Here is a 144,179-nt window from a genome sequence, read left to right as displayed (position 1 = left end):
AAGGACAATAAACAAAGATCAGAAATACAATTTGAAAACACAATCGATAGGATTAAAATGCACTCAAAGCAGAGTTTTAGATACAACATTCTGATTTTGTCCAAACAGTATTTGTATTTTACAGATCACATTAAATTCATTATTACATTAGTTTCCATAAGGACAATAAACAAAGATTAATAATACAAGTTGGAAACACGATCAGTAAGGTAAAATTATACTCTCAAGCAGAGTTCCAGATATAACATTCTGATCTTGTACAAACAATTTTTTACAGATCACCAATTAATTGAGGCAGGAATATACAATAGTATTTGGGAAATAAAATTAGCTATCTCTGCTATTGAATTCTTGTAGAGAATAGAAACTTTTTTCATGGAAGAACTCCTTTAGCTTATTTTTAAACAGTATATTTGTATCTTGTAGACACTTTATATTACTTTGAAGTGCTTTGAAAATTTTTGTGCTTGTGTATTTCACACCTTTTTGCACCAGGGACGGGGAAAAAAGGACGGGTATACACTCGCACACACACACATATCCATCCACACATATCTTTTTCTAGGGCGAAGGCATGTTTGCGGAGGGAATGTAAATAAAACTTAATGGGGTCGTTGTGGGGGTGTTGTGAGGGTGACATGGTATTAGAAGGTGGAAAGTGTAACATGAGGAAATGAAAATGAAAATAAAAATATATGGGGAGGGATAAAGGTGGACTGGAAAGTAACTGGAGATCTGGTGTGAAAAAAGGCGAAAACGTGTTGGTTACAGCTGGGCTATGTTGGACTTGGGTTGGTAGACAACGATGTGCACAAAGGTTACGGTTGTGTTGCCCCCAAAACACGTTAGAGGACGGAGAAATTCGGGAAAATTTCGAAAAAACTGCGTGTAATATATTAAAAGGAGTGGTTTTGTGGTGTCAGATTATGAAAATGAGGCTAACAATTGTCTGACGAAGAAATAATGACGTTAAAACCTGTGGGAAGCGGCTAAAAATTATCAGTGATGTGGGAAAAACGGAAATGGAAATAAAGCGAAAGTTATTAGAACTAGCCGAAATGGTTGTTTAAAAGGTGAAAGGAACTGTTTGTGAACTAGAAATGGTGGATTTTATAGCGGCGGTAGTGTTGAAAGCGGCAAAAAAATTTTTTTGGCTATGGTTTGGAAGTGGGTTACGTATTATTGAGTATATATAAGCGGGATAAAATTGTATAGCAGATTACGGTACAAAGGAGAAGGTGAATACAAAGTGAAACTACTGGCAAAAACAGAAATAGAAAATAAGACGACAGAAAAGATTTCGAAATGCAACAGTGACAATAACAAACGTAATTGTTGGGTTCAAATTAATGATATCAATATAATAGAGGGAAACATTCCATGCGGGAAAAATATATTTAAAAACAAAGATGATGTCACTTACCATACGAAAGCGCTGGCAGGTCGATAGAAACACAAACACACACATACATACACACAAAATTCAAGCTTTCGCAACGAACTGTTGCCTCATCAGGAAAGAGAGAAGGAGAGGGAAAGACGAAAGGAAGTGGGTTTTCAGGGATAGGGTAGGGTAAGGAGTCATTCCAATCTCGGGAGCGGAAAGACTTACCTTAGGGGCAAAAAAGGATGGGTATCCACTCGCGCACACACACACACACATATCCATCCACACATATATGTCTGTTTGTGTTTCTATCGACCTGCCAGCGCTTTCGTATGGTAAGTCACATCATCTTTGTTTTTAAATATATTTTTCCCGCGTGGAATGTTTCCCTCTCTCTCTCTCTCTCTCTCTCTCTCTCTCTCTCTCTCTCTCTCTCTCTATATATATATATATATATATATATATATATATATATATATATATATATACACAAAGATGATGTGACTTACCAAACGACAAACGAAAGCGCTGGCAGGTCAATAGACACACAAACATACACACAACATTCAAGCTTTCGCAACCAACATTGCTTCATCAGGAAAGAGGGAAGGAGAGGGAAAGACGAAAGGATGTGGGTTTTAAGGGAGAGGGTAAGGAGTCATTCCAATCCCGGTAGCGGAAAGACTTACCTTAGAGGGAAGAAAGGACAGGTATACACTCGCACACACACCCATATCCAACCGCACATACACAGACACAAGCAGACATTCGTAAAGGCAAAGAGTTTCGGCAGAGATGTCAGTCGAGGCAGAAATGCAGAGGCAAAGATGTTGTTAAAGACAGGTGAGGTATGAGCGGCGGCAACTTGAAATTAGTGGAGGCTGAGGCCTGGCAGATAAGGAGAAGAGAGGATATACTGAAGGGTAAGTTCCCATCTCCGGAGTTCTGACAGGTTGATGTTAGTGGGAAGTATCCAGATAACCTGGACGGTGTAACACTGTGCCAAGGTGTGCTGGCCGTGCACCAAGGCATGTTTAGCCACAGGGTGATCCTCATTACCAACAAACACTGTCTGCCTGTGTCCATTCATGCGAATGGACTGTTTGTTGCTGGTCATTCCCACATAGAAAGCTTCACAGTGTAGGCAGGTCAGTTGGTAAACCACGTGGGTGCTTTCACACGTGGCTCTGCCTTTGATCGTGTACACCTTCCGGGTTACAGGACTGGAGTAGGTGGTGGTGGGAGGGTGCATGGGACAGGTTACAAGGGTAGAAGCCAGAGGGTAGGGAAGGTGGTTTGGGGATTTCATAGGCAACTAAGAGGTTAAGAAGGTTAGGTGGACGGCGGAAAGACACTCTTGGTGGAGTGGGGAGGATTTCATGAAGGATGGATCTCATTTCAGGGCAGGATTTGAGGAAGTCGTATCCCTGCTGGAGAGCCACATTCAGAGTCTGATCCAGTCCCGGAAAGTATCCTGTCACAAGTGGGGCACTTTTGTGGTTCTTCTGTGGGAGGTTCTGGGTTTGAGGGGATGAGGAAGTGGCTCTGGTTATTTGCTTCTGTACCAGGTCGGGACAGTAGTTGCGGGATGCGAAAGCTGTTATCAGATCGTTGGTGTAATGGTTCAGGGATTCCGGACTGGAGCAGATTCGTTTGCCACGAAGACCTAGGCTGTAGGGAAGGGACCGTTTGATGTAGAATGGGTGGCAGCTGTCATAATGGAGGTACTGTTGCTTGTTGGTGGGTTTGATGTGGTCGTACCTGTGAAACTGGCCATTGGACAGATGGAGGTCAACGTCAAGGAAAGTGGCATGGGATTTGGAGTAGGACCAGGTGAATCTGATGGAACCAAAGGAGTTTAAGTTGCAGAGGGAATTCTGGAGTTCTTCTTGACTGTGAGTCCAGATCATGAAGATGTCATCAATAAATCTGTAACAAACTTTGGGTTGGCAAGCCTGGGTAACCAAGAGGGCTTCCTCTAAGTGACCCATGAATAGGTTGGCGTATGAGGGGGCCATCCTGGTGCCCATGGCTGTTCCCTTTAATTGTTGGTATGTCTGGCCTTCAAAAGTGAAAAAGTTGTGGGTCAGGATGAAGCTAGCTAAGGTAATGAGGAAAGAGGTTTTAGGTAGGGTGGCAGGTGATCGGCATGAAAGGAAGTGCTCCATCGCAGCGAGGCCCTGGACGTGTGGGATATTTGTGTATAAGGAAGTGGCATCAATGGTTACAAGGATGGTTTCCGGGGGTAACAGATTGGGTAAGGATTCCAGGCATTCGAGAAAGTGGTTGGTGTCTTTGATGAAGGATGGGAGACTGCATGTAATGGGTTGAAGGTGTTGATCTACATAGGCAGAGATACGTTCTGTGGGGGCTTGGTAACCAGCTACAATAGGGTGGCCGGGATAATTGGGTTTGTGAATTTTAGGAAGAAGGCAGAAGGTAGGGGTGCGGGATGTCAGTCGGGTCAGGAGGTTGATGGAGTCAGGTGAAAGGTTTTGTAGGGGCCTAAGGTTCTGAGGATTCCTTGAAGCTCTGCCTGGACATCAGGAATGGGATTACCTTGGCAAACTTTGATGTCGTGTTGTATGCCACTTTCCTTGACATTGACCTTCATCTGTCCAATGGCCAGCTTCATACGTCCATCCATATCAAACCCACCAACAAGCAACAGTACCTCCATTATGACAGATGCCACCCATTCCACATCAAACGGTCCCTTCCCTACAGCTTAGGTCTTCGTGGCAAACGAATCTGCTCCAGTCTGGAATCCCTGAACCATTACACCAACAATCTGAAAACAGCTTTCGCATCCCGCAACTACCCTCCTGACCTGGTACAGAAGCAAATAACCAGAGCCACTTCCTCATCCCCTCAAACCCAGAACCTCCCACAGAAGAACCACAAAAGTGCCCCACTTGTGACAGGATACTTTCCGGGACTGGATCAGACTCTGAATGTGGCTCTCCAGCAGGGATACGACTTCCTCAAATCCTGCCCTGAAATGAGATCCATCCTTCATGAAATCCTCCCCACTCCACCAAGAGTGTCTTTCCGCCGTCCACCTAACCTTCTTAACCTCTTAGTTCATCCCTATGAAATCCCCAAACCACCTTCCCTACCCTCTGGCTCCTTCCCTTGTAACTGCCCCCGGTGTAAAACCTGTCCCATGCACCCTCCCACCGCCACCTACTCCAGTCCTGTAACCCGGAAGGTGTACACGATCAAAGGCAGAGCCACGTGTGAAAGCACCCACGTGATTTACCAACTGACCTGCCTACACTGTGAAGCTTTCTATGTGGGAATGACCAGCAACAAACTGTCCATTCGCATGAATGGACACAGGCAGACAGTGTTTGTTGGTAATGAGGATCACCCTGTGGCTAAACATGCCTTGGTGCATGGCCAGCACATCTTGGCACAGTGTTACACCGTCCGGGTTATCTGGATACTTCCCACTAACACCAACCTGTCAGAACTCCGGAGATGGGAACTTGCCCTTCAGTATATCCTCTCTTCTCCTTATCCGCCAGGCGTCAACCTCCGCTAATTTCAAGTTGCCGCCGCTCATACCTCACCTGTCTTTCAACAACATCTTTGCCTCTGTACTTCTGCCTCGACTGACATCTCTGCTGAAACTCTTTGCCTTTACAAATGTCTGCTTGTGTCTGTGTATGTGCGGTTGGATATGGGTGTGTGTGCGAGTGTATACCTGTCTTTTTTTCCCCCTAAGGTAAGTCTTTCCACTACCGGGATTGGAATGACTCCTTACCCTCTCCCTTAAAACCCACATCCTTTCGTCTTTCCCTCTCCTTCCCTCTTTCCTGATGAAGCAATGTTGGTTGCGAAAGCTTGAATGTTGTGTGTATGTTTGTGTGTCTATCAACATGCCAGCGCTTTCGTTTGGTAAGTCACATCATCTTTGTTTTTAGATATATTTTTCCCATGTGGAATGTTTCCCTCTATTAATATATATATATATATATATATATATATATATATATATATATCCTTTTGTCTTTCCCTCTCCTTCCCTCTTTCCTGATGAGGCAACAGTTTGTTGCAAAAGCTTGAATTTTGCGTGTATGTTTGTGTTTGTGTGTCTATTGACGTGCCAGTGCTTTCGTTTGGTAAGTCACATCATCTTTGTTTTTAGATATATTTTTCCCATGTGGAATGTTTCCTTGTGACCAGAATGGAAATGAATATAATTAGTTTTGCTGATGTTTATTGATAGAGAATTTATGTGAACCAGTTCAGAAAATCCTCAAGTAAATGGTTGGCATTCAATTCTAGGTCAGAGGGTATCTTAAAAACTGCTTGCTCTGTTTGAGGGCAATGTTAGGTCATTGATATACATGAGGAATAGCGGGGGACCAAGGACAGGACCTTGTGGAAATCCATATTTTACTGTTACCCAGTCCGACTCTGCCCCTCCTACGTGACTATTGTTACCATCTAGCACTGTTTTCTGTTGTGTGTCCTGTAAGTAGTATTTGAGCCAGTTGCCCATTTGTCCTTGGAGTCCATAGTGGCATGCTTTCTCTATAAGTATTCTATGATTAACACAAAGGCTTTAGACAGATCACAAAATGTGCCCACAGGCAATGTCTTTTTGTTGGGGCATTCCAAAATGTTATTCGTAAATGAAAATATTGCTTCGGTTGTGGAGATACCTTCTCTGAATCCAAACTGGTTTTTACTAATTATTGCACGTTTTTCTAGGTGACTGACTATTCTGGCATATATTACCTTTTTGAGAACTTTAGAAAATGAACTCAAAAGAGAGACAGGCCGACAGTTTGTAACATCTGAGGCATTCCCTCTTTTGTAGAGGGGCTTTACAATAGCATATTTCATCCTTTAAGGGAAGATACCTTGTTTGAGAGAGGCATTGAATACATGAGCTAGGACTTCACTGAACCCATTGCAGCAGGCTTTTAGCAATTTGCTAGAGATGTCATCAACACCAGTTGAATTTTTTGCTTTTAGAGAAATAATGGTTTTTCTAACTTCCTGTACTGTTATAGGGGTTATACCTATCTGCTCTATGGAGTTTGGGAAATGACCTTTCAGTATTTTTAATGCTTCTTCTAAGGAGCCATTGTGTCCTGCTTTCTCCGCAACACTTAGAAAATGCTCACTGAAAATTTTTGCCACAGTATTGTGATTTTGTACCTGTCTATCTTTATTTTTGAGAACAATGTTTTGGGACCTACTGGGGCAATTTGCACTAGTCTCACTCTTTATCACATCCCATACGGTTTTGCTTTTGTTACTAGATTATTAATTTTGGAGCACAGATACAAACTTTTTGACCCCTGAATAATTTTGCTTAGTGCTTTGCAGTAGTTTTTAATAGTGTTTTAGCTTTTTTTTCTTTTTTTTTGCATGAAATCTTAATACCAGTGGTTAACCAGGGCTTTTTGGTATGTTTTGTGGTTTGGATCTTGAATATCCTTTTTGGGAAGGTGCTTTCAAATCTCAGTGCCACTTCATTAATGAAAAAATTGTACTTGGAATTGGCATTTCCTCAATTATACATAGGACCCCGGTCTGTGGCTGGGATATATGACTTAAAAATCTGTATAGTTTCTTCATTAACTGTCCTAGCTGTTTTACAACTGAGGCCACTGTCATTCACATAAATATTTGTGCTGTTTATAGTGAGACTTTGTCCATCTTGGTCAGATAGACCATTCATGACTTGCCTGGTACTCATATCACCTATTTTGGTCTGGTCTATAAATATATTATTGATCAGTGTGCTTGTACACGAAGTTAGTCTAGTAGGGAAACTAACCACAGAAACCAGATTATATGTGGACATCAGATTTTCTAGGTCTGATCTGTCTCTAGAATTTGTTAGAAAGTTAACATTGAAGTTCCCAAGCACTATCACATCTGTTTTGTGTTTGAATATGTATATTAGGAGAGCATCTAGCTTATTCAAAAAGAGACTAAAGTTCCCTGAAGGTGCTCTGTATACTGTGACTGTTGATATATGGGAATTATTCAAGGACAGTTCTATGGCACACACTTCCAAATGTTGTTCTAAGCAATAATTCTGCACACTAATTACTCTACATGTGACAGCGTTTTTAACATAAATGGCAACACCTCCTTTTTCTTTACGTTTTCTACAAAATGATGTTGCTAAGTAATAATTGTTTATTATAAGTTTTCTATACCAGAATTAATATGGTGCTCACTAAAACATAAAACATGGGCATAATCTATACCTTGTGGCTCATGTATATTAATTATAAGCTCACTGATCTTACTGCTTAGGCCTCTAATGTTCTAGCGATAAATTGCAAGTTTTTGTTTAGCAGAAGAAGTTACACTTTTATATAAAAAAGAAGTTTCAATTGAAGGTCTGGGCAATGTATTTTTTACTATCCATCTGTCCAAATTAGTCTGTTTCCACACACTTCAGATTGGGAAGACACTCTTTATTCTTGTTTTTTCACCATCCAGTTGTCCAATGTAGTCTGCCTATATCCATTCCTGCAATTATTTTGTGTACTGGTACACTCTTCAATCAAATCTGATTCTTTTGTGTTCACATTGTTCCTTGCCTTTGCAACTACATTACAAATTATAGTCACTAAATGATTTTTTGTTAGTTATCTTGACTAGAAGAAGGGATCGGTTGGTAGGACATGTCCTGAGGCATCAAGGGATCACAAATTTAGCATTGGATGGCAGCGTGGAGGGTAAAAATCGTAGAGGGAGACCAAGAGATGAATACACTAAGCAGATTCAGAAGGATGTAGGTTGCAGTAGGTACTGGGAGATGAAGGAGCTTGCGCAGGATAGAGTAGCATGGAGAGCTGCATCAAACCAGTCTCAGGACTGAAGACCACAACAACAACAACAACAACCACATGATTTTTTCCAAGCCAGTTAAGAAGACCATGAGTGATGTTAAGTTCTCTGCCAAATCTGTGAATTTGGATCCTATGAGTATTTGTAAAATTGCTGCAGATATCTGCATAACATCTATTTGTTGCAATTACTGCCTTGTTTACACACGAGGATTGTAATAAGTCATGCCTGTGTGGAATATCAACTACAATTACGTTGGAATGCTTCAGGTGGTTTAGAGTTGATTTTAAGACATTGGCAGCATGCAAACCTTCGTTATGTGCAACCTCATTTGAACCACCACAGATCACAATGTAGTCTTTGTTCATTATCTTTTGAAGAATATCAGTTATTGTTGAAAGTACTTGGTCAATGCGAGCACCTAGTTTAATATAACCTTGGGCACGTGATAGCATTTATTATTTCATGAGCAACACCTCTAAGATGGCTATCAACCAGTAAAAACACTTTTCTTTTGACTGCATATGTTGTGATAGTTACATTTGCTGTCTTCTCGAGTGTTGAAAACATATTACTTTTATCTTCAGGTGTCGATTTCGGCTGGCATGGATGCATAGGTTATTCATTTTCTACCTCTGCAACTACTTGACAGTTACTATCAGATGTCAAGACAACATTTACACGTTAGAACTACTAGTGAATAACACCATTCATGTGGAACTTGGCTGCTGTGTTTGTGCCACGGTATAATCAGATGATACCATGTCCTGGAATGACCTCTCATTTGAGGTCTCAAGGTTATCTCTTGCAAGCAGTACCCTACTGTTATGGTATTGTAAAGTCATCAGATAATCAAAACCAATTGCAAAATGATTTAGATGAAACATCAGTATGGTGCAAAAAGTGGCATTGACTCTAAATAGTGAAAAGTATGAAATCAACCACATGAGTACTAAAAGGAATCTGCTACATGATAAATCACACTACTCTAAGGACTGTGAATTCAGTTAAGAACTTAGGGGCTACAACTATGAAAATCTTAAATTGGACCAAACACGTAGATAATATTGTGGGAAAAGTGAACCAAAAACTGTGCTTTATTAGCAGAACACATAGAAGATGCTATGGGTTAACCAAATAGAGTGCCTAGACTATGCTTGTCCATCATCTTATGGATTACTGCTACACAGAGTGCAATAATTGTAGCAAGATCTTCCTGTGAAATTTCAGACATGAACTTCCTCCTCCACATTACAAAATATTTTATTGGTGCCCACATACATCAGAGAAATGATCTCATAATAAAACAAGAGAAATCAGAGCTCGCATGGAATGGTTTAAGTGTTCGTTTTTCCCACACGCTGTTCGAGAATGGAACAGTAGCGAAATAGCTTGATGGTGGTTGGATGAACCACTGGCCATGCACTGAAGGATGAATTGCAGAGTGATCGTCTAGATGCAGATGTAGATGTACACAATGAGAAATCTGGTATGGTGATAAGCAGTTTGGACCAACAAACTACAGCATCAGTGTTGGACACCATAGTGCACCCACCACCATCCAGAGATTATGACAGACTGAAAAATTAGTTGATATCTCCTAGTGTCAAAGCCACCAACCTCTGAGTCAGACAAGTAATATATCAGGAGAAACATAGTGACAAGACCCCATCAGAGTTCTGGCAATATCTACATAATTTACTGGACAGTTCAATGTTTCTGATTATTTTTACTATGCATCTGGCAGGAACAACAACTGGAATAAGTGCAAATAGCATTTTTATTTCGTTTTATGTTATTTGCTGCTGCCATTTACAAATTACCTGCCACCTAGCTACTAAGACAGGTCATATTTTCACAATATGAAATTGTATGTGTACAGAGTGTGCAACTTATTTGACATTTCGTATTTGTAATAACAATGAATAATACTGCAGCTTTAAATACTTGTAGACTTAAAAGTAATTAAGAAATAAAAAACTTGAAATTAATGATTTATGAATAGAAGATAGTAATTTAAGAAGATGGAAAGAGGCTATGACACATTGCCACTTTATGACATATTATGAATTCAGAAAAATGTTCTAAAATAACAAGAATCTTGCATTTAAGAACGTGAAATAAAGAGAACTGGAAAGTACACAGATTTGTTTTAGAGACTCCACCACCTAGCTATCTTGAGTGCGGGGGTCCAGCAAATCATTGAGCCTATCACCGTCAGGGTAGCATACAGAATATGTGTTTAATACTCATTTGATAAACTCATGTGTACAGACTTGAGGTGTAGAACTCTTACATTGTATCTGTTACAGATCATATTTCAGATGCACAGATGCAATGCACAGTCGACAAGAGTGCAGTATTAGAGACTCAGGACACCCTGTTTGTGGTACATTACACAGACTCAACAATGCATATGCTCTGAGGAACCCATCCGCACCTCACTCAGACGACCCATTTCACTGCAGGCAACAATGCATATGCTCTGAGGAACCCATCCGCACCTCACTCAGATGACCCATTTCACTGCAGGCAAGCAGAGTTGCACCAGATCACACTTCCAGGATGTTGAAAAACCCTAACTCACAGCCTGTGGATACATATGCACGTTTTGGCTGAAGTTATCTCACTGTGCCATTACTCAAATGGCCAGTGCACCTACAGTAGCAGGGTAGTGCCTACACACTATCCTCAACAGCCATCTCCACATGCACTTTCTAGGGGATCAAAAAGATCTTATGTGTCAGATAGGCATTGACAATATGGTTTGATATATCACCCAAGAAATTGGTGCAGGTCACTGATAGAACTTACGCAGTGCTCAAGTCGCCCTTGATGGTTTACTTGAGGAAACCAATGCACTGACCTGCTGAACTCTACAAATTCCTACTGAGCTCACCCAACGAGATAACTCCGTACTGTGCACATGTCAAGACAAGATATTTGCCAAGCGTTTCGATTGAAATACAAAGCTTAAGAAGCATTGGCAACACAGATGTGTACACAGGAGCAATGACAAGGTGCTATCAGCTGAATGCAGGACCAATGGAAGAGCTCCCAAGGGATATTTTGGTAACAAAAATGTTTTGGCTGAAGTTATCTCACTGTGCCATTACTCAAATGGCCAGTGCGCCTACAGTAGCAGGGTAGTGCCTACACACTATCCTCAACAGCCATCTCCACATGCACTTTCTAGGGGATCAAAAAGATCTTATGTGTCAGATAGGCATGACGTTCCTGACAGACACTGGCTGTGACATCAGCACACCGCCTGCCAGTGACGCAACGGATGACAAACAAAATGTTCAACCACAGTTGAAAGTCGTTGCCAAACCCATTTTTGGGTGCCAATTTCCTCACACATTTTGCACTGCCAATTGATCTGAAGGGATCATGCTTACTGAACACAGTCGACAAGAGTGCAGTATTAGAGACTCAGGACACCCTGTTTGTGGTACATTACACAGACTCAACGATGCATATGCTCTGAGGAACCTATCCGCACCTCACTCAGATGACCCATTTCACTGCAGGCAAGCAGAGTTGCACCAGATCACACTTCCAGGATGTTGAAAAACCCTAACTCACAGCCTGTGGATACATATGCACTGCAGCCAGCAGCTTCGACACCACCATAGCATCTGACCCACACAAAAGGTGGTCACCAGATCGAGTGCAAACACCAAGTCATTTCTGGTGCTCTGCAGTGAGGGCGGGGCTTTGCTGTGATGCATTTTTGTCTTGTGTGTTGCGAAATTAGCGATGTGCATTTTTGTCTTTGCTGTCACATGTAAGTTCTATGGGTTAGTTATCTGTCTTTACCAAATGCATTTAAACATCTATGAATAAAAGTTAATTCTGTACATTCAAAAGCTATGTGCAATTTATCTGGATAGAATAAGAGCTCACAAGTGTAATTCCCCGTCAACACTATTCCTAACTGCAACAATGACGTAAAATAATGACAGCCACACTAGCACTTGTTTAGTGCATTGAATGCTGTAGAGACCTGTATTAAAAATATATAACACTGAACATTTATTATGCAGTAGGAATATAAGTCTTAAATAATTAATTGTTCATTTAATAACTAAACCTAGAATAGAGTTTTTTATTGCATAACAGTAACAGTTGGGTCATTGTTAACATACAATCAAAATCTTTTTTTCTGATAGCCAACACAGTTCTAAATCTTTTTTATATAATAAATTTTGTGCCTTGATTGCTTTGCAAAAGTTAATTGATTTTGATTTTCTTTGATTAAAAAGTTTGCTTTCAACATTAATTGTCCATGAATCCCCTTCTGCTCCCTGTTGGAGAGTTTTATAATTGTCCCCTGTGCTCTGTTTCATTGCATCATTCATAGAGCGTGACTCCTGTATATGGTAGAAGTATCTCACAATAGTCCATTCTCACTTTGTTACAGCTCGAAAGACAAATAAGCTTTATGATCTTACTTATAGTATTATCACATAGATTTTAACCCACTCCAATTGTGTTACTAACAAGTTAGAAAAAAAGGAAAATGAAAAGAAAACATCCTTATGCAGTGTCTATCTGCTTCTATATTTGTGGGCTGTACTCACTTTTTGTTTACCTGAGTCTATATTTTAATTTATCACCAAATCAACCATACATTGTTTAACAACTGACGATCTGTTCTATTATGGTACAAAATGTTTATTTATGTCAATCGCCATATCCAGCTTTTATACTATGTTTTTAAAATTTTTACTATATATGTCAGAATAGAGTATGACCTGACAATATGTGCTAGGAGAATGGCTAATTTCTCATCATACTCACAAAAAAATCTAACTGGTTAAACTCTTGAAGAGATTGGGTCTGTTTGCAGTTAGGAACATTAAAATATTTATTTTGCATGTAGGCTGTTGCACTAGTAGATGAATGCAAATGACTGTGTATTCAGCATTATTTTTCAAGACTGTGTACTCACCACCAATAATCCTCACTGAGTGATCACTTGGTGTGAGAACAGGATTTTCTGGGACAGCATTGTAAACAAGTGTAGCTGGCAAATTCTATGGTGGATTAACAACACAATTGCGCCCTGCTACTCCATTATTTTCAAAATTCACAACAGCCAATGAAGATAATACATGGTTATCAATGAAGCTTGTACTGATCGAGAATTCTTTTGATCTGACATGTAGAATGCTCGACATTTCGCAACAATGATAAAGTGACACCAATAATCAAGGAAACTCAAACAGCGAAAGGTTATGAGATTAAGGGATTCAGAAACAAATGGAATAGATTGTTTAAATGATCAAAATAAGAAATACTAGCTTTTATTGTTGCACTTTTTCTAAATAAAATTACAAATCTCAGTGCTGATTTGACTGGACATGAACACATCTTAGTTATTAAGGGGAAAGAAGAGGGAATGAATCATCTCACCATTCTTCATGGTCTTTCATTGTGTGGTGCTAGCAGCAGACGCTGGGTCAGTAAAGCGTGTCACCCCATAGCAGTGATGGCAAGTTGGCAGCTCTCATCAACAACCTGCCCAGGTCCAGGTACGGTATGTGCATTGTTGTTGTGTGTTGCCATAGCCAAAGTAGTGATATAGCAGTGTCAGAATGCACATATGCATGATGGATGGGAGAGCCTCAATATCTTGTTCTTTCCACACTGTTTCATGAACCATCACTCCAATTCTCCTCACTCTTGAAGCTCACCAACCCATTGAATTTTTTCTCCTCTCTGAGTTGCCATTGGTGGCCGCCCAGTGATCAATCGCCATTCCATGACCGTGCCTCCCAGTGCAGTGTGAAAATTTTCTATCTTGCATGGACTGGTATGTGACATGGGAATTGATGGCTTTCTCACATTTTCACCGTCAAGGCTGTTCCCACCAATGGTAACATATTGTTTAGATGTTTTTCTGCATACTTTTGTTGCTGTAAAAGCAGCCAAAAAACACACCTTTGTAGGGGCTATCTCTGTGTGAGCTCTGGACAGTCTCATGTTTGTGTTTCATTTATGAATTTGCTGGCATTCATGTTTGATAAGCAATCTCTTTACTGTCCAGCAAAAATTTTTTAAGCAGGCTGACTTATTCTGTAGTTCTTTGGTTTCATTTGCCCCTCTGTGCAAATTCTTGGCACTTCGTGTCTCTGCTCTGTCTCAAAGTCTGCAGGGGTCCCTCAGTTCTATGCACATTTTGCATTGTCTGCAAGCCCCTTAGCAAGGTGTCCTTTCTTAAGCAAGGCTAGGGCATCTGCCGGTCTTCTCCAGCCACTGTGAGTTTGCAGATTGCATCTCTGTTGCTTGCTCCGTGGGATCTGACTTTCCCTTCCTGGAGGGCCACTGGTGCTGTGATTTGGCAGAAAAAGTGGCCACCAACGGACGTATTATACAACTTCTTGTCATGACTTTTAAGGTTTTGATTCGGACAGTTAAGAGTCATGGCAAAGTGGCCCATCTCTATTTACTTGGTCCATTGCACACACACTACAAAAAGGAAAACAAAATTCTTCACTCCCTAATAGTAACACAAATACTTCAGTAACTAATGTGGAGTTTTGTGGGGATATTACATTTTCAGTTGTGCCCTAGTGTGCCAAACCTATTGGACTATTTACACAAATAGTTGCTCTTGAGAAATAGATACAAGACATGCATAAGTAAACAAAGATCAAAACAAGAAAACAGTACATGAGGGACACAAATCACATTGAATGTAGTGATAACATCACTGATGTACATAAGTTATATGCAAAATAAACGTGGAACTAAGACATGTGAAAATGAAAATAGACCATGTACAGTAATACTATTGACCACGGAGATATGTCACAAATGAAAAACACTATACACATACAAGACACAGCAATGAAGTTTATCAAAGGATTATATCTCATAAATACCAACATGATAAAACACAAAAGATACTAATAATTAAGATATATGAAACAAAAGTCGACATTACACAGTAGTAACATTGGTTAATGAGCTCTACAAAATGGATACAAAATGGGTGTTAGTTCCAATACTTGGTCACACAATACAATATGTTTTTGATGACATACTTAAGTGGACTATCATGGGCCAAGCCAGACACAACTGGATGGGTAATGCTTTAACGCTTTTGTCAATAATGCACTTTGTTCCTTCTCAGTGTGTTTGTTTTCCTACCTTACAACACATACAAAAAAATCACATAACCTACAATCATCATGTATAATGTATGCATCACTTATCTCTGGAGGAGCATCCTGCTTATTTACTACATTCAATAGTGTCAGTTGTGGAAGCCATTTGAATGAACACAAATGTCAACAATATAAAAATCAAGCAATGTCAGTCATAACCATAAAAAAACCGTGCGTGTACCCAGGGTCAGTTCTAGAAGTCGGACAAACTGGTAAAATTTGGTATTGCTTAAAGTAGTTTTTGGTAACTTTTTTGGAGTTCAGGGTAAAAACGTTTCTACAGAATGTGTGTGCCTGGGAAAATAATACGATTTGATCCAGATGTCCGGCGATTGCGAAGTTTTTGTCTGGGGTCAGCAATTTAAGTGTTAGTAGGCATAACCACAATATTTAGCTTTCTAGATTATTGTAAGTGGTACTCGTACATTACTATACATCCAGTGTGTTTTAATAAATAATAAGATGCCCATTTTAAGTTAAATTATATTTATTGGTTTAGATAGTAAGCTATTTGCCGCTCTTATTCTTTTGTTAAAATGTGTTTGAAATACATCGCAACCTACATTGCTACATAATTATAAAAAAAATGATTGAATCTGTTGAAGTAATATATTCACTGATTTATGAAGTCATTTTATCCCATGAAATATAATACTCCATTGGGGGGAGTGGGGTGGAGCTATAGCCCCCCCCCCCCCCTCCCCAATTGTCACCATCCCTGCGTGCCTCCGTGTACGTAACTTGAGCAATCTTAAGCTACCCTTAACTTCTAACATGCAAAATAGTCCTAATATGCCTCAATCCACGTTCCATGTACTACTTTGCAAAGATAAAATATCTTCTCCACTGACTACAAGGTGCTTCTGGCGTGTTTCTGTATGCTATAACAGAAATCTCATCAAATATTGATGGGCGTTTGGTTCTCACCATTCATGCTAGCTTCTTTCATTCTTATGAATATGGTATGATAAAACTATATGATGAAAACATTGAACACATAATATCACAATTAAATATACACACAAGCAGAAAAAATAGTGTACATGGAAATGGCAGTGCACTTGTGTGAGCTGTATGATAATCCCGTGAAATGGGAAGTGTCATGATATCGAATGTGGCTTCCTCTCAGCCTCACATTGTGTGGTGTGACCACACATGGACCCATCCACACAGACATATGACATCTTCACATTCACATCAAGTGCCCCACAGTCCAGGTGCACACAAAAATGACTATCTAAGCACAATAAATATGTACTAATTACTATAACAGAAAATCTATTCATGAAATGCAACTTTTTGTTAACTGTAATCTACAATTGCCTGTACCAACACCACAGTACACTACACTGTTGAGCCACAGCTCAGGCTGCTGACATTAAGTACTGCAACATTTCTCTCATTGTCATAAATAGCATACACATTCAGCTTTGTCTGTAGTGTCCCCTGCTTCTGAGAGAGACATCATTAACTGTTGTTGCCACTACAACACATGAGAGCACCTGCAACGCTCTGAAAACTGTCTGCCTTTTGAAGATTTTTCATCTGTGGATGGAACACTATCGTCTACGGCTGGCGAGTGGGCATATACTGTAGTTGTGCTTTCATGGTGTACCTGACAGTGCTTCTCAGTTACTCTGCAGTCTCCTTCACATTCTCTGCTCCACATGAGCTTTTCCATTGCAGTGGGCTGTAGGGGGGGGGGGGGGGTTTCACCTTCAACTTTTGTCATTACAGCATTTGACTGTTGTCTCTCTCCCTCTCTCTCTGCATATTATTATGTTCCATTTGGAGAGTATCTTCCGACCTCGCATGGGCCGCTTGGGGCGACATGGGAACTAATTCATTAACAGCCTCGACCCTCTTAACTCTAAACACACATGTGCAATGGTCTCTAATACAAGACCACATGCATCATGTCCATCAGATTTTCTTTCACCAGCCGTGTGTGTGGAATTATCATCAAGACATACAGATGGCAAACTGACTTCATATGGAACCCATGTCCACTATAATAAATCACCTTTTAGCTACCATGGCCCATCTATGAAAATTTCCTCATCTTTGTTACATTTTAGTACATTGATTGTGCCCATAGTGCTCTCTGCATCACATGTGACCAAGCTTTGAACAAACTGATCATGGTTTTAGTGGTACAGTCTACGATCACCTCGTTACTCAAAAGTACAGATATCTCAGATAATTTACTACCACTTTACACCAGTTTTGCGTAGAAACACATTTAAAGTGCTATCACTTCTAACCCAGAATCCAGGCTGCCAGTACCACACAGTGCATTTATGACATCCCTCCTCTACTCACACATCCCCTGTGACATCTCATTGTCATTGTTCATTCTCTTGTGCGATCTAACACACCTCTACCAAACGTGAGGCCAGTGGTGGTGAACCTCCATTACCCCCTTGCTGTTTCTCATTAAGCATTGCTTGTGTACAATTCACTTGGCTTCTGTGGTCCGGCACTTCAATCCTGCCTTGCTTTCCCTGGTGAGGACCATGGCCTCTGCAGTGTATGTTGTCTTGCATTGATGTGACAGCAGCACATACTGGCCCCAGTATACGTTCATCTTTGCATTCACCTGTGCAGCCAGGTTCCAGTAACTTGGTGCAGAAATCCTCATAACTACTGTTCAAGCAAATTGTTACATCAAACCAGGCATCCACCTCTTGGTCAAACATCACCCGTGCAACAAGTAACGCATTACATTCTGCCATTCTCTTTACATGTAGATGACATTGTGGTCTTCAGTTCAGAGACTGGTTTGATGCAGCTCTCCATGCTACTCTGTCCTGTGCAAGCCTCTTCATCTCCAAATTACTACTGCAACTTACATCCTTCTGAATCTGCTTAGCATATTCATCTCTTGGTCTCCCTTTACGATTTTTACCCTCCACACTTCCCTTGAGTACTAAATTGGTGATCCCTTGAAGCCTCAATGTGTCCTACCAACCAATCCCTTCTTCTTGTCACATTGTTCCACAAATTGCTCTTCTCCCCAATTCTATTCCATACCTCCTCATTAGTTATGTCATCTACCCATCTACTAGCAGATACACGTCTAAATTCTTCAGGTATGCCTTCAGGTGAGTACTGCACATTCATCAAACTTATGCAGTGGTATATCTGCCTTGTGGGTTGGGAATGTGGCCTGAAAATTCGTTGGTGTGATGTGTGTTATAAGAACATTACCTTGTAATACTGCACAAGCTTTTTCCTCAAGGACTGATGCTCTAGTTAGTGTTTCCTTGGACAATTTACTTTCTTTATCTATGCATGCAGAGATGTCAGACATCTTCATGTTTACCCACATTTCTACGTTGTCAACCTTCCTTTCACATGTTTGTCTCATCTTGTCCAGGCTGTTGGTGTCCTTTGTGAACATCTTTTTGGTTTTAGTCCCTAACTCGCGCTTTAACATCAGCGATCTGACCATCAGTCTTCTGATTATAAAGTTTTAACTCGGTTTCCATGCTTTTAAATTGTATTTTATTCTCCACCTTCATGATGGATAACTGAAATGTGTGGTTCTCTAATATTGTCAGTATTTGATCCACTGGACTCTGACCCTGCATATCCCCTATGGACATGCATTGTATCTCCTCATTCACCCTTGAACTTTCCTCAATTAGTCTGTCGGTTCCTAGTGTACTCTGAACTTTTGCACTCCCCACAGATGTGCCTGTCATTTCCACACTTTGCTCCAAAATTTCTTCAATTGGCCTGCCAGCTTCTAAACCATTGTGATTTTGTGTACTCCCAAGACATGTGCCTGGCATTTTCTCACTCATACCCAAACCCTCCTGTATTGGCCTGACAGTTTCCATATTTATCAGTTTCCCGGACCTCAATTGCCTAGAAAAATTTGCCCACAGACAAAAATCACTCCACACAATGAACTCACGCAGAAAATATGATGTTGATGGCAATGCTGGTAGCAGAAATCTAAACAATGGGAATGTGAAACAGAATATTCACAATGAATTATAATCTCTAATATTAATTCACAAAATATTGTATTGGAGGGGGGGGGGGGGGGGGGGGGGAAGGAGGCTGTCATCAGAAAAGAAACTAAATACACTAGCTGCAGCTATGTCTGTTTCATACTACTCATTTGCAACACACTCAGCACACAGAAACGCACCGTCTGTGTGCCTGACATCACACACAAAGAAGGTATCATATTTTAGTAAAGGTATTGGAAGTTAATTTTTTCTGAGTCATGCTGAAAAATTTGGAAGTCTTCATAATACTGAAAACATGAGAATGAAATCAAATCAAAGCACCACACTGAGTGCCACAAATGTAGTTTTGATCTCTTGCATAAAAAGACATGCAGATTACTATGTTGCCCCACAGTGGGCGACATTGATTGAGTGATATCAGTAACAAGCAAACTCTTAACAGCAAGAGGTTACGAGATTAAGGGATTCATAAATGAATGGAACGGACTGTTTCGATGACTAAAATATGAAATATTAGCTTTTATTATTGTACTTTTTCTACATAAAATCAGAAATTTCATGGCCAATTTGACTTGTCGTGGACATGATTCAGTTATTAAAGGGAAGGAGGGGTAATGAATTATCTCACCATTCTTTGTGGCCATTTGTTGGTGGTGATATTGGCAGCAAATGCTGCGTCGATACGGTGTGTTGCCTCATACTGGTGGTTGCAAGTCAGCAGCTCTCATCAACAACTCCCCAAAGGCCCAGGTGTGGTCTCCACATTGTTGCTGTAGCCAAAGCAGTGACACGGCGGTGTCAGGAGGTGTATGGAAGAGCCCCAGTGTTCTCTTTCTTCCACTCTGTCTCATCAACTGTCGCTTCACATCTCTTCACTCTGTAAGCTCGCTAACTCATTGAATTTTTCCTTTTTTCTTAGTGTTGTCATCAGTGGACTAAAGTAGCAACGCCACCCAATGACTGACTGTCCTTCCATGACCATGCCTCCCAGTGCAGGGTGGAATCTTTCTATTTTGCATTGGCTGGTGTGTGACTTGGGAATTGGTGTCTTTCTCACTTTTTCATTGCTGAGGCTGTTCCCAGCATTGGTCTGCATTCCTTCATTGCTGTAAAGCAGCCAACAACACATCTTTGTAATGGCCATCTTTGTGTGAAGTCTGGACAGTCTCATGTTTGTGCTTCATCTAGGAATCTGCTGGTGTTGTTAACTGATAAGCAGCCTCCTTACTGACCTACAAACATTTCTTTCAGCAGTATGATTTCTTCTGCAGGTCTTTAGTTTTACTCACCTCACTGTGAGAATTCTTGGTGCTTTGTGTCTCTGTTCTGTCCCACTGACTGCAAGGGTGCCTCAGTTATCTGCACATTTCACATTGTCCACCAGATTCTTTGCAAGGTGTCCTTTCTTAAGCAAGGCTGGGGCACCCCCCACAAATTTGCAGAATACATCTCTGGCAATCACTTTTGGGGGTCTGACTTCTCCTTCAAGCTGGGTCACTGGTGCTGTGAATCACCAAAAGTGGCCACCAGTGGAAGTATCACAAGCCTCCAGTTTTTGTACACATATAAGATGAGCACCAGCTCACTACTGATGAGATAACAGAGACATTTTACTTCATCTTTGGGTAATGGATTTCACAGCATCCTGCTAGGGAGCATGTAAAGAGGTGGCTAAGAAAAATCAACACTGGGCTCACCTGCATGGGGCTGCCTCGCTCGGTACGTGGCCTGGTGTTGATGGCTTGAAGACTGGAGTGGTTTGCTACATGATGGATGAATCACAACCAGTTTTTTATGCTTCATGTGTGATGGACTGTGGCAGACCGTGAGTAAATACAGCTATTACTCAGTAATTATCCTTGTGTGGTGCTTCACAATGGACAGGTTACCACCACTTGGGTCCTGACCACGTGGCTGCAGGTAACTGTGTGTATTTCACTGATGATATACAGGAATAGAAATGTGGTGCTACAGAAGAATACTGAAGATTAGATGGGTAGATCACATAACTAATGATGTAGTATTGAATAGAATTGGGGAGAAGAGGAGTTCGTGGCACAACTTGACAAAAAGAAGGGACCAGTTAGTAGGACACGTTCTGAGGCATCAAGGGATCACAAATTTAGCATTGGAGGGCAGCGTGGAGGGTAAAAATCGTAGAGGGAGACCAAGAGATGAATACACTAAGCAGATTCAGAAGGATGTAGGTTGCAGTAAGTACTGGGAGATGAAGAAGCTTGCACAGGATAGGGTAGCATGGAGAGCTGCATCAAACCAGTCTCAGGACTGAAGACCACCACCACCACCACAACAACAACAACAACAATACAGGAATAACATCCACACAACTGGAGTATGTTAATTCTGGTGAGCCTTCATCTGTTAAACCTCAACTAATGATTTTGTCATTGCAGACTGCTAGCATTCTCTCCTCCTTGAAGTGGGCTTCCTGCTTGTTTCAGAGGGGTCCCACATTTCATCAGACCTTTCCTGTGAGACGTCTACTGTTTCATACTATTAGGTGCAGGTAGGTTCACAAACAGGGTTTATTACCCCAGTTATAAATCATTTTTATTTCTGATCAACAGTACATTCATACACCAAGACAATGACATTAATAGACTCTCCTTATGGTTCCAAGTCAAATTCTGTACTTTCGTACACACACATCCCGTTTCATACCAAGTCCGACAATCATGGAACTTTGCCTTGGATGGAGTTCCATGGTATGCCACACTGCTCTGCAGGCTCTGAACCCCTGCCTGCTCTGACGTTACAAGCAGCCGTCCAAAGCCCCCAGAATATCTCCAACATAAACCACCACCACACCAATCCAGACACAACCTAATTTTCTTTAAGGGGAGACGTACATGAAATAAAGGTACAAATATAACCTGTCACCAAATCCACAATTTTTTAGTTACATAACTGAAATTATGTACAATGGTTGATGGTAGTTCAGGGAATCTACTGAAAGTTTTTTTGTAATTTTAATTGAAATTTTGATATTGTTTGGAAATTTAAATTTTTTAATTCACGATTCACATAGGTACCATTAACTAAGAAAGAAAGTTTCTAACAAATTGTCTCGTAAATTTTACAGTATAATCTCTACATTCATATAGGGAAACCCACAGAAGCATTTCAATTTATTGACATTTAACGGAGTTTTATGTTTAATTATTTTTTAATTGAAACAATACACATCAAAATTCTACATCTTAATTATATATCTTGACATTCATGCATGATATTAAATATTCACTCAATGTACATGTTTCTTATACAGAATACAAAAGACTTGTCAAAAATCACAGTCGCATCTTTTCTAGTTTTGGAGAAAAATGTACCTGAATAATGTAAGTAGTAGTTCTGATAAAATGCCTTTTAAAGTTTAACATGCTCTTTCATTGTCATTCCCTCCTTCAAAAGCCACCAGATCTATACTCATTGTCCTCATTTCCTACCACACTTCTCTTCTGTCCTCTTCTTTTCTGTCTTGTCAAATTTTCAAGGTCTTCAATGGATTTATCCGCTGCAAGTATACATTGAGTGTCTATCCCCTTCAAGATGTCGTGAGTGAAAACTCCGGGCTTGAAGCCCATTCTGTGCAAGACCTTCATCCTCTCTGAGTTTCCACCATTAAAAACAATAACTGTGTCATAAACTGCAATTTTAACTATCCTGGATGAGCAAAATGTAGTTTTGGGGCAACGTTTCCACATGAGGGCATTCAGGGACTCATTAGGATTCTGCGTTCTGCCAAGAACACATTTCTTGAGAAGATCGGGGTTGGATAGAACCCTGAATGTTGGCTTAATGACGTTGAGAACAGAATTAGGAAGACTTTTCCTTGTGAGTATAAGGAATTCCATCCCTCAGAACCTGTTTGTAGCGACACCAACTAATTGGGCAAAGATAGTGTATGGGCTGTTCATCTGTGGACAACATATGAAATTATGTTGCCCAAACAGACCGGCACATGTCTTCAACCCTTGATAGGTTATCCCAAATATTCTTACCATAATATACTTGAAGTGTATCAATCATCTTCTTCGATAACCTGTTCTTTCCACTTAGACCCTTTCCGTCTTCCAACTTCTTGCCCTTCATGTCATCCATAACTTTTCGCAATCTTGAGCCCATGCGCTTCTGGATGTGACCTACACATTCAAGCTTTTCAATAATACATTCTTCACCATATGGTTTGCTGTCACTTACTACCTTGAATGCGCTGGAGTCACCATTACCAAGATACTTTATGTATCCTACTCCATGTTTAGGAACAGATTTGTTAAAAATTATCTTCAGTCCAGCACCTTCCATCGAGCCACTTAATCCACAATGGTTCATTCTGCAGCTGTGATTCTTCATCAAATCTTCTGTTTTCATATTTCTCGTAATAGGACAATTTTGACAGTACTTGCTCATTACTTGCACATCAAGTACTTCACCTACATCAACACTTATCACACTTGAAATGCCGTATAGGGATGTATCGCCTCTCTTCATAAATGTGCCATCACATGAAACAACCAGATCAGTCTTCACATGATTACCATCCTCATCATCCAAAGGATCATTCTCTCTTACTGCCTCCGCTGTGCTGCAGATAAATTCTCTTCACAAACTTCATACAGTGCCTTCTCCAATTCAGTATTTGCCATTGAAAATCTAGCAGATGGTGCTGGCATATTTATCAGTCCACGGAGTATATTTCCTCCTTCTCTTCCTACACCAATGCAGCTTAGACCACATAAAAATCTCATATTCGCTTCATAATACCAATTATTTGATTTTGAGGTTTTAAATGAGGGGTCAGCATCCTTGCATAAAATATGTACATTACACACCACGCGCACTCTGTTACCATCATCGAATAATTCCAGATTGCCAGAACCACGTGTCTTACATACACATGCTAATTTCACTACACTAGACAACAACTCAATGTCAACCATCTGATATCCAGTGTTATTTTGACAGTCATCACCACTGTCATTAATATTGACACTTGACATCTTCTGTCTTGAGCTACTGGGAGAAGAGTTCACATGTTTAAAACACACAGTCTCATCAGACAACTCAGTACCATTACCGAAATTATTAGCATGTCTGCAATTTAATAAAGCACGTACACACTTCTTGCACATCTTTTTGAAAACTTTTCTTTTCGGTGGCATCATTAAAAAAAAAACAACAAAATACGACGACAAAGTTAGCAAAACAGCACAAATAAATACAAGTATTCGCAACTTTGTAAACAAAGATTATTGTTGTCTTTTGCTTCCAGCGACAATATCCAACAGTCACAGATGATATACAACACAAAGAGAATAACTACATACATTTCACAGCCATCTTGATGTTTCCGTAAGTAATACGAAAACTAATAGTGAAGAGTCTCTTCAACTAAGTGTGCATGGCAGGACGAACACGTTAGGCATTAAATTTTTTTAAGGTACTTAGGTTGGGATTTGGATTGTGAAATTTCCGGAGATTATTGCCAATGAGCTGAGCTAACGAAAGAAAATAAATTTAAAAGATGATATTTTTTCGCAGTTTCATGTACGTTTCCCCTTAAGCTATAAATATTACCACTTATACGTAGCCTTCCACAATTCAGCTCTCAGACTTTATATATTTCTATGAACACTCATACATATAATCCCATAACCTCAATTCAGCAATGAGGGTGCGTATCACCAACTCCCACTGACCATCTTGCACACATGCATCCTTACATCTGCCGCCCCTCAAGCTTGCACGATAATGTCTGTTTACATATACTTTGATAATAACTGAGGATACCCAATAACATACTTAATTATTGCTCATTTATTCACAGCATTTGGTTATTTCCTTACGTCTTCTCAATCCAATTACATCTTACATTCCTACTGAGAGAAACTAACTGTTGATTAAACCACTCTTTATGTAGTGTAGCCACTATAAGCTGAAGTTCCCAACTGTTCATGTGCTAAGATCCTGGTTTTTAGACAAACAGCTATTTCATAGCATTTTTACTGTTCTAGTACATATCCACTTACTGTTGTAACTGTATGGCACATCTGGAGGATCCCTTATGTTAACCACATTGGTCACAATTATTATTCCAATCAAAAAGTTCCATTGATGAAGTTTCAACTATGTTACACAGGCCTTCCATGTATGAACCACAAAATATCATTCCTGAAGGTCTGAATTAGTTTAAGCTTTCTTATCCACTATAGGTTTCCTGATGTGCACCATTTAAAACTAATACGGTGTACCTTCATAAAAACCAACCCATAACAAATACATTCCATTCTTGCAAAAGGCAAAGAAAAGAAAAAAAACTAATTCATCTCGAAATTTCATGTCTTAAAAGGACAACCCACTGGAGGTTGTTGCTCTGATCCTAATAGTCTCAGCATTTAACATATTATTGACATACACTAAATAACTATTTTTTTAATAACTGTAACATTAACACTTAATTTTCCTTTACCAAGTACCTCAAAGGTTGATATCAATCATGAATTTCATAGCTGTCATCCCATTTGGCTCAGACTACAGTTCATCACTTGATTACTATCTAATTTCCATAATTTGTCTCTTCATTCCGTTACATATGACTGTTACTGACAAGGGGAAACCACGATGTTGGGATCATGGATTTACTTCAAACTTTGTACACCTTTAGTAAGCCATTAAAACCACATAATGTGCACATAGTAAGGTGCACTACTCTCACAATTCCGAGAAAATCATAAGAGAATTTTGTGTGTGTAGGTGTCAGATGTTAGAGCTGATAATGGTCAACTGGTTAGTGTTTGAGCTACATGAGACACTTACAGGACAGTATAAACTTACTGGACGGTAAGTCTCGCCCGACATGGGGTTCTGGGTGAATTTTCTGTATTGCACCCCTTTCCCTAAACCTCTCCAGTCCTTCTTCTTCACCCCTCTTCCCTCCCCTTTAACTCTTCTGCCAGGAGGAAGAGTCACTGGCTCTGATAGCTTGTAAAACTTAAACCTTTTTGTGTATGTGTCCTCCTGCCACCGATTGGTGACTAGATTTTTTTTAATCTTTCCATTTACATTATACTGTCAATAACTGATTATTTCTGTTGTTATAAATGAAATATATTGTAATCTTGATTATGACGTTGAGCCTTCAAGGCATATCTTGTATGTAAATATGTGTTCTACTCAAACTCATGAGTAACTATTGATCTGTACACCCATTCACGGAAATATACGTTTGGGAAAGCAAAGTAGTGGATGTGCTTTTCTTCTTTTGGTCCAATAACAACTGCAGAAGTCAAATATTCCTTCGGCTACACGTGTGATTTCAGAGGCACCGATTAGCAGGACCTCTACTTCACGAGAATCAATGACAGCAACCAGATCAAAAGAAAAAGGTAAATACATCAGATATTATGTTGGGTGACAGATTTCATGAAGTATTCTGACTCAGCTTCAACTACAAGGAGTGAGCCAGTAGCTACATAAAACTCTAAACTAACAAGAGAAACACTTCACTTTGTTGTGGTAGGTACCTGTAACCATTTTCTGAGGTTATTCTGTTGCAGGGAGTGACCATCGGTATTATTGTATGAAGCATTGAAGGTACTTTTTCATGTTTTCACCCGCCGAAGGTGCTGGTGAGAGATAAAACTACTACGTACACATCTAGGGAGTTCTGCACATACTATTTTGGCAATGCTATATCCCACATCACCATTTTTATCCACAACCTTTGTAGAAAAGGGTGAACTGAAATCTAAAATTGGTATTAATTAATTTCCATAGCAAATTGCAAGCATATTGGAACAGATCTGTGGGGTGGCTTAACTTTTCCTCCATATCAGCAGTCTGTGAGGCCCATAAAACTGCTATGGCAAAATTAACGCTAGCATATCTGCTAAATTCACCTATAGCGAATCTGTGGAATGTTAATGACTCATTGCCTGAGAAAATGAACCCAGACGTGGTTAAGAAATGAAAAATATTCAGCCTCCATACCAGAGAGAGATTAGGAGGTACAGCCAGAGAAGACATCCTGTGTTGTTGAAAGTTGGCGATTTGATTTTTGTTAAAAATTTCTTTGCTCAGAGTAAAGCTGTGGAACATTTTGGGAAAATTATTGTGGTTTTTTATGGGCCCATATAATAAAATTTTGGAGGTCCTTATGCCAGTCACTTTTTGGGGACACAGCACGGCCATGGGAAAGGTTAAAGTGGGGAGCTTAGCCATGCACTGACTCATGTTGACTTCATTGTTAGGTGATAAATCACATGGCATCCTTCTATGGGGCACGTGAAGAGGCAGCTAACAAAATTTAATGCCAGATACATCTGTGTGGGGTTGTCTTGTTTGTCAAGTGACATGGTGTTCATGGTTGAGGACTACAGTAGTTTGCTACATGATGGACAGATCATACCTGGTGTTTATATTCCATGTGGGATGGAGCATGGCAAACCATGAGAAAGTGTGGCAATTAATCAGTAATCATTCTTGTGTATGGTATGTCATAACGGATGGAAGGTTACTGCCGGATGGGCCCTAAACTCTTGGTTACAGGTGATTGGGTGTATTTACTTGATGATTTATTGGAATTTTATCCATGCAGCTGGACTACGTTGAATCTGGTGAGCCTTCATTAGTAAAAACTGACCTAATGGTTTTGACACTGCAGTCCCTGGTTGCACCTTGGTGATATAAAATTAGAGTAACAGTGTTATCAGCTATAAGCAGTTTAGTAAGGCATTTTTCACATGGTGAGGCCAACTCATTACTTTTAAGGCCATGCACCAAGTCTGGTCTTTGGTGTTTCCTAAACTTTTCTTGTGTGCTTATTGGTGATACATGGATATTACAATTTTCATGCCTAGTGGAGTATCGAGTGATCTTAACATGGACATCATGTTCCAGTGTCCACTGACTGGGAGTGTTCCTTACATAGTTACACATTTGGTATGTATAAAAATCTGTTTTCTTGATATTTTAGTAAAATGGACGATTACCACAAGTGAGCTTTATACATTATAAATAACACACTCACCTGTAAGAAGCCAACTTCAACTGATATGGAATCACAGGCCTTACTATTTTTTAATCCTGCTCATGCTAAAGTAACTCTGATTTTCTATTGGAAGTTGTTGCCCTTTTAAACTGTGTAAAGTTTCATCGAAGTCCATTTTGTTACTGTAATAAGCTGACTGAAGACACTGTCTGAATTTCTTTAGCTGTTATAAGTTTAATGGAGCCTTGATTGCAAATTATGTTCTTAACTGATATTAAATTTTCTTTGGAATTTATCATTTAAATTGTGTCCTTTGCAGACAACTCTGGTAAATAAAACAAAATTTGTTCTGTAAGAAATTTATTTTTTGAGCGCAGTACCTTACCACTGCCTCCTCCTTGCATTGCTGCCATCTTTCACACAGCGAACTACTCACATGAAACTTGGAATCTTTGATTTTGACCACTAAAAGTCAACAGTAGGCATTGGAGATCTAATATCCCAAATGAGAGTGTTGTTAAACACACAACATGCTCAGTGTTACTTGGTATCATGTACATGTCAATGGAACAGATTTGTAGCATCATTTCGTAATGTGAGATTGGAGATCCATACTACTCAACAGGCAGTAGCATCTTTTGTAACTAAAGCAGTACAGCTGTGCAGCCCATATAGGGAATGAACCACTTGTGGTGTTTCTGGTTGCAGCATTAAGTTTACAGAAAAATATGCTCAAGAGAAGATAATTACATTCCATGTGGGATGGAATGTGGATGGACAATTCTCTTTAATCTTTCTCCAAAATGTTCTGTTCTCTTTTATTCACAGTATACTAATACATGAAATAGTATGCAAATAACATGGTTCGAATCTTTTTACAGGTGTGATATTTGATATTGTACCAGAATGTAACATCATCTGTGCTACAGACAAGTAATCTTTGTATAATTGTATAACCGAAGATAAACTCTAACCATAAAAGTGGTGTATCACCAGTCTGAGTAAAGCCTAATTTGTTACAGTCAAGCATACATCCATTATGCTGGTACAAACAAATGTCCAGTTATGAATTACTTTACAAACTGCTGTTTATTACTAATAAGATATTTTTGTTTTTAAACGTCCATCTTGATCACACATTGCTATCTGATACACGTATCACTGTCACGTAATTTGTACATGCAAGTACAAGAGCATTGGCTACTTTACAGAAGATGAAGATGGACTACAAGCATCATTTCTTAGTAGCCATCTATGCCACCTATGCTACATATGTCGAATGTCCTTCCTTCTGGCCAGCTTCAAGGGGGTGTTCCCCAAGTTATCTACGGCTTCCCTGTCTGCCCCCGCGTTCAGCAGCACAGTTACCACACTTCGGTGGCCCCTCTCTGCTGCTCTGTGCAGGGGTGTGCGCTGCCACCTGTCCCTGGAATCCACTTCAGCCCCATTCTTCAAGAGACATTCGACTGTCTCCAGGTATCCTCTCTCGGCTGCCCAGTGCAAGGCAGTCATCCTGTAACAGTCTTGCATTCCCACATCGGCCCCTGAAGCGAGCAGTTGTTGTAATTCCTCCATTGATCCATCCTTAACTGCCTGGAGAAGCCTCCTATTCATCTCGTCTGCTGGCGTGCTGCTACACAAAACAGTGAAATTATTTCAATTTACTGTGAACTCCCAAATCTGTCAACAGTTCTGAATACTCATGGTAACAATTGTCCACCAACAAATTAAAATTCTACAATTTTTGTTCCTTCTACAATACATGAAAGTAGGAAAGTCAGCGCATGTTAAGGTACTGATGGGAAAACTGTATCTCCTTCTTAAAGTCTTCATGCACTTCCTATTAGAAATGTCTTTCCTTCCCCCCACCTCTCAAAAATTCAATTGCAACATCAATCCTCGATAGTTCCTGCCAGTTTACTATTCTACAGCCCTCTGTGTGATTATTCTGCCTGGAGATGATCTATGATCTGTGTAGAGAATGGTAACTTATCCTCAACCTCAGTAAATGTAACGTATTCTGTATAAATAGACAAAGAAATCCAACAATATTAGATTACATTATTCACGACCAACCACTAGAAACCATGACTACTGTAAAATGCCTTGGAGTAAGCATATATAGTGACCTAAAGTGGAATGACGACATAAAACAAACTGCAGGAAATGCAGAATTTAATTCACCCATGAAAGAAGTAGCTTACAAATCAACTATCTGACACATGATTGATTACTGCCCATCAGCAAGGGACCCTTACCAGGATGGATTAATAGAAGATATGGAGAAAATCTGATGAAGAGTGGCACATTTCATCTCAAGTTTGTTTACTAAATGCGAGATGATTACAAAGATGCTCAACAAACTCCAGTGGCAGCTGTTACAAAAGAGGCATTGTGTACCATGGACATGTTTACTGTAGAACTCCTAGAGTGTACATTCTGGGAAGAGTCGGAAAACATCTTACATTTTCTCACACGAAATGATCACAATGAGGAAATAAAAGAAATATGGCTTCATACAAGGGTTTATCAATAGTCATTCTTCCCATGCACTGTCTGCAAAAGGGGCTGTGAAGTGGGGAGGGAAATTGGTTGTATCAGAATTACTCTTCACCACACATCATAACGTGGCATGTAGAGGGCAGGTGGAGATGTAGATGTAGATGTACAAGTACATGTACATGTACATGTACATCTACATCTACATCTACATGGTTACTCTGCAATTAACACTTAAGTGCCTGGCAGAGGGTTCATCGAACCATTTTCATACTACTTCTCTACCATTCCACTCTCAAATTGTGGGTGGGAAAAGGAACACCTAGATCTTTCCATTTGAGCTCTGATTTTTCTTATTTTATTATGATGATCATTTCTCCCTACGCAGGTGGGTGTCAACAAAAATATTTATGCATTTGGAAGAGAAAGTAGGTGATTGAAATTTTGTAAATAGATCTCGCTGAAAGAAAACCATCTTTGTTTCAGTGACTGCCACCCCATCTCGCATATCATATCAGTGACACTCTCACCCCTATTGCACGATAACATGAAACGAGCTGCCCTTTGCACTTTTTTGATGTCCTCCATCAATCCCACCTGGTAAGGATCCCATACCATGCAGCAATATTCCAGCAGAGGATGGACAAGTGTAATGTAGGCTGTCTCTTTAGTGGGTTTGTCACATCTTCTAATTGTTCTGCCAACAAAGTGCGGTCTTTGTTTCGCCTTCCCCACAATATTATCTATGTGGTCTTTCCAATTTCAGTTGCTCGTAATTGTAATTCCTAGTTATTTAGTAGAATTGATAGCCCTTAGATTTGTGTGATTTATCGTATACCCAAAATTTATTGGATTTCTTTTAGTACCTATATGGATTACCTCGCACTTTTCTTTGTTTAGTGCCAATTGCCATTTTTCGCACCATACGGAAATTCTCTCTATGTCATTTTGTAATTGGAATTGATCACCTGATGATTTTACTAGACAGTAAATTACAGTGTCATCTGCAAACAATCTAAGGGGGCTGCTCAGATTATCACCTAGATCATTTATATAAATCAGGAACAGCAGAGGGCCTATGACACTACCTTACAGAATGCCAGATATCACTTCTGTTCTACTCAATGATTTACCATTTATCACTACGAACTGTGACCTCTCTGAGAGAAAATCACAAATCCACTAACACAACTGAGGTGATACTCCATATACATGCAATTTGATTAATAGTTGCTTGTGAGGAACAGTATCAAAAGCCTTCTGGAAATCTAGGAATATGGAATTGATCTGAGATCCCTTCTCGACAGCACTCATTACTTCATGGGAATAAAGAACTAGCAGTGTTGCACAAGACCAATATTTTTTGAATCCATGTTGGTTATATATCAATAAGTAATTTTCTTCAAAGTGATTCATAATGTTCGAGTACAGTATATGCTCCAAAATCCTAGTACAAGTTCTAAGTAATTCCCATGAGGCCTTTGTTAATGTCTAATATCAATTTAAATGTTAGGAAGTCATTTGTGGGGTGTTTGTCTGGAGCATAGCCTTATATGGAAGTGAAACATGGAAGATAAGCAGTTCAAACAAAAAGGGAATATGAGCTTTGAAATGTTGTACTATATGAGAATGATGAAGATTGAACAGGTAGATTGAATAACAAATGAGGATGTGTGGGGTGGGGGACATTTATGGACAACTTGACTAACAAAAGGCAGCAGTCAATAGGGCACGTCCTGAGCCATGAAGGCACTGTCACTGTGGTAACAGAAGTATGGGGGGTAAAAACTGTAGTGGGAGACCAAGGCTTGAATACGGTGAGCAGATTCAGAGGGATGTAGGTTGCAGTAGTTGTGCAGAGATGGAGAGCTGCATCAGGCCAATCTTCGGACTGAAGACTGCAACACCAACAACATGAGGGCATATATCTTCAATGCACTTACTGGCAATTTTTTCAATACAGTGTCATAAAAAAGATAATGTTACTTTTCTGTAAATCACCATTTTGTAGATACAGCCAACAAATAACAAATACACTACTTGCTGCTGTTGACAATATGACGACACACACACACACACACACACACACACACACGCACACACACACACACACACACACACACACACCAGCAACAGGAGGCTTGTAGCTGCCATGCTTCTTTCGGGTGGCAACCAAACAACTGTCAATTATGTCTATATGTTCTACAAAACACATCTTTTAGAACACAGTTTAACATTCAGGGGTCTCATAACATCTCACACTCCAAAGCAGAGTGAGAGATTGATTTAACGCATTATTCTACCGCAGGAGCTATTAGAGATCTTGAAGACAATGAACGTTTCACAACAGTCCTATTTCTTTCCTTACAAATGTTACGTATACACTGAAGAGCCGAAGTAACTGGTGCACCTGACTAATATCATGTAGGGCCCCTGCGAACACATAGAAGTACTGCAACACAACATGGCTAATGTCTGAAGTAGTGTTGGAGGGAATTGACACCATGAATCCTCAAGGCTGTCCATAAATTCATAAGAGTACGAGGGGGTGGAAATCTCTCCTTAAAAGTTTGGTGGCCAGCAGAAGTGTTGAAACTCAGAAGAGTGTTCCTGGAGCCACTCTGTAATGATTCTGGATGTGTGGAGTGTTGCATTGTCCTGCGAGAGTTGCCCAAGTCCATCAGAATGCATAATGGTCATTAACGGATGTAGGTGATCAGGCAGAATGCTTATGTATGTCACCTCTCAGAGTCATATCTAGACATATCAGGGGTCCCACATCACTCCAACTACACATGCCCCACACCATTACAGAGTCTCCACCAGCTTTAACAATCCCCTCTGACATGCAGGGTCCATGGATTCATGAGGTTGTCTCCATATCATACATGTCTATCCGCTCGATACAATTTGAAACAAAACTTGTCTGACCAGGCAACATGTTTCCAGTCATCAACAGTCCAATGTCGGTGTTGACAGGTCCACAAAAGTGGGTCTACAACTCCGAAAGCTGAAATCTGCAGCAATTTGTGCATGGGTTGCACTTCGGCCACATTGAACGATTCTCTTCAGTCGTCGTTGGTGCTATTCTTGCTGGATCTTTTTCTAGCTGCAGTGATTTTGGAGATTTGATGTTTTACCGGATTTCTTATATTCATGGTACACTCGTGAAATGGTCGTTTGGGAAAATCCCCACTTCATTGCCACCTTGGAGATGCTGTGTCCCATTACTCGTGCGCTGACTATAACACCATGTGCAAACTCACTTAAATCTTGATAACGTGCCATTTTAGCAGCAGTAACTGATCTGATAACTGCGCCAGACACTTGTTGTCGTATGTAGGCATTGCCGACCACAGTGACATGTTCTGCCTGTTTACATATCTATGTATTTGAATACGCATGCCTATACCAGTTTCTTTGACACTTCAGTGTATATGGAGACAACAGTATCACCTTTTCCACCAATAACAACTTCTGATAAAGAAGAGGAACACTATCATAACTACTAATATTGCACGTAAAACTGATCACAAGCTTACAGACAGTCTGTAAAATTATGAACAGTTCAGAAATTGAGAAAAAGTAGGCATGTTTCCAAGATTTTATATGAATTGATTATTGGTATTTTGTATGGCCAAATTTTAATAAACAGCCATTACATGTTTCTCTAGTTAGATGAAACGTTTATAGTAAACTCTGTAATATACAAATAAAGAAAAGCATACTTTAAAAGACGGAATTATAGTTGTGAACCAGGAAGATAATGTGAACACCACCAGTTGCAGACATGTACGAACAGAGCTCATAATTAGCATAGAGCCAGAGTTTAATTTCAAGTACAACACACACAGGGCTGACAAAGGTGAAAATCCCACCTTCAAACATAAAATATCCTAATACAAATGACATTGAACTCTGAACCTTTGGAGTTACCCTTTTACCTATGGTAAATGAAGCAGGGAAACATCCATACATTGATATGCTGTGCACGCACAAGCCTACATCTCAGAAAACAGTTGTATGAGTTAGATACATTATACATTCACACACAGAATGAAACGTCTTTTTGTCAAATGAGACAGGACTCCTATTTTCTTAACAGAGAATTCGGTATAAAAATTGATGTTTAGTTGGATCTAAGCAAATTTGGTTTTTCTATGAGGAAGAAACACCTACAAGTATTTTGCAAACCTTATAGCCTGCAGATAGCAATTATGTTTAAACTAACATGGTTACATTTATTCTTTACATGGGAAAGAAATAATAAAATGACATTGAACAAATGGCTAAATTAAGAACAACAAAATACACATTTTATTGGCTCTAACAAATTACATTTAAACACTTATTTACTATTAGAAGTGAAGTCATAATGCTAGTCACTTTTGAAAAGTAAAAACAACAAAACGTTAAAAAAAAGTGTTCGGACCACTCCACTTACAAAAAAATTTACTCATCTGATCTTCATTTTGACATATATAAATTCAATTTATTTTATGGTTTCAAACAAAGTAACATTATTAGAGAATATAATTCTCTGTACCTCAGTAAAGAACACAGGGACACAGAGGGTGAGATCTATATTGGCAAAAGGTTTTGTTTTATACTTGTTTGGCTGTTGCGACTATACCAGAGCCCCAGGTGCAAAGCAGTATGGCTGGTGCTGTCCCTTTGACAGACATTAGCGGATATGATGAACAACTAATGGCTATTTTTTGAAATGTGGCCATTCAAAATACCAATAATTATTTCATATAACATGTTTTTGGAGACCTCACCTGTAAACAATGGTAAGTGACATTTTAGGTCCAGAATGAGATTTTCACTCTGCAGCGGAGTGTGCGCTGGTATGAAACTTCCTGGCAGATTAAAACTGTGTGCCCGACCGAGACTCGAACTCGGGACCTTTGTCTTTCGCGGGCAAGTGCTCTACCATCTGAGCTACCGAAGCACGACTCACGCCTGGTCTCACAGCCTCATTTCTGCCAGTATCTCGTCTCCTACCTTCCAAACTTTACAGAAGCTCTCCTGCAAACCTTGCAGAACTAGCACTCCTGAAAGAAAGGATATTGCGGAGACATGGCTTAGCCACAGCCTGGGGGATGTTTCCAGAATGAGATTTTCACTCTGCAGCGGAGTGTGGCTGATATGAAACTTCCTGGCAGTTTGGAAGGTAGGAGATGAGATACTGGCAGAAGTGCGGCTGTGAGACCGGGCGTGAGTCATGCTTCGGTAGCTCAGATGGTAGAGCACTTGCCCACGAAAGGCAAAGGTCCCGAGTTCGAGTCTCGGTCGGGCACACAGTTGTAATCTGCCAGGAAGTTTGACATTTTAGGTGTTTTAAGAAATCATGCAGTGAAGTTTCATTACATTCCCAGAAATAAAATATTGTATGGGCATCCAATGTGATTTTTTAATGCACCTACACCACTGTTTTCACATACATACACCATAACGACATATTTTTAAACTGGTAAATGCTACACAGAATACTGTATTCTTAATGCACTTAACACCGGTTATAATTGATTTGCCACTGTTTACTTGCTGGGTGAGTTAGTGAAACATTACTGTGAAACATCTCCAAAATACAAATTTCAAAGGTCTTTTATATATAACACTTTTACGACCATAAACAACCTTATAGGAAGCATTTTGCATATCATAGCAATTCAGCTGCCAGAAATTATGAGAATGTGCATTGTCTTCTTCACTTATATGCTCAAAACACTTTTTTGAGCACTCACATGGAGAGCCTATATGTTTTCATACAACACCGACCCCTTGCCCCTGTATGTTCTATATTCCTTTCCTTCATTTTTCTTTTCTCTTATCTATTCCTGGGTACCTCCATGTTTTGCCCTCTTCTGACCTCTGTCAGTTCTGCTGATACTTTGGATCAATATTAATATTTTAATAAGGTGATTTTCTACTGTCATCAGATACTTAAACAACTGCATTTTTAACCATCAGTTGTATAAATATACTTTTCTTCTTTACCAGTTTTGATCACTTTACCAGTTTTGATCACTCAAATAAACATTACTGGAAGAAAAGGCAAATACACTAGATGGAAAACCAAATCATCTCTCTCTTGGATGTTTTGAAAGTCCTCAATGTTACAATGATTCTACATGTCCATCTATTGTATAGCATAATCTCAAATACATCTATTTCTCTTTAAGGTTGTAACACATAACAGATGGGTATGTACAATCATTGTAACACTGAAGACTTTCAAAACTTCTAAGAGGAAGATGAATCACTCTTAAATATGAAGTATTTGCCTTTCCTTCCGGATATGATGGTCTAAGTGACCGAAACCAGTAGAGAATAAAGGTTTATTTCTACAGCTGATAGTTAAAAATCAAGTTCTTTAAAAGTGCTTGCAGAAAGTCAGGACCTGGTGCATCTTTGGAAGGATGCATATCTGTGATGTTACTCTGAATCTATAAAAATGCAGAGCTATAAGCTTAACATCCTCTACACATTTCACAATAATTTCACACATGTAAGTCAAATACAACCATTGATAGTATAGTCACATTGACACCATAATACATATCCCCCCCCTCCCCCCCCCCCCCCCCCCTGTCTGAACACCGAACAGGCCTCAGAAAGTCCAACTGTTCAGACCAACCACCATGTCATCCTCAGCCATTAGGCATCACTGGATGCAGATATGGAGTGGCATGTGGTCAGCACACCGCTCTCCGGGCCGTTGTCAGGTTTTGTGACTGAAGCCACTACTTCTAAATCACGATGCTCTTCAGTTGGCCTCACATGAGCTGACTTTATAGAATTATAGACTACATTCATGCAATAATAATGTGCATAAGCACGTAAATACAGAATTGACTTTTGTTTGTCTGGGGGTACTGATACAGCTGTAGGTAATGCTTTAAAAGAAACCAATGAAAGCACCTTACTACAGCATGTCAACAATGTTAAGGATGGCATTTAACATGCATCCCATCACACTGTCATGTAAATACATGTAAACTACGAAAAGTGACAAAACTTTACGATGTCTACTAGTTGCTCTGTGGTTCAGAGTCTGCGTTAAGCTGTTCATTCTCCTATAACTGGCTCGTTAAGTAAGTGCAGAGGTCAGAGCAAGGTGAGAATTTACCACTGGCAACAGGGTCCTATCCAGTAAAGCACTGCCATGCTCAAACCAACCTTTACGATGAAGACAGCTGTACTTGTGAGCATGAAAATGGTGCCTTTTTGTAAAAATGATTTGTGCATAGGGAATGCAGATCCAGTGCTGTGACATGCACGTGTGATCATGGTACTCACCACACGGTAGAGAGGAAGCCATTAGGTGGGGCAGCCTTCGCCATCTGGTGGGGTCTTGTGAGTGGTAGCGCTTCTTCAGGTGAGGCAGATTTCTGAGCGTGGTCTCCCTGGAACTGTGTGCCACCGGGTGGTTGTGTCTGACGTGTTTGGTGGGAATCTTGGGTTGGCACAGCCGTGGCAGACGTATGACCACTCTGGAGCCGAAAGCCAGGGGTTCGACAGCTGTCTTGTGCAGTTGGCACACTACACAGAGAGTCACAGTCTGAGTGGGGACTGGGTATCATGTAAGGAAGAGTTCCTAGTCACATGTTAACCTGAGGTTGCTTACCACACAGTGAGTGGTTTCGAGAAATGGTACACTTTACAGCTACACTGGTCTGTGTTTTAAAACTTTTCTTTTATGTCAAGGTTTTCTTTTTTATGAGCTTTTATATTTAATGCATGCTGAATTCAAAAATGTATCTCACTTTGCTAAATCAGGTCATGTTTTTTCTCTACCCTGACATTTAGGTAGTAGCCTGTTAGGTATATAAGCCATTCAAGTGTTTGAAATTTTTAATTCTATTACCACTTTGCAGAATTATTTACATATCATATAGCTACATTAAATATATGATTTTAAAATAAATGTAGTTAGCAAGGAGGAAAAGATATGTGTAATTATCTGTATTTTGTTAAAGACCTTCAAAATGATGCTAGAAGCACAGTCATAGCTGACAAATCTGCCCATAGAGATGGAACTGGCAACTCTGTAGGAGAGAGAGGTGGGGGTTGGGCTGACATTGCTTCTAGCTTGTAGCAACCCGCAGGCTAGTATGACTTGAACTGAGTGATAGCAACACTGGTACAAAATGAGTCAAAAGTGCAAGAAGGATCCTGATCAATTTTGCTACATTTGAGGAGAAGTCATCACACGACATAGGAAGTTAAAAATTAGCCCTTTTGTGAGAACAAATGTATCATGCATGTCTTTGAGTTAAAATTGGGGATGAGGACAAGTCCTCTGCACCATATGTATACAGCAAAACATTTGAAACTCTGGGGTGCTGGAGCAAAAGCCAACAGAAGTTTCTCAGTTTTGTTTTATGTATGATTTGGAGGGGGGAAGAGATCACACTACCTACTGTTATTTCTGCATGATAAATTTACAGAGTAAGTCAATGACTTTAATTTTCATGAACTTCACATATCTCTTTATGAGTGCATTTTAAATTAATAGAAAATGTGTCTTAATTGAATTAATTCAATGAATGTATTTACATTTACTTTTAGGTATAAATAAAAAAACAAAGAGAGCTAGAGAGTTAATATATCCAGATATGCCATCTGCCATAAGACCAATGCCTCATAGAACAGGAATTCCAATTCCAACACCTCCTGATAACCAGAGTGACTTTTCTGCCCAGATCATGAAACGCATTAAGAGAATGTTGGGGATATGTATCACACCCCCCTCAGATTCACACCAACCAAAGCCCCTAATCCACACTGAACTGAATGATTTGACATAAGGTTTGTGAAATAGGTTATCAGCTCCTGGAATAATCTTCTATTGGTGCTGTGGTTTCCAAGAAAAGTTTTGACAGTATTTCAGAAACATGAAGAAGTTTCTCTTGTTTCCTGTCATGACATTGGTGGTCTCATTGAAGCTTTGAGTATAACATATATCTCTACTGAATGGCAGCTTTTCATAGATCCATCAAGTAGAAGTTTGAAAGCTGTACTACTCCAAATTCATAATGTGATTGCTTCTGTTCCTGTGAGTCACTCAGGAGAAAGGAGTGAAACTTTATGGTCATCAGATCAGGGAGCTCGTGAAAGATCCACAATTAGATGACAGTATGGATGGTACAGAGAGAGGAATGCCTGGTTAGCATTAAAATCAATAACAAAAAACTTTCTTGGCAACCATAGGAGCCTGGAATATGAAAATTCTGTCACGGAACTCCTTCAAAACTTCCAGGTTCTTGGTGCTTGTACGTCAATAAAGGTGCACTTTCCTACCTCACATTTAGATTACTTCCCTGACAACTGTGGAGATTATAGTGTGGAGCAGGGTGAGCGTTTTCATGGAGATATTAGAGTGATGGAGAAGAGGTATGAAGGTTGCTGGAATGAGCACATGCTTGTGGACTACTGTTGGTGCCTCAAAAAGAGACATTCCAGATCCAAAACACATATGAAAGTCCTCGAAAAGAGCCTTCCTTCGATAAAATGATGATGATGTTTGATCTTATATAGATAATTCAGACTTCATCCAAATACAATACTGTTTTCAAACCATAATCAGCATATACATTGTATTAAAAATATTAAATGCCATATTTCAAAAAGTGAAACAGCAATAAAACCTCACCTGACTCAACAAAATGAGTTACATTTCTGAGTTCAGCATGCATGAAATATTAAGAATCAGCTTAAAAAAACCTTGACCTAAAAAATGATGTAAACCAGAGCTATATACAAGGAATGAATGTATCATACGGTTAATGTTATTCACTAAAAAATCCAGAACTGTAACAAAGTAAGTGACTTTTGAAGTTATACGTAACCTTAACTGTGTCAAAAGTTTGATGAGTGTAAATTATTCATAGGTACATTTGTTGTTAGAAACTGAATTTCGCTCTGTAGCCCTTACAGCTCCTTTGTGCAATGGAAACCTAGTGTGCTCTGCTCTGTGGCTCATGGGTCTTTTTCTGCAGCACCTTACCTTTTTAGCTAAAAGGGAAAATATTTATATTGTTGCATGTAGTATGCTCACATACATTGTGAACGTGTTTGATTGTGAGTTTTCGGACTATGGAGGGAAATTATTTACTTGCATGAACATCTTCATTTCAACAATTGTATACGGTGTGTGCCAACAGCAATGAAAAATAAGGGACCAACACACATTTAATTTCTTAATGTACAATGGAAAGGAAAAAAAGGATGTAAGAATGTCTGTGAAGGTCTGTGTCTGAAATGAATTATCAATCAACAGTTCAGTAAATTTAGAGACAATAAGACTGTGGCTTGTAGTCACAAACTAGTCATAAATGCATACAAGGTATCTGCTCACTTCATGGAGTTACTTTCTCAAAACGATTAACAAAATGATCACACATAAAAAAGGTATTGGCACAATCAACCACAGAAGTCACTCAAACACTCCAAAGGTCCCTCAGATGCAGAATGGATAAAATTTCACAGACTACGACACAATGTGGAAAGTAAGTGCGGGATTTAAAATATCCCAGATGCATGCGCAAAAGAAGTACGCTGAAGGTGGTTCTGCAGTGCCTGTAAAGATACTGAGAATTTTGTTGTCAGTTCAAATGCATGCAACACAGCTGAAATCAGGAGCAGCCTCCTTCCCTGGGCCTGGAAATGGGAGTGTCCTACTTCAGAAAGCATTTACTTGCAAAATCTAACTCCAATGATCTTGTTACAGAAATCTTCCTGCTTCTGATATACTGATGACAGAAAAATATCTCTGTGCATTTTCATACATCCTCTGCTGGAGCAGTAAGAGCATTGATACGTGTACAGTATCTGATCAAAAATATCTTGACATCCGTTAGCAGACCTTAACAATGGCTTAAATTCTGCTGTGGATACTCTCATTGAGGCGTCTGAATGTCTGTGGAGGAATCACAGCCCATTCCTCCACAACAGCCAAAATCAGAGATAGTAGTGACGTTAGAGGCAGGGATCTGAAGTGAAGTCCACATTCTAACTCATCAAAAAGTGTTCCACTGGGTTGAGGACAGAGCTATTGCCAGTCCAGTTCATTTCAAGAATTTTACTGTACACAAAACATTGTCTCTCAGAATACACTTCATGAAAGATTGTTTTGTCATGCTGATACAATGAATCATCATCTCCAAACTGTTCCTCTACTGTACACAGAACACAATGCTGCAATGTGTTCATATCTTTTCGCATTTAGCATTTGCAATAAGGGTGCCAAACTCTAACCACACGAAACACCCCCAGACTGCAACACCAAATTCACTATACTTCAACACTTGGCTCTACACATGATGGCAACTGACACTCTCCATGTCTTCGCCAAACAGTTTGCCACCTTGTATAGCACCATTTCATCACTTCAAATCACTTGTTTTGAGTCATTCACTGGCTAATGGTATAACTCTTTACATCACCTTAAGCACTGCTTAACACTGATTACATCAATGTGAAGGGTTGCTTGAGCATTATACCCCCATTCGTTTTAGCTCTCTACGCACAGCCAGTGTGCTAGCTGGACTGCTGGTAGTCCTCTGGAACTCATGAGTGGCTCTTTACACCTGATTTAATATGATACTCACCATATAGTGGGGATGATGACTCGCAGGTAGCCACAATAAAAAGACTATCAGAAAGTGAGCTTTCAACCAACATGGCCTTTGTCGAAAATAGACAACACACACACACACACACACACACACACACACACTTGTGCATACACACACACACACACACACACACACACACACACACACAGTCTCTGGCTACCCGTCTTCACTGCCGAGGAATGTGACTTACCAAACGGGAAAGTGCTGGTAGATAAGACACAATAAAAAACACACGAACACACACGAATATTGGTAAATCACAGCATCTTCTTTAATATATTTTTCCCAGGTGGAATGTTTCTTTCTATCATATATATATACACTCCTGGAAATTGAAATAAGAACACCGTGAATTCATTGCCCCAGGAAGGGGAAACTTTATTGACACATTCCTGGGGTCAGATACATCACATGATCACACTGACAGAACCACAGGCACATAGACACAGGCAACAGAGCATGCACAATGTCGGCACTAGTACAGTGTATATCCACCTTTCGCAGCAATGCAGGCTGCTATTCTCCCATGGAGACGATCGTAGAGATGCTGGATGTAGTCCTGTGGAACGGCTTGCCATGCCATTTCCACCTGGCGCCTCAGTTGGACCAGCGTTCGTGCTGGACGTGCAGACCGCGTGAGACGACGCTTCATCCAGTCCCAAACATGCTCAATGGGGGACAGATCCGGAGATCTTGTTGGCCAGGGTAGTTGACTTACACCTTCTAGAGCACGTTGGGTGGCACGGGATACATGCGGACGTGCATTGTCCTGTTGGAACAGCAAGTTCCCTTGCCGGTCTAGGAATGGTAGAACGATGGGTTCGATGACGGTTTGGATGTACCGTGCACTATTCAGTGTCCCCTCGACGATCACCAGTGGTGTACGGCCAGTGTAGGAGATCGCTCCCCACACCATGATGCTGGGTGTTGGCCCTGTGTGCCTCGGTCGTATGCAGTCCTGATTGTGGCGCTCACCTGCACGGCGCCAAACACGCATACGACCATCATTGGCACCAAGGCAGAAGCGACTCTCATCGCTGAAGACGACACGTCTCCATTCGTCCCTCCATTCACGCCTGTCGCGACACCACTGGAGGCGATCTGCACGATGTTGGGGCGTGAGCGGAAGACGGCCTAACGGTGTGCGGGACTGTAGCCCAGCTTCATGGAGACAGTTGCGAATGGTCCTCGCCGATACCCCAGGAGCAACAGTGTCCCTAATTTGCTGGGAAGTGGCGGTGCGGTCCCCTACGGCACTGCGTAGGATCCTATGGTCTTGGCGTGCATCCGTGCGTCGCTGCGGTCCGGTCCCAGGTCGACGGGCACTTGCACCTTCCGCCGACCACTGGCGACAACATCGATGTACTGTGGAGACCTCACGCCCCATGTGTTGAGCAATTCGGCGGTACATCCACCCGGCCTCCCGCATGCCCACTATACGCCCTCGCTCAAAGTCCGTCAACTGCACATACGGTTCACGTCCACGCTGTCGCGGCATGCTACCAGTGTTAAAGACTGCGATGGAGTTCCGTATGCCACGGCAAACTGGCTGACACTGACGGCGGCGGTGCACAAATGCTGCGCAGCTAGCGCCATTCGACGGCCAACACCGCGGTTCCTGGTGTGTCCGCTGTGCCGTGCGTGTGATCATTGCTTGTACAGCCCTCTCACAGTGTCCGGAGCTAGTATGGTGGGTCTGACACGCCTGTGTCAATGTGTTCTTTTTTCCATTTCCAGGAGTGTATATATATATATGTATCTAAAAACACAGATGTGTGACTTACCGAACGAAAGTGCTGGCAGGTCGATAGACACACAAACAAACACAAACATACACACGAAATTCAGCTTTCGCAACAAATATATATATATATATATATATATATATATATATATATATATATATATATATGTGTGTGTGTGTGTGTGTGTGTGTGTGTGTGTATGTTGTTTGCTTTTTATGAAGGCCTTGTTGTTTGAAAGCTCACTTTCTGACAGTTTTTTTGTTGTGCCTATCTGTGACTTAGCATCTCCACTATATGGTGAGTAGCAACTATCCTTTTCATGGTGTTGTTACGTTCCGTCCTGGATTTTCCATTGTTTGGTTTACTGTGATTTTTGAGAACCACATTATACGATGCTTGACAGTCCCTGTCCATCAGTACATGGGGTCTGGCTGGTTTGGTTTAGCTGTGGTTGGTCCTTTGTGTTTCCACTTTACAATTACATTACCTTCAGTCAACTTGGGCAGCTTCAGAAGTGTTGAAATGTTTGTGATTGATATGTTACTCAGGTAAAATCCAATGACTGTTCTGCTTCCAAAGCCACTGAACTCTGCTGTTAGGCCCTTTCTGCTGTAACTACCTCTCTTCCAACAACACAATACTCCCTGCCTCATTTTAGAGTGGACTGTCCACTTCTCATGACAGCCAGTGGACAACTCTGCATTAGAGACAGGTATCTGGAAACTTCTGACCAGATAGTGTACATGATATCAATTTTATTTTACAATAAATCATAGAATGATGAACATTTACTATTGTATATGTTACTGGCATTGTGTGAAATCTGGCCTAGAATCGAACATCAGAGTTTGAAAAAGACTCATATTTTATACATTGTCTAGGCGTTGTATACTTTGCCACATTAGTTGATGGCAAAACATACAACACGCCTAATCCTACCATTTTTTCCCCCCGACACCACTGTCTGCAGCAATGTTCAGGTCTTTGTTTAACAGTTGTGAAGACAGCGTATTGTTGTATGATGTTCAACTATCACACCATGGATATCACCATAATAGTCCTCCAGTGTACAGCATCCAGCTGACGTTCCACAGACGCTCTTCTGTCATCGTTTCCTGTTGTTCTTGTATCACCATGTCGGAAGCAAGTGTAGTGCCAAGACAGGGACAGGTATCACACCATGCTGACAAGTAACGACATTTCTGCAATCAACTGTCTCAAGTAAGACCCATTGTTCCAAAACAGTGTTTTCCTAACAGAAAAAAGTTAGTCAACGATATGAAGAAGGCTAAGATGACCATGAAGCAGGAACCACAGACCATTGGCTGCTGAAATACTATGACGTCATAATGGTCAAGAATAAGACTAAGTTGATCTATCCTGTTAAATAAAATATGAGCGCTATTCAATTTTGCGATGTGAACTATGAGTTATCGAATATACTTCTTACAACCCTTTTGGCTATTGGTCATGGAGGATGGGATAGAATACTGAAAGAACTTTCACCCAAGTATAAGAGAATTACCCGTCATGATAATGAGCTGCACATTTATCTTTGTGAGCCCTGCCAGAAGAAACAAAAACGTATTAAAAAAGATGTTGAGGACAAGCCAATTTTTTTTCTTTTTCTTTTTTTTCAGAAATAAATTCCCATTGTTACATTGATCTCATTGACTTCCAGTCCCATCCTGATAAGAGTGTACAAGTTTATAATGGTTTACCAAGATCATCTCACTAAGTTTGTAGTCCTCAGGGCTTTGAAATCAAAGAGAGGAGAAGAAGCAGTCTACAACCTCATCAACATATTTAATTTACTTCATGCTTCAATGATTCTACAGTCTAATAACAGCAGGGAATTTGAAAACACTGTGATAAGCAGCCTAAAGGAGTACTGGACCACTTTGAAGATTGTCCACAGTAAGCGGCACCACTCACAAAGTCAGGGGCACATCGAAAGAGCAAACTAGGACACTGAAAATATGTTGCGTGCTTGGATACAAGATGAAAAGTTAGCTGCTGGAGTGATGGGCTGCAGTTCATCCAACTTATGAAAAACAGAGCTTTTCATTCTAGGATTAACAGGTTGCCATACAAAGCTCTGTTTGGCTGCAAAGTTAGGTCTCGCAACATCGTTCCTTCTTGACAATGTTTTACAAGACACAGATACTGAGGAGGAGCTGGAAAAAATAATGGAGAGCATAAAAAAAAACCAACAGCAGAAAGAAAGACAAAATGAATCAATGCAAGAGGCACAGCTCCCTGCAGAAGACACAGATAAGAATGCAATCCATGATGGAGGAAACCAAAACAGTGATGAAGCCATGGTTATCGAAGAGCCTTCCATTTCTGTGGTTACCGAAAATTCTTCTTTCTGTGATATCTTAATAGAAACCAGTGCTGCTCATACATGTCAAAAGCATGTGTGAAACTTTCATGCCATCTGTGGACATTTTCCTAAAGATGATGATGGCGACAAAATAGAAGGTCATGGAGTCAGCATTTTGTGCCATGATTCAGTTTTGAGAAAGCTATCCAGAATACAATAGAATCAGCATTGAACCTTGAGATTCAAGCCAAAAAATGAAAAGGGATTCTGACAAAAAAAATTCTCCTGTGGCTTTGGGTGACACTGTGCGATTCCTGATTCCTGACTTCAACAAAAGGCTGGGTGACTCACACAGTCTGTTGACGGTTGTTGGCTTTTGCTGACTTGGAATTGGTGAAGGAATCTGGAAGCAGCTTTAAGAAAGATCAGAATTCACCAATTTCCAAAGAACTTAATTAGACTGAAGACGTTCCTGATTATGAAAGATCTCTCCGATCAGCAGCTCATTCTCAGTCCGCAGGAAGTGCCAAAAATATTTGATATTCGTCAGGTGTACGTGCAACATGAAATGCCAAAATATGGAATGCCTTTGCATCAAAAAGAAAATTAAGGGCAATTCGAAATGTCATTCTAGCCTTCCCTGCTGCAACAAGTAGGTCATGCCAGTTCTGCTTTGTGTTTTACCAGTAACAACATACTGCTTACATTTTTCTTTAAGTCATGAAATGTATGGACAAGATGAAATTGCCAAAATTTAAAGTGCTTTTTTGTGAAGAAGAAAAATAATTACTAACTGTAACAAGTACTTCAATCTCAGTTCTACTTTTATTGTTTTCTGTTAAGTATATCCTGTGCTTTATTTCTTAGTTTTGTTCTTTCAGTTTCAAATGCATATTAATTAATAAAGACTTCTCATCTTGTGCCCTTTTAATGCTTTGTGTAAGTGGTACTGGTAATTCTGTATAATGCCTCGGAATTGTGTAGAATGCCTAGAAAAAGTATGTACCATTTTCACAAAAAAACTTATATTTCATAGTTTGCCTAAAACCATCAAGCATTCTATACATTACCTAGGCATCTCTCACTCTTGTCACACACTGAAATAATACGATGTGCACGTAGAAATTAGTGTGTATACTGTTTGCACTGAGATACAAGTAGTAGTCTAATACAGCGAATACTGTCCAAACTTAGGAAGAAACCACATGAAAATATCTAGAGAGATATGGAAGATTTGCAGTCACACAGGACAGAAGTAGCATACCTTGAATTTCTAAAATCATTAATGTTAGTAGTAAAAGAACAATTACTCACGTTAGTCTGCAGGATCTATGTGACTGGAGTCCTACTGTAAGACTTTTGGAAGGGTATTGCCCACAAAATCCCTACCACGACAAGAACAGATAACTGCGGGGAACATCTCACAATCAGTTTGACAGTTTACCCATTCTTGTTGCTAACCAGAATAATACACAAAAGACTAGAACTGAAAATTAAAAATCTTATGAAAAGGGTGACACACACACACACACACACACACACACACACACACACACACACACACATGACCACTGTCTCTTGTCACTGAAATTAAAAATCGGTTGCATGATGACCAGTTTGGCTTTAGGAGAGGTAAAGGTCAGAGGAGGCTGTTCTGCCGTTTCATTTGTAAATAGTTGAAGACTTCAGGACAATCAAGCCACTCTTTTATAATTTGTTGACCTAAAAAAAGCATTGAAGAGTGTACAATGGTGCAAATGCTTGAAATTCTCAGAAAATGAGGACAGACTCCAGGAAAAAGGTGCTGAAAATAGTATATACAAACACAATGTGGTAACAGTAAGACGGACCACCAAATGAGTGCTGAGATTAAGACTGCATAAAACACGGTAAACTTTCCAACCTAACCTGTATATTGACTATGTAATGAAGGTATAAAAAAAGCTCAGAATTGGGTTTAAAATTCAGGGTGAAAAAACATCAATAATATGATTTTCCGATAATGTTGCTACCTTCTGTGACAGTGAGGAAGAATAACTGCATCTGTTGAATGGAATGAAGAGTCTAATGATGACAATTATGGACTGAGAGTAAACCATAAAAAGACAACAATATTGAGGACTCCAGGAAAGAGGTTAGTGACAGTAAATACCAAAGCTTGGGATCGTACAGTAGATGAAGTGAAAGAATTCTGCTGCCTTGGAGGCAAAATGATGCAGCACGAAAGAAGCTGGGAGGGTGTAAGAAGTCGACTAGCAAAGGCAATGTGAGCAATCCTTGCAACAGAAATTTTGTAGTATCTAACAGTGGTCTTAATCAGAGAATGAAAGTTCTGCAAATGCACAACTGGTGCACAGAAGTGCATGGAAGTGAATCACACACTGAGGTCCAATATGAATAAAAGAGAATCAAAGCATTTGATGGGTCAACTTTTCAGATTTTACAAAAATAACAATAGAAAACATTTTATTTTGCACAAATAAAGTGCCTGACAAGAAAAGTGAAGCACCCAGAAGGGGAAGAGGAAACAATATGAAACTTCAAGGACTGAGTGGGCACGTCATGTTATTTCTGTCACTACAATACCGAGTCAAATTTATTAAGAACCTGCCTATGTGACCCTACTAATCACTAGTTAGATACATAGTTAGCTAGATATTTACATTTTCCACAGATAAATTGAATGATTCTTTTATCGAAATGGTGTGGAATGAGTCAATTTACAGGCTATGTATGCATCATTAGTGTTAACATTAACTAACATTATTATTTTTTATGTACTACTCATGAATTCATCAACAACATTTAAAAAAAACTAGGTGTATTTCTTATTGGCTATCAGTTTTTAAATAAAAAATTGTTCATGGAGGAAGAGTTCTCCAGCAGAAATGATTTTGGGTTAGGACTTAAAGGAATTGCAGACATTGGCTGCAAGTGGGCATTGATTTAAATCGATGGGGAAGGTTGAAAATTTGTGCTGGATCAAGATTTGAACCCAGGTCTCCTGCTTTATAGGCACATATGCTGGCCACTGCACTCTCCAGACACAGTGGTCATCACAACTGCATGGACTACCCCAGCTCGCCCCTCATCAGACCCAAATTCTTAACCTATCCCCGCATTACAAATGTAGTACCCCTTCTCATTACTTGCAGCATTCCACTGAGTCCTGCAAAAGTTTGAGTGATGATCTCTACAGAACAGATGCATATCAGGCTCAAATGGACGTGCAAAATTACAGACCAATATCCTTAACTTCAGTTTTCTGCAGAATCCTTGAACTTATTCTCAGTTTGAATATTATTATTATTATTATTATTATTATTATTATTATTTTTAAAGGCCGAGAAGCCTATGTCTATAAATCATCATGGTTTTAGAAAGCATCACTTGTGCAAAACTCAGCTTGTGCAAAACTCAGCCTGTCCTTTTCGCACGTGATATAATGCAAACTATGGATGATGGGCAACAGGCAGATTTCATATTTCTAGTTTTCTGGAGAACATTTGACATGATGCCCCACTGCAGGCTGTTAACGAAGGTACAAGTGTATGGAATAGTTTTACAGATATGTGAGTGGCATTAAGGCTATTTTTAAGTCATAAAACCTAGTACATTGTCCTCGAAAGCGAGTATTCATCAGAGACAAGGGTATCATCAGGAGTGCCCCAGTACGATAATACCACTGTGTTCTCTATATAAATGATATGGTGGACAAGGTGGGCAGTGATCTGCAGTTTTTTGCTGATGATGCTGTGGTGTATAGTAAGGTGTCAAGATTGAGTGACTGTAGGAATATACAAGATCACTTAGACAAAATTTGTTGTTGGCGTGTTGAATGGCAGCTAGCTCAAAAGAAAAGTGTAAGTTGATGCAGATGAGTAGCAAAATATACACTCCTGGAAATGGAAAAAAGAACACATTGACACCGGTGTGTCAGACCCACCATACTTGCTCCGGACACTGCGAGAGGGCTGTACAAGCAATGATCACACGCACGGCACAGCGGACACACAAGGAACCGCGGTGTTGGCCGTCGAATGGCGCTAGCTGCGCAGCATTTGTGCACCGCCGCCGTCAGTGTCAGCCAGTTTGCCGTGGCATACGGAGCTCCATCGCAGTCTTTAACACTGGTAGCATGCCGCGACAGCGTGGACGTGAACCGTATGTGCAGTTGACGGACTTTGAGCGAGGGCGTATAGTGCGCATGCGGGAGGCCGGGTGGACGTACCGCCGAATTGCTCAACACGTGGGGCGTGAGGTCTCCACAGTACATCGATGTTGTCGCCAGTGGTCGGCGGAAGGTGCACGTGCCCGTCGACCTGGGACCGGACCGCAGCTACGCACGGATGCACGCCAAGACCGTAGGATCCTACGCAGTGCCGTAGGGGACCGCACCGCCACTTCCCAGCAAATTAGGGACACTGTTGCTCCAGGGGTATCGGCGAGGACCATTCGCAACCGTCTCCATGAAGCTGGGCTACGGTCCCGCACACCGTTAGGCCGTCTTCCGCTCACGCCCCAACATCGTGCAGCCCGCCTCCAGTGGTGTCGCGACAGGCGTGAATGGAGGGACGAATGGAGACGTGTCATCTTCAGCGATGAGAGTCGCTTCTGCCTTGGTGCCAATGACAGTCATATGCGTGTTTGGCGCCGTGCAGGTGAGCGCCACAATCAGGACTGCATACGACCGAGGCACACAGGGCCAACACCCGGCATCATGGTGTGGGGAGCGATCTCCTACACTGGCCGTACACCACTGGTGATCGTCGAGGGGACACTGAATAGTGCACGGTACATCCAAACCGTCATCGAACCCATCGTTCTACCATTCCTAGACCGGCAAGGGAACTTGCTGTTCCAACAGGACAATGCACGTCCGCATGTATCCCATGCCACCCAACGTGCTCTAGAAGGTGTAAGTCAACTACCCTGGCCAGCAAGATCTCCGGATCTGTCCCCCATTGAGCATGTTTAGGACTGGATGAAGCGTCGTCTCACGCGGTCTGCACGTCCAGCACGAACGCTGGTCCAACTGAGGCGCCAGGTGGAAATGGCATGGCAAGCCGTTCCATAGGACTAAATCCAGCATCTCTACGATCGTCTCCATGGGAGAATAGCAGCCTGCATTGCTGCGAAAGGTGGATATACACTGTACTAGTGCCGACATTGTGCATGCTCTGTTGCCTGTGTCTATGTGCCTGTGGTTCTGTCAGTGTGATCATGTGATGTATCTGACCCCAGGAATGTGTCAATAAAGTTTCCCCTTCCTGGGACAATGAATTCACGGTGTTCTTATTTCAATTTCCAGGAGTGTATATGAATTAATAGAGGGAAACATTCCACATGGGAAAAATATATCTAAAAACAAAGATGATGTGACTTACCAAACGAAAGCGCTGGCACGTCGATAGACACACAAACAAACACAAACATACACACAAAATACTAGCTTTCGCAACCAACAGTTGCTTCGTCAGGAAAGAGGGAAGGAGAGGGAAAGACGAAAGGATTTGGGTTTTAAGGGAGAGGGGTAAGGAGTCATTCCAATCCCGGGAGCGGAAAGACTTACCTTAGGGGGAAAAAAGGACGGGTATACACTCGCACACACACACACACACACACACACACACACACACACACACACACACATATTCATCCACACATATACAGACACAAGCAGACATATACAGAGGCAAAGAGTTTGGGCAGAGATGTCAGTCGAGGCGGAAGTGCAGAGGCAAAGATGTTGTTGAATGACAGGTGAGGTATGAGTGGCGGCAACTTGAAATTAGCGGAGATTGAGGCCTGGTGGATAACGAGAAGAGAGGATATATTGAAGAGCAAGTTCCCATCTCCGGAGTTCGGATAGGTTGGTGTTAGTGGGAAGTATCCAGATAACCCGGACGGTGTAACACTATGCGAAGAGGTGCTGGCCGTGCACCAAGGCATGTCTAGCCACAGCGTGATCCTCATTACCAACAAACACTGTCTGCTTGTGTCCATTCATGCGAATGGACAGTTTGTTGCTGGTCATTCCCACATAGAATGCGTCACAGTGTAGGCAGGTCAGTTGGTAAATCACGTGGGTGCTTTCACACGTGGCTCTGCCTTTGATCGTGTACACCTTCCGGGTTACAGGACTGGAGTAGGTGGTGGTGGGAGGGTGCATGGGACAGGTTTTACACCGGGGGCGGTTACAAGGGTAGGAGCCAGAGGGTAGGGAAGGTGGTTTGGGGATTTCATAGGGATGAACTAAGAGGTTACGAAGGTTAGGTGGACGGCGGAAAGACACTCTTGGTCGAGTGGGGAGGATTTCATGAAGGATGGATCTCATTTCAGGGCAGGATTTGGGGAAGTCGTATCCCTGCTGGAGAGCCACATTCAGAGTCTGATCCAGTCCCGGAAAGTATCCTGTCACAAGTGGGGCACTTTTGTGTTTCTTCTGTGGGAGGTTCTGGGTTTGAGAGGATGAGGAAGTGGCTCTGGTTATTTGCTTCTGTACCAGGTTGGGAGGGTAGTAGCGGGATGCGAAAGCTGTTGTCAGAAATCCCCAAACCACCTTCCCTACCCTCTGGCTCCTACCCTTGTAACCGCCCCCGGTGTGAAACCTGTCCCATGCACCCTCCCACCACCACCTACTCCAGTCCTGTAACCCGGAAGGTGTACACGATCAAAGGCAGAGCCACGTGTGAAAGCACCCACGTGATTTACCAACTGACCTGCCTACACTGTGACGCATTCTATGTGGGAATGACCAGCAACAAACTGTCCATTCGCATGAATGGACACAGGCAGACAGTGTTTGTTGGTAATGAGGATCACCCTGTGGCTAAACATCCCCTGGTGCACGGCCAGCAAATCTTGGCACAGCGTTACACCGTCCGGGTTATCTGGATACTTCCCACTAACACCAACCTATCCTAACTCCGGAGATGGGAACTTGCCCTTCAATATATCCTCTCTTCCCGTTATCCACCAGGCCTCAATCTCCGCTAATTTCAAGTTGCCGCCACTCATACCTCACCTGTCATTCAACAACATCTTTGCCTCTGCACTTCCGCCTCGACTGACATCTCTGCCCAAACTCTTTGCCTCTGTATATGTCTGCTTGTGTCTGTATATGTGTGGATGGATATATGTGTGTGTGTGTGTGTGTGTGTCTGTGTGTGTGTGCGCGAGTGTATACCCGTCCTTTTTTCCCCCTAAGGTAAGTCTTTCCGCTCCCGGGATTGGAATGACTCCTTAAAACCCAAATCCTTTCGTCTTTCCCTCTCTTTCCCTCTTTCCTGACGAAGCAACCATTGGTTGCGAAAGCTAGAATTTTGTGTGTTTGTTTGTGTTTCTATCGACCTGCCAGCGCTTTTGTATGGTAAGTCACATCATCTTTGTATATATATATATATATATATATATATATATATATATATATATATATATATATATATATATATATATATATATATATATATATATATATATATAGAGGGAAACATTCCACGTGGGAAAAATTATATATAAAAACAAAGATGAGGTGACTTACCGAACGAAAGCGCTGGCAGGTCGATAGACACACAAACAAACACAAACATACACACAAAATTCAAGCTTTCGCAACAAACTGTTGCCTCATCAGGAAAGAGAGAAGGAGAGGGAAAGACGAAAGGATGTGGGTTTTAAGGGAGAGGGTAAGGAGTCATTCCAATCCCGGGAGCGGAAAGACTTACCTTAGGGGGAAAAAAGGACGGGTATAAACTCGCACGCACACACATATCCATCCACACATATACAGACACAAGCAGAGGAACTGCTACCTCATCCAACCACCATCGTAGCAAATATCAGTGAGAGTTCTTTCTTCAAATGAACACCATATCGATGGATACAATTTCGTGTAAGGTGAAAAAAGGTGATTTTACATTAGTGAAGGAACAAAATTGAAATCGCCAATTTGGAAAAAATTCGGATACGTATTTGATGGCAACGAAAAGATAAAAGTTATAGTGGCTTGTTTTGCATGTAAAAAAGTATATTGCTACACTGGACACAAAAGTGGAACTTCAAATTTGCTAAAACATTCGTGTGAGGCAGGACAAAGTAGCATAATTGGTTCAAATGGCTCTGAGCGCTATGGGACTTAACATCTGAGGTCATTAGTCCCCTAGAACTTAGAACTACTTAGACCGAACTAACCTAAGGACATCACACACATCCATGCCCGAGGCAGGATTCGAATTTGCGACGGTAGCGGTCGCGTGTTTCCAGACTGAAGCGCCTAGAACCGCTCGGCCACCAGCGGCCAGCATAGCATAATTATTTATTTAAATACCAAGAGAGACGTGAAAGTTCCTGAAGTTCTGGCAAATTTGAAGACAGCCGCGACAGAAAAACTTATCAATCTTGTCAGCAAAGAAATTTTACCATTCGAAGTTGCGTCTGGATCTGGGTTTCTCAAGACGGCACAGTTTCTTATTGATGTGGGGGCCAAGTACGGTGCAGTGAGTGCTAAGGAACTGCTACCTCATCCAACCACCATATCCAGAAATTTGAAGGAAATGGCCGATCGTCTGCGTGAAACTGTCTCCGCAGAAGTGAAGAATATATTCAGAGATATAGGTGGAGCACTAACTGTCGATTTATGGACTGATTCGTACTGTAAAATAAACTATATGGGAGTGACTGCACATTATGTTAATTATGAAGGAGTGAAACTTGAGGATCGAGTGTTGTGCATCAGAAATTTTGAGAGTGAGATTAAAAAAACAGGAGAAAACATTAAACTTGCATTAATTAAGATACTACGGTCGTTCGATTGATTCAGTGCTGTGAATAACAGCGTGTTCATTACGGATAGAAGTCCAAATATTGTGGCAGCACTTCGCCAATACAGGAGGCTCTCATGCTCAGCACACATTCTTAATACTGTGCTGGAGCACACAACTCGAGGAGACGTGAATGATGAGAAGAGTGACGTGCAGCGACTAATATATTCCTGACGAGCTATCACAGCTTTCTTTAAAAGATCTGGTCTTCAGAATTGCCTTCAGAAGTCATTGAAAGGAGGTAAACACACATAATGGAACAGTAAATTGGATATGTTTGAGTCTATTAATTCACATTGGTTTGAAGTTCTGTCAATTTTGTCAGAGAAAAATCATGATAATTTGATTGATTCTATAGACAAGATGATGTTGGAAGATATAATAATCTTTCTGACACCATTTAAAATAGCTTCTTGCGATCTCGAAGCCTCCAAAGCCCCTACACTTTATTTATGTGTGTTGTGGAAGTTAAAACTTCTCTCCTTCCTTGAAAAAAATGATGGCAACAGCCCATTTCTGATGGATTTAAAGAGTACAGCCAAATTTATTTTAATCAGCAAATGGGACATAACAGTAACCCATAAACTTGCAATGTTTTTGAATCCAAAATATAAAAACCTAAAACTTCTTAGCAGTACCGCAAAAGATGAAGTTGTAAAGGAAGTGAAAAATTATGTTGCGAGAAATTGTCCACAGTGAATAGATAAGGAGGAAACAACATCTGGAATTCCTGCAAAAAAACATAAGTCTGACGTACTTTTTAATGAATTTGAAGATTACTCAGAAGATGAATCGACGAGAGATCTTGACGTTGCATCAGATGAATTTCTCAGATATACGAATGATAAGTTCAATTTTCGGAAGGCATCGACCTGATGGCTTGGTGGCATGGATGTGAAAAAGTCTATCCGCGTCTTTCCAAACTCACATACTTCGTGCACTGCATTCCAGCGTCCAGTGCGCCATCTGAGAGAAGCTTCTCTACTGCGGGACAAATAATGCAGGACTGACGCACGTCTTTGAAGCCACAGACGATTGATGACATCCTGTTCCTGCATAGTAACATTCAAAGTAAAAATGTACTTGTACAGCTTCTCTTACTTCACTGTATTTTTTGGGCTTATCTGAATTAGTTAATTTTTTTTCATCTGATTCTTTCTTTTACAGAATTTTAATCAGAAGCAAGCAGAAGACGAAAATATTTAATCTGAAGCCTGTGAGTTTTTATTGTAATATTTATAGTAAAGAATATCCTCGACATATTAGTAGTATTTTTACTATTCCCAACAAGAACATTTAAGTAGCATTAGATAAAAGACGGAAATATTTAACAAGCAATTTGTTCTGTTGTAATTTCCATATTAAAGAGCTCAATTTTAAGTTTTTACTCTTCGCAACAAGAACATTCAACAGCTAACACGTCAATATTATTAAACTAGGTAATGATGATCTCATAAGGGCCTACCTAAATTTTAGCATGCACTACAGTGACATTTGCAGCCACCGAGCACTGTCACTCCTTGTGAACAGGGAAACAGCCCGGCCGGAGCAGCGGCACAGCGGGCCTTGTAATTAACTACAAGTGGGACTTCAAACTACGGCTCACGACCACCAACAAACTGTGACTGCGATAGCCCCTGGAAGATTATTCTGATCACATTGAAAACTTACAAAATATTCAAATCATCAAAAATAATAATGTGTCTTTTAATTTACCAACCAATTGGTAAAGATAAGGGCTGAAATTCGTAACAAAATTGAACATTTTAACTTTAACTCAGTATTGCTTAACAGGGAACAGTGCCTAACATTTGAATTATGGGACAGTCGTTTTTATACAGACATCTTGAAATTGTTTGCAGTTCCATTACACTCCGAAAAAAATTATTTTTTAACATTGAAAGTATTAACTGCGAAATCTACTGCAAATTTTATCTTAGTAATTTAGACCAATGTTGAGGATGTTTTAAAGTGTGAAAAGCTTTGTTTAGTTGAGAATGAAACAGACATTTCATTTATCGCTAGGTCTTAATTCAATAAATCAGCCAAAAGGTGAGGTTCGAGATTTCAATGGTATTTTTGGCTAAAGCTAAATGGACTCCTAATTCCTATAGCCACTGATTTTGTTGTCACTCTTCGGAAGGCGAGTTATTTCTTCCAGACAACGTCAGTTATTGCTGGCAGTTTAACTTTTTCAAAGGTGCGCCAGCGTTTTGCAGTGTAGGCCTAATACTGTAAATATTTTCACCTGGAAATGACGAAGACTGAATGCGTAAGCTATAATAATCATCAGCTGACATGAATGGCTTCAAAATTTGACACATCCAAGCAGTGAGTACAAAAATCTGTTGGTAAATGATGCAATGTGCTAGTAACAGTTTAAAACCATCATCATTTTCAGCTGCCTTGGCACGAGAGCAGCGAAATATAATTGTTTCTATATACGTATTTTCATCATTTAATACTATTATATTGAATTTTATTTTTTTAAATAGTGTTTCCAATCTCACGAGATCCGAGCCGCTACTGTGTGTACTCCGGAGCGCCAATGCTTTCCTGTTTGGAATGGTCTGCTTTATAGTATGTATAGAGCATTTCCTATGATTTAAGAAGTCAAAAGTAGTTAAGTTGTAGCAGAAATGGCACCCTAACAATAACTATGCCATTACATACCATAATTATGAGTGCTACTGTCTATTACTATTAATTACTCATTCAAAACTTAAATATATGCGGATGCGGACAAGGAACTTGCAGATGCAGATTAATTGCTGCGGATGCGGTTGCGGATTGCACTTTTCTTATCCGCGCAGACCTCTACCTATAAACATACCAATACCTTTGTTCTCCAGCTGACAATATCCTACCCAGTTCACCTATAAACAGATTTTTCACGCCATCTCCTCCTCTGGAAACAGTAAACATGTTAACCAGCTGCCAAGCAGCATTCCATTAATCACCTAAATCACTCTAGCCTGTCTATTGTTGTGTCCTGAGATGAACGAACCACCTACCCAACCTACAGAGTATCCTTGTCCATCCCTATTCCAATCATACACCCAATGGCTAATTCTCCTGTGAATGTCCCAAGTGCAAGACTTGTCTCACTTACCCATCCACCTGTCTTCTCCTACTACTGCAGTCCAGTAACTGGCATTCGCTACTCAATAAAAGGCAGGACCATGTGTGGAAGCAACCACATTATATTTCAACTATGACGCAATTACTGTGCAGGATTCTATGTCAGCTATTTTACAGGGTTCTATGTCAGCTATTTTATCTTGAAACTCTTTCACTGGTCCATGTTTGCGTAGAAACAACAATATGTGATTGTGGATCTACTATGACACAAATCACTTTTGTTTTTAATTTATTTATTGCCAAAGTAGTTTCAGCAACAATATTGCCATCGTCAGTGGGTCCTATGATTCTAAAACACACAAAAATAGCATAATTGTAAATGTTACAAAACATTATTACATGTGTACTGTTTGGTTATAAATACTGTGTTCTGTCAATAGTTTCACAATACCTTATTTACTTTAAACTTTCCTTCTCATCCCGTGCGGTAAGTCTCCAATGACCCGCGCTTCTGGGTGAATTTCCCAAAATCTACCCCTTTTCCTAGACCTCTCCAGTCCTTGTCCTTCACCCTTCTTCCTTCCCCTTCAGCCCACTGGCTCCAAAAGCTTCACAAGCACAACAATCTTTTAATGTGTGTGTTCTGCCGCTGCTTGGTGAGAAGATTTTTTTATCCATCCAGTTAAATAATTTTATCAATAAATGATTGTTTTCCTTATTTACTTTAAGCCATACCATGGTTTTTACATTTGCATTTAAGTGTGGAAAAATTTATGTTAATGTGGATGATACAGCATTAGTAGTGTCCTGCTTGACTTAGTCGAGTCGTTGACATATCGGGGCATAATGTTGCAAAGCGATATGAAACAGAACAAGCATGTGAGAATTGTGGTAGAGAAGGCAAGTGGTCGACTTCAGGTTATTGTGAGGATTTTAGTAAAGTGTGGTTCATATGTAAAGGAGGTCACATATAGAACACTAGGGTGACCTATTCTCGAGTACTGCTCAAGTGTTTGGGACCCGTACCAGATAGGATTAAACAAAGTCATCAGAGGCGGGCTGCTAGACTTGTTACTGGTATATTCGAACAACACTTAGGTGTGAAGGAGATGCTTTGGGAACTCAAATGGGAATCCCTGGAGGGGAGATGTCCTTTTCAAGGAGCACTACCGGGAAAATTTATGGAACTGGCATTTGAAGCTGACTGCTGAATGATTCTACAGCAGCCAACATACACTGAGTATACAAAGATAATATTAAAGAAATTAGGGTTAATATGGAGGCATACAGACAGCTGTTTTTCCCTTGTTCTATTTGCGAGTGGAACAGGAAAGAAAATGACTAATAGTGGTACAGGGTACCCACTGACACAAGCCGTATGCTGGTTTTGGGAACTCAAATGGGAATCCCTGGAGGCAGATATAAATTCTTTGTGTATTAATTCCAGTGGCTGTCCGATAGAACAGACGTCACATATACAGGGTGTCCCATTTATCTTGACCACCTTAAACAACTGTTTGTCCAGATGCAAATTACAAAATGTTTCAAGCAGATGTTCTTTAGCCATCAGGGGGACATCAATCAGCACGATGCCTTTGTTGTAGCTTTGTTTTTTACAAGTGGTATGACTTTTTTTAATGGCACCCTGTATTTTTTATTTGGTAATTCATTTCCTCTCCTAAAGACCTATTCAAAAATGTATCACAGAATACCATTCACTGAAACACAATGTTATTAATTACATAACACAACACTAACATTGACACTCCCAGCGCTTAGTGCAGGTACTCGGGATAATGGAACACATCTACATGCTGATGTTAACAGAGGACAAATGTAAACATAAGTAGAATGCACACCCGTCATTCCGTCAACCATCGTCAGTTGAAGAGTTGTGTGAGTAGAATGTACACCAACGAAGAGAAGGTAGAAACGCTACTCAGCTATGGGGAATGTAAGTTAGAAGAACAGTAATTGCAATACTGTTTGCTTATGCAGGGGTACATTTAGTACAGTAGTTTAGTCCTTTTAAATACTGTTGTGTAGAGTAGGCATACAGTAAAGGCAGTCCTTCATACAAAATACATCGACACAACGTTTCTTTTATTGTTGTTGTTGAAGGTAGGCGAAATGCTACGCAGGCAGCGGAACTGTACAGAAAGCGATATCCTGACAAGAACCCACCTTTCCGACAGGTGTTTTCTCGCCTTGTAGCGACGCTTCAGGAAACGGGAAGTTTCAACCCACGAGAACGCAGTCGTCGTAGCACTCGCACAGATGAAGCTGCCAAAGTTACTGTTCCCGCTTCCATTGCTATGAATCCATATGTGAGCACACAACAGCTTGAACACAAGATTGGCATTCCTTAAACCAGTGTACATTGTATCCTTACATGTCGCATGTTCCATCCTTACCATGTACACCTACATCAAGAATTGCATGGGAATGATTTCCAGAATCATGTACAAGTCTGTCAGTGGGCACAGCAGCAAATCCTCGCCAACCCAAACTACTTCTCTAATGTTCTATTTACTGATGAATGTGCCTTCTCAAACAAAGGACAGGTAAATACAAGAAACATGCATTACTGGTCCAGTGACAACCCATGATGGCTTAAGACAGGTGGAACATCAGCGTCAATGGAGAGTTAACATCTGGTGTGGGATGCTCGGTACTACAATTATTGGCCCTTATTTTATCAAAGGTAGTCTAAACGGCATAGCGTATGCCAACTTACTCTGACGAATTCTTCCTCCTCTTCTGGATGAAGTGCCGCTAAGAGCCGGAATGCTTATGTGGTATCAACATGATGGATGTCCAGCACATAATGCCTTGCGTGCACGTCTTGTTCTGAACCGAAGGTATCCTGCCAGATAGACTAGTCAAGGAGGAACAGATACTTGGCCTGCTAGGTCTCCTGATTTAAATCCTCTGGACTTTCTTCTTAGGGGGTTCCTTAAAGATTTTGTCTATCACAATATTCCAACAACTCCAGAGAACATGCAGGAACGTATCATGCTTGCTTGTAATTCTCTTCAGCAGACAACACTGGAAGCTGTAAATAATTCTTTCTTTCAATGAGTGCACCAGTGTATTGGTGTCCAGGGTCACCACTTTGAGCACCTTTGAATGTTCTATTCCTGGGCAATGGTACAGGAGAGTCAAAGTCAATTTTGTGTTATGTTTTTACTTTGTTTTCATTTGTTTTCTGACAACTCCAGCGAATGGACGAGTTTGTGATCCCGGGCTCAAAGTCAATGTTGTGTTATGTAATAAATAATGTTGTGTTATGTAATAAATAATGTTGTGTTTCAGTGAATGGTACACTGTGATACATTTTTGAAAAGGTCTTTAGGAGAGGAAATGAATTACCGAATAAAAAGTACAGGGTGCCATTTAAAAAAAGTCATACTGCTGTTCATATCTTTGTAAAAGAGCTGCAATGAAGGCAATCATGCTGATTGATGTCTCCCTGACAGCTAAAGAACATTTGCTTGAAACATTTAGTAATCTGCATCTGGAGAAATAGTTATTTAGGGTGGTCATGATAAATGGGACACCCTGTATATTTTACGTTAGCTCTGAAACTTGTTTTCGTACCTGTTGCAGTTTTCTGTTATTGGGTAAATGATCAATAATTTTTGTTTCAGCATACTGAACTCCTCCATGAGGCACTGACAGCTTCAATAATGACTAATAAAGATCATTTTTTCCTGTAGTGCTTTAGAAATGAATATCACTATTCTTCTCAAATTGTGATGGATTACGGTGTTGCACACACTGTGGCATGTACACATGAACTGACTTGGTTGGGAAGTGTGTCATATGGTAGTTGTATCCTCTCTTAAGGCAAACTGTCCCTCAGCAGTTGTAAGGGGTTATTGATATCCTTGTTACTGGCACTCGGATGAAGATGATATCCAAGCTGGTCCCACTCATGTTCTATCTAGGACAGATATGGGAACCTCACTGGCTATGGGAATGCCTCATGCAGTCAGTTCATACACACATGAGCCATCTGTGGAGGAGTATAGTCCTATTGAAAAATAGTGCCACAATACTGTTGCAAGAGAGGTAACATGAGGACACAGGATGACCAAGACATATTGTTGTGCCATCACAGTTCCTTCTGTTACTACCAGCTGTGATCTTAAGTCATATCTTATGCCCCCCACCCAGCATGACCCAGCAGTACCATCAATGTGCCTTTCCAAAACAGTGGAAGAATGGGACCTCTCCCCTCTCCCCAGGTCATCTCCAGACTCGCTGATGATGGCCATCCAGAGTAGTGTAGAACCGCAATTTATTGCTGAACAAAATGCGGCACCATTTGCCAGCAGTCCACATTTCCCATTGACGGCACCACTCCAAAGGCAACCAATTGTGTTGTGTTGTTAATGGCAACCTATACACAGGACAGTAATTCCTTAGTCCAGCTGGTGCTAGTCTCTGACCAATGGAGAAGGATGACAAAGAATTTTGCAGTGAGTCCATTACTTGTTCTCGGGTGGTATGCACAGATGTGAAGGTCTTATGGCGTGTTTGGTGCAGAATATGGCAATTCTCTCTTGTGGTGGTAAGACATGGTCAACCAGAACCTTGACAATGAGTCATGTTACCATGCAGTCCAACATCAAGTCTCTGTCACATCTGAATACCCCACAAATCTGGAGATTACAGCATTTGACCAGTTGGCCAAATGGAGACCCACAATGAGGCCCTGGTCAAACTGTGTCAGATGCTGTCAACGCTGTCTCAGTCGAGTAAAAAGTGTCTCCATGTCTGATGATGCTCTCGCCCCTTATATATCCTACCAGGCCTAGTAATAACACTAAATATTAACAGTACTAATGCACTCTGCTGACCTTTCTGCCTGTCAAAGAAAATTGCAACACTAATAATTTTCACATCTTCTGCTGGATCGCATGTGTACAAAGTTACATTCACATTCAACCACGTTTTCTGGATACTCCACTCTTTTGTCAAGTAGTGTAGCTTTATTGTTGTTAAGCTAATTGCCTTTAAGATATCTTCACTTGTGAATGGGTTGATCTGGAACAATTTTTCCAGTCTGATGTTGGTATCTCACAAATATATCTTTGGAAGAATTCAACAGGCTCTTGTTGTTATGGAAATTTGCCTGCCACACACTTTTGTTTGATATAAGGAATGTAAGGATGTCTTTTAAGTGTTTGACATTATGCATTACAGCTGGTGGCACTGTCATGATGAAGAATGATGTAACATTTCTCATTGGTTTCTTCCTTATTTCATGGATAACTTGCAGTAAACAAATTATTGTATACCATTCAGCAGTAATTGTTCTTCGACCCTCTAGACAAATGGTCACAGTATGTCCAGTTAACCAAAAAAACAAGCAAATCTTTTCTTGGAAGTGCTTCCCTAAGTAACCATTTATTTTGTTTTCAATCTTGGAATACCCAAAGACTTGACTGCAGCTTAATTTCTAGTTTGTATGAGTGTGTCCAAGTCTTTTTTGGTCCTTGTATTATGCTGTAAACCAATTACACATTTCTACAATCGAATTTTTGAAGCATTTTTAGACTTGAATTGACATAAGCCTGTTTAAGAGTTTCAGATATACTGTGCAAAACACGTCAGGAACATGCTTTTCACAGCTAAATGTCTGGGCAAAACTGCATGAGCTGCTGTCTTCAGTATGACTAAGAACACCTTGATCTCATGGTACGATGTTCGGTAATACTTTTTGCTCATGCTGCATACAGCACCTACATTTTATTTTGGAACAGCCAGTGTTGATAAACACTGTAATTTGTTCCTGACAGAAGGACAACCATGACGTAATTTTCCACACCAACTGTTGATAATCTTTCCTGAAAGTGTTTGACTAGCAAAAGTTGAACAAAAGCATTCAAGTCACTGGTGAAAAAATTCACATTCATTCACATTTTCAATTCTTTATATCTTGTTTCTTTCAATGCTCCCTGTAAACCAACTAGTTGGTCAATTCATGAACTGCATTTTTTAACAATAATGAATGACAAATTTTGTAAAAATACTAACATTACACTTCAATAGCACCATCTAGTGGTAGTTCTTAAAAACTTTTCAAAAAATCACCACTCATTTTACAGAGCCACGCTTGGTAAGACAAGAAATGAAATTCTCAGCAGAACTGATAAGGAAATGAGTATTTGGAAAATATTAACTATAAGAAGGTGCAGGATATTTGTTAAAATACCAGTGGAAAGCTTTCATAGTACTAGAAGGATCTGTAGAGTGCAAAAATTGTGGGGGAAGAAAGAGACTGGAATGGATGCAATGAATATCTAAGGATGAAGGCATAAGGGAGGTACGCACAAGGAAGGATGTCTTGGTGGGCCACATCAAATCAGGCAAGAGACTTATGACAAAAAACTCTGACCTGATATCTGGACTGACTGCCACTGCAGCAGCAGCAGCAGCAGCTGCTGCTGAGACAAGACTGCAGATTTCAACAGCGACCTCTGTGTGGTTCCGTAGGGCCGCTTTCCAGCCATCAGTCCCCATCACCTGTGGGGCATGTCGCATGATTAACTGAACAGCCGCACTCCTGAGTGTGAGGTGGCAGTTCATAACAGCCACAACGGCTACTGTTGCAGCTGTTTCCACAGACAGTCCCTCCATAAGCACCCGCTCACACTGCTCCGTGAGCTCTGGTAGGGAAAACCTCTCGGCAGCAGCGAGCATCTCCCCTGATGATAGATACAGCAACAATGTATTAAGTTATTAATATATGATGATATCGAAATTTATACTGCACTGACATTGGCATGCACACATTAATTTATACTGCTGATATATCAATGATATCAACATGTTCTATTTATACAGGGTGTTAAAACATATGTTATTTTGAGAAGTGGTAGAACTCATCAAAACAAGGAAAGCAAACACATTAAAATTACTCTGGTAAAAGCATACCTCTTTATGAACACTTGCCCATAGGAATGGCTGAAAAATGTTCAATTGTGAATGTGAGCACAGTTCTTGCATTGACAACTGGTCAACATGGCCAACAGAGCATTTTGACATCTTTTTGTGATACAGAACTGTAGGCACCAATTATTCTGACCTTTAAGTCACGTTGTTGTTTGGTCTTAATTCTGGAGGTGTACAGAGATGCCACACAACCAGAGTTTGCAACAGCTGATACCACAACTACCGTGGACATTCATCCGTAGTAGGAACATCACTGTGCACAATCTAATCGTGCTGCCTGTGAGAAACATGCTCCCTGAATAGTGTCACTAGGAAAAGAGAAGTATGCTTAAATAATCATTCACAAGCAGATGTTGTCAGCTGCCAAGCAGAAGTTGTCAGCTGCAGTATGAGCAGAAGTTGTCAGCTGCAAGCTGGAAGTCTGTCCAAGTCTTCAAATCATTGAATGTGGCCAATAGATAGACTGTGGTTGTCTTCAATGAAAACAGAGCAGTGAATAGAATTATTGTGAATGAACAGAGACTGCCTGCCTCAAGATGTAAGTAAGTACTGTTAGTCTGAAATGCTCTTTGAATAGAACATCAGGAGAAAAGATTAGTTTTCTTCTGGCATTAGTTCACAGAACATTATTTAGCTTGTGTTTGTGGAACTGCAGACGATGAAGGACAGATAAGCTAAACCTGCATTCTACAATTGCTGTAATACAATTGCTGTAATCGGCATTATGGAAGCTGGGAAGCTGAGTAATATACAGGTTGAGTCACCTAACGTTAACACTGGAAACACCTCCCAAACAGTAACGAACACTGAATTACCAATTCCACAGACCAAAAGTGAGGTGAAAGGCTGGTGGAACTGGTTAATACCAACCATTGAGAAATGCGCTGAAGTATGATTTTCAACACATACTTATGTTTTTTTTTTTTTTTTTTTTTTTTTTTTTTTTTTTTTTTTTTTTTTTTTTTTTTTTTTTTTTGGAAATGGGGTTGTTTCTTGTACAATCTTACCTCAGCAAGGAAATACTACCTGTTAACTGACAAAAAAGGCTAAATGGTTAAACTATTTGTCATTTCGACTCTTAAGGAACTGTTCAATTTAAAAGAAAAAAGGATTTTACGGTTGTCAGTTTTGTTGAATCAGTTACTGGCAGATACTTGATAAGAATTAACTGACATCTTTGTGATTGCCCATTTCTTACAACTAGAAGAATATTTTCATTTTGGCATTCAGTTTTAAAATGTGTTAAGACTTGCTTATTTGTGTATCAGCAAGGAACTGTTCGATTGTAAAAGGTTTTAAAGCTTCCTGTTCTGTGGAGTCAGGAAGTCAAGAGGATTATTTAACATACTAGTAGTCAATATACTGATACTATTTCTTAAAACAGAAATAATTTTTTTAGTTTTTGGTATTCTATTTTACGAGGGTTTAAAGGATATTATATTTATTAGTCAAACAATTGAAAATCCAGGAAGGAATGTAACAATATTATTAAGAGGATAGTTGCTACTCACTACATAGTGGAGATGCTGAGTCACAAAGAAGCACAACAAAAAGACTGAAAGAAAGTGAGCTTTCGGCCAACAAAGGCCTTCGTCGAAAATAGACCCCCCCCCCCCCCCCACACACACACACACACACACACACACAAACGTAACTCACACACACAACCACAGTCTCTGGCAGAGGAAGCCAGGCTGTGTCTGTGACTGTGGTCATGTGTGTGCAAGTTGTGTTTGCGTCTGCCTGTGTGTGTGTGTGTGTGTGTGTGTGTGTGTGTGCGTGTGCGTGTGTGTGTGTGTGTGTGTGTGTTTTGTCTATTTTCGACGAAGGCCTTGTTGGCTGAAGGCTCACTTTCCAACAGTCTTATTGTCGTATTTATATGTGTTGGTCAAATTAAAATTATTTATCAAAATAAATTGGTCAGTGGTTAGTAGCATGTTTTTACCTGCAACACCAATGAAAAACTCCAGTGTTACCACTTGAGCCATGCTGGGATAACTGCCTTACACACAGCTCAATAAGACTAATCTTTTCAGTATTGTGAAAGAGATGTAGTAAGGTGGCCCTCTTAAGTATTTTATAATTAGCAGTTTATTACACTGTTATATAGACAATTATTTGCAACAATCCAAAGTATGAACATCTGTTTTGTTCCTTGAGGAAAGAATAATTTATTGAATAGAACAGGGTGTAATTCAACCACAGAACCAGGGAAGCCTTTACACCATTAAATTGGTATGCTCTTTCCCTTGTCATTTCCATATTTGAACACCTTTTCTTTAGAAGGAGCATGCAGTAGGCTAACCACAGTAGATAAAATCACTGTAGTGTGCACCTCCACCCTTGGCTTTTTGGAATACATTCTCTCTGTGTGAGGAATGTGACTGACAGACAGCAGTGGACAGAGTAGTTAAAGGGCAGTGTGTGAGTAAAGCTCATGTAACAGTGCATTCTACAAGAATTCAGTCTTTGTGCTTAAATATGGGGCAATTTATGGAGGAAGGTGAACATTAGCACCTCTTGCAGTACCAAGTCAGCTCATATAAATGCAAGATATTTCCAGGAAAAATGTATTGCTGCGAGAACTGCACCTTAGTTACATCAGGAATGGTAACAAGAGGCAGACAATATGGCATGCTTTGTCTATCTGTATGAGATGATGCTTTGAAAAAACATTTGCATGATACTCTCAACTGTGTTGCTGTTAAAAGGCAAGCTACTGACCTCATATTTTTTAACTAGTATTGTTACTCAATACACAGCAAGTAGTTTCTAGTCTTTTACAAGTACACTACCTTAATTTCTGCTTAAATTCTACTGAGATACTATTTGTTAAACAAAAACAGATTTCTGTTAATGTAAAGTTTTGTGTCTTAAACATTCATCAGGAAGTGATGAGGTACAAACTTCATGGTTCACATTGCTACAGTACTTGGCTAATTTGACTTATAATTCTTGAGACAAGAGTAAATTCGAGCATGTAATACTGTTTAACTTCATTTTTCCACAATCCAATCACATAAATGTTCCCCTGTCGAAAATCTTCTGCAGTGCAGGAATAATGTCAGTGAGGTTCTGGAAGGTACTGGCAGGAATGTGGGGGGGGCATGCTGACTCCAGAGCTGTGGCCAACTCCACTAGGTTTCTCAGCATGGCACAAACAGCTCGATTCTTGATTGGGTTTAAATCTGAAGAGTTTGGTAGCCAGGGGAAACCCACCCTGGTACTCTTTGAAACATGCACGTACACAGTGAACAGCGTGACATCAGTGTGACTACACAAACTTGGGGCTTGGGGGGGGGGGGGGGGGGTTATTTTCAGGTAAGTATTACAAATTTCTGCGCATATATTTATTTCTTTGTCATATATAATAAATAAACAAATTAGTAAGTAATGGTCCTCACCTCCAAGGAAGCATAACTTTATAGCTTAAAAAAGTGTAAAGTGTTATGTACACCTACAGTTTAGAGAAAAAACAATACCATAATAGAAGGTTTATAATGAAGTGGTTAAAATAGATGGTAAAGGGCCACTCAAAACAAAACAAAAAAATTATTAAACTGATTGAAATCAATTTAAAATTTAGGAGGCTTATACAACATAACAGAATTTTATGACAAAGAATGATACACTTTAAATATTATTTGCAATTAAAAGTAATGTGTAGTTACGAAACACATACAGTTTTTAATGTTTCATTTATGCAGGTCCCAATGAATTCTTGAAACATTTGGGTCCCAACTTTAAACACATAAAATATCTATTTAGAAATTAAATACGGGAATTTTTATTTTTTAAATTTTTCAGATAATTTTACTATTTAAGAAACAAATACATTATCACAATGCAATTATCTAATATTTTAAAGCCTTTATTTGTTTTTCATTTCCAATGCTTCTTTTATAGCACTTTCTAAAAATTTCCAAACACTGTTTCCGGCACTTTCACTTTCATATCTTATTTCCATTTTTCTAAAATGCTCTGTTCCTTTGCATGCTGTTCTTCTTAGAACTGTTACAATGTTTTACATACTTTGATTGTGCATTCCTTGTGCTGTGAATAAAGGGCTCGAGAATGTTCAAGTTGTCAATGCTGCCTGTATCATATCTTTGCTTGCATGTAACAACTACTTTCTCCCTCATGTTTTCAAGGAGACAGTCACCATTAACAGTACAGTTCCTTTCAATGTTAGCATTCCTTTGGGAAAGCTTGCAAACTAATTTCACAAGACCATAAAATTTAGGTATTTATCACTAAGTACATCCACCAGAAATGATCAACTCTTTTTTCAGAAGAAACTGTATTCTTCATAAGAGTTGTTAAAATGTGGTAGAGAAATTTTCGTTATATGCTGCAGTTCCACTTAGGTGATAACATTCTGTGAGGATACAAAGCAGATTATTGTGACATGATGTTGCCAAACTGATGTTGGACACAATCAAACCTGGGTCAAGACACATAATGACAAGTGTCAGTGGGTAGGTTAAGACTGACCTGTTATTATGTTTGATGACAAATGTTTGAAGACTCATCCTACATTCTGGTGAAACTTAAGAATCTCAATAGTTCTTACAACCGAACCGGTTTTCTTTGATTCTTTACGAGTATCAACACCTAGAATTATGTTTTTTGCAGAAAAAAGATTTTTTCGTCTTTGGTACCAACTAGCTTGATTGGTGTGCTTCTCTCTAGTATCTTTGGCTTCATAAAATGTTGTAATGCTGTCTTTACTGTCAATACAGGTGCTGTGTGAAGGAATGGGGTCAACGGAGCATCTATCTAGAATTCTGCAGGCTAATGAATTTAAAAAAAGCAAGTATTGGACACAGTAATTGATCATGAATAAACATACTTCTTACTAATATGAAACTTTCACTCTTTGGTTCGTTCTTATCTTTCTTCACACCCTCAATGAATTTCTTGTTGTTTGGTGTTACAGCTGTGGCGACTATCGACTCTACGAGTGAGATGTCTCCGCCATAGCAGGCTCTCTGACCCATGTGGACTTATTGTGCGCCGCCATATTGCTTGCCTTTCTGTTGTGTGCTGCCGACTGTATAAGACATTGTAAATATTCTCACATAATAAAGTTGTATTAATGCATGTTGGTGTGTTATTTAATGATCGCTGCCACTCCGCACATCAGGAATAACCACATTGGTGACCCCGATCTGTTTTACTTCAATTCGCGAGTGCTATTAACAGTGATTTGTATTGTGCTACGAACAATGTTTCAACAACCGTTCAGTCCCTGTGATGCGACTTCTCAGACGCAGTTTTTCAAAGCGGAAAATGAATCCATTCCGGAAATCACGCCACAGTTTCAGTGTCAAAGTGAACTCCGCTGTCAATCGGATTTTTACCTACGTGGCCCCGAGATAAACTCAACGGTTCCCACTTGGTCGCCGCAGCACGTTCCCGCACCTACGGCTGCCTCACGACCGTCAGACTGCATTCTGCTTATCGACGCCCCAGCACCTGCCGTTCCTGCTCATCTGCTGCACCCACACATGACGCCTGCTCCACAGCCGCAGACTATGCAACTTTCCACGGACAGCTTACAACCGCTCAGGTATGATGCAGCCGCGTCTCCCGGGCCGCGTGCCATCCCGGCTCCTGTTCGTCTTCTGCACGTTTTCCCGACGGTTTCGTCCGTCCCTGCCGCGTTGGTATCAACCGCACCTGCTACATTCCCGAACCCATTGTTAACAGCGCCGGCATGCGTACCGGCCGCCCCACCCGCGCCGGTCCACAATGTTTTATCAACTTCCGCGCTGGGTTCTTTCGCTTGGCAAACACCGGTCACGTGCTCACCAGTCCGAACTGCACCTGTTTCCACGGTACTGGAGAGTCTTCTGCACCCAACCGTGCCCCCACCAGTCGGGGCCCCAGCAACTGTACCTGCCTACACTATGCAACCGAACTCACATGTCAAGACTGAACTCTCTTCTTGCACTCCTGCTGCTTGTAAATCGTGTGGTTTTGTCCCTAATAACCGGATTAGTACAGCTACTATGTGCCAGTCTCCTGGTGCCTACAATGCAGATTTGGCACCACTCTACACTACTGCACCGTCTGCACCTCCAAGTAGTGTATTCGCTGCACCGACCGTTCCTCAGTACCTTGCACCTAGCAGATTCCCAAAACTGCCAGCTCTACAAACGGAGAACCCTAAGACATGGTTTGCATTAGTGGATAATATGTTGGACATTCACGGCGTGCTAGACGACGGAGCCCAATTTGTGTGCCTTCTTAGTCACTTGCACGATCACACGATCTTATTAGTGACCTGCTGCTTTCGCCTCCCATGCAGAATCAGTACGAATTTGCTAAAGCTTGTATCATTGAACGCGTATCCCGTCCCCCTGCTGAGTCGATCCAACGCATCATCCATGAGGAACACATCGACGACCGTACCCCATCACAGCTGTGGCGCCACTTACGCGCCCCTTGTGGACACAGACTTTCTACCAGACGTCGCACTTTGGACAATTTGGATGCTTAAACTTCCTTCTGAGCTACAACTGCAGTTATTTCCCCATGTCTCTGAGCCCCTCGAAGCACGCCTGCGCATCGCCGACCGTGCCTATAGCATCATTCAACACCGGTACGTCCAGCATTCGAGTCCGGCATCCGCCGACCCCACACATTATGCAGTAACAGAAGCCAAGCCTGGCCGCGGCAGGACACGCGCCACGCTGTCAGCGCAAGCAACGGCCCTGCCACCCCGTGGTCGCCCGACTGCACCACCTACTTTTACGTTGCCGCCCCAAAGGTCACCGGAGACGGCCGAGCGAGCACCTGAGTACACTCCGGCCACGCAGCTGGCCGCCTCACCGCCCAGCCATGCTCCTGTACCGCAAGCTGGCTCTCCTTATTGCTGGTTCCACGCTAAATTTGGTGATGCGGCTCGCAACTGCAAGCCCCCTTGCACTTTCCCAAACACTTATGGCGGGCATGTCTAGGCGCCACGTCCCGCCACACTGCCTCACGGCGCCTACCGAAATCTCGTCCGAGGCCTGCTGCACTGCCTTCCGCTTCGCGCCTCTTCGTTGAGGACACCAACACCGAACTTTGTTTTCTAGTGGACACGGGAGCCGACATTAGTGTTATCCCACCCTCCCTTGCCCCTAACATACATCCCTTATGTGCACCGCCACTCATAGCTGCTAACAATTCCCCGATTCCGGTGCTAGGTTCCTCACATCTCCTGCTTAAATTTGCCCCAGATCAGGTTTTCCCCTGGACATTTTATGTTGCGGAAGTTGATGCACCTGTACTGGGCCTCGATTTTCTTCATCACTATGCCCTCTCCCCTAATCTGCAAGCCAGCTGTCTGACTCACGTCTCCGGTTCGAGTGTTCCTGGTGCGTCACAACATTCCCCCCCTCAGCCCGAAGTTCCTACTGACTGTTCACACTCTGCCCTTTCAGAGTGTATGTCACTTGCTGCAAACCTTTCTTCTGCTCTCTCAGCTTTCTTGCGCAAGCGTTCAGACGTCGATGCATTGCGCACTCAGAATGTCGACCTGCGTGTTCGCATCGACGAAGTCCATGCACAACTGTTGCAGACACAAGAGCAGCTTCTACAACTCTGCACATCCACTCTTGCAATCATGGACAAGCCTCCGCAGCCTGGTCATTGTGCCGCAGCTGTGATCCCATTAACGGTTCGGCCAGCCTCTGCCCCTGCCCCTACCCACCCTGCCCCTACCGCCCCTGCCCCTACCCCCTCTGCTTCTCCCACATTTTTGCGTGCAATTGCCAATGGCATGTGCCACAGAATAAACACAACTGAAGGACCCCCTGTGCGGCATAAGGCGCGCCGCCTAAACACGCAGAAACTTCGCCGCGCTAAAGACATTGTTAAAGATCTTTTGGATTCCAACATTCTCCGTCAATCTGATAGTAACTGGTCATCACCAATCCATCTCGTGCCGAAGAAGGACGGTACTTTCCGCCTCTGTGGTGACTACCGTGCTCTTAACGCACGCACTACCATTGATAACTACCCTATCCTCCACATTCAAGATTTCATCCAGATGTTGCATGGTTCCCAGATCTCGATTGTAGCAAAGCATATCATCAGATTCCCATGTTCCCCGACGACATCCCCAAGACAGCCATAATCACTCCATTTGGCCTCTTTGAGTACTGTTCCATGCCATATGGTCTCAAAAACGCCGCACAGACATGGCAACGCTTCATCGACGCTCTGTTGTTTGACCTCCCTTTCGCCTATGCCTACTTAGAAGATATTCTGATTTTCTCTCCCTCACCTGAGGAACACACTCTCCATCTTTCCAGAGTGCTTGCACTGCTCGCTGCTAATGGAGTGGAGATCAACCACGAGAAGTCTCAGCTTAGCAGTCCTGAGGTCACCTTCTTAGGTCACACAGTCACGGCCAAGGGTGTCTGCCCTACCTCCTCTCGGGTTGAATTCATACTTAGCCTCCCTTCCCCCAGAGGACTTCGTTGAACTTTGCCGTTTTCTAGGCATGGTGAACTTCTACAGGCGCCACCTGCATCATGCTGCGTCTATCCAGATCCCTCTGACCGACGCTCTGGTGGGTAAGGATACTAAAGGCAAACACAAACTCGTTTGGACACTGGAGATGGCCGATTCATTCAAAAATCTCAAAACCGCCCTCTCTAAAGCTGTCACACTCGCTCACCCCGCTCCAGACGCACCAATTTCTATTACAGCTGATGCGAGCGACACTGCAATTGGTGCGGTCCTTCAGCAACATGTATTGGATACCCCCAACCCCTCCATTTCTTCTCCAAGAAATTAACGAAATCCCAGTCCAAATGGTCCGCTTTCGACCGTGAACTCCTCGCCCTGTATGAGGCGGTCAAATATTTCAGAGCCGATGTCGAGGGTCGCCCATTCACGATTTATACAGATCACAGACCCTTGGCAGATGCAATCCGTAACCCCTCACGCGATCTCCCCCCACGATGCTTCCGCCATATGGATTTCATATCCCAATATTCCACTGATGCACAATATATCCGAGGCACTGACAATGTAGTCGCTGACTACCTGTCTCGCGTCAACATGATCACTACCCCACTTGACCTTACCGACCTGGCCCGCCGGCAAACCGAAGACACCGATATTTGTGCCTTGCAACAAGACACAACCTCTTCCCTCAAACTGAATAACGTGCATTCCCCGGCACCACAGAACTAGTCTGGTGCGATGTTTCCACTGGTAGCCCCTGCCCTCTCGTACCCGCAGCTCTCCACCACTCTGTTTTTATGCATTCCACAACCTAGCTCACCCAGGCATCAAAGCGTCCTCCAGATTGGTCACGGAAAGGTACGTCTGGCCCGGTGTTAAACATGATTGTAGGATGCGGGCTCGCACCTGCATACCATGTCAGAGAGCTAAAGTGGGCTGCCACGCACTTTCCTCCGCCAGGCACTTTCGGCATACCTAAAGGACGTCTGCGACATGCCCATATAGATATTGTAGGTCGCCTCCCTCCTTCCAAGGGCTTTCGATATATCCTGTCCGTTATTGATAGGGTCAGTAGATGGGTCGAGGCAGTCCCTTTGGAAGATATTTCGGCTGAGTCTGTGGCTCGGGCCTTCATTGCTACTTGGATTTCCCGATTCGAAAGCCCTACCTCACTGACAACCGACCAAGGTAGGCAGTTTGAATCACAGCTGTTCGCCTCCCTCTGTTCGTACTGTGGCGTCGCAAAGTTTCACACAACTGCTTATCACCCCTTATCACCCCCAGACCAATGGACTTGTGGAGTACTGGCACCGCACACTTAAAGCTACACTTATGTGCCATGGTGGCCAGTGGTCTGAATCTCTCCCCTGGGTTTTGCTAGGCCTCCACACTGCATACAAAGAGGACTTGCAAGCCTCCCTCGCCCAGATCCTTTACGGGGATCCTCTGGTTTTACCAGCCGAATTCGTCGAGGATACGCCACTACCAAGCTCTTCCGAGCTTCCAACACTCGTCGAGAGCGTCCGAGGGCACATCGCGCTCATCAAACCTCCCTTGCCATCTGCCCACTGTAGGCCTCGTGTGTTTGTGCATAAGGAACTGGCCACATGTGAATTTATGATGTTACGTGACGACACAGTACGGACAACCCTGCAGTCTCCCTACACTGGTCCGTTTAAAGTCCTGTCCCGAGGCCCTTCCACATTGTCGATACTTAACAACGGCAAACCAGTAACTGTTTCACTCCACCGGGTGAAACCTGTGTGGACCTTGCAGGAGCACTCAGCAAGTGACCCTTCTTCCCAGGAACCCCATCATGATTTGGACGGGCCCACCACCCCTCCACCCTTCCTCCCCCCTTGCAGCCTACATCACGGGCCGGACGACCCATGGTTCCACCCCGTTGGCACAGGGATTATGTCCTAGCTTCAGTCGAGCTTGCTACACCTACCCCCAAGTGTTGTGCACGTGATTTCACCCATGGACAAGTGCTTTTGTGACCATCAAGTGTCCCACCCCCACCGGGCTGGCACAGGACTTGGCGCACCACCGTGCTCCGCACTGCAAGGGGGGGGGGGGCTCTGTGGCGACTATCAACTCTACGAGTGAGATATCTCCGTCATAGCAGGCTCTCTGACCCATGTGGACTTATTGTACGCCGCCATATTGCTTGCCTTTCTGTTGTGTGCTGCCGACTGTATAAGACGTTGTAAATATTCTCGCATAATAAAGTTGTATTAATGCATGTTGGTGTGTTATTTAATGATCGCCGCCGCTCTGCACATCAGGAATAACCACACAGCAATTGCTCTTTGAGAAACTGAGGAATTTTCCAGCAATATGATACAACAAAAAATTTTTTGAAAACATAATGGAACCTGAATACTGTGTAATTAGTGTTATCGGATGGTTCCTCTGAAAGGGCACGGCCGACTTCCTTCCCCATCCTTCCCTAATCCGATGAGACCGATGACCACGCTGTCTGGTCTCCTTCCCCAAAACCAACCAACCAATTAGTGTTATCCTGGCTGGGACATTCTTGAGTAAATGTTACAAGCCTCAAAAATAATGTGATGTCCACATGTGTTCCCTTGATTGCATCTTTGAAAGCATAATGCATGTAATGAAGTCCACAGCTACCAATATCTAGCAGTTTCAACTCTGCTGAATGTGCTTTATATTCTTTCAGCAACAGCCAATTCACACTAGGCTGTCCATCAAAATCTGGAGACTCTTACCTTTTGGTATGTCTTTTGTCACGTCAGTGAACATAAAAGGTCTGTAGCTTTAGACCTATGAAGAAAAGAGGAAGTAAGGTATCATGTTGTTATCTCTCTTTTATCTTCATTCCAAACTCTTGTATTTACATCCATTTATGTGCATCTTTCAACTTTCTTCAGAGATTCATCAAAACCAAGAAGACTATAACTCGCTTTCATCAGCAACCTAAGGAACTATTGATTAAAATAATATACAGTCCTTAACATAAGAACTTGAATTATCTTATCTCACTTAACTTGTACCTTGTTAGCTGCACCACTGTCTGTACACGTTCTTGAGATTGCAGCAGCATCCTTTTCAGGTTCCCAAAGTGACTTTTGCGTCATTACTGTTGCAACACACCACAGAAGTTCTACTGTTATTACATTTTTAAACACAAGTTCTTCAAAACTGTGTGAACAATTTGGTGTTAAAAATAATACAGATACTTCTGATTTTGAAGAAGATGGTACTGGAGTGTGTGGCTTAGAGGTGGTGGGCGACAGGGTAGCAGCTGAGTTGTTTTGGCTGAAAAAACATCTCAAGTTGAGATGACGTTTTCTTACATGAAGCACATTGTGTATGCTTTCTCCCATTCATGTGGCTAAAAACACCTGACACCCCATATTACTTAAAGATATTACACTATGGAAGTAAATGCCATAAGCTAAAGTGGGTTCACCTGGCACAGGCTCAATGCAGTCCTTTAAATTTTGGTGACACTTCCAAATACCTTTGTAATAGTTTTGAAATTACACACTGCAGCACTATTAATCTTTAAATGGAGAACAAAATACTTACACCACTTTAAAACACACACACACCCACACACACACACACACACACACACACACACACACACACACATACACACACACACACACACACACGAGTGCCGGTAGAAATACAGTGCTCCTATTCATTGTCATGTCTAAGTCATGCACACACAGCTATTGGAAACATATTTCTGTTGGGAACATGTTTCCTGTGGTGTTTCGTAGCTTGTTTCTAGCTTTTTTTCTGCTCTCTGTCTCCGTCCAAACTGGTGGCAAACATTTCTCACAGTGTACTCACATTGTCTGTAAAGCTATATGGAATATAATTTTCGTGTTGATGAGGAAACTATAACAATATGTGGCGCTGCACTATTAATAACTGCACTATTAATCACAAAGGAGTATCTCAGACACCAATCTCAGAAAGGCATTTTCGAAGAGAGTTATATGATTCCCTGTAAAAAGAAAGTTTTTATTTAATTCTCAGCTATGTTCAAAAAGTGGTAGTTAAATACTGTACATATATCTGACTTTCCAGTAACAGAAACCTTTTTTACCACATACTGACTTTATATCCTCAACCTTACGCTGCTGACCAGAGACTTCCTGCACAACTTACCATATTATTTTAATTTTATTCTGTGAATTAGCTGTTCTATTTGCATATCACATAATCTTTGCCTTCCTAACACCATTTTTAAGCACCTTGCAGTACTGTTTGTAATGGGCTACTGTAAATCAATTGTGGCTGCTTCCAAAATTTTGATATAATCCCCACTTTGTTCTACATGATATCCTTATCCCAACAGTCAACCACCTGGGCAGCCTTTTATTGCTGATAACCTGTTTTGAACATTCTAATGGAAAGCAACTTTCAAAGAGTATGAGAAATGCGTTAATGAAAGCATTATATTTGTCATCTACATTATCAGCACTACAAACAACCTGCAACTCTTGTTCCTTAACAATGTTTAAAAAACTCTCTATTGCTGATGGATTAACTTTTCCATGTAGTTTGTAATTATGCATAACATTTGTTTGAGTACAAAAACTTTTTAGTGTTAAAATTTGTCCATCATCATCTCAAAGGCCATTCCCCGTTTTACCAACAGAATGCCCATCTAGTAATGAAGAATGAATAAAAATATTGTCTATGGTTGTGCTATTGTTCCCCTGCACCCTGGTTGGAAAAAATATAGTCTGCATCAAATCATATGAATTTAGGAGATCTTCCAACATTTTTTTTCTTGCGCAATCACATACAAAATTAATATTGAAGTCACCACAGACAACACCTCTACTTCTGAGTCACAGCCCAAATCCTTTAGAGACATGGAGATCTGAAGCTTTTGTACCTGATATTCTATGCTACAGGAAGACAATACTCACATGTTGTTGTGACTTCAGTTTCCCCTGAGAGCCTACTTTTTACAGCTCGCAACATCATCACTCAAATAAGACATACACTGTTGGAAGTCATTATAAAATCGCCTTTTTTTTTTTTTAAAATGACCTTAAAGAACACTGAACCTAAGCACAACTCACTTGTCCGCCTAAAAACTTCTGTAGCTCTCTCAGCACAGAAAAAGCAACCTTCAGTAGGAAAAATACAAAACTAAGGAAAAGATGTCTCAGTTTTAAAGACAAGGCAGTCCCTGGGGGTAGGTGGCATTCTGCAGCCTGAAGTTGATGGCCAGTCCTTCCTTAATCCTCCTACATGGGTAGCATGGTCTAGGCATAAGAGGCTCACTCAATGCTGAGTGGCTTTCCCCATGAGGACTAGTGTTTTCCAACACCCATCGCAGAGAAACTTCTATGAGGCCTGGCAAAAAACTGCACCTCACAGAAACACTATATGCAGTAACAGGAAAATGCCAATGAAAATACCTACAAGAAGTTTTTTTTGGCAGCCATTTTTGCAGCAGCAGCTGTAAATAAATTGCAGTAGTTTGCAAGAAAAACACCTTCTGTATGCTGCATAGCATTTCTTTTTTTTAATTTTACTTTTGCACCCAGACACGTTTTGCCTTTATTATAAGGCATCTTCCATGGATATCGTCAACTATTACAAGATTTTTTCAATTTAACTCACAGGTTATATACTTAAAACAGTTCATGGAAGTTTTTACAATAAAATGGATAGGTACTTACACATTACCATGTGATTCATTATTTTTAAACCAAGCGGTATTCTCTCACGTGAAAAACTGGTTGAAACCTTGCAGTTTCTCTTGTTGTCAATCTGCTTCCGAAACATTGTCAATCTGCTTCCAAAACATAGAACTGTAACTGTCGTTTATTGTGTTGAGTGTGTCATAAGTCTAGTTTTGCTTTCAATTGTTTTTTGTCTGTATATGTGTTGATGTAAATTTGTGCATCTATTCTTCTTCTTCTTCCTCTTCATTTTTATCATCATCATTTTTCTACAAATTATATACTTAGGAGAGGAATTGGATTTGTAATCCTCTATTGGAATATGTGTCTATTACATCATCAGTCAGTGTAAAGAGTGAGTGGTTAGTTATATTCATTTGGTCATTTAGTAGTAGATTCTTTTGTCTCTTTGTTTTTGTAGATATCATAGTTTTCTTGTAACTGAACAACAACAACAATGCAAAGAATACATGAAAACAAGAAAGAAGATTCAAGATGGCACACAGAGAATACAAACACAACATCACACATAAAATAACAAACATCTTCAAAAGACAAGACATAAGCATATTATTCAGTCAGACAGTTCAGTCAAAAAGTACGAGGGCGGTTCAGAAAGTAACCTCCGATTGGCCACAGAGCGGGTTGTGGGGGGAGTAGCGACGCCATCTGTGCGTTCACGCACTCAACAGGTCAGTCGGCATCAAGCCGTGGTCGAGTGAACGTCGTACCTGCGCTAGTTTAGTTTTTGTGGCAGTTTGAAATGTGTGCTGCAATAGAAAACCCCGCCAAATGCGAAGTGCGTGCTGTCATAAGGTTTTTTACAGCCAAAGGATATTCTGCAGCAGCTATTCATCGTGAGCTTTGTGCCGTGTACGGACCAAGAGTTATGAGTGAAGGAGTTGTCCGTGAATGGGTACGTTTATTTAAAAGTGGACGAGAAAACGTTCATGATGAAGAGAGGAGTGGTAGACCATCATTGGTGACTGACCAACTCGTTCAGACAGTTGATGCAAAAGTTCGTGAAAATCGACGTTTCTCAATGTCGGAGTTGTCTACTGGTTTTCCACAGATTTCTAAGACTCTCTTGTACGAGATAATGACAGCAAGATTGGGTTACCGTAAGTTCTGTGCACGATGGGTGCCCAAAATTCTTACCGACCACCACAAAACTCAAAGAATGGCCTCTGCATTAGACTTTCTGTCACGTTATGAGGACGAAGGAGAACCATTGTTAAACAGAATCATGACCGGTGACGAAACCTGGATTAAGTACGTGAACCCTGAGACAAAAGAACAATCAAAGATGTGGGCACATTCAAATTCGCCTACCAAACCAAGAAAAGCCTCGCAAGATTTTTCTGCCAGAAAACTGATGGCAACGGTGTTTTGGGATGCCAAAGGGGTGTTGTTGGTTGAATTCATGGAACGTGGTACGACCATTAATCAAGACGTGTACTGTGAAACAATAAAAAAGTTACAATGGGCTATACAGAACAAACGCCGTGGTATGCTGACTTCCGGTATCGTTTTTTTTGCACGATAACGCCTGTCCTCACTCTGCTCGCAGAACAACGGCCCTTCTTGAGTCCTTCAAGTGGGATGTTATCAACCATCCACCTTACAGCCCAGACCTGGCGCCAAGTGATTATCACCTCTTCATGCATTTGAAGAAATGGCTCGGGTCACAGCGGTTTGATGACGACGAAGAGCTCAAAGATGCGGTCATAGGCTGGCTCCAGGCACAAGCGGGTGATTTTTATGCAGAAGGAATTTCAAAGCTTGTGAAGAGATACGATAAGTGCCTCAATCGCTATGGAGACTATGTAGAAAAATAGTGCAGAGATGTAGTTGTAAGATGTATATATTAAAATATTTTTATTTAACTTGGTGTATTTTTTTAAATCAACCGGAGGTTACTTTCTGAACGGCCCTCGTACATTCCAAAACTGATAAAAGACACAGACATCTACTAGAAAGTAGGAAAACACCAATAAGAATGCAACACATGACGGAAGGTATGCAGTGGAAATGAACGAACATTCAAACTCACAATACAAGTAACATATTAGAGCATGCAAATAAGGGACAAGCCATTTAACTTTGGCAGAACATTTAAAAGGAAATGAATCACAAGCCTATTACAAGAGATAAAGACACGAAAGAAAAATAAATAAATAATGAAAGACGCCTCCTCACTTTACAAGGAGATTCCACATATACAAAACAATCTATTACAAGAGATAAAGACACGAAAGAAAAATAAATAAATAATGAAAGACGCCTCCTCACTTTACAAGGAGATTCCACATATACAAAACAAAAGACAAACAAAAGCTTCTACTAAATGGCCAAGTAAATATAACTAACCACTCACTGTTTATGCTGACTGATCATATAATAGACAGATATACCAACAGATCACAAATTCCATTCCTCCCATAAGTGCATGGCTGCGCGGAGTGGCCGTGCGGTTTGAGGCGTCATGTCAAAGACTGTGCGGTCCCTCCTGCTGGAGGTTCGAGTCCTCCCTCTGGCATGGGTGTGTGTGTGTGTGTGTGTGTGTGTGTGTGTGTGTGTGTGTGTGTTTTGTTCTTGGCATAGGTTAGTTTAAATTGTGTGTAAGTCTAGCAACCAATGACCTAAGCAGTTTGGTCCCTTAGGAATTAACACACATTTGAACTTAAGTGTATGACTGGTGGAAAAGAAGAAGAAGAACACGCACACAAGCGAGAGCTGCCCCCCCCCCCCCCCTCCCCCGCCACACACTTACAGCAACACACATACAGTCAACCAAACACCAATTCAAAGCAAAAAACTGTGAAAACTGGCAATGCTTATGACATGTTAGACACAGTAAGTGGCAGTTTGGATCTGTTGAAATAGTCAAGTTGGTCGACAACCCTCCAAACCCTCTAGGGTGCAGAAGTTGTCTGTTCTCTGGGGCCAAGGGGGTGTTTCATGGTGTATTTCAGAAGCTGGAAGAATGTAATAATTCATGATCAGCCATGTTGTTTTTTGCAGAATGGAAAACAAAGAGCTTCTGAAAGTGTGCTTCCATGCAAGGGCGTGAATTTATGGTTGAACCATTCCAGTTTTCAACATGAATGTCACTGTTTAGCACATGTGCAGATGCTGAATAAATACAGACTTCAAATTAGGCACTGGGGGCAAATAGCTAGTTGGAAGGTGGTGTTTAGTGAAAGAGACAGACTTGGCAAAGTTTTTGCTGAAGCCAATGGCTTATGTTCATTTCCGTTGAAATATGTGTGTGTTGTTTCTGTTTGACTTTAACCCTACTGATGTTGAAGAATGTTCTTGTCTTCTCCTTTTCTGTTGTGGAAATCATCAGGGAAATTGCTAGTACCCAGTTGGAAGCAGTGTGTGACTTGTTAATTGTGTGAATATTACACTCCAGAGGTCGCATCTCTCAATCGTTTGAAGGTAGTTGGATTCTTACAGGGCTTTGAGTATTGACATTGAAGTGGTGAACAGTTTAACCTGTCTTGCACGTCAAAGCACCACTGGCAACCCTTATTTTGTTCAATTTTATGGCTGTAGCAGTGTAAATAATTCATTCAAACTTACTTAAAAATATTTCTGATTAATCAGCAGAGCAGCATGTCACATAGTTTTTCAAGCACGGCATGTCCCTAAGTATGTGCTACAATGACTTTGGTTGACTCCACAGAAAATCTGAGGCACGGACAAAAGGAGAGAATCAAAACTTTCGTGTAAATCAACAATGATAGACCTCTCAGGAACAAATAGAAATAGGAACTGTTTTCCGTTCCAAAACCAATAACTTTTCTCAAATAAAAAATCTTCTTTTGATATACACAAAAAGCTCGATACATCAAAAATATTATGAAAAGGATAGATTGCTATTCACCATTGATTCACAGACAGGCACAATGAAAAGACTGCTCTGCATTTAAGTTTTCGGCCAAAAGGTCTTATTCTGAAGCAAAACAGATACACACAATCACAGCTCACATGCACATAATCACTGTCTCCGGCCACTGTGACCAGTCAGTACACTGCAGCCCTACTTGTTTCCACCAGTTTCTGCATGCTCTCACAAGCACAGCCCTACCCTGTTGTCCCACCTGCTCCCACCCAATGCTGCCTCCTAACCGCCACCATCCATGCCAGACTGCCACGCTCATCAGGCACCGTTGCAGTCCACAGTCCGGCCACAGCGGCCTGGAGACAGTAATCATGCTTGTGCGAGTTGTGCTTGTGTGAATGTGTACATTTTTCCTAGTTCAGAAGCCCTTTTGGCTGACAGCTTAAATTTACAGCAGTCTTTTCATTGTACTGTTTGAGACTCAGTGTCTCCTCAACATAGTGAGTAGCAATCTATCCTGGACTTTCATTGTTACATCATATACACTGATTAAAAAAAAAAAAGTCAAAAATACAGATTCTGAAAAATTGACACATTGAAAAGTGTTTTATCAGAAAGTCTATGCTGAAAACTGATCTTACAAATAAAAACTATTGAAAATTTATATGCAGAGTAGTCGATTCTGAATATAAGATATTGCTTTGAAAAACTTTTCCACAACTGCATTCAATAACAATTATTCGTGACGATGGAGGGAGGGGGGGTTGACTTCTTGTTGTATGCTCTATTCTATTATGACTGTAACAAGTGTTTTCCTTTTTTTAATATCAAAAGATGACAGTCTCAATTATTGATACTAGTCATCAGAAATAAATAGTACTGAACGTAGTGTTGGCTATTAAAAGGTTCTTCAAAGCAAATACAGATCACTCCTTCCCATCCCTAATTATGAGAAATTTCAATATAAGACACCTGATCAGCTGGAACATTATGACCACCAACCTACTAGTATATCAACCACCACCAACCTTCTATTATATCAACCCATCTGTGTGATAGCAGCATCACCTGGCGAGGAATGACTACTAGTCAGACATAAGATTGGTGCCTGTAGTATCAGTGAGTGCGCATGCAAAATGTAGAAGGCAGGAAATCTAGCTGAGTTTGACTGAGAGCAGATTGTGATATCCTGGTGACTTGGCATGAGCATTTCAGAGACTGCATGACTTGTCAGGTTTTTGAGGAGTGCTGTTATGAGTGTCTTCAACAGGCAGCAAAAACAAGGTGAAACCGTGTCCAGATATTGTGGGGTCGGTCAGCCACCCTCATTATAGATGTTGGATGTTGTAGGCTGGGCAGACTGGTAAAACAGGACAGATGGTAAACTGTAGCGGAACTAACATCAGACTTAAATGCTGAACACACAGTGCATCGAACACTCCTAAAATGGGCCTCCTCAGCCGACGACCCATGGATGTGTTAATATTAACACCACGACATCGGCAACTATGACTGAAATGAGCATGTGACCATCGGCACTGGACATTGGCGCTTTGACAGATCATTGCACGGTCTGATGAATCCTGATACCATGTTCGTCAAGCCGATGGGAAGGTGCGAATCCATTATCTTTCAGAGGAACAGCCCCTTGACACCTGTAATGTGGGACAGAACAAGCTAGCGGAGTCTCCATTATGCTCTGGGGAACATTCACATGGGCATCCATAGGTCCAGCAAAGCCAAGGAGTATCATACACTGGTTGCCACCCATGAACACCCGTCAATGAGGAACATTTTTCCTGATTACAGTGTGTAATATTATTGGATTTCAGCTACCTTGCATGTGAGATATTTGTCATTAAAGGAAAGGACGGTCAACAAGATGCTAAGCATCACAGCACGAGAGTAAAGAGATGCAATATTTTTTTTTTTTAATGTGCGCCTATACCAAAACGTGCATCCAGCATTTAAATAATCTAAATAAACACTATGACCTGCTGGGCGCAGATATTTAAAATCATTGTCGTAGCGCCGGATAGCAAGAAGCTGTGAAACAGAAGAAAGAACGATCTATCTTTTGTAAAGAAATATTCTAGAGATTTCATTATCCATTTTACTTTTGGTTACCGACATGTTAAGACGTACTACATAACATTGCTGCAAGTTGTATTTTTATTTTGTGTAAAAACTATGTGAAATGACGAACAAACATTTCGGTAACTCGGGTGTGGATACAATGTACTTACGCACATGCAAGCACATTTAATTTTAAGAAGGAACGGACTGACAAAGCAGCGATTATTGGTCTGGGCTATTTTTACAAAAGAAATATCAGATGTAAGTCATGCATTTATTGTGTATTTGTCAATGTGTAGAACTTTAAGGCCAATTTGTTCAAAATATATTCATATTTTACGATGCATTAATTTTCTTCTTATTCTTTTCTTTCACTAACCAAAAATGTTGTTTAAATTGTATATGAGCTTTGTTACAGGTTCGCTCTTTATTGCGGTGTCTCGGTTGTATTTGAGAGACCACTAATGTGTTCAACTTCCGATCTGTTAATCTTTCTCTTATAAAATTCCACTAATTTGCTTTCATTTCTATTTTTACATTAATAGGTCCCTTAGGTATTTTCATCGAAGATTCAGATTGCTTGAAGGCAATTCAGGTCATAAGGTGAATTATTCGCATAATCAATCCATACGTCTCCTGAACACAATTGAGAACCGACGCATTGGTGATCAATTAGTAATCTCTCCCTCTTTTAAAGTCATACTAAAAAATGGTCACATAGGATAGTATGCAATCTAGCATTAGGTTGCATTTTGTCAGTAAATATTACCAGCCAACATTTACAGCATCACTATTATTAATAGGCGAGTTCCTAATGCCAGAAGGGCCATTTTTCAGCAAGATAATGTGCCACATCACAAGGCTAGGAGAGTAATGGAGTGGTTTGAGGAACACAGTGGCAAGTTCCCATTGATGTGCTGGTGCTCCCAACTTGATAGATCTGAACCCAATCAAACATACCTGAGAAGTGACCTCACTGCTTCCATGCCATGACCAGTTGCTGTTGTCATCCATGCCATGCCAGCTGTTAGGCAGAGGGTCATAATGTTCTGGCTGATCAGCGTACATTAAAAATTTCCATTACGAAAACTGATATATCGATTAATGCTAAGTCGCAGATAGGCACAACAAAAAGACTGTCACAAACACGTTTTCATCTGACAATGCCTTTGTCAAAAATAGACGACTGACTGACTAAAACACACCCACACACACCCACACACACGCACACAAACTCATGCAAACACAACCCACACACACACATGACTGCAGTCTATGGCAGCTGAAACCAGCTGAGGGTGGCTTCAGCTGCCAGAGACTGCAGTCATCAGTCATGTGTGTGTAAGTTGTGTTTACATGGGTGGGGGGGGGGGGGGGGGGGGGGAGAGAGAGAGAGAGAGAGAGAGAGAGAGAGAGAGTGTGTGTGTGTGTGCGCGCGCACGCGAGTGTGTGTGGCTATTTTCAACAAAGGCTCTGTTGGCTGAAAGCTTATTTGTGATTGTCTTTTTGTTGTGCGTATCTGCGACTCAGTATCTCTGCTACATGATGGTGAGTAGCAACTTTCCTTTTCATAATATTTTACATTCCATCCTGGATTTTCCATTGTTTGATACATCAATTAATTCGTATAAATGTTCTGATATATCATACCGGTCATTAAATGTATCAAAAATATTGATGTTTTATCTGATGGAGCATCAGTATTGATATCACTCAGACGCTATATTGCTGGTGTAGATAATTTTGCCATTTCTACCTGCTGAGCCCACCTCCAGCGCCACCCGCCCTGTGTAGAGGAAGCGCAGGACTTGTGTGAGGACACTCGGCTCCGTGCTCTCGATGTGCTGCTTGGCAGCGAGTGTAGGGCAGCGTGCCACCAGCAATGCCCTGTGGGCTGCCATCCGGGCGCCCAGCTTGCCCACCCTCAGCGTCACATCTGCTGCCTCTCCAGACTCCAGCAGCACTGCCATATCCTCTTCCAGGTGACCTCTGCTTGGCAGCGTATCTGGCGACAGCAACTGTTCCTTGCTGCGACAACCAAACAGTGCTAATGTAACAACTACAGATATGGTTGACAGATAAGTTGAGTTAAAATAAAGAACACTACAACAAACTTGACAGAAAAAATTACGTATTTGTTTTACTTCTTTTTTTTAACTATTGAAACATTCTCTGTATGTGGTGTCCCACAACTTGCAGATATTGTATTGTACCACCCTTAGGTGCAAAGAAACACCTTTAATGTTTGACTGGTAAAAGTCATAATCTCAACATGAAAATTTTCAGTCATAATTACGAGGGTAAGTCAATTATTATCTGCAAAGTACTTATAAAATTTTATTGTAATCAAATACGAAACTTACAAGAATATCATTTTTCGACATAGTCCCATTGCATTTCAACGCACTTGGTCTGTCGTCGTACAAGCTTCCTGATGCCCTCATAAAGGAATGCACCACTTCTTTCACTGCTTCATCCGAGGCACATCGACGGCCTCTTAATGCCTGTTTGAGTGGACCAAACAAGTGACAGTCAGAAGGGGCAACATCAGGACCATATGGAGGATGATCCAGTACTTCAAATTTGAGCTTCTGGAGCATTTCAGCAATGTGGGTAGCAGTATGTGGACGGGCAGTATCATGTAACAACACATCACCTTTTGACAGCAATCCTTGGCATTTGCTTCGAATTGCAGGCTTCAGCCTCGCAGTAAGCACCTCACTGTAACCTACACTGTTTGTTGTTGTGATCCTTTCCCCCATAATGTTCCAGTACTGGACATTGTGCAACCCAAAAAATCATAATCATCAGTTTTCCTGCATACGGTTGTATCATGAACTATTTCTTGCACAGCAAATTTGGATGTTTCCATTCCACACTCTGCCGTTTACTCTCTGGGTCATAATGATGGATCCATGTTTTGTCACCAGTTATGACCCTGTCTAAGAAGTTGTCCCTTTCGTTACCATAGCAAACCAAATGTTTTTTGCCGATGTCCAAGCGTGTTTGTTTATGCAACTGTGTGAGTTGTTTTGAGACCCATCTTGCACAAACTTTATGATACCTCAGCCTGTTGTGGATGATTTCGTAGGCAGAACCATGACTAATTCGCAGATGATGTGCCACTTTGTCAATTGTCTGTCTACGAGAATCATTTCACATGAACGCTCAATGGTTTCTTCATTTGTGGCGGTAAACGGTCGTCCAGCTCCTTCATTGTGCGTAACACTTGTGCGACCATTTCAGAATTTTTCAATCCATGGCAAAACACTGTTCCCGTTCTGTACCAAAAGTTTTCGATGAATTTCGGCTACTGATACGCCTTCCGCCCACAAAAAATGAATCACTGAACGTTGCTCTTCTTTGGTGCAAATAGACAGCGGAGCAGCCATGATTAATAGCAAGGGAGCGATAACGAAACTAACCTAGCAGCATGAAAATTGCAAAGATATAACAACAAATAAACAAAGCATGCATCATCAGCGTAAAATGACAGTACTACCAAAATAAACAAATATATAACTAAATTGCGGATAATAACTGACTTACCCTCGCATCTGTGTAGACACAAGAGAGATTCTCTTACATGTAAGGTATTTCATCTCACTATATACAACATTAAAACTGGAAATGGAACATCAAAATCAATACATAATATTTAAACACTGTCTTAATACAATTGTACAAGACATCCAACTACTGGATAATTGTACAGTACTGGAACAACACCGCTGTTAGATGTCTGAACAATACATTTCCATGTATATCAACCTCAGTAAGAGAGATCCAAAGTGGTGACAGTAGGTTCAAACAATGTGTGTTACAGAGATGCTTCGGGAACTCAAATGGGAACCCCTGGAGGGAAGGCGACATGCTTTTCGGTGAACACTATTGAAAAAATTTAGAGACCTGGCATTTGAAGCTGACTGTCGAATGATTCTACTGCCACCAACATACACTGCGTATAAGGACCATGAAGATCAGATACAAGAAATTATGGCTCATAAGGAGCTTATAGCAGTCGTTTTTCCTTGCTCTATTTGCGAGTGAAACAGGGAAGGAAATGATTAGTAGTGGTACAGGGTACCCTCCACCACGAACCATATGGAGGGTTGCGGAGTATCTATGTAGATGTAGTGAAGTGTGATGCTATTCATTCCAAGGTAGAAAGAAAAAGTATAAAAGAGTCTACTGCTATGAGGGGTGGCACAAATCATTCCAATTTTTAGGATGAATTCTTAATCAAGTGTATGAAATGTAATTTGTTAGGGTGAGCTCTGCCATCTAGTGTCAATGGCACTGCCCACAGAGACTGTATGAATTCTGCTGAAAACTATATGTTAATACCACTGCTCTTATAATTCCACACCACCTGAGGGACTGGTTCTTCAAACTTACTACCCAGCTCACAATCCTGAGATGACTTCCTGACATTTTATGCTTGGATCTTCCTGGCACTGTAATAACTGATGTCAGAAGCTACCAGTGACATCAAGCAATGTCATGAGCCAGCTTACGCCATCATTAGTGCAATGTAGTGAATGGAAACAAGTGCCATGGTGGGTCAGTTGGTTTTTAACGATTCTGATTTTTTAGTGCAGTTTGTGACAGTAGGCTCAATGAACTGAGGTGTTCAGAGTAAACTGAGACAGTAGCATATATTAGTTTGCACCTAGTTAGTATGGGCATTGCTCAGGTATCACCTGTAGCATGTTTCCAGCACAGAAGGTTGGTTTGGAGAAGGGACCAAACTACAAGATCATCGGTCCCTTGTTCCTAATAAAACAATGCCACAAGTGTGAGAATAAAGTGGATGGAACACATAACACAAAATGGGAAAAAAAGGAAAATCCACAAGAACAAACGGAAGGCAACGAACACTAAAAGGAAGAAAAGAGGACAAGAAAACAACAGAGAGACGCTAGATACAGAAGAGAGTAAAACATGAAAGCAGATTACAGTGGCTGGCCAACCATGAGAATACAAAGGAACTCTGCAACACACTAAAACCTCCACCCTAAAAGCACTAGGGTGGAGGACACAGAGGGACAAAGGACATGCGCTAAAGCCTCCATAGAAGTATAAAACCCACTCTCACGGATAAAATGTAAAACTAAAGCTGCTGTGGAGGCATTGTCACCTAACACCAAAGGCAGGGTGCTGGGAAAGTCAAAAGTCTGCCGCAGAGCGGCTAAAAGTGGGCAGTCCAGCAAGAGGTGTATGACTGTCATTAAGGAGCCACAGTGACACTGAGGTGGGTCCTCGCAATGGAGTAGGTATCCATGCGTTAGCCGTGTATGGCCAATGCGGAGCCGGCAGAGGACAACTGATTCCCTGCGAGAGGCCTGCATGGAAGACTTCCACACATTCATAGTCTCCTTAATGACACACAGTTTGTTGTGCGTGCTGTTATGCCATTCTGTCTCCAAAAGCCGGAAAACCTTGCAGTGTATGACAGGCCGCAGGTCAGCTTCGGAGATGCCTATCTCCAGAAGCGGTTTCCATGTCGCCTATTTGGCCAGCCTGTCGGCAAGTTTGTTGCTGGGGATTCCGACATGTCCTTGGGTCCATACAAACCACCACGGAATGCCAGGACTGTTCCAGGGCATAGATGGACTCCTGAATGGACGCTACCAGAGGATGGTGAGGGTAGCACTGATTGATAGCTTGTAGGCTGCTCAATGAGTCAGTACACAGGAGAAATGACTCGCCAGGGCATGAGCGGATGTACTCAAGAGCACAAGATATGGCCGCCAGCTCTGCAGTGAAAACACTTCAGCCAACTGGCAAGGAGTGCTGCTCAATATGTCCTCCATGAACATATGCAAAGCCTACATGACCATCAGCCATTGAGCCATCGGTGTAAACCACTTCAGAGCCCCGGAACACGTCAAGAATCGAGACGAAGTGACAGCGGAGAGCAGCGGGGTTAACGGAGCCCTTAGGGCCATGCAAAAGGTACAGACGAAGCTGCGGCTGAGGTGTACACCACGGAGGCGTACGTGAATGGACCGCAAGTAGAGGTGGTAAAGGGAAGGACTCCAGTTCAGAGAGACGGGACCGCACGCGAACCGCAATCGTTAGCCCCAATCTGGGCCAACAATGTGGGACATGGACTGCCACGGGTGGGAAAAGGAGACGGTAATTCAGATGCTCAGGGGAACTATGAATGTCTGCTGCATAACTGGTGAGCAGTTGCACACGTCTGATCTGTAGTGGAGGGACACACGCCTTCACCAGTATGCTGGACACCAGACTCGTCCTAAAAGCTCCTTCGCTAATCGAACCCCGCAGAAGTGCACAGGGTCAAGCAAATGCAATGCTGAAGGCACTGCCGAACCATAAACCACATTCCCATAGTCAATTCAGGGTTGGACAAGGGCTCTGTAGAGCTGCAGCGGCATAGAGCAATCTGCACCCCAACTGGTGTCGCTCAGGCAACGGAGGGCATTGAGGCGCTGCCAGCACTTCTGCTTAAGCTGACGAAGGTGAGGGAGCTAAGTCAATCGAGTGTCAAAAACCAGTCCTAGGAATTGATATGTCTCCACTACAGTGAGTGGATTGTCATTAAGATAAAGTGCGGGTTCCGGATGAACGGTATGACACCGACAGAAGTGCATGACACACTACTTTGCTGTGCCTTGTGGATGGCTCCCTGGAGGCGCTGCTCAGCAACAACTGTACTGGAGCAACAGTATGAAATGCAGAAGTTGTCTGCATACAGGGAAGGTCAGACAGAGGGCCCAACAGCCGCTGCTAGACCGTTAATGGCCACTAAAAATAGAGACACATTCATTACACAGAGCCCTACGGGACTCCATTCTCCTGGATATGAATGGAACTATGGAAGTCACCAACTTGGACATGGAAAGTATGGAGCGACTGGACGTTTCAGATAAAAATCGGGAGTGGTCCCCAGAGACCCCACTCATACAATGTGGCAAGGATATGATGTTGCTAAGTCATGTCGTATGCTTTACATAAGTCAAAAAAGACAGCAATCAGGTGCTGCCGTCTGGAGAAGGGTGTTTGGATGGCAGACTCGATGGACACAAGATTATCAGAGGTAGAGCGACCCTGGCGGAAGCCGCCCTGACATAGTGCCAGCAAGCCACGTGACTCCAGGACCCAACCCAACCGCCGACATACCATACATTCCAGCAGCTTACAAAGAAAGTTGGTGAGGCTGATGGGCCGATAGCTATCCACGTCAAGCGGGTTTTTACCGGGTTTGAGCACCGGAATGATGGTGCTCTAACGTCATTGTGATGATAAGATGCCACTGCACCAGATCCGGTTGAAAATGACGAGCAGATGTTGCTTGCAGTCAGATGAGAGATGTTTAATCAACTGGCTGTGGATGCAATCAGGCCCAGGAGCTGTGTCGGGGCAATGCGCAAGGGCACTGAGGAGCTCCCACTCTGTAAATGGGGCGTTATAGGATTCACTGCAGCATGTAGTGAATGAGAGGACGTTCCCTTCCAGCCGCCGTTTGAGTGTGCGAAAGGCCGGGGGGTAATTCTCCGACACAGAGGCTCCAGCAAAGTGCTCAGCAAAATACTTGGCAATTGCATTTGCATCGGTACATAACTCACCATTTATGGTAACACCGGGGACAGCTGTTGGGGCCTGGTACCCGAAAAGACGTTTGATCTTTGCCCAGACTTGGGAAGGTGATGTGTGGCACCCAATGGTGGAGACATATCTCTCCCAACACTCCTTCTTCTGTTGTTTGATAAGGTAGCAAACATGGGCACGGAACTGTTTAAAGACTATGAGGTGCTCCAGGGAAGGGTGCCGCTTATGCCACTGTAGAGCTCACTGACGCTCCTTAATTGCTTCAGCGACTTCCGGCGACCACCAAGGGACTGCCTTACACCTCGGGCACCCTAAAGAGCGAGGGATCGCGTTTTCTGCAGCAGAAACAATTGTTCTGCCACAGAAACAATTGTGATAGTCACCTGCTCAACCATCACATCAATGTTACCATGTGGAGGAGACTCAAAGGTGACAGCAAAGGTGAAAGTTCCCCAGTCCGCCTTGTTCAAAACCCCACTGGGGCAGTGACAGGAAGTTGGGGAAGTGGTCACTACCACACAGGTCGTCATGTACTCTCCAGTGGATAGATGGGAGAAGTCCTGGGTAGCAAATCGATAAATCAATGGCTGAGTAACTACCATGAGCCACACTGAAATGTGTGGCGGCCCCAGTATTTAAGAGGAGAGGTCAAATTGCGACAGTAAAGTTTCGACATCTCTGTCTTGGCCAGTAAGCATGGTAGCACCCCACAAGGGGTTATGGGCATTACAATCTTCCAGAAGTAGGAAAGGTTTAGGGAGTTGATCAATCAGTGCAGCTAATACATTCAGGGGTACTGCACCATCTGGAGGAAGATATAAATTGCAGACAGTTATTTCCTGCGCCATCCTTATTCTGACAGCCACAGCTTCAAGAGGGGTTTGAAGGGGCACATGTTCACTAAAGACTGAGTTTAGGACATAAACGCAAACTGCACCTGACACTCAATTACAGTCGCTACGGTTCCTGTAATATCCCTTACAGCTGCGGAGCGCAGAGGTCCGCACTGCTGGGAACCAGGTTTCCTGGAGGGCAATGCACATAGCAGGTATAAAGCTTAACAGTTACCGTAGCTCAGCCAGGCGGTGGAAAAAACCGCCGCAATTACACTGGAGGATGACATCGTGAGACTGGGAAGGCATGCAACATTCAATGAGGCCGTTTACACCTCAAGAGTCACCTGCTGCCACTGATTTATTGCCTGAGCAGTCTATATCCATTGTGTCTGAGGGTCTGGCAAGATCTAGGTAGCAGTGGTGTGGGTGCCACCGCAATTTCCTTGGTCTTAGGGGTTTTCTTTTTGTATTTCTCTCCTTTCTCCTTGGGTTTCCTTGGCTGGGAGGACTTCACTGGCTCAGTCTCTGGCACTGAGGATGAGTGTGAAACCCTACGACCAGCTTCTATTGGGCTCTTCAGCCACTGGCGGGTGTCGTCTTTCTCACTAGAAGAAACCTGGGACGGGAACAGAAGGTTTGTACATTACACCAGGAAATGTACAGAGTGCCAACCACTAGGACATAAAATATTAAGCAGTGTCAAAGAACTGTTCCAGTATTACCCTATGTTTATCCTATTGTGTTTGTTCTGTTGTGTTAGATCCAGGTTTCACAATGAGTAACTCAAAGGCACAGGTGGTTACCAGTCAGGAAAAGGTCCAGACTTTCCTGTATCCAGTAAATGCCGGCAGGTAATGTAGACCTGCATAGGTCGTTAGATACTTTAAAGGAGGACAGATTCTCTTCCATTTACTTGGTATCTGTCCTAGATGCCAGTGTCGCTAGCCTAGCTGATTATTTTTCAGGCAAGATAACCTGCTGACAGCCAAAGAGCTGGGTTGTTGGGCAGATGAACAACTGTTACAAATGGCTAAATTATCTTTAATACAGGATGCTAAAACACATTTTATATACCATGACGACTTGAGGAATGTACAATTACTTTAAGTATTGAGGAGAGACAGTACGACAGTACAGAAAACAGAACAGTTGTAGGTACTGCCGCAAGCAGTTAAATGGTGTCTCACAGAAACAAGGCGAATCCATTCAAACTTTTGTGCATAGAATAAGAAAGCTCAATGTTAATACCTACAAGTAAATGGACAGTGACGAGATGAATAGGGTCCTTCTGCAAGATGCATTTTACAGGTATGCACCCGATGAGTCAAAGAATGTACGTGCGGAATTTCCAAGGACTTAGCTAGAGTCTTAGGCACAGCAATGGCTTTAGAAGAAATAGATGCAGATCTCAAGTCCATGAGGGAAAAGTATTTCTTCTGCTGATGTCAGGAATTACTGTTGGGGATGTTTGGGCCACATATGACAAGACTGTCATTAGCCACAAAGTAGGAATTGGGGAAATGTTAGTCATTGAGAACTGGACTTTTATAAAAAGTGTAAAGAACATAATAAGAAGGGACAAAATAGGAATAATGAACCATTAAATGGTAATGAGAGCCCCAGGGCCGCCGAATGGCATTCCCAGTCAATTTTAGCATGAATGAAGATAAGTGGAATTGTGCTTCATTGACGTAGTATGTGCAAGGGAACACAAGTTTTTATTAGATACAGATGCACAAATGTCTGTGGCAAGTTTGTACCTCATGTGTAAGAGGCAGTTAAACCCTGCACAGTTCAAATTGTGAGGAGCAGGGGATAATAAAGAGCATTCACTGAGTTCAGTGATATTATGTTTTCTTTTGAGCAAAACATTTCTGGGAGTATATGAAAATTTTGTTCCATGCAATCGATGGTTACTGTGTTATCCCAACACTAAATTTCCAGTATAAGCATTATGCAACTGACCTTGCACAATGCATAATAGAACTCAGAGCTACATTGCTCCATCAGTGGGGAAATTTGTCAGTGACATGGAAGAGCAATATTTGTCTTCCTGGAAAGAACCAATTAAATTGGGTAAAAGGGCAGTAAGAACCAGTTCACACAATGAAGCAGAAGGTATAAGGAAACTGTTATGGATGAGTGTAGGAATGAATCTACCTATAAATATGTTCTATGCCACTGAGTGACTGGGTGAAAGCAGGTGTTTTGTATGGAGGAATATTGTACATGTACAGGAGACAGACAGTGAGTGTGTAGGGCCCTTTGGTATTGATAATGATGGGAACAGAGACATGGCTTCATCTAAAGGGTTGTTGGTCACTAATATAGATGTTCTAGATGAAAATGATGTACCGTATTTACTCGAATCTAAGCCGCACTTTTTTCCGGTTTTTGTAATCCAAAAAACCGCCTGCGGCTTAGAATCAAGTGCAAAGCAAGCGGAAGTTCTGAAAAATGTTGGTAGGTGCCGCCACAACTAACTTCTGCCGTCGAGTATATGTAGCGCTACACAGGCATCCTTTGTAGGCACAGAGATAAATACTGGCGCCAAAACCTCTGTGTCAGTAAATAAATTTAAAAAAGAAAAAAAAAAAAAAAAAAAAAAAGAAAAAGAAAAAAAGAAAAAACGGTGGAAGTCCAGCTTTTTTTTCTCCGCCCCGAGTTTCGACCACTGCATTTTCATACATTATCCAACGAAGTAAATACAAATTCCGTATTGTTCATCTTCGAATGTAGCAGAATTTCAATGTACTACAAAAATCCGACTGGCAAGACTGTTGCCAATAGGAACCTGATGAAATGTGAATCACATGCAGTATTCTCTTCACCATAAGAATAATACGAATATAAACATTTTGCCATGTATTCTTTCATGTTTGCTGCTATCTCATTTAAATCCTGTCTGCCTAATAAACTACGAAACTAGAGTGAGACAACAGCAAACGCGGAAGAATATACGTATCGCGTCATGTTTATATTCGTATTATTCTTATGCCTAATAGCGATACAGTCAGAAATGAAGCACGGCAACTGACTAGATTTTTAAATCTAAGATGACTAATTTCTGTGCAGAATTTGATGTACTAAAGAAGCGGCCGCAAAGATTTTCAAACGGAGAAAAATTTTTGCCTAACTCTCATTCAGAACATGTTGTATCATACGCAGTCTATTATTTGGTTCTTGTTGATCATTATCAAAGAAAGCAGCAGTAAGTAACAACAAATAGCAGTCTCTTGCCATTGTTTCGCTAATGAGATGATTCCTCTCCTTTTTTTTATTTTTTATTTTTATTATTGTAAGCGACGGAAGCGAGCACAAAAGCAAGCCATGCCGCGAGATGCTGCGAGCGGCGACAGGCCGTAAACACGCACTATCAGAATGCGACAAACAATGCATGACGCAGTACAGTAATGCATTTTCAGCTTAGAGTGACGTAAACACCTATAACAAAGGAAACGGCACTTATCAGATCAAAGCAAAATAAGCAATCGATTCAAACCAGACGAAGCACGTGAAAAAGGAATGGTACCCGTATAAATAAGGACGGAGCGTCTGACGCATAGCAATGGCTACCTGGTAAAGCTTAACTGCTAAGCTTACGACTCGAACCAAACTACTGTAGCTGTATCGTCTTTCATTCGACTAAATTGTGTCTCATATTACAATGGACCAACTTTGTTTCGATTTGGAGGTGCGACCTAAGACTTTTTTCTACCCTTGAATTTTGAGTCTCAAATTTCAGGTGCGGCTTAGATTCGGGAATTTTTTTCTTTTTCCCCTTTATTTCGAGTCTCATTTTTCAGGTGCGGCTTAGATTCGAGTAAATACGGTATAGAAGACAAATTCAAACTCTAGCCATAAGCAAGCTGTCAGTGTGACTGCGTCATATAAGAAAAAGAAGCTTTTAAAAGAAATGGAGAAAGTAGTGATGGAAGTACATTTGAGTTTGAGGACTTGATTAATTCTCACAGGGGACCTCGGTGATACAATCCCAACTGTGACTGAATCACCTGTGTACTGTAAGCCATATTGTGTGCCCCATCACCTACAGTTAGCAATGTAGGAGTTCATTAATTGGCAATTAAAGATGGTATTACTGAGGAAAGTGCCAGCTCACGGGATGTACCTGTGTTGATTGTACTGAAAAAGAGCCAGGTTGGAATGAAGAAATATTGATTTTGTTGTGACTAGAGATACCTCAATAGTTGTATGATATATCCATTCTATATCCATGTATATCATTTCCAAATATAATGGAGACTCTGGACAATTTGGGGCAGTGTATGTAGTTTTCTACTATAGATCTATGGGGTAATTATCATCAGCTTGAGGCAGCACCAGAGGACCCAGCTGAAAATGTCATTTGCTGTTCCTTTGGGTGACTCCCAGTATTGGCATATGCTGTTTGGGTTGAAGAATACACCAGCCACAATTCGGCATTTGTTGGGTGGAGAGAACTATAAAAAACCAAACCAGCTTATGGTACATCTGGACAATATAATTATTTTTGCAAAAGATATGGAGGAGCACGTGTGATGGTTGAGGGAAGTATTTAAGAAATTATGTGTAGCATGCCAAACTCTTAGTGTAGAAAAGCATCACTTCACACTACAAGTAATATATTACTTAGGACATATAATTAACCAATTAACTTTTTTTTCAAGTTATGTTCTAAAAAATAATATTTTCCTATTAATGAAAAACATCCTACAATGAATGACAATACATACAGGCATATAAAGACAGCTTTTAATGCTCAAAATGATAAGTTACAAAACTCTGGAAATCATCACTAATAAAATTCCAAGTATACTCATGTGCTGGACTTTGACTGAAATACCCTGAAACTTAAAGCCATATTTTTGTTTCTGTGTAACTATAAAGTCTAACTATGTATTTCAAAACAGTTCCCTGGAACATAAATCTAGATAGCTTTTAAAGCTCAAAATAATGAGTTACAAAATTTTGAGGATCACCAATAACAATAACTTGAGTATACCTTTCCACTGGACTTCGACCAAAACATCCTTGAAGTCATTTTTTAGCTTCTGTGTAGCTTTGAAGACTAACTATGTATTTCATAACAGTTTCCTGTCAACATAAATCTTGGAGGAGTTGGTTGGAGTACATTGGATGTATTTATCTCGTACCACTGGTAAGCACTTGTCACTAAACTGATGAAATGTTGTCACTTTCAGTCTCCGATGAAGTAACATGACATTCTTCTTCACTTTCTGAGCTGCTAAATTCAATGTCAAACTCAGGATCATTACAGCCATCTGTTTTTGAAAGCATTGCCTAAACAACAATACAGGAGAGAATCTAAAAAGCACACATTTTGTTGTCAATTATCCCAAGGTGTACACAGTAAATACAATAATTAGTGGCACTCACAGTAAGGAAAATGCTACAGCCACGCTACAAATGTAGTAGCAGATGCTCTCTAGAGACTGAACTTTTAACTACAAGGTGCAGAACTTTGCTTCAACAGTTAAGTAGCCATCAAAAGAAACAGATCACAGATGTCAGGCAGTTAGCTTGGACCTCAGTCAACATAACCTCATTCAAACATTAATCGATTTGTATCTGCATCATAAAGCTGTTCTTGATTGAAACAGTTGATGAGCCTAATTCTCGTCATTTGTGGGAGGTGTTACTGTTTTGTTTCAATGTGAAGAAAACAGAGGCCAAGTCTCAATGAATGCACTTAAGTACATATGGTAAGGATGCTATTAGTGAAAGAACATGTCATGAGTGGTTTCAACGCTTCAAGAATGGTGATTTTAACGTCACAGACTGGCATAGTGGTGGAAGAGAGAATGTTTTCGAAGATACAGAATTGGAGACATTGCTGAGTGAAGACTCGTGTCAAACTCAAGAAGAATTGGCACGATTAGTGGGAGTGAGACAGCAAGCTATTTCAAAATGTCTCACAGCTATGGGCATGATTCAGAAAGAAGGAACTTGGGTCACGTGTGACATGAAACCAAGAGATGTTGAACAGCGTTTGTGTGTTTGTGAACAGTTGCTTCAGAGGCAAAAACGGAAGGGATTTCTGCACCGCATTGTGACTGGTGACAAAAAATGGGTTCATTACGACAACCCAAAATGCAAAAAATCATGGGGATATCCCGGCCACGCTTCCACGTCGATGACCAAACCGAATATTCACAGCTCCAAGATCATGCTCTGCATTCGGTGGGACCAGCTCGGCGTCATGTACTATGAGGTGTTAAAACCAAGTGAAACAATCACAGGTGCTCGTTATCAAAAGCAATTAATGCATTTGAGCAGAGTATTAAAAGACAAATGGCCGCAATACAGCGAGAGGCACGATAAAGTTATTTTGCAGCACAACAACACTTGATCCCAAGTTGCAAAAGAGGTTAAAACATATTTGGAAATGTTATAATGGGAAGTCCAACCCCACTCGCCATATTCTCCAAACATTGCTCCCTCTGACTATCACCTGTTTAGATCAATGGCGCGTGGCCTGGTTGACCAATACTTCCGATCTCATGAAGAAGTCACAAATTGGACCGATTTGTGGATCGCTTCAAAGGATGATCAATTTTTTCGATGTGGGATTCGTACACTGCCTGAAAGATGGGAGAAAGTAGTGGCCAGCGATGGAAAATCCTTTGAATGATACATGTGTGACTAATTTATTTCATTAAAGCCTCATATGTTGGGGAAAAAATGGCGAAAGTAAAGTTGTACACCTTGTATAAGCTGGGTTTTATTTTTTGAAGGTCTTTCCTTAAATTGCTTGAGTATACTTGGGATTTTAAGTTTGTGTCAAAATAATAAAAATGAGATAATTCGGGATGTCAAGTTATGGGGTTAATCACGATGGGATACAAACAGATGTTAAATTGGTGATGGGTGTGTAAATTTTGCCAACACTTCAGACAGGAAAAGAGTTGCGATTGTTTCTAGGGCCAATAAATTACTGTAGGAAATTTTGTCCCCAGATCTGCAGAAGTAGCATGCTCTCTCATGTACTTACTGAAAAAACGTTAAAATTCCACTGGACATTGGAATGCCGGGATGCATTTGAAAAGCTAAAATAATTGTTGACAACTAGTTCTGTAGCCCTATATTGCCCTTTCCAAGCTACGAAAAGGAGTTCATATTATTGCATGACACTAGTAATCATGCACTGAAATGGTTATGGGATTGAAGGATATATCTAACAGACTGACATGTTGGGCACTGAAACTAAGTGAATTTGATTTCAAAATAGTCCATAAATCTGATAACAATCACAGTAATGCATATGGCCTATGTATGAAGACCGGTGCATCACAGACATTAAGTCATATCACTACACAGTGGTAAAGAGAGCAAGTTGCTGACAAGTACTGCAAATTACTTGCAATGCAGCCACAGTTCGCCACACACAATGATATACTATGCAAGATGACAAACCTTGGACCACATGTTGCTTTTCCAATCATGATGCAGGAGGAAATGCTAAAACAGGCACATGATTACACATTGTTTTGTCATGGGGGCCACAGAAACATGGAGCAGTGCATAGCCAAACATTATTGGTGGTGTACACATAGACAAGATGTAAAGCAGTATATTAAAAGTTGTGTGCCATGCACACATTGGGTTGAGTTGAGCAATCAGTGTATTCCACTACAAAGGTTACTGGAAGCCAATAAATCTTTTGAAATGAATGGGATGGACATTTTGAGACCTTTTGGCCAGACTGCCAGCAAGGAATCATTACATTCTAACCATAATAGATCAGTTTTTTGCATTACTTGGGAATAGCAGCTACCCTGTATCAGCAAACTTGTATGGCACAGGCAATGGCGAAAAATTGGGGTCAAAGTTGAATGTGGCACTGGAGTTATCTGATAGTGTATAACAGATCTACATGAAACCAATGTAACTGTTAATTGGCTTTACTGGTCACCCCTGATTCCACAGTAACAGTTCTAGAGTCATTCAAAGAATGTGTATGATCAATATTGCATAAATACCTAGATCATGGGTTACTAGTTGGAAGTGGCTTTAACTTACTGAGTATAGACTGGGAGTCTATGGATTCACTGCACGGGATACAGACAGCCATTCATACAAAGTACTTTTGAACACATTCTCTGAAAACTGTCTTGAGCAACTATTTTGGCAGCCCACACACAATGGAAAAATCTTAGATTTTGTAGCTACAAATAGGCCGGACCTTAATGACAATGTCAGTATCGAAACAGGGTTAATGATCATGAAATCATTACAGCAACTATGGTTACAAAAGTTAATAAATTAATTGAGAAGGCTAGGAGAGTGTTTCTGCTAGAAAGAGCAGATAAGCAGTTGTTAGTGCCACACTTAAATGGTGAACTGATATCACTTAGTTCCAGCATATTAACGATGGAAAAGACCCACCATGGTTTAATAACGAGATTCAGAAAATGTTGAGGAAGCAGAGGCTGTTGCACTCTCAGTTTAAAAGAGTGCACGCAAATGACAATAACCAAAGGTTAGTAGAGATTCGTACATCTGCAAAAAGACCTATGCGTGAAGCACACAACTACTGCCACTGTCACACCTTAGCTACAGATTTGGTAGAGAACTCAAGAAAATTCTGGTCCCCGTAAAATTGCTGAGTGGGCTAAGGCTTTCATTCAGTCACTTGTTGACCAGTCTGGTGTAGCAGTTGCAGATGGCAAAACAAAAGCCAAAGTTTTAAATTTCGTGTTCAAGAAATTGTTCATATAGGAGAATTGTACAAATATACCATCATTTGACCATCGAAAAGACACCGTATGACAAAGTAATAAGCATCCCTGCCACAGAGAAATAAGTGAAGGAGTACAAAACAAAAAAAGTTACCAGGTCCAGATGAAATCCCAATTTGGTTTCTCAAAGAGTAATCTACGGCACTGACCCCTTACTTAGCTTGCACTTATTGTGAATCTCTAGCCCAGTGTAAGGACCCAGGCGAATGAAAAAAGGTGCAGGTAACTCCTGTATACAAGAATGGCAAAAGAACGGACCCGCAAAATTACAGACCAATATCCCTAACAATGGTTTGCTGCAGAATCCTTTAACACATTCTCAGTTTTTCTTGAGATCGAGAAGCTGCTGTCCATGAATCAGTATGGTTTTAGAAAACATCGCTCTTGCAAAACTCAGCTTGCCTTTTTCTCATGTGATATACTGTGAACTACAGATGAAGGGCAACAGGCAGATTCTATATTTCTGGAAAACAATTGACATGGTACTCCTTGCAGGCTATTACAGAAGGTATAAGCATGTGGAATAGGTTCACAGATACGTAAGTGGCTCGTAGACTCCTTACATAATAGAACCCAGTATGTTGTCCCCAAGGGCAAGTGTTCATCAGAGACAAGGGTATTGACAGGAGTGCCCCCGGGAAGTATGACAGTACAGAGTGGGCAGCAATCTGCAATTGTTTGCTGATGAAGCTGTGGTGTATCGTATGGTGTCGAAGTTGAGTGACTGTAAGAGGATACAAAATGACTTAGACAAAATTTCTAGTTGGTGTGATGAATGGCAGCTAGTTCTAAAGATAGAAAAATGTAAGTTAATGTGGATGATTAGGAAAAACAAACCCGTAATAATTGGATACAGCATTTGTAGTGTCCTGCTTGGCACAAGTCATGTCATTTAAATATCTGGACATAACATTGCAAAGTGATATGAAGTGGAACGAGTATGTGACAGTTGAGGTAGGAAAGATGAATGGCAGACTTCAGTTTTGGGAGAGTTATAGGAAAATGTTGTTAGTATGTAAAGGAGACCACAAATAGGATGCTAGTGCAACCTATTCTTCAGTACCGCTCCATGGTTTGGGACCCATAACAGGTCAGATTACAGGAAGACATCAAAGCAGTTCAGAGGTAGGTTGCTTGATGTTTTGGGAACTCAAATGGGAATCACTGGAGGGGAGGAGATGTTCTTTTTGAGGAACACTATTGATAAAATTTACAGAACCGACATTTGAAGCTGACTGCAGAAAGATTCAGTTGCCTCCAATATATGTTGGGCATAAGGACCTTGAGGATAAGATACTAGAAATTAGGGCTCCTACATATGCATATAGGCAGTTGTTTTTCTCTCATTCTACACACATCAAAAAGTGTTTTGCCTCACCCCAGTTCCCAGAACTCCTGAAGAGAGACATTGAGTGTGGATATTGTATCACAGACACAGTACCTTTGACTGTTCAGAGATGTCACTAAACCCACCCAAAGATATAAACAACCATGCACGAGCAGCACCTATTACATGGAGGGGGTCCGACAACCGATTATTTCCAGTCATTCCACCAGGAACGAGGTACATGGCTTGTGTTGTCTGTAGTTCAACCATGCCTAGACGGTCAAAACTGCGCTTCAATCCCGTCTGCATTGTTACTTTGTGCCAGGAAGGGCTCTCAACAAGGGAAGTGTCCACGCGTCTCGGAGTGAAACAAAGCGATCTTGTTTGGACATGGAGGAGATACAGAGAGACAGCAACTGTCGATGACATGCCTCGCTCAGGCCGCCCAAGGGCTACTACTGCAGTGGGTGACTGCTACCTATAGATTATGGCTCGGAGGAACCCTGACAGCAACAACACCATGTTGAATAATGCTTTTCATGCAGCCACAGGACATCGAGTTACCATTCAATCTGTGTGCAATAGGCTGCATGATGCACAACTTCACTCCCGACATCCATGGTAAGGTCCATCTTTCCAACCACGACACCATGCAGCACGGTACAGATGGCCCAACAACATGCCGAATGGACCGCTCAGGATTGGCGTCATGTTCTCTTCGCTGATGAATGTCGCATATGCCTTCAACCACACAATCGTCAGATACGTGTTTGGAGGCAACCCAGTCAGGCTGAGCACCTTAGTCACACAGTCCAGTGAGAGCAGCAAGGTGGAGGTTCCCTGCTGTTTTGGGGTGGCATTATGTGGGGCCGACATATGTAGCCAGTGGTCATGGAAGGCGCTGTAACGGCTGTACGATATGTGAATGCCATCCTCTGACCGATTGTGCAACCATATCGGCAGCATATTGGCGAGGCATTCGTCTTCATGGACAACAATTTGCAGCCCCCATCATGCACTTCTTGTGAATGACTTCCTTCAGGATAACGACTTCGCTCGACTAGAGCGGCCAGCACATTCTCCAGACACGAATCCTATCGAACACGTCTAGGACAGAGTGAAAAGGGTTGTTTACAGACAACGTGACCCACCAATCACTCTGAGAGATCTACACCGAATCTCCATTGCGTAGTGGGACAATCTGGACCAACAGAGCCTTGATGAACTTGTGGATAGTATGCCACAGCGAATACAGGCATCCATCACTTCAAGAGGATGTGCTACTGGGTATCAGAGGTACCGGTGTGTGCAGCAATCTGGACCACCACCTCTGAAGGTCTCGCTGTATGGTGGTGCAACATGGAATGTGTGGTTTTCATGAGCAATATAAAGGGCAGAAATGATGTTTATGCTGATCTCTATTCCAATTTTCTGTACAGGTTCTGGAACTATTGGAACTGAGGTGACACAAAACTTTTTTTGAGGTGTATATTTGCGAGTGGGACAAGAAAGGAAATGACTCATAGTGGTGCGGGATACCCTTCACCATGTGCTGTAAGGTAGATTGCACAGTATCAATGTGGATGTAGATGCAGAATTGGTTACTAGACTTTGGTGTTCCAGAAACATTAATTACAGATCAGTGCATCAATTTTATGTCAGAATTTATGAAGTATTTACGCCATCTATTGTGTATTCAGAAGTTGAGGTGAAACCTGTCACATCTGCAGGCAAATGGTAGAACTGAGCATGTGCATCAAGTGATAGGAACAATGCTAAGACACTGCTTGTACAGGTAACACAATGATTCGGATACTCTTACTGCCATCTTTTGCCACAGCTTACAATTCAAAAATCAATGAAAATACAGACCTGACACCATACGAAGTAGTATGAAGCCACAAAATACAGTCGTCATCTGGGATAATCAAACTTACGGTGAGGAAAAATGATGAGAAGTGTGAAATTTTGCAAAGATGTTGTGAGAGGTAGAGAAGTGGGTGCAGAAAGGCAATATCAATGCCCTTCCTCAATTGTCAGGAGCAAATGGGGCATCACAATGCTAAACTACCGAACTCCCACACAATGCAACAAAGCCCTTATACACCAAATGGGAAACTGAAAAAAATTGTGACCCAGTATCAAGCCCCACGTCAGGCTACTCAGATGACCTCATCAGTGAACGTTGAACTGCAGCTTCCGATACGTGCAACAGTTATATATGTTGCCTGTTTAAGTCCTTTTCATGGCACGCCAGGTTCATTACCACCACATTACCAGGCCCACTCCCAAAAAAGGAGGGAGGAACAAGTACAGCAGAGAAAGGCATGTTGCACCTGCACATGCCACAAGCACATTGCCATACCTGTTAAGACCACGGAAGTAATAGTGTATCAAGGTTTTTGGCATTTCATTAGGTGTATTTTTTGTATTGTGTAATTGAGTGTTGCACAAATCATGAATGAGTTTCTTGTGGTATTTAACTTGAGATATCAGTTTGCAGAGTATAAAGAATGGATTGATTTCATTTTTGAGATAGATGGTTGATGATTTTTTTATTTTATTTTATTTTATTTTAGGGCATCAAGTGTGTAGTTTGCTTGAATTGATTTGTTGTGTTACTGTAGTATTTTAGATGTTGGCAATGGAGAATATAGCTGTGGTTATTCACATAGCGTAAATTCCAGTACTCCTTTGTTTTGATTTTAAACCTTTGTGAGATACCACAGGTGGGAGATTATTTTTTAGTACAGATCACTATTGCCAAAGTATAATGTATAATGGATTTTTGCACCATTGGTGTAAGTGGAATTATCACAAAGGTAATGAATTATTGGTCTAAGTTAATATCTTGGTAGGATTAATGGGAATCATGGCTGACTGCTGAGTTATTATTCAATTTTTGGGAACAGTTATATTTTGTCGAGCATATTTTTTGCTTAGAATATTGGTTATTTGTAGTGAGCTAGGAATTTGTTCTGTTTTGTTTCACAGTGTATATATATTAGATGATGATGGCTTTGTTGTATACAGTGTGAGTAAAGTATAACAATGAGTATTTCCTGGTGGAATGATCATGGTGACAGCTGTAGCAGCAGCACTTTATTTGTGGGAACATGAAATGTAGGGGAAAGATGATTATTTATTAAGTTCATATTGTGCATTTGAGCATTAGCACACTTTTTGTAACAACAAATTGTCTGTACCTGTATTTACTCTTGTAGGCAAAATATCTGATTTAACTTTGTGCTCTTATCTTTAACCTTTATTTGAAACTCCTTTTTCTGTTAAATGGTTGTTCTGTTATCTAACTGACATTGTATCTATTACTGTATTTATAGTATGTCTTACTTAATCTATGTACAATTTGGCATTGAACTGCCCTTGAATTTATTGTAAGTTTAAATTGAAACCTGTACAATTTGACACGTTCCATATCCTTGTGATTGACTCACTAACTGGATCTAAGGAACATGAAATAAATAAATAAATAAAGTTCATAGAGAAATTAATAAAATGGAGGGAAAGCTCATTGTAATTAACTGTGTGGAGATTTAGAAAGAGCGTAACATAACCTATCTTTGGTGTGCCACTCAAATGTTGAACGATTTTTGCGTAATGCACATCCATGATGATCCAAACTGCTACAGCAACATGTGAAACAGAACTTTTCTTAGAGGGACGGAGTCAAAGGGTGCCTGTGGGGCATCCTTGAACTGCATCCTAAATTCCAGATGGCAGCTGACAGTGGGTGTACTTAGTAGCCAATCCAGTGGTAGTTATCACGAACTGTCAGGAGCAAGGGCGATCTAAGAATGCAGAACAGTTTGAGCTGCAGGGTAGCAGTATAATAATAAATGGTATGATGTGTGACATTTCATGGACAACTTTTCAGCTCTCAGAAACTGTAACAGGGGGAATAATTCTTCACAAGACATACTTGTTACTGTACTTGTCTGACGAACCCTCAGAAATATTACCTACTAAGAACCTGACCTTTTAAAAAAATACCTTGTATCCCAACCTACTCAGTTCTGTAGAAGACCTTGTGGCAGTAACAAATGGGTGAACTATTGGAGAGGTCACACTTCAATGTTTACCACAAAATCACAGTTTATACCAACAAAAACTCATGGTAATAGGAGTTTCATCTTTGAGTACCATATTGATTCTGATTCTTCCTTGTGTAGCCTATGTCTATTTACAGTGGAAAACCTACATTCTCTAATCACAACACACCAACCAAGTTTTTAAATAAGGAAGCACAGCAGAGCTCAAAGTATTTCATTTTCGTGTTTTGTCAAGGAGGTTGTTTTTGGTGTTTTGTGTAGTCCGAGAGCCACTAGGACTTACATTTTATTGTGCCTTAGAAATATTTCAAAGTGCAGCAGTTCGAGACTTACAAATATTTTGGAATTCTGAGTGCTAGTCCACAAAGACTAATAGTCAAGCTAATGACCATTTCAACTGAAATTTGTTACCGTAGAAAGACTTGTATGCAGGTGTTGGAAGAAAAAAAAAAGAAAAAAAAAAGGAATACAAAAAAGGGTGGGCGACACTGCATCCAGTCCAGATAATGATAGCTGCAGAAAACCCAAAACTACCACTTTAAGATTGAAAGAAATGCCTCTCAAAGATGAGAGTATTAAAATGCTAATGGTACTCTGCCGACGTATTTGCAACAAAGTGCCAGACTTTGAACTGCTCACAAAAAGCAGCAAAGCTCACATAATACTAGGTACAAAAAGCTGGTTGAAACCTGAAATTGATAGCAGTGAGATATTTGGGGAGAATTTACGTGTATATCGAAAGGATAGGCAAGAGGGAAATGGAGATGGTGTATTTGTCACTGCAGACAAAAAATCAAATCCATCGAGATAGAAATTGAAGCTGTATGTGAGACTGTTTGGGCAAGACTCAGTATCAGGGGTGGACATAAAATAACTGGATCCTTCTATTGGCTATCAGACTCATCACCTGATGTAACCAAAAACTTCAGAGAAAACCTTAGTTCACTTGTACATAAGTTACACAAAAATACTGTAATCATTGGTGGAGACTTTAATCATCCAACAATTAATTAGGAAAATGACAATTTTCTTAGTGTTGAGCGTGATAAGATACCCAGTGAAACTTTACTAAAAGTCTTTTCTGAAAACTACCTAGAACAGATGGTTAGGAACCATACTCATGATGGAAATATAATGGACTTAATAGTAACAAAAAGACCTGAGCTCTTCGAGGATGTCCATATCGAAACTGGTATCAGTAACCATGATGCAGCTGTGGCAACAATGATCACCAAAGTGCGAAGGACAACTAAAACATGCAGAAAGATATATATGTTCAGTAAACTAGAAAAAAAAATCAGTAATACCCTATCTCATTGAGGAACTTGAAACTTTCAGCACAGGTCAGGAGCATGTAGAGGAACAGTGGCTCAAGTTTAAAAGAATAGTTGACCACACACTGGATAGACATGTACCCAGTAGAACAGTACATAATGAGAGGAAACATCCATGGTATACAATCACCATAAAGAAACTTCTAAAGAAACAGAGAGTACTGCATAATAAGTTTAAAACAAATTTTGGGGCTATAGATAGAGAGATGCTGAATCAAACACATTTGACTGCCAAGAGAGCAATGCATGGTGCCTTCTATGACTACCATAGCAAGGTATTGAAACTTCCTGGCAGATTAAAACTGTGTGCCGAACCAAGATTCAAACTTGGGACCTTTGCCTTTCGCGGGCAAGTGCTCTACCAACTGAGCTACCCAAGCATGACTCACGCCCTGTCCTCACAGCATTACTTTTGACAGTACCTCGTCTTCTACCTTCCAAACTTTACAGAAGCTCTCCTGCAAACCTTGCAGAACTAGCACTCCTGAAAGAAAGGATATTGCGGAGACATGGCTTAGCCACAGCCTAGGGGATGTTTCCAGAATGAGATTTTCACTCTGCAGCGGAGTGTGCGCTGATATGAAACTTCCTGGCAAATTAAAACCATGTGCCGGACCGAGACTCGAACTCGGGACCCGAGTTCGAGTCTCGGTCCGGCACACAGTTTTAACTGCCAGGAAGTTTCATATCAGCGCACACTCCGCTGCAGAGTGAAAATCTCATTCTGATAGCAAAGTATTGTCAAATGACACTTCACAAAATCCAAAGAAAGTCTGGTTGTATGTAAAGGCTGTAAGTGGCACCAAAGTTAGTGTCGAGTCCCTAGTGAATGAGACAGGAACTGAAATTGAAGGTACCAAAGCAAAGCTAAAATGCTTACCTCCATTTTCAAATGCTGCTTTACAAAGGAAAACCGAGGAGAATGGCCCCAATTTAATCCTTGTACCACTGAAACGATGACTGAGATAAGTGTTAGTGTCAGTGATGCTGAGAAAAATCTGAAATTATTAACATTGTACAAAGCTCCAGGCCCCAATGAAATCCCTGTCAGATTCTACACTGAATTTGCGGCTGAGTTAGCCCCACTTCTGACTATAACCTGTCGTAGAGCCCTTGAACAAGAGAACGTGCTCAGTTCTTGGAAAAAGGCATGTCACACCTGTTTACAAGAAGGGTAGTAGAAGTGATCCACAAACCTACCATTGAATATCCTTGATATCGATTTGTTGTAGAATCTTAGAACATACCCTGAGCTCAAACATAATGAGGTATCTTGAACAGAATGATCTCCTCAATGCCAACCAACATGGTTTTCAAAAACATCGATCATATGAAACCAAACTTACACTTTTCTCACATGACATACTGATAGCTTTGGATCAATTCCGAAAAGCATTTGACTCAGTACCACACCTACCCTACTGTCAAAAGTATGATCATATGTGGTAACAAGTGAAGTTTGTGACTGGATTGAGGATCTTTTGCTAGGGAGGAAACAACTTGTTATCTTGGATGGAGAGTCATTGTCAGATGTAGAAGTAACTTTGGGTGCGCCCCAGAGATGTGTGTTGGGACCCTTGTGTTCATGTTGTACAGTAATTACCTTGCAAACAATATTAACAGTAAAATCAGGCTTTTTGCAGATGATGCAGTTGTCTGTAACCAAGTACTACCTGCAAGAATCTGCATAAATATTCAGTCAGATCTTGATAACATTTCAACATGGTGCAGAAACTGGCACCTTGCTCTAAATGTTCAGGAATGTAAAATTTTGCACTTCACAAAAAGAAAAAATGTAGTAGCCTATATCTATAATATCAATGAGTAACACACAATGGGTGTAACACTCTGTAGGGATACGTAATTGAATGATCTCATAGGTTCAGTCAAGTGTAAAACAGGTGGTAGACTTTGGTTTATAGGTAAAATACTGGGGAAGTGCAATCAGTCTACAAAAGAGATTGCCTACAAATCATTCAAGTATGGGACCCGTACCAGATACGATTAACACGGGATATTGAATGTATACAGAGTATGGCAGCATGAAAGGTCAGACAGTGTTTTAATCCAGGAGAGAGGGTCACAGAGATACTGAAGGAACTGAAATGGCAGACTCTTGAAGACAAACATAAACTGGTCCGAGAAAGTCTAATAACAAAGTTTCAAGAACCAACTTTAAATGATTATTCTTGGGATATACTACATCTACTTCTATGTGATTACTCTGCTATTCACAATAACGTGCCTGGTAGAGGTTTCAATGAACCACCTTCAAGCTGTCTCTCCAACGGTCCACTCACGAATGGCGCGCATGAAAACTGGCACTTAAATTTTTCTGTGCGAGCCCTGATTTCTCTTATTTTACCTTGATGAACATTTCACTCTATGTACGTGGGTGTCAACAGAATGTTTTTGCAGTCAGAGGAGAAAATTAGTGATTCAAATTTCATGAAAAGACCCCGTCACAATGAAAAACGCCTCTGTTTTAATGATTGCCACTCCAATTCACGTATCACTTCTGTGGCATTATATCCCCTATTTTGGGATAATACAAAACGAGCTGCCCTTCTTTGAAATTTTTCGATGTCACCCATCAGTCCCACCTGATGCGGATCCCACATTGCACTTCAATACTCCAGAACAGGGCAGACAAGCATGGTGTAGGCAGTCTCTTTACTAGACCTGTTGCACCTTCTAAGTGATCTGCCAATGAATCGCAGTCTTTGGTGTGCTCTACCCACAACATTATCTATGTGACTGTTCCAATTTAGGTTATTTGTAATTGTAATCCCTAAGTATTTAGTTGAATTTACGGCCTTCAGATTTGTGTGACTTATCGCATATTCGAAATTTAGTGGATTTCTTTTAGTACTCATGTGAATAACTTCACACTTCTTTATTCAGGGTCAACTGCCACTTTTTGCACCATACAGATATCTGATCTAAAACATTTTGCACTTTGTTTTGGTCATTTCATGGTTTTATAAGACGGTAAATGCCAGCATCATCTGCAAACAATCTATGAGGCCTATTTAAATTGTCTCCTATGTCATTAATATACCGGGTGATCAAAGAGTCAGTATAAATTTGAAAACTGAATAAATCACGGAATAATGCAGATAGAGAGGCACAAATTGGCACAAATGCTTGGAATGACATGGGTCTTTATTAGAACCAAAAAAATACAAATGTTCAAAAAATGTCCGACAGATGGTGCTTCATCTGATCAGAATAGCAATATTTAGCATAACAAAGTAAGACAAAGCAAAGATGATGTTCTTTACAGGAAATGCTCGATATGTCCACCATCATTCCTCAACAATAGCTGTAGTCAAGGAATAATGTTGTGAACAGCACTGTAAAGCATGTCTGGAGTTACGGTGAGGCATTGGCGTCAGTTGTCGTCTTTGAGCATCCCCAGAGATGTCGGTCGATCACGATACACTTGCTACTTCAGGTAACTCCAAAGCCAATAATTGCACAGACTGAGCTCTGGGGACCTGGGAGGTCAAGCAAGACGAAAGTGGCTGCAGAGCACACAATCACCAAACGACGCGCGCAAGAGGTCTTTCAAGCGTCTAGCAATATAGGGTGTAGCGCCATGCTGCACAAACATTGTACGTTCCAGCAGGTGTTTATCAGCCAGGCTGGGGATGATGCAATTCTGTAACATATCGGCGTACCTCTCACCCGTCACGGTAGCAGTTTTGCTGTCCAGCGCCATCTGTCGGACATTTTTGTGAACTTTATTTATTTATTTATTTATTGTTCTAATAAAACCCCATGTCATTCCAAGCATGTATGTCAATTTTTACCTCTCTATCTACAGTATTCCATGGTTTATTAAGTTTTCAAATTTATACTGACTTTTTGATCACCTGGTACATCAACCCCCTCACCCCCTACATATTGTTCACACAGAGATCATGAGGATAAGATTAAAATAATTACTGCATGCACAGAGGAATTCAAACAATCATTCTTCCCATGCTCCATATGTGAATGGAATGGGAAGAAACTCTAATAACTGGTAAAATGGGGCAAACCCTCTGCCATGCACCTCATGGTGATTTAGAGTGTAGACAAGCATAGGCAAACAGAGCATGTCTCAGACATAGGGCTTAATTTGAGGGAGAACCTCCTTAGGATATAAATTTGGAGCACAGCATTGTACGGAAGTGAATTCTGGACTACGGGTAAACCAAAATAGAAGAGAATTGAAGCCTCTGAGATGTAGTGCTACAGAAGAATGTTGAAAAATCAGATGGACTGATAAGATAAACAACGAGTAGGTTCTCTACAGAATCAGTGAGGAAGGGAGTATCTCGTAAACACTGGCTAAAAGGACAGACACAATAATAGGTTGTGTGTTAAAACATAAGGTAGTAGTTGCCTGGTTCTAGAAAGAATTCTGGATTACACACACTGTAAGGGAAGACATAGATTGTAATACAGGCAACAAATAATGGAGTATGTTAGGTGCAAGTGCTACTCTGAGGTGAAGAGTTTGGCCAGGAGAGCAACTCCCACAGGCTGCATCAAACCCATCAGCAGATTGATGACTCCTCGCCTCTTGCTCCAACACATGACTGATTAACTTCCACAAAAAAATCCGATAAGTATTGTCATGCCACAATAATAAATGTGAACCGTCCCTCAAAGAGAGAGAAGAACGGTTACAAATGTGGTAAGTGGCCTACCAAAAAATCAGGCACAAAATGATTCTTTAGGCTGCCCTTGTTCATTTTTATGGTGCTTTTGAAACACTCATTCATCTGCAATTGAAAACTAGTAAAAAGTACTTTCATTGTTTGGGCATAAATGAGACGATATGTCCTTTTTCATCCTATACTACCACTATAGTGCTTGTACACACATGCCCCTGATGCACAGATGCACTCCTGAACACGCCACATCATATCGACTGTACGGGCTTACCATATGTACAGGACTGGCCCAGATGATCCTGCTTTTTAGAGATGTCCAGGGTTGCAAAAATGCCTGGAGTTTGAGAATTTGGTGACTGGCAAGGATTTTTTTAAATTTTAGAGCTACATTTTCTACATTGTGTTTTTAAACACTTTGTTATGGTCAACCTTGCAGCCAGTGCTGATGTTGATAGGGAGGCATGGCTAAGCAGTTCTGCCACTACTTTCACTTACTATTTGTTTCTGAGTGTGAAGTAACTCGTCTACACATTTTTGATCATTTTCTCTCTATTCATATTTACCAATGGGTAAAATGAAGTGTATGTCTAATGTTAACCTGCAACAGGAAAACAAATTTTTTAAATTGTGTAATGATAGTAACAATGAATGTATTTACTGCACACTATGTACTGGAGAATTTTCTGTTGCACGTAAAGGAAGGGGTTATTTTAAAGAGCACATGAAAACTGCTAAGCATAGGATTGTTACTAACTCTACTATCCCATCAAACATAAGAGATTTTTTAAAGCCAAAGATGTTAATTGTGACTTGAAGTGTGCTACTAAAGAGGCAAAATTTGCAAGCCACACTGCTGGACACAAACTCAGTTTCAAAACATCAGAGTGTACGTCTCAACTGGTTAAAATGTTATGTAACCCACAATTTTCATCTGCTAGAACCAAAACTGAGGCAATTATTGTCAACATCACCATTTATATCTGATAACATATTCTGTTCTTTGGAAAATATTAATTATGCAACATTAATGATGGATAGCTCAAACTGAAGTACAGTAAAACTTGTTCCTACTGTTATAAAAAATTTCAGTCTGGAAGAGGAAGTTCAAGTTAAACTTTTACACTTTGATGAAGTGTCACAAAAAACTGCTAAAATTTTGATTGTGTTTCTTTTGCAGCGTGTGAAAAAATATATACTTGAAGAAAAATATGATTTGTTATACTGCTGATAAAACTAAAAGCAATTTTGGCCACAGACAAGAAAGGAGGTATGAAATTGTGTTCAGTGAAGTTCAAAGTGATTAAGAAAGTCTGATTTCAGGAACTGGTTGTTCAGTCCACATTGTACATACATTATTTCTGAAGCAAGTCATATCTAATGAAAAATACAACTGAATAAGTAAAGCTGAATGTTTCAGTAAGCAGTAAGACTTGTAAGTAATTTCAAAAATATGTCCTGTGTTAGACCCAAAAAATATGGTAAGCCTACGAATGTACCTCTTTTCTGACGGTTTGGCCACCATGAGTCGGCAGATCTGTGCGACCGTTCGTGGGTGCTTGAGGATCGCATCCTCCCAACCATTCGTGCCCAACACTTCATTGTGTGTCCGTATGAAGTTGATGGTGACCTCCTTCAGTTTAGTACATGAGTGTTTCACAGCAAGTACTGCCATTTCTGAAGCATTGGTCACAGTGATCCCTTTGGCCAACATGGCTTCACACACTTGTTTCAGCAGTGGGATGCCGTACTCATCCGCTGCCACTAGAAGCGGTGCTGCATAAGTACACAGGTCTGGCACCTGGTCTGTGTACATGAAACAGAGTAACTGCTTCATGACTTCGTCCTTCATGTCAGAGATCTGTACAGCGAAGCTGCCGCTCTCTTTTGCGATGTCCCTTAGCTTGGCTCTAAACACTGGACTGCGGGCTGTTAGGATGGCCCTGTGCGCCAACAGCTGTGACCCAGACACCTCCAGTGTGACGTCAGCAGCCTCCTTCGACTCCAGCAGCGCTCCCAGGTCTCCAGATAGACCACCTCTGCCTTCCAATGGTAATATCGCAGCCATCACCGTCGCTGGGATCTTACTGTAACATGTCCAAGTATCAATTAAGTGACATGAGCTGTTGCACCACATGTAAATAATATTATTTCAGACTTAATGAACAAGTTAAATTGTAATTTTATCTTTTTTATAAGTAGGCAGAATGACTGGGCAATACTTTCAACTCTTACCTTGACGAGCCAAAATTTCAGTATTGCCAATAGATGCATATAAAGTAGAGAAAGATGTCCTGGGTTTCGACACCATTAGTGGAGATAGGTTGCAAAAGGCTAGGAAGAAATGGCTGGTCAGTTATAAAAACCTGCTTCGAGGATGAGGGGAGGTTAAGTATAACGTGAGAGTATGCTACTTTGGTAAAAACTGTACCTTCCCCAGCCTAGAGAGAGAAGCAGGTACAAATTAAGAGAGGAATGAATAGGAATTAAGGAATAGGAGAAATCTGGAAAGGGAGGGAGAGGGAGTGGAAAAAAGTGACTGAGAAAATAATTGATTAAATGTACAATGACAAGCCCAAGAAACTGGTAGACCTGCCTAATATTGTGTAGGGCTCAAGCGAGCATGCAGAAGTGCCACAACTTAACGTGGAGTGGACTTGACTAATGTCTGAAGTAGTGCTGGAGGGAACTGACACCATGAGTCCTGCAGGGCCATCTATAAGTCCATACAAGGAGATCTTTTCTGAACAGCATGTTGCAAGGCACCCCAGATATGCTCATGTCTGGGGAGTTTGGAGGCCAGCGGAAGTGTTTAAGCTCAGAAGAGTGTTCCTGTAGCCACTTTGTAGCAATTCTGGATGTGTGGGGTGTCTCATTGTCCTGCTGGAATTGCCCAAGTCCGTTGGAATGCACAATGAACAAGAATGGACGCAGGTGAGCAGACAGGGTGCTTACGTATGTATCACCTGTCACAGTCATACCTAGACATATCAGGGGTCCCATATCACTCCAACTGCATACACCCCTCACTATTACACAGCCTCCACCAGCTTGAACAGTCCCCTGCTGACATACAAGGTCCATGGATTCATGAGGTTGTATCTGTAACTGTACATGTCTATCCGCTCAATACAATTTGAAAAAGAGACTCATCTGACCAGGCAACATGTTTCCAGTCATCAACAGCCCAATGTCAGTGTTGATGGGCCCAGGCAAGAAGTAAAGCTTCATGTTTTACAGTCATCAAGGATACACAAGTCGGCCTTCGGCTCTGAAAGCCCATATCAATGATGTTTTGTTGAATAGTTCACATGCTGACATTTGTTGACGGCCCAGCATTGAAATCTGCAGCAAATTGAAGAGGGATTACACTTCTGTCACATTGAACGATTCTCTTTAGTCATCATTGGTCCCGTTCTTGCATGATCTTTTTCCGGCTGCAGCGATGTCGAAGAGTTGATATTTTATGGGATTTCTGATATTCACGGTACACTTGTGAAATGTTTGTACAGGAAAACCCCCACTTCACTGCTGCCTTGGAGAAGCTGTGTCCCACGGCTTGTGTGCCAACTATGACACCATATTCAAACTCACTTAAATCTTGATAACCTGCCATTGTAGCTGCAGTAACCGATCTAACAACTGCCCCAGCCACTTGTTGTCTTATATAGGCCTGCCTGCTTACATATCTCTGTCTTTGAATATACATGGCTATATCTTTTCTTTGCTGATTCAGTGTATAAAGACATACTATAAAGTAATAAAATGAGGATGTATGCTCAGGAGAGTGACAGGACGTGACAAAATGTTGGAGAGCAAGTTACCATCTTCAGAGTTCAGGAAACTCAGGAAGGGCCCTTGAGACCTGTTGACACACCTTGCTTTGGTAGTACTTCTCCATTTATGTACTCAATTATATTCTCAGCAACTTACTTTTCTATATTCATGTCCCACCATCCCCCTCTCTGTCCCTCTTGCTTTGGTCTATCCTGTCTACTTTTCTGCTTTCCTTCCAGTCCATAAGCGATCATTCATTTAATGTATCACTTCTCTTCATCTTAATTCATCTTTACTTCTCACTGTATCCTCCTGTCATTCCTGTACTGCAGGAAGCACAGACTCATCAAAGTACTATCTTACGTCTTCTACCTTCTCTGATGACTTCCCCTTCACCGTTTCTACTCTACTCCACATTACAAGTAGGCCCCACTCCTCTTGGGGTCTGAATTAAAAGCCCCTCCTTTATAACCTTTCCTGTATTTCCTTAAGGAAGGTACTACAAATTTTGAAAGCTAGGACAGTTTTTTCCTTAGTTTTTATTTTAGTGTAACAGCAACACTGGAATTTCATCTCCTGAAGATAAGAATGGTCCTTACAGTTTGCCTCTTTGTAATTTTACAATTTTCTGAAGTCAATTTAAGTTTTAATAAACTTTTTTTTATTGAAAAGCTGTGAGTACTGGAATTGTATATCACCATAATTTTTAACTAAAAATCTAATTTCTACAATTACCTTAGCGAGTGTCATATCTCGAAAGTGCTGATTGTTTCTGAGTGAGGCAAAAATGTGTTAGTCGCAGTAGAGACAGCAAGATATTGATCAACCACGGGATTGTCTGGGTCTTGTTAAGAGAGTTAAAATATTACTATTTTCCAGTGCAACAATTTTCCTGTTTCAAAAGTTATCATTTAATATATTACACGTAACAAAAAAAATTCTAAAACAATTTAAGAAGAGACTCAGATGACAGTTTGTTCAAAGGAAGTACACTGGAAAGATTTCCAGCACCAAACAAGACTGCAGTTTTACTATCACATCATGTGCTAATGCATCTATTGAAATAGATGTAACACAGAAGCTAATTTGATTTGAAATGCTTCTGAGTGGGTCAAGTTTATTCCTTGAATACACTTGACTTTAATATTCATGTGAATTTAGTACTGAAATATCCTCTGGAACAGAGATCTTTTGCACTTGACCTTCAATTAGAAGGAATAGAATCTCTTTGTGCTCTGTCTGCCCTGCACCTTGTGGACCTGTACAGCAATGAATTCACATGACACACTGAAAGAAAACATATTTATTCACCAGTATGTGTGCAATTTATACAGCGCAATCTGTTTTGATAGGTCAAGATTGTGAACGTGGGAGATATAGGCTGAGGATTACAGAGAAGTACGCACAGAGTGTGTAAAATCAGCAACAACAATTTTGAATAATACTGAAGATAATGAAAACAATGGGGGTTTGGATCAAAAGTGTTAACACAAGTAGACATGGCTGATAGGTGAAGGCACACAATGCGTGACCATGTTTAACTAAAGGTACAGCTGGAGTCCAAGACAATGCATCACAAACTCCCACAGTTTTTTTGCAACTTCACTACTGCAATGCTGCCAAGCAGCTTGCATGTATAAACACACAACGAAATGACTGAGTATTGTGTACATGGAATGTAGAAGCACATTCAAAATGCAAATAAGATCACCTTTCGGAGAGTCCTGCCACATTATACATTATAAATAAGAAAAGGCCTCTTATACTGAGGGATCAAATAAAATGTTTTTCCTTTTTTAGGCAGTATAGTATCGAAGAGAGGGAGATATGGAAACCCACTCTTTCTCTTCTGAGTGGGTCATTTGTACTGACAGATTTGTATAAGAATTCAAAATCAGCAAAGGTGTAAGACAAGTTCTCTGTCACCACTTCATCGATAATGGAAAGAGGGAACTGAACTGTTATTAGGTCACCTTCCATTAGGAAAGTGGGCGCACTCAGCGACTGTTATGTGATTTCTACATTATAGAGTGCAGCAATCAGTCTTTTTTTTTTTTATTTTTATTTTATTTTATTTATTTTTTTTTTTTTTTCGCTGGTTTTATTACGCAAATCCAGATTCCGGCTAGTGCCTAGCCATTATCAATGGACTATTTTCTAATCTTGATGCACGTTAGTTCCCTGTTGTTCGGGCGTCAGTCACAGTTCTTTGAATAATACTGTATGCCGACAGTGAACAGGAATTGTAATGTAGTAGCAAATTAGGAAATGCACATAAATAAGAAAAAAGAGTCGTAGGTGGACATGCCAGAGGATTAAATGTAACAGCTGGGAAAGAGAATCTCCAAGTGATATGTGCATTTAGAAACCGGGTAAGCAGAATGGATAAACATGACAGGTATGTGCAACACAAAAACGCAAGGACTAGGACAAAAAGTCTTTTATAAATAGCAGCTAATGTCCAAGAATGTAAAAATCACACCCAGCTTGAATGCATTAAAATGAAGCCTGAAATCCAGAATGAAACTTGAGAAACAAACTATAAATGGTGTAAACTGTAAAGCATCAGAAAGTACATGGCAAGCATGCGGATGTACTCCACAATCAGTTCCTTTTGAAATTCAACACATCAGACCACAATTTATCAATCTATTTCTTGAGTTAAAGGATTTTCGATAATACAATAGCGACTCGGCTAATCTGAATCATGTATGTATTACATTATCCTCAGATCTATTATATGTTCAACATTAGCAAGGTGTTGGATATTAATTTATTACATTTTCCTGTTCATGTTGAAAAAGTCAGCATCCTGTATAGTGAGTGATAAATATGGAAGTACAAGCATTACAAATAAAATTTCTCAGTTGATATCCTGCTGCACTTCCATTACTATATGCTAGCTGCTTTGAATGCTAATTCACTGCAGCTGTCCAAAGGGCACATATTTTGGTCTATTGGGTTGAGAGAGAGAGAGAGAGAGAGAGAGAGGAGAGAGAGAGAGAGAGAGAGAGAGAGAGTAAAAGATGCCATAAATAACCATAGTGTGTTTCTTGCTCACGTTGAATTACTTATTCGTTCTCGATTCATAATTTCAAAAGACTGAACAATTCATTTCCATTAATAATCACAATTGGCAAAGTTTTGAATGTGACATTAAAGTTGTGGGTAATTTTTTTCTATTGTCAAGATTGGTAAGTAAACAGGCTATGTAATTTTATAATTATCAAAATGTTTGAAACGTAACTTCTCAAACGAATCTGCAATATCTGGGAGTACAAATGAAAATCATGTTATATCTACTTAGACTTCAACATACAATGTCACTCCATAAACATAGAGAACTGTGCTCACAATTTCTTTTGGTTTCTTTCTCTAATTTTATGTCAGTGCACCTCTTCTTTAATGATGTTTCAGTGACAAATTTGGGTAAGTTTGATTTCACACAAGACTGTTTTCAATTCATGTAATTAACTGACACTTCACATATTTGGTCTCAGACAACATTTAGTGTATTTTGATATTCATACAAAATCACAATCTTTACAACTTGCTTTTTAAGTTTGTTTTCTGAAGAAGGGTGTAATATTAGGTGAATCTGAGACTGTTTTTCAAGAGATTTGTTGTCACAAAACCAAATTTTTGTGGGCCTAATCAACAGTGCAAACCATATGAATATACTTTGAAGTGTGGCACCATTTATTATGTAAAGATGTTGCAATGCTTCACTTGTGTGTATCATTGGTAGATTTTCATTCACACTTTTGGTTTACAATATGTTGTTTCATTCTTGAGAATGGTCGATTAGCTTGCATTTCTTACAAGTCTTACAAAGGTCTGGTGAAGATGATGATCCGCAGAAGGTTTAGTAGTGGAGATGGAGAGTATAATAACTGTGATAATACCATTCTGCTTTCACCACTGATGTCCGACAGACTAAACTGTAGCACACATGTAGATGTAGCTCAAGGTCTAAGTTAGGTTAGAATGTGGTTGACTGGCAGTGAGATGGTGAAGCTAACGAATATGTTACAACAGTTTTTTTTTCTCTTTTTTTCCTTTTATGTGCCATGATCCATAACTACATTTATGTTGCTGATAACTTATTTTCTGACATAGTCCAATATTTCAAAGGTTTTAATATATTCAAAGGCATTAATAACAAGAAAATACATACCACAATGTCTCTAGTTCCATGGAGATCCTGTTAGTTTGTCGGCACCTATTTTGCTAGTATTTTCATGTTGATAGTGGCACCATCCATTGAGCTTTTCGATTTCTTGAGGTTTGTATCTTTTCAGTTAATGACACTGCTGTATCGACATGGTATTGCGATGTTAACAAATCCCACTGAGCGAGCACTGATTGACTCATATGGGGAAATGGCATCTGCTTCTGAATCACAATTGTTTTGCTGGCATGTTGGCAGAGCACTACAGCCTCGATTAAGGTGTAACTGATGTCTCAGCAGCAACATGCATTTTTTATTTCAGAAAACAAGTGATTTAAGTTTGAAACTATTTTCATAGTTCCGCATAAATTTTGTGTCCCAGTCTGCAAGTACTTTCCCTGTCCTGAATAATGGTACTATCAACAAGCCATTCTTCCTACTGTACTTAAAGTGTTCATTAAAGAAGCAATTACTGAAGACTCGCTTGCTTGTTTATTGGTTCTGAACTGAACTTTATATTAATATGGTTACACTGCATTACAACTTTGCTGTTATGAAATCTTTCTGTGTTGTTCAAAATATAGAGCCATGAATCAGAGTTTCAATTATGTGTGTTAATCGGTCAATATACTGACTAATGTTCCCTGCAGGAGTGCTACAGGGATTTATTATAATGTCTTGTATAATTATTCTGTAACGGCTATTTTGTGTGTGATTATTGTGTTTTATTGTGTGATGCATAACAGTGATAACTCAGGCCACATCCAGAATCAGGCAAACTGAAACTGTGTGCTCGAGTGGAGCTCAAATGCGGAACATTGCCTTATCCAGGCAATACTGTTAATAAGTGAATATCCAGATAAGATTCACCCTCACAGTTTCAACTCCCTCTTACTTTCATTCTTTAAATGTGTAAATTATTGCTGGAAGTTAAGATTTAATGCGTTGCTGCTCTGTAGTATAATAAGATTCCGGTACACACATAGTGACAATAGTTCTTGATATTTCTGTATTAGAGGAGTTTAGTGTAATAACAACAATCAGAATCCATCGTGCAAACTGCAGAAGAAAGCCATATTTGGCAAAAGTGTCAGACTAGTTTTACTTTGTACGTTAAATCCAAATAACAGCCGTTTCACTACAAACTGTTATTGTTGCAGTCAGTGTCAGATGTGTAAAGCACTCACCTGCTTGCAGATACACATACAAGCCATAGCTGTTTCATTAGAGCAAGACATCATGGTGATATAGCTCAGGAGGAATGTTAAATAAGAGTTGTCATCTTTGACCAGTGATGTAATGTTAATGGCTGCTGTCGAGTCACCTTTTGGTGCATATATTTCACAGTTTTGTTGTTAGCTGGCAAAAGCAACGAATATGACAGCATAAAAAATTGAATGTTTTTCTAATGAGATAAGCTACATATAAGTGTCTTACCACAACCATATTTCTTAATATCACATTCATGTACTTACTGAAGCAGCAGGGTTACTTGACTTTTGGTAGACTAGTTACAGTTGGACCACAAAGGATCATAGCTGTCAGGTACAGACACCAGTAACAGCGAGGAGTGGTGGAATTAATATCTTAAGGGCAAACACCACAAAAATTTACATAGAACCACCAATATTTCATTGGTATATGCAGTCTGCTGAAAATAAAGTACAACAACTTGAATTGGAATTAGTGTCCGAGCAGCGCAGTTGTATGCATTATAGGACACTCGTGTAGAAACTGAAATACAGCATTTAATGATCATACACTCTTGTCAATAGTCAAGTATATGATCTCAACACTAGACATAAGAGTGATTCTTTTACAACAAAAAGAAATTTTTCATACTTTAAACAGCCCATTATGAAAAGAGCAATATACCTGAAAGAACTTCAAGATTCAAAATTTGAAATTAAGCTGAAGAAGGCTATTGCCTTGATGACCTGTAATTTAAGTATTGTTACTAGTTTTATATTTGATACCCTGAATGTTTTGATTGTGGGCACTCTGTGACTTTTTATCTTTATTATATTAAGATTCGACTTATCTCATCATTACCAGGACTAACTGTAATGGTTGAACTTCATTCTTTGCAATATTAAAGAACAAATGAAAAGAAATTTCATTAGGGCCTACTATAATAGCAGGTGTACTTATGTCAGAAATGGGATATATATAAGCAAGATCTGGTCGCAATTAGTGTAGATAAATCTTTTGAAATATCAGCCATTAAACAGAAAAAAACTTGGCATCCACATTTGAGCATGTATTTTCTTGTTATTAATGCTTTTGAATGTTTGAAAACCTTGGGAATATTGGATTAGGTGGGGAAATAAGTTATCAGGAACATAAATGCAGTTAAGGATCATGGCACATAAAAGGAAAAAAAAGACCTGTTGTAACATTTGTTGGCTTCACCATCTCATCACTGTGTCAATCACATGCAACCTAACTTAGACCTCAAGCTACATCTAGGCCTACATGTGTGCTACAGTTTAGTCTGCCGCACATCAGTGGTCAAAGCAGTGGTCTAGAACTTAACAAAACAAAAACTACTGTCCCCTTCTGCGGATCATTACCTTCACCAGACATTTGTAAGTTTTGTAAGAAACACGAGCTTACCCACCACTGTCAAGAATGAGACATACTGTAAACCAAAAGTGTGAATGACATTTACCAATGATACGCCCAATGGAAGCATTGCAACACCATTGCTCTATGAATGTTCTGTTCACCTTGTGGCAATGTGAACACATTTTTAACATATCAACAAGTTCTGGACATAGTCTCAGCTCCCAAAATTAACATAATTTTATGTGGCGATGTGAACGTGAACACAAGTGTTAAAATCAAATTAGTACTTACTTACTGAACATTACAAATACTTTTTCCATGTCAAAACTGGTAAACACTACTATGAGTGTAACCTAAGGCTCAGCTTCAGTCTTAGACCATATACTTCGAGATTTCAACACCCATTAAAAAATTACAAGTCAGTAGGCCTACATGAGGTGCCAATCTTAATTCTGAAGGCAAGCATGGACAGCATACACACTCTATTAACACACGTAATTAGGAGTATTTTTAGTATTTTTCTAGGGTATCTGAAACATATTTGGGTTGCGCCTCTACTAAAGAAAGGTACTGAAAGCTAAAGGCCAGTTTCCTTGTTCTCAACATTCTCAAAAATCGTGGAATCGGCTGTGAAAGACTGACTAATGGCTTGTCTGAAAAAAATTCCACGTTCTTAACACAAGGTTGGCTTCCAAGAGAGCAGAAGCAGAAGTGTAATATCTGCCATATCTGGCACAGTTGACGACTTGAAGCTCTTGACACAGAAAATTGTGTCACAGGCATACTTCTAGAGCTGATGAATGTTTTTAACACTGATGATCATACAACATCACTAAACAAACTAAAAGCACCAGAAAGAAACAGCCGATGAGTGATCGCATTCACACTTTGAAAATAGGGTACAATAAAGTCAAATTTTTAGTGAAACAATTATCAGTCCCCAAACATGTAAACACAGGTGTGTTTCAGAGGAGTACACTTGCACCAGTTTTGTTCTTAATACATATCATTGACTCTTCAGACAATATAAAACATGTTGATGTAGTGAATGATAATTAGGCCTAATTCAAAAACCTACCTGAAGACTGGAAAATCGCTTGTCTTGTTCTCCCAACTCTTTCACTGCATATTATATACCGGTACGTAAACAATTGCTGCAAATATGTAATTCACAGTGGACCGGTACTCTTTTAATAACATAGGTCGGTGAATCATGTAACAGTATCAATATATTCTGCACTGTTTACACATACCATTCACACGCTACTCTTACAAAATAGGTGGGGTTCCAGTTCCTAACAAAGTTTCTCACATTTCATAACATACGAAAACAGTCGTTCACTTCTCAATAAAGTTTACTTATGGTACAACTTTTCTGTTACACGTGTAACTTTCACAAATACTGCGCAACATCTCCAGTTGTTTAGATTTCTTATACAGTCATTAGCAGTTCGACTAGCTACCAAATCGTTCACTTTCCACCTCGTAATTTGTCTATTTACATCTAAATATACTTCCATAGCTTGGCGTAGGCGGTTTCGCTTTGCTACGCACAATTAAAGGTCCTTGTACACAAACAACCTTGTTTGTCAAACGCGTGGATACGTCAAACAAGCCCGTACACGTACTTTAATAAAGTTAGTCAGTTTAACCTCACTTCGAAGCAGACGCTCTTCGTGTTCATATTTGGACAGTAGTGCGAATGGCAGCAAATGCACATAAATGCATTGACTTTGCTACCCTTTGATGAAGAAAAAGAAAGCAAGACGCTGGTCCAGGGAATGACTTAAAATGAGTAGATTAGATTAGATTAGATTAATACTAGTTCCATGGATCATGAATACGATATTTCGTAATGATGTGGAACGAGTGTGAGATTATCCACGAAAATCTGCTTAGGAAACATTAACCTCAGAACTTGATTACATCAACTTGGAATGGGCAATGGAAATTTAAAAAAAAAAAAAAACTTGTTACGGCCCCCGTAAAGAGGCAAAGGTGTCTGTCAAATTCCCTCTTTATTTAGTCACGGATATTTCAAACAAGTCCGTACACGTACCAACAAAGCTTGTCAATTTAACCTTACTTTTAATTAAAGCAGACGCTTTTGGCGTGTGCTGTACTTTGACACTAGTGGGAACGACTACAAATAAATGACATAAAAAATCCTAATATTTCTACCAAAATAATGTTGTTCGCAGATGACACTAGCATAATTATAAGTGATGATAAAAAATCATTAACTACCACAACTGATATAGTCCTGAAATATATTCAACTTTGGTTTAATGCTAATGAGTTAACACTTAATCTAAGTAAAACAAATTATATACAGTATGGCAAAGCAACTCAAGATATGGACCTCCAGTTAAAACTAATGGATAAGAAGATAGAGAGTGTACAATCCACAAAGTTTTTGGGAATGCACATTGATCAAAACTTAAGCTGGAAAGACCATCTCAAGTACTTATCCCAAAGGCTCAATTCGGCATGTTTTGCATTGAGGATATTATCTAGAGTATGCAGCACAGACTGTACTAGACTAGTGTATTTTGCTTACTTTCAGTCCATCGTGTCTTACGGCATAGTGTTCTGGGGTAAAACTAAATCAAGCTTAACAGATATCTTCAAATTTCAGAAAAGAGCTATACGAATCATAACACATAACTCTCCAAGAACTCATTGTAGGCCCCTTTTCAAAGAACTGCAAATACTCACAATACCATCACTGTATATTTTTAAAAGCATTCTGTGTACAAGAGCACATATGAAAAATCTACGTACAAATGAGGACTGCCATAATTATAATACTAGAACTTGTAAGAATTTGTATGTAGAAAGGGTAAGGACAACACAAACCCAAAAGCATGTAAGTTATTTTGGAATAAAAGTCTACAATGCTCTGCCAGTGTACATGAAGGCAATAATAGATGAAGTAAAATTTAAGACTGAGCTTAAAAATTACCTTTTAAGCAAAACTTTCTATGACGTAGATGAGTACTTTGATTGTGTGTAAATTTATTGCCAAAAATTTTAATTTATATGTCTAAATTTGTACTTTTAAAAAATGCTTTGAAAGTGATATTCCATTATTATGTCTGTAGTACTTGTACTAGTATGATAACTTTGTTGTGACAATTCCTACATCATGTAAATGATATACAGGAAGATAATAAAATGAAATGAAATGCAGATACACATTTCTAGCACTGCCTCTTTCACTGTAGTTAAACAAGAAAAAGAAACATGGGGCTGGTTCAGGAAATGCTTTAAAAGTGAGAGATCACTTTTGTAGAGTTACTTCGCTCTCATGTTGAAAACCGACACAACTATGCAAAAAATTATTCTCTTGTACTCCATCCTCTGACAGTTCATTAAAATATCAGAACCCACATTGTACGCAGAAGAACCGGAGAACTTCGATTCTTTTATTTCATTGCACGTCTGCTTGTTACGTCATGCGTAAAATATTGGTTTTGTTCATAACCTATTCCTCCGTAGACATATGGCTGGGAAATATGTGATATCCCTACCATTTTGATAACGATTAGCGCTATTTTGTTTTTATCCTTGACCGCCGTTTCCATATTTTCAGAAACTTACCATACTTATTGTGAGATAAATTGTGAAAAACAATTTTTCACTGTACTTATGCAGCGTAACATCGGCGCTAACAACGTTCTCCATCTTGTCAAATTTCCCGCAAGCACGTCAAACACCACCGTACACTGCCAAATACTTGGTTAAGTTTGACAAAATGTTTCATCGTTTACGGGGGCTTTAATGAGATATTATATTCTTTACCTTTTTTTGAAGAACTAACCTGTGCTACGTGTGTCCTTAACGACCCATAACGCAACTCGCTATCTTACAAACTGGGACTTCCCCTAACTCATTTCTACGCTTTTCCTGCTCGCATCTGGATGAACCTCCCGACACGTCTGACCAGTTGCCAGTTGTTCGCATAAGCGCAGAACTGCAATCGTATTAGAGCAGCGCCTGCTCACGGTTGTGGATACTTCGAGTATAGCTGTTGGCTGTTTGAGCAGCATGTAGCAATCACCCAAAAGCTGCCACGAAATTTTTTCTGGTGCTCTTGAGTTGCAAGGTTCGCGCATTCGCATAGCTGCGGAGTTGTAGTGACCCATGTTTGCTGTTTGTGGTGTTCCGTTTTCGAAGCTGTTGCAGGGGAGTGTCTCGCAACAGTACACACTTGGCTGTTTCGACGTCACGTGACTGTCCCTTTAGCAAACACTTGGTCGCAGTGACAGATTTCCATCAGTCCCGCCACTGACGGCACCTGTTGGAAATACTGAAGAATTCAGTTTTAGCATGAAATGCGTAACTTCCATCTCATGTTTTAGTTGTTCATATACAATAAATAAACAAAACAGGATAAAAGTTACGCAGGAGGTTCAAAAATGGCTCTGAGCACTATGGGACTTAACTTCTGAGGTCATCAGTCCCCTAGAACTTAGAACTACTTAAACCTAACAAACCTAAGGACATCACACACATCAATGCCCGAGGCAGGATTCGAACCTGCGATCGTAGCGGTCGCGCGGTTCCAGACTGTAGCGCCTAGAACCGCTCGGCCACCTCGGCCGGCCTACGCAGGAGGGCTTCATTGCAATTTACGTAGTTTTTGCCCTATCAAGACTTTTTTTTTCAGTGTTAACCTTGCCGGTTTAATTATTATAACGAAACGTGCAATCCTTTGCGACTGTGGTGAATTTATATTCCAAGTCTGACAATGGTAGTTTGTCAGACCAACACAATAACGGCCGGTTTACACTGGCCTTCATGCCACGGCACGGGTTGTCAATGCAATCCACGTGATCTCAACTCGCATGGCTGTTCTCAACCGCTGTTCCGCGGGAATCGTGATCTTCGCAAAATGATTTTCAACCATTTATATGCGCGAAGAGCACATACAAAACGTGGTAGCTTATATACCTGTATAGGTGACAAGTGTACACAGTATGAAATTCAATGAGTACTTTGTTAACTGCAATTTACTTCCCAACAAAAGAGCACAACACAGGCACGCTTTCGCAGCTAGATACAAAAGATAATCAAGCAAAAGATATACACACAACATAATGTTCGATTTTCGAGTACTGTTCCACATCCGACTGGCTGGCATCAACAAAAAGAACCGTCTGTGCACCGGGAATGGGATGGACCAACAAGACAGCCTTTGCTAAAGACAATGTCATGAACTTGAAAGCCTCCTCGACTGGACCCGTCCAGGGAACTTTCCTGACACCGGAAGTGTGTTTGACCTTTAGCAGGTCATTGATAGGTTCTATAAAATCTGCAAACTTCGGCAGGCGTCGCTGGTTATAATTGACCATACCTGTAAACCTGCGAAACTCTTCGAATGTGGTAGGAAAAGGCATCTGCAAAATGTCTGGGACCCTCTGAGGAATAGGAGAAATATCGTCATTTGATACAAGGTAACCCAAGTAAATACACACTTTCCCTTGTTCATTTTGACGCCATTTGCGTCACGATAGGAGAAAAACGCGTTCAAATAGGAACTATGGTCACTCATATTATCGGAAGAAACCACGTCACAAAAAATGAAATGAAAAAAATAATGAAATGCTGTAGAATCTCATCCATAAAACGCTGCCACGTCTGAGCAGCGTTACGAAGACCGAAAGGTATGACGTGGTGTTAAAATAGCCCAAAAGGCGTCGTGACTGCGGTTTTGTGCTTGTTTGTCTCTGCCACTGGAATTTGTGTAAAAGCCTTAGTGCACAGAGGCACCTTCTAAAGTGCCTGCGAAATGCAACACGTTCGGTATCGGGCACCGGCCTGGCGTAGTACGGAAGTTCAGTCCCCTATAGTCACTGCACAAACGCTAAGCCTTATCCTCTTTGAGAAGAACAATTCGTAAGGGGGCGGCACGCGCAATGTTAGAGCGAGACACTGTTCCGTCTGTTAGAATTGCTCTGAAAGCGACTTAGCCGCATTAACTTCATCGGAGGCAGTCGGCGTGGGCGGTAAGCGACAGGCTGTCCCGGCGTTGCCTGAATGTGATGGACGGTGGAATGAATGTTAACGCTGCCTCAGTGCCGATATCGGATCCGTAACCGCAGGGAATTTTTGAAGCAACTGCTGCGTAATGTCTTGGCCGGTTGGGCAGCGTCAGGGGGCGCCGTCATTAAGCCTCGTAATCCTGCCTGAGCCTCATTAAGAGACTTCTCCATCTCAACGATCCGCTGCTTGAATACATGAATACACCATTGGCTGTCAGCGCTCTTTCAGATTATTTTTCTTTGAGGAAAAGTTCACTGAGATGAGTAGTAATCTACTGCTGTAGCGAAGTGCATTGCTGTTGAAGTGGAGTCCGCTCCGTATAGTCAAGCGTAAGATGTAGCGTAGTCTTCTATCGTGACGCACATGTGTGTGCTCGGCAGCGAGGCGTGCACAGAATGGACACAAGTCGTCACGACGCGGGAGACGATGCAAATCTTGATGACTTCCAATCCTGCGGAATGGCATCTGGTGTCCTACGCGGAGGGGAGCGAAGACTACACAAGAAGCTGTCAGTAGATACGGAAAAAAATTTAAGATAATCGGCACCCAATATGAGGCCAGACACGTCGGGCACTAAGAACAGCCACGAATACGAGAAACCATCGTGAAGATTCAATGTCATATGCCTCCAGCAATATGTCTGAATTGAAGATTGACTTGCAGCGGTTAGTATAGGGATGGCGGAAAAAGTGTGGCTTATCGTTCACATCCCGCAGAGCAACACGTATCTCCGAACCTGTGTCAACCAAACATGCCATATCAGACGAATAATCATGAAGATTCAGATTTAACGGGAACTGTGGCACTGCGCATTTCAGGTAGGCGCTTACTTGTTGTAGAACAGACGCAGGCACCTATACACGTCCGTTGTTGTCGTTTGGGAACTCAACACTGTTGTGAACATCATCTAGCATTACGCCCGAATTTACACCATTCGAATTTACGTGGCGGCCGCTCATCGGTGCGCCATATGCTCCTTGGGCTGCCATCTGCCAGCTTGCCGTTGAGTCTTGTCGGTTCAGTGAGGATTCGCTCCATAGGTGGCTCTGGCGGTTGCTCGGACGAGTGCCCAGCGCGCGAAACTTGACTTCGCGTGCCTGATGTGCGCGGTTCAGGGCCGGGATCCATAACCTCATCAATAGTTGGCGCTTGAATTACCCGTTTCATCACATGCAAGTGCCACAACGTCTGCCTTTAACGCCAATTAATCCACAATTAGGTCAAGAAATGCGGACAAAATTCGTGAACAGCCAGCGGTAGGCGACGTAACCAAAATAAACTAATTGACTGTCCTGAAAGGAGTTCCGGATCCGTCAAAGCATGAAGTAGGCGGGAGAGGGTTTTACAGGTACTAAAATTACTGTCCATTTTTTTCCAAACGAGACTCTGGGGACACACAAGGAAACGCTGCAAAACAGCTTCTCTACCATCGCAAAAGAGCACGCGAGGCAGAATAACCCCCACTTGCTCAATAATGTTTAAGTCCAGCTTCGAAATGACAATGGCGAATTTTTCCGATTCTGAAGTTATGTTGTGCAGTTGAAAAATGGCTTCCACTTGCGCCCCGTAGGCCAAAAAGGCGGTACTCTTACCTTAGGCCGGTATTACACTATCAAATTTATTTGTCAAAGATTTGATCAAAGATGTGATCAAATATTCCGTCAAATATATTTGACAAAGATCTTTGACGTAGCGCTAGAAGGGGTATTACACTGTCATCAATTTTTTCGTCAAAGTTCAAGATGGCTGACAACAACTTGTTATTAACCGCAGCAGTTGCACGTACCGCAATTGCTTAGTGTGCACATGCGGAAAAGAAGTGGGGGAAGAAAAGGAACCATACATACGAGGTTGACAGTATTAAATTCCTAGGATTACAGCTTGATAATAAATTCAGTTGGGAGGAGCACACCACGGAACTGCAGGAACGCCTTAACAAATTTGTATTTGCAATTCGTGTGTTAGCAGACATAGGACACATAAAAATGAAAAAGCTTGCATACTTTGCCTACTTTCATTCCATAATGTCAAATGGTATAATATTTTGGGGTAAATCTTCAAGTCAAACAAAAGTTTTCAGAGTCCAAAAGCGTGTAATACGTATTATTTGTGGAGTAAATTCACGGACGTCCTGCAGAAACCTCTTCAAAGAACTCGGTATACTAACTACTGCCTCTCAGTATATTTACTCCTTAATGAAATTTGTCCTAAATAATATGTCTCTTTTTTCCAACAAACAACTCAGTCCATACATACAATACCAGGAACAAAAATGATTTGCACAAGTACTTTAGTTCAAAAAGGGGTATACTACTCAGGAACACCCATCTTCAATGATTTGCCAGCAAACATAAAAAAATTAGTTACAAATAAAGATCAGTTTAAGAGGAGCCTGAAAGACTTACTAGTGGCCAACTCCTCCTAATCCATTGACGAAATTTTTAATAGAAACAAATGATGTATTGTATTTATTCATACTATTAGTATTGTTATTTCAGCTTTAAAAAAAATTGACATATTCCACATCCACGAGGATCTCTTCAGCACTGATCTATGGAACGAAAAACTAATCTAATCTGGGTGAAGCCGTGGGTTTTACGACGACACGATAAAAGCATTCAACAAAACTTGTTACGTGAGCTTACAGTGGAAGACTCAAGTCGTACATCAATCAACGAAAAACTAATCTATCTGGGTGAAACCGTGGGTTTTACGACGACACGGTAAAAGCATTCGACAAAACTTGTTACGTGAGCTTACAGTGGAAGACAAGTCGTACATTACATCAATTATTTAAGAATGGATGAGCATGTATTTCTGTATGTGCTCAGTAAAGTGTATCCTCATATCACAAAGCTCAATATTCACTTAAGAACTGCTACATCTTCAGAAGACAGGCTCACTGTAACACTCCGATTCCTTGCTACAGGAGAGGGTTATGTTAGGTTAGGTCAGGTCTCCAATCTTCTTAATCTATTTTTGTATTCAGGGTGCCTCACGTTGTAAAGCACCTCATCAGCTTCATACATCTCTATTAATTTTGTAGTTGTCGGCACACACCAACTGTATGTACAGGCAATGTTCATAAAAACACTACAGACGACAGAAAGCTGCAGCGATGCTAGCGCTCCATGTGGTAACATGTCACATTGCAGTGAACAGAAGACAAGCGATTTCTTTGATCAAATCTACAGCGAGGTCCAAGATTTGATCAAATATTGGACGACATTTGACAAAGTTCCTATTACACAATCAAATATCTTTGACAAAGATTTTTGACAAAGATATTTCACAAAGAAATTTGATAGTATAATACTCGAGGTGTCGATGGAAGAGGCAGCATATAATTCAGGAACAGTACGAGACTATAGGGAAGAACCAGTTGCTGGCCGGTGTCGTCGTCATAATGTCTGAGCATAATTATGGCTCAGAATAAGAAGAAATTCCACAACAAATCACGTCAGAGGTCACCACTGTAGGTGACAGGTGTACACAGTAAGCTCTTTAATGAATCCTTCTTTACTTATCTCAGTTTACTTCCCAACAAAACTGCACAACACAGGCACACTTTCACAGCTAGATCGTAGTATAAAGAAGATACAAAGAATGATCTATCATTTCGAAAACATTTGTTACAACCGTTTTAACCATTTCTCCTAAAATGACCACGAGAGATTCTTTGCTTTTTCTAATCAAAAGCACATCGGCTACATACAAAGCAGAGAAAGCCAGATTTTTCCAACTATTCCAGTGAAAATACATTTATCTGCATCGCCCTCTTTGAAATCGAACTTGTTCAGAAATTTATAAAACGTTTTATTCCAACGACGACAAGCCTGTTTTAAACCGTACATTGACTTTTTACATACGCGTTAATTTTTGTTCTTATCCAACATCACTCCTTGCAGCACCGACATATAAATTTCCTCGTTGGTTTTTACACATAAAAACGCTAATTTTGCGCCGAATTGCAACATCTCAAAATCCTCGGCCGAAATCGCAAGCGAAGTTCGTTGTGAGTCTTATCTCACTACTGGCAAAATAATTTTGTTGCAGTCCAGTCCAAAGCGTTGCGTAAAGTCTCGAGCGACTAGTCAAGCTTTATATCTGGGTCTGTTTTCGGTTTTCGCTGCTTTGATTTTCTTGTTAAAGCGCAAACGCTGAGAGTTTCCATATTGGCACACATCACAAAAGCATGACGCCGCATCAGACAAGCTTGTTGTTGTTGTTGTGGTCTTCAGTCTTGAGACTGGTTTGATGCAGCTCTCCATGCTACTCTATCCTGTGCAAGCTTCTTCATCTCCCAGTACCTACTGCAACCTACATCCTTCTGAATCTGCTTAGTGTATTCATCTCTTGGTCTCCCTCTACGATTTTTACCCTCCACGCTGCCCTCCAATACTAAATTGGTGATCCCTTGATGCCTCAGAACATGTCCTACCAACCAATCCCTTCTTCTGGTCAAGCTGTGCCACAAAGTTCTCTTCTCCCCAATCCTATTCAATACTTCCTCATTAGTTATGTGATCTACCCATCTAATCTTCAGCATTCTTCTGTAGCACCACATTTCGAAAGCTTCTATTCTCTTCTTGTCCAAACTATTTATCGTCCATGTTTCACTTCCATACATGGCTACACTCCATACAAATACTTTTACACTCCATACAAATACTTTCAGAAATGACTTCCTGACACTTAAATCTATACTGGATGTTAACAAATTTCTCTTCTTCAGAAACGCTTTCCTTGCCATTGCCAGTCTACATTTTATATCCTCTCTACTTCGACCATCATCAGTTATTTTGCTCCCCAAATAGCAAAACTCTCTTTACTACTTTAAGTGTCTCATTTCCTAATCTAATTCCCTCAGCATCACCCGACTTAATTCGACTACATTCCATTATCCTCGTTTTGCTTTTGTTGATGTTCATCTTACATCCTCCTTTCAAGACGCTATCCATTCCATTCAATTGCTCTTCCAAGTCCTTTGCTGTCTCTGACAGAATTACAATGTCATCGGCGAACCTTAAAGTTTGTATTTCTTCTCCATGGATTTTGATAGCTACTCCGAATTTTTCTTTCGTTTCCTTCACTGCTTGCTCAATATACAGATTGAATAACATCGGGGAGAGGCTACAACCCTGTCTTACTCTCTTCCCAACAACTGCTTCCCTTTCATGTCCCTCGACTCTTATAACTGCCATCTGGTTTCTGTACAAATTGTAAATAGCCTTTCGCTCCCTGTATTTTACCCCTGCCACCCTTAGAATTTGAAAGAGAGTATTCCAGTCAACATCGTCAAAAGCTTTCTCTAAGTCTACAAATGCTAGAAACGTAGGTTTGCCTTTCCTTAATCTTTCTTCTAAGATAAGTCGTAAGGTCAGTATTGCCTCACGTGTTCCAGTATTTCTACGGAATCCAAACTGATCTTCCCCGAGGTCAGCTTCTACCAGTTTTTCCATTCGTCTGTAAAGAATTCGTGTTAGTATTTTGCAGCTGTGGCTTATTAAACTGATTGTTCGGTAATTTTCACATATGTCAACACCTGCTTTCTTTGGGATTGGGATTATTATATTCTTCTTGAAGTCTGAGGGTATTTCGCCTGTCTCATACATCTTGCTCACTAGATGGTAGAGTTTTGTCAGGACTGGCTCTCCCAAGGCCGTCAGTAGTTCCAATGGAATGTTGTCTACTCCCAGGGCCTTGTTTCGACTCAGGTCTTTCAGTGCTCTGTCAAACTCTTCACGCAGTATCGTATCTCCCATTTCATCTTCATCTACATCCTCTTCCATTTCCATAATATTGTCCTCAAGTACATCGCCGTTGTATAGACCCTCTGTATACTCCTTCCACCTTTCTGCTTTTCCTTCTTTGCTTAGAACTGGGTTTCCATCTGAGCTGTTGATGTTCATGCAAGTGGTTCTCTAATCTCCAAAGGTCTCTTTAATTTTCCTGTAGGCAGTATCTATCTTACCCGTAGACAAGCTTATTCCCTTGATAAGATCTGTTTTGATCAAATTCGTAATCAATTCGACATTTTTATGACCTATTTATGCCAGGTTCTGAGGCTATTCGTGGTCGATAAATTTATGTTGCCCTGGATGTATGGTACAAAAGACATCCTGAGAATCTCGTTTTCTTGCTTTATTCCTTCGACAGCGACATATCCATCGCGAGAAGTGTTTACAAACTTATCTACAAAGCTCACCTCAAAACCTTTTGATGTACAAACATGGCAGAAAAATTCTTACGGGACGTGCAGCACATCATCAATTCGTTCGTCTGCCTAACGACAGTTTACGAATTTATTAATTTTAATTTTATCCGATCCCAATCGCCTCGCATTTAGCGTTATCTCCAACTGAGATTTCGATGCTTTGACATTCGCGAATTTCACTGAATCATTCCTACCGAAAAGTAATGTGTCGCGAAGTTCTGCTGTCGGTAATCTAGAAATCGCTTATATAAGCACACTCTAGCAAATCACTTTATAGTGCAGAACTTCTTCGCGTGACCCTGCATTAGTAACAACGAACGTATTTACTTATTACCTTTATTTTGCTCGCTGTTTTTCTTCTTCTTAGAACGGCAATTTCTTGACAGGTGGCTTTCCTTCCCGCGGGTTCAACAAGTTAATTTTTGCTCTTGAATTCGCTTGATTCGGGTTCTTCTTCGCGCCCGTATGCTCTTTCTTCCAGTCTTGAAATGATTTAGCTGTCAGGGCGTTGGATTTCGCATCCATGTCGTTCAATCGTTTTTCTCCGGAGATGAGCCGCTCTTGAAGTTTCCGAATCGAGACTGCTGATCCGCGGGAACATTGTGTCCCAGGCCATGGCAAGGGCGGGAATTTTTTCGGAGGGCTTCTGAGGATCTACGTCCGACACGGTTTCACACATGTCCTTGAGTTGACTCGCAATGTTAATTATTTTCGTGGTATTCCGTAACAACGAACCACTTCCGTTCATTCGGCAGTCGTAGAAGTTTTTCACCTGAGAGAGTTTATTCGCTTCGGATGTTTATTCTTGAATCAAGCACAATTTCTCCGACATTTCACGAGCTGAGGGCATGTTATCAAAAATTCGAGCGGCGAGTACTCCATCGTTGTCAAAATGCAACACATACCATAAGCGTTTTACCCACAGCTTTCCCAGCAGATATCGTCAAATCCTCAGGTTTTGCTCTCTGGCCGTCCACCACATCTCGAATGCCGTAGGTGTCGAGCAAAGCACGAATTAGAAATTCCCATAGCTGGATATTCGATCAATCGAATTTCACGACACTTCTTGTGATTCCTTCGTCCGAAGAAATCGCACGTAAAACAAAAGACATAATAAACTTCTTTGGTGAAATGTTGCGATTTAGCCTATTAATAAGATACTGCAGTGCCTGCGTTGTTAATAAATGCGATGCAATGTTTCATCAGACATGCATGCATGTGGCAACCACAGCCATTATGAGATACATCAAATGTATTCGTAGTTGCGAATATGAACAACCATCAGGTGAATAATGGAATGACGACAAGGACAATTTGCGCCCGACCGGAACTCGAAGGCGGATTTCCCACATATCACAAGCTGTCGACTGACATTAAGATATCCGAAAAGACCTCACGGCCAGACCCAAACTTCCGTATGTCGTCAACCATCTGTCAACGACCTGCACTCATTCATCCATTATGTATATTCTCGTGTAGGGGGGACATATTAATTGAGAGTCACTTGCCCTGTGTACGAAGGAACATTGTACCTTACTTATGAACAACACAGGCAGTACAATACACTCGTAGTATTAACCCGCCGACACCAGGCAAGTGGCTCTCAATTAAAATGTAGCCCCTATTCGGGAATGTACACTACCGGCCATTAAAATTGCTACACCAAGAAGAAATGCAGACGATAAACGGGTATTCATTGTACAAATACATTATACTAGAACTGACGTGTGATTACATTTTCACGCAATTTCGTTGCATAGATCCTGAGAAATCAGTACCCTCCTCTGGCCGTAATAACGGCCTTGATACGCCTGGGCACTGAGTCAAACAGAGCTTGGGTGGCGTGTACAGGTACAGCTGCCCATGCAGCTTCAACACGATACCACAGTTCATCAAGAGTAGTGACTGGCGTATTGTGACGAGCCAGTAGCTCGGCCACCAATGACCAGACGTTTTCAATTGGTGAGAGATCTGGAGAATGAGCTGGCCAGGGCAGCAGTAAAACATTTTCTGTATCCAGAAAGGCCCGTAAAGGACCTGCAACATGCGGTCGTGCATTATCCTGCTGAAATGTAGGGTTTCACAGGGATCGAATGAAGGGTAGAGCCACGGGTCGTAACACATTGTAACCTCCCCACACGTAATAATAAAATGAATTTAAACATTAATTATTGAATGTAACCTCTGAACAAAATTGGTTCCCATTTATAATCCCCATGCAGAAATGCATTCACATTTTATGTATCCACAAAATTCTTTTCTCATTTAATATTAAGTTCAAAACAGAAAAATTCCTAAACCCCGAAATAAAAAAATTCAATAACCTGGTAAATTTTAGGACGACAGCAGCGCTGCGCCACGGCCCTGTGTTCTGAATAAAAAAAGCAAAAATTCTTACCTCAATAATACGGTGAATATATCTGCTCTTACCTAAAAAATTTTCGGCACAGCTCCGTGCAATGCTGGCCTATACATTTGTGATTCGTGAAAGGAATGATCATGCATTGGATAAATTCTATAAATTGAAATGAATGCTTTTTTTAAAAAAATTACTTTGTATTATAAAACTTATTATTAGGGCATTTTTTTAAAGATTGGATGACAGTTCACATACATTACTAGATATGCGCAAGGCTGCTTCTTTACCTTATACGATAATACTCATCCACCATAGTCCCGACCAGAGCAGACTGCACACAAGCGCAGACACGCGCAGACTACTGTCGCCTACTGCAGACACACGCAGACTACTGCAGACTAGCGACAAGCAACAACTAGCTGCTCTCTGGTCAGAGACTCTCCTATGCCTTGCCTACTGCAGGCAGCGCATACAGCGCATACCTCTTACATAACCCTCCACTGGGGGGGGGGGGGGGGGGGGCAAAAATTTGGCAGGCAGCGATGGTGAGTCAATTGGACTTGCCATGAGCAACAAATTTTTCTTAATTAACTAAGTTTACAATCACAGAATATATACATAGATAAAAGTGCAGAACATAAAATAAAATATAGTGCACGTGCACTGAGTACAGAACATATCAAGCAATGACAAAATGTATACGCAATGAGTACAAAACATATTAACAAATGACATAAGTGCACACGCACTGTAGTACAGAACATATCAGGAAATCACAAAATGTATATGCAATGAGTACAAATCATATTAACTAATGACATAAAGTGCACATGCACTGTAGTACAGAACATATCAGGAAATCACAAAATGTATACGCAATGAGTACAAATCATATTAACAAATGACAAAAGTGCACACGCACTGTAGTTTTTTTTAACTATTTTACAAGAACTAGGATAGGAAAGGGAAGGATTGCATCATGGTTGTAGCACATTAGGTTGCACGCAGCTGCACTAAAAGTCCATATCTTTCTACAGAAGCACAACACCAAGTGAGACAATCTGAAGTTCTTTTCCCGGAAGTATTAATCAGTGTAGCCAAGACACTGAAATGTCGTAGTAATATTCCATGTTATCATTTTGGTAGTACTTAAGGTACACCAAACAGTGGGACCATAATAACATCTCCATCGCTCAAGGTGGTGGACAGCATGTCGTGTCAACACCACGTTCTTGTAAGGTACACCAACGTAGAATTAGTGCAAAAACCAAATATAGTGCTCCATGATCATGAGGATAGACAGGACAAACGGATATTGTAGTAATTTCTGGTATTTAGGTCAGAAGGTGAAGGACATTAAGTCTTATGCCAGTCATCATTGATAATTACACTAGTCTATCAACTGATTTGAGTAATTCATGGCACTCATCGCCCAGTTACTGAACATTTCTGTACCATGTATGAAGTATTACAGAATAATGTTCATAAGTTATCTGTTTACAGAGAACATTGGCACTCATTGACCAGTTACGAACCATCAGAAGTCATCATTCAAAACAGGAGCTAATGAGTGTAGCATCAAGCTACTGGTATTCATGTATATAGCATGAAAGTGACATAATATAAATTTAAAATATAAGAAACAGTGGCATTCATTGGTCAGTTACTAAACATATAGCAAGTATTGAATATTACAAAACATTTTTCATCATTCAAGTGACATACGACATATTTAAAATAGTTATTGGCACTCATTGATCAGTTACAAATCATCAGAAGTCATCAGTCAAAACAGGAGTTAATGAGCGTAGCATCAAGCAACTGGTATTCATATATATAGCATGTAAGTGACATAATATAAATTTGAAATATAAGAAACAGTGGCATTCATTGGCCAGCAAGTACTGAATATTACAAAACATTTTTCATCATTCAAGTGAGATATGACATATTTAAAAATAATTACTGGCACTCATTGGCCAGTTACAAATCATCAGAAGTCATCAGTCAAAACAGGAGCTAACAAGTGTAGAGCATGCATGCATTATTACAAAATATCATTCACTATTACTCATAACTCTCTTAAACTGGTAGCATTATTTGGGACTGGTAGTACATTTTTTTTTTTTGTGCTTGCAATGCATTTCGTTGGGATCGATAATTAATTGCTGGGGCATAACAATATTTGCTTTTGACTTATTGCTGCAAATGAAGATGGGTGACGTCATTCGTCATGAGTCAGCTGTAGCAAGGTGATGAAACAAATAGAGTATATGTGATCACATTCATGAATGACATACACAAATGGGTAAAAAATGCAAGTACTAGAACAGGTTTAATGACCAACTGCTTATACCACATTAATTTCATGAATAGCTTCTCCTGGAAAAAGAAAATACAAAATGGACTATTAAGCTGAAAGATGAAACGCATATTACGCTGAAAAGTAGTGAACTTCGAATTAACAGGTAATGAAATGTATATTAAATATATATGCTCTCTAGCTGTCCTTTCCAAAACCTTCAGTCATCATACCATGCGACATAAGACATACTGTCAAAACGAACTGCAACAAATACTTAAATAACTACATAGCATAAATACATAAACTTCAATATTATCCTCATCTGCAAAGAAAAACTTCATTATCATTACTATCATCACCTGCAAAGAAAAACTTCATTACCCATATTGTTCTTCATCACTATTCATCATCATTCATTATCGTCTGCAAAAAGACACTTCATCATACAACTGTTCATAGTATAAATTTCCTTATTTCTAGCATATTTCATCACTAAAATTAAGATGTGTAGTTCTGTCTGACAGCCTGCATCAATCGCCGCGTATTCTGAAAGAAAAAATTAGTTAAGACTGCTATCATACGATGTGTATAGTATATTCCTGTTAATGCTTGTTAATTCTGATCCATTTACTCTTCGTGACGAGGTTTTGCATCTTCTTTCGTTCATTCCGAAAGTGAAATTCCCATTTCACAGCAATCCACTGTGGTTTGTTTAATTTATTTCTTTGACACGTTATTGCTTTCTGAAAATGAAGAACAATGATTAATGCCTTGCATTAAAATCATATACCCATTAAATAAAAATTGGTTTCTAGTGATATAATCAAGCATACAGCATAGCATGACAGAAAACGTAATATGTCAAAAACATAGACAGTGCTCAAATGCAAAAATGTACACAGAGTATCACAATCTAGCAGCAAAAAAAAAAAATGTAAAGTAGTCACGATGTTGAGATATCATAAGACAAAATGTCAAAGTCAACTGGTGTTTGTTATATCTTAAATATTTCATAGTGCATACAAACAAAACAGTAAAACGATCATACATACATGAAGAATTGAAAAGTGCACGGTCTGATGTGAACGACAAGAAGAGCGACCTGCTAACCTTACCTTGTCGGGCACTTGCCAAGAAAAAATACGATAATTATCAGTAAGTAGTCACATAAATATAATTGCATTAAGTGGTCATAAAATGTGTAAGTTCATCTGGAAAAATGTGCACGGTCTGATGTGTAACGACAAGAAGAGCGACCTGCTAACCTTATCTTGCCGGGCACTTGCCAAGAAAAAAATACGATAATCATAAGTAAGTGTTCATGTGAATGTAATTGCGTAAGTGGTCATAAAAAAATCAGGAAATGGCATTACAGTGTGATAAATCATAAAGTATGTTCATTCAATAAAGGGTTTGATGTTCGAGACATGGTGATTGCCTTTGGTTTTTTTTGGTTCTCAGAGTTTCGACGTGTACTACATTGGGGTGAGGAATGCTGCGAATTCGATATGGACCTGCATATAGAAGCTCAAATTTACTACATCTAGTTTTTCCTCTATTAGATAAATAAAGTGTGCGTACTAATATCTTCTGTCCAATGTGAAAGTCACGGCGTGTACAAACCTGTTTTTGCTGTCTTCTCCGGCGCTCTGCGGCACGTTTGATGTTGTTCAGCGCAATGTCAATTATTTCATGGTGTCGTAGTCGACGAGATATAGGAAAGGTTACTAATTCTTTAATTTTGTTAGGTGGTTCAACATTTTTCAGTATAACAGACGGAGATAGCATAGTAGATTCATTTGGTATGGAATTAATTACATCCTGGAATGAGAGTATGTGTGTGTCCCAATCAATATGTTTTTTATGGCAGTATATTCTACACAGTTTACCAATTTCTTTCATTAGTCGTTCACAAGGGTTCGAAGAAGCATGGTACCTGGATATATAGATCGGAGAAATGTTTATAGCTCGTAACATAGGTGTCCATATAGCAGATCGAAACTGTGGTCCATTGTCGGAAATTACTTTCAATACATGCCCTACATGGAATAGAAAATGTTTTACAAATGCTTTCGAAACAGTTTTAGCAGTAGCTTTGCGTAACGGAGTGAAGGTAACAAATTTCGAAGTGAGTTCAACAGCGACAAAGATGTAGCAAAAACCTCTATTAGTTCTGGGAATCGGACCAAAAATATCTACAGCAGCCATGTGTGTCAATTTAACAGGTACAGTGGGATGTAATGGAGGAATATGTGAAGTCGTATCTGACTTAGCTTTCTGGCAGATTTTACATGACGCTAAAACTCGTCGAATAAATTTCTCTATGTTGGTAAAATAACAGTTCTGTCGCAGTATAAGAAAACATTTTCTGGCTCCGTAATGTGCGTAACTTAAATGAGTATACCAAATTAATTTGCTAACAAGTTCGTCAGGAATGCATAATAACCAATTGTTGCTGTCAGGGTGAAAGCGGCGAAACAGAATGTTATTGCGTACAGTGTAATGGTTTCTAATGGTAACATTATTCCTGTCTTGCCAAAGGTGTTTAATTTCTTTCCACACGTTGTCTTTACTCTGCTCTTGCGCTATGTCTTGTAATGACGACGAAATGAAATTT

At 40.7% G+C, this 144,179-nt stretch overlaps 1 protein-coding gene across 7 annotated transcripts; it reads right to left on the bottom strand.

The window, feature by feature from the left end:
- Nucleotides 1-28,777: 28,777 nt before the first annotated feature.
- LOC126458259 (poly [ADP-ribose] polymerase tankyrase-1-like) lies at nt 28,778-128,561 on the bottom strand. Of its 7 annotated transcripts, none has more exons than XM_050095179.1 (6): nt 128,457-128,561; nt 115,617-116,204; nt 87,306-87,577; nt 64,911-65,220; nt 38,191-38,433; nt 28,778-30,019 (listed from the first exon to the last, which is right to left on the bottom strand). In XM_050095179.1, exons 2-6 carry the CDS (start codon nt 116,183-116,185, stop codon nt 29,653-29,655), a joined length of 1,761 nt encoding a protein of 586 aa, XP_049951136.1. In that variant the 5' UTR covers nt 116,186-116,204; nt 128,457-128,561; the 3' UTR covers nt 28,778-29,652. The 7 variants fall into 7 exon arrangements, with proteins under 7 accessions (XP_049951136.1, XP_049951137.1, XP_049951138.1 ...); XM_050095180.1 differs by lacking the exon at nt 128,457-128,561 and adding an exon at nt 128,237-128,344; XM_050095181.1 differs by lacking the exon at nt 128,457-128,561 and adding an exon at nt 125,712-125,910 and having other exon boundaries at nt 28,778-30,016.
- Between the last annotated feature and the right edge of the window lie 15,618 nt (nt 128,562-144,179).

The sequence above is a fragment of the Schistocerca serialis genome, chromosome 2 (assembly GCF_023864345.2).
Source record: "Schistocerca serialis cubense isolate TAMUIC-IGC-003099 chromosome 2, iqSchSeri2.2, whole genome shotgun sequence".
NCBI classification, from domain to species: domain Eukaryota; kingdom Metazoa; phylum Arthropoda; class Insecta; order Orthoptera; family Acrididae; genus Schistocerca; species Schistocerca serialis.
The sequence above is the reverse complement of the archived record's forward strand: the minus strand, read 5'-3'. Positions and strand labels throughout refer to the sequence as shown.

What these genes read in the sequence shown, in the direction of transcription:
- LOC126458259 (XM_050095179.1), bottom strand. Translation starts at nt 116,185, where the DNA reads ATGGCTGCGATATTACCATTGGAAGGCAGAGGTGGTCTATCTGGAGAC. An exon ending in GCCAAACCGTCAGAAAAGAG is followed by an intron (nt 87,578 to 115,616) that starts GTACATTCGTAG and finishes TGGTTGTCGCAG; the next exon opens with CAAGGAACAGTTGCTGTCGC. An exon ending in GGCTTCCTCTCTACCGTGTG is followed by an intron (nt 30,020 to 38,190) that starts GTGAGTACCATG and finishes TGTTTTGTGTAG; the next exon opens with CAGCACGCCAGCAGACGAGA.